General features: G+C 38.8%; 7 protein-coding genes and 3 long non-coding RNA genes across 19 annotated transcripts in view; 6 read left to right on the top strand and 4 right to left on the bottom strand.

The window, feature by feature from the left end:
• Positions 1-265: 265 nt before the first annotated feature.
• LOC126608681 (uncharacterized) lies at positions 266-3910 on the bottom strand. The gene is made up of 7 exons (XR_007617945.1): positions 3629-3910; positions 2141-2429; positions 1605-1813; positions 1282-1500; positions 1062-1160; positions 882-962; positions 266-799 (listed from the first exon to the last, which is right to left on the bottom strand). It is a non-coding gene; the product is annotated as an uncharacterized LOC126608681 (long non-coding RNA).
• A 6638-nt stretch (positions 3911-10548) lies between these two features.
• Positions 10549-12187, top strand: LOC126606679 (uncharacterized). The gene is made up of 2 exons (XM_050274052.1): positions 10549-10722; positions 11878-12187. Exons 1-2 carry the CDS (start codon positions 10579-10581, stop codon positions 12100-12102), a joined length of 369 nt encoding a protein of 122 aa, XP_050130009.1. The 5' UTR covers positions 10549-10578; the 3' UTR covers positions 12103-12187.
• A 9407-nt stretch (positions 12188-21594) lies between these two features.
• On the top strand, positions 21595-24818 carry LOC126608228 (glycolipid transfer protein 1-like). Of its 6 annotated transcripts, XR_007617791.1 has the most exons (9): positions 21597-21942; positions 22102-22234; positions 22439-22494; positions 22715-22845; positions 22949-23084; positions 23305-23436; positions 23885-23965; positions 24174-24228; positions 24572-24818. XR_007617791.1 is itself a non-coding variant. In XM_050276068.1 (8 exons), exons 2-8 carry the CDS (start codon positions 22117-22119, stop codon positions 24583-24585), a joined length of 642 nt encoding a protein of 213 aa, XP_050132025.1. In that variant the 5' UTR covers positions 21596-21942; positions 22102-22116; the 3' UTR covers positions 24586-24818. The 6 variants fall into 6 exon arrangements, 5 of the variants coding, with proteins under 5 accessions (XP_050132024.1, XP_050132025.1, XP_050132026.1 ...); XM_050276068.1 differs by lacking the exon at positions 23885-23965 and having other exon boundaries at positions 21596-21942; XM_050276071.1 differs by lacking the exon at positions 24572-24818 and having other exon boundaries at positions 24174-24514.
• A 960-nt stretch (positions 24819-25778) lies between these two features.
• LOC126608227 (CRIB domain-containing protein RIC7-like) lies at positions 25779-28597 on the top strand. 3 transcript variants are annotated; one of them, XM_050276066.1, is made up of 6 exons: positions 25779-26374; positions 26605-26805; positions 27102-27202; positions 27331-27406; positions 27541-28067; positions 28204-28597. In XM_050276066.1, the coding sequence occupies exons 2-5, from the start codon at positions 26748-26750 to the stop codon at positions 28023-28025; spliced, it is 720 nt and encodes a 239-aa protein (XP_050132023.1). In that variant the 5' UTR covers positions 25779-26374; positions 26605-26747; the 3' UTR covers positions 28026-28067; positions 28204-28597. The 3 variants fall into 3 exon arrangements, with proteins under 3 accessions (XP_050132023.1, XP_050132022.1, XP_050132021.1); XM_050276065.1 differs by having other exon boundaries at positions 27541-28039; positions 28132-28597; XM_050276064.1 differs by having other exon boundaries at positions 27541-28597.
• Positions 28598-44528: 15931 nt separating this feature from the next.
• LOC126607075 (kinesin-like protein KIN-10A) lies at positions 44529-48601 on the bottom strand. The gene is made up of 6 exons (XM_050274508.1): positions 47797-48601; positions 47124-47279; positions 46923-47030; positions 46712-46822; positions 45153-46610; positions 44529-44920 (listed from the first exon to the last, which is right to left on the bottom strand). The coding sequence occupies exons 1-6, from the start codon at positions 48427-48429 to the stop codon at positions 44705-44707; spliced, it is 2682 nt and encodes an 893-aa protein (XP_050130465.1). The 5' UTR covers positions 48430-48601; the 3' UTR covers positions 44529-44704.
• Positions 48602-49243: 642 nt separating this feature from the next.
• On the bottom strand, positions 49244-53007 carry LOC126607077 (plastid-lipid-associated protein 6, chloroplastic). Its single transcript, XM_050274511.1, has 4 exons — positions 52654-53007; positions 51506-51742; positions 49754-49880; positions 49244-49660 (listed from the first exon to the last, which is right to left on the bottom strand). The coding sequence occupies exons 1-4, from the start codon at positions 52990-52992 to the stop codon at positions 49446-49448; spliced, it is 918 nt and encodes a 305-aa protein (XP_050130468.1). The 5' UTR covers positions 52993-53007; the 3' UTR covers positions 49244-49445.
• Positions 53008-73446: 20439 nt separating this feature from the next.
• Positions 73447-74108, top strand: LOC126607078 (uncharacterized). 2 transcript variants are annotated; one of them, XR_007617486.1, is made up of 2 exons: positions 73447-73689; positions 73791-74108. It is a non-coding gene; the product is annotated as an uncharacterized LOC126607078 (long non-coding RNA). The 2 variants fall into 2 exon arrangements; XR_007617487.1 differs by having other exon boundaries at positions 73798-74108.
• A 12672-nt stretch (positions 74109-86780) lies between these two features.
• On the top strand, positions 86781-90711 carry LOC126607074 (KIN14B-interacting protein At4g14310-like). The gene is made up of 3 exons (XM_050274507.1): positions 86781-88734; positions 89068-89681; positions 89982-90711. The coding sequence occupies exons 1-3, from the start codon at positions 86986-86988 to the stop codon at positions 90508-90510; spliced, it is 2892 nt and encodes a 963-aa protein (XP_050130464.1). The 5' UTR covers positions 86781-86985; the 3' UTR covers positions 90511-90711.
• A 22461-nt stretch (positions 90712-113172) lies between these two features.
• On the bottom strand, positions 113173-122819 carry LOC126607076 (phosphate transporter PHO1). Of its 2 annotated transcripts, none has more exons than XM_050274510.1 (15): positions 122507-122819; positions 121018-121101; positions 120635-120872; positions 119058-119397; positions 118258-118306; positions 118002-118073; positions 116856-116985; positions 116317-116437; positions 114907-115156; positions 114639-114743; positions 114472-114516; positions 114212-114364; positions 113835-114116; positions 113611-113750; positions 113173-113481 (listed from the first exon to the last, which is right to left on the bottom strand). In XM_050274510.1, the coding sequence occupies exons 1-15, from the start codon at positions 122741-122743 to the stop codon at positions 113391-113393; spliced, it is 2337 nt and encodes a 778-aa protein (XP_050130467.1). In that variant the 5' UTR covers positions 122744-122819; the 3' UTR covers positions 113173-113390. The 2 variants fall into 2 exon arrangements, with proteins under 2 accessions (XP_050130467.1, XP_050130466.1); XM_050274509.1 differs by having other exon boundaries at positions 119058-119409.
• Positions 122820-141216: 18397 nt separating this feature from the next.
• The window catches only part of LOC126606861 (uncharacterized), a 3307-nt gene continuing 344 nt past the window's right edge, over positions 141217-144179 (top strand). Inside the window, exons 1-2 of the long non-coding RNA XR_007617396.1 lie at positions 141217-142990; positions 143119-144179. The exon at positions 143119-144179 is cut by the window's right edge and continues 344 nt beyond it. This is a non-coding gene — a long non-coding RNA (uncharacterized LOC126606861). The remainder of the gene's footprint in view (positions 142991-143118) is intronic.

A 144179-nucleotide genomic window follows, 5' to 3' on the forward strand; every position in this document is an offset into this window, starting at 1 on the left:
ATATAAAAGGGTACAATTGTGCTTTATGACAAGAAATTTCTGGGGACATCTATGGTTCATCTAAAAAATATTTGCGCGACAAAACATGTAAGACGCGTGTGGTTTTGCACGACGACATATCTTCGTTGCGCAAGTGTAATTTTTAATTAAAAAAAAATTTTAATAAATAGAATGTCATTAAAAATATGTCATATAATTGACAACAAAAAAAAATTATGAATAAAAAACAATTTATTTATAATATAAATAAAAATGTACATACAAATACAAAGTTTAAAAAGAAAGTGGGAAAAAAAGTACGAAAAAAATGAGGCATAATCTATGGGCAAGTCGTTCGAAGGTGCTTGGTAATCTTGTTGCTGGAAGGGGGTGGGGTTGGGGACATGGTTGGAGGTCAATGGGTCTGATTGCTGTGCATGCTCGGGGTGGAGAGGCTTTGATGGCAGTGGTGCAAAAAAATCGGGAAGACTGGTCCCGGAGGAAATGAGGCCTGTACAATCAATGACATCTGAGTCTTGTACGATGCGAACTCACTCCTCAGGCCAGCGACTTCATGCGTCAAAGCCGTAACCTCGCTCTTCGACTATGAGGATGAAGAGGCTCCACTCTCCCACCGCCTGGCATTTCCCATCCCCCGACAATATGTCATTGGCCTTCAATCGAAAGTCTGGTTCAACGTCTCTATAAGGATGTGAAACCCCACATCCTCAAGGGGATCCACATACTATATCGGCGTGTCCAGGGGAAGCTGGGAGGCGAACTCTTGAACGACCAATTGACCCTTCTCCACCATAGTCGCCTGTTAAATAAAACATGGAATATTAATAGCAAACAATTTGAAATAATTAGTATAAATCTTTAATGCATAAGAAATTAATTACATGAAAGGACTCAATCAACTCATCCCTGGGCCGAACATAAACGTCAGCAAAGATGTCGATCTCCCGGAATTTTAAACACCCCTGAAATAGAAAAAGAAAAGGAATATGTTAGTACGGAAACAAACAAAAAATAATTATTAGCGACATTTTAAAATTGGAAATGAAAGATTTAATATATACCTTCCGCAGCGCCTCCATCCTATATGGGAAAGGCCTCAAACCCGAATGGTGGAGAAGAGTTTTCTTCTCCCGATTGATATTGTTTGCCTTCACCTTCTTCTGTTATACACAAAATAAACGTATTAGTTGTAATATTTAAAGAAAATTAAAAAAAAAAAAGTAATAACATTAGTAAAAATTTTAAAAAGTAAAATGAAAGAAGTCCTATTTAAAAACGCACAACATAGCCCGGCTCGTGAAAACAACTGCAGAGTCAAACCCAACTATCTTCTCGGTGCTCGAACTCCTTCAGGCAACCCTCATCGAGAGCGACCTGCGGATCATCAAACATCAGGAAATATTGGTGCAGATCACTCTTCCACTGCTTGTAACGTTCAAAGAAGAGCTGATTGAGGTATGCCAACATGTCCTCGTTGATGTTATCGAAATTGTAGTTTGTCTGCAATGTAACAAATATTACGAAAGTATTAGTAATAAAAGACATTAATAAATATAAATATATAAATTTTACATGAAAAGCATTAAAAATGCAACGATACTTACCGACAAATGATTACGCATCGTGTTCTTCACCTCCTCCAGCATCGCCTTCCAAGACTTCCACCCAATGTCGTGGACCAATGCACTATGCTGCTCCAACATTGGTGCTGCCCGATGTCGCTCATCGTATCCGATTGTGATACGATCGTCGGTCACCCGGGTGACCAACGCCGTCTTCAATTGCCGACAAGGTCTCTAGGTGTTTTTCTTGGCTGCAAAGAAATGAAAAATTAACGTTAACCTAAAACTAATAACAAATCCTACCAAAATTTCGGCAAAACCTCCCTATAATTAAAACATTTCCCAAAACCCTGAAAATAACATAAACAATATATGTATCCTACATAATGATCACAACTGTTTAATAATGGGTTCAGAACGATGACAACAATAAACAATACATATATATATATATATATATATATATATATATATATATAATAACTTTTTAATCCTTAAATAACATAACTTAATAAACTGAACCTAAATAACAAAGCTAAGTTAACATGGGAATGAGAGAGTAAATTAGGATAGTATACCTGGTTGTGGACCCGAGGCATCAGTTGTGGATCCTGATGGCGACATCTGCTCTGGAGTGCGGGGGCACCGGTGAGCATGTCGGGCGCTAACAGGTAGCGCCACCGAAGAAGTCAAATACGTCTGCGCTTGTGGGATTGGAGCACCAACTGGATCAATCAGATTCACCGGCCTATGATCCATCTCTGCCGGAGCAGTTGCGGCAATAGTAGGTGCAGTCGTTGGATGAGGTGTAGTTGTCAAACGAGGTGAAGTCGTCATCGCCTTTCGGCTTCTAATGAGCTGTGACATCTACAAAATTGGAAATAAATTTGTTAGATTACAAAGATAAGAATTATCGAACATATGCATAATAATTTCTACTTAAATTTAAAACGAATAAACCATTACAACCCTAAATCCAACTCATTGTCCTAATTCTAAACCCAAATTTTAAAACCATAATTCTAACTCCTAATTCAAAATCAACTAACCCCTAACTTAAGAACCTTAAATCTAACCCTGTAAATTAAGCACCCTAAATCTAACCCCATGGCCCTAATTCTAACCCTTTACTTGAAATTAAAAAACCCCAAATTTAAGAACCCTTATTCTAACCCCTAATTGAAGAATCCTAACTCTAACCCACTACCCTAATTCTAACCCCAAATTTAAGAACCCTAACTGTAACCCCTAATTTAAAATAAACTAACCCCTAACTTAAGCACCCTAAACTTATCCCCACTACCCTAATTCTAACCCCCTAACTTAAAATTAAAAAACCTCCAAATTTAAGAACCCTAATGCTAACCCCTAATTTAAGATCCCTAATCCAATCCGACATTTTTTCAGTTTTAAGAAAGAAAGGTCGACCACATGTTGAACATGACTACATAGCATTATAACAACAATTAAACATGCACAAACACTGACCCACGCTTTCAATTCAAATACCAGTAATTTAAGAACCCTAATTCTAACCCACTGCCCCAATTCTAACCCCAAATTTAAGAACCCTAATTGTAAGCCCTAATTTAAATTCAACTAACCCCACTACTTTAATTCTAACCCCTAACTTAAAATTAAAAAAACCCCAAATTTAAGAAACCTAATTCTAACCATTCATTTAAGGACCCTAATTGCAATCCACTGTCCTAATTCTAACCCCTAATTTAAAATCAATAACCCTAATTTAAGAACCCTAATCTAACCCCCAGTGAAGCACCCTAAATCTAACCCCCAATTTAAGAAAAACTAATCTAACCTCACTGCCGAAAATCGTTCCCCTAATTTAAGACCTAAATCTAACCCCAATTAAGAATCCTAAAAACTCTCATTTAAGAACCTAAATGTAACCCCCAATTTACGAACCCTAAATCTAACCACATTGCCGTAATTCTAACTCCCAATTTGAAAAATAAAAAATACAAAATAAAAACCCTTAATCTATAAACCCTAATTAACATGGTAAATAAAGAAAATTGAAAAAATAAAAATTAAGAGGAAATTACCGCTTGGAGATGAAGACGTGAAGGCCGAAGAGAGGGACGGAGAGACGAGGTGAGCGACGGAGAGTGGTAGTGAGAGGGTCTGAGGGTGAAAGAGGGTGTCGAGGAAGAACAACTAATGGTGAGAGAGAGGCTGCAATGACATTGGGAGAGAAGAGAAAGGAGATAGAGGGTATCGGGAAAAGAAAAAGGAGTAAGAGAGAAGTGAGGGGAGGAAGACGATACACGGGAATAAATACATAGAAGCTTACACGACAGAGGCTTTGTCATGCAAGGTTAAAAACTTCGTTGAGATGTTTTTAAAAGTTTATGTGAAAAAAAAGGCCTTAATTTTTAGACACTTGCGCGACGAATACCTAGATTTCATCGAGCAAGTGTCTAAAAATTAAATCTACCAGCATAAAATTAAAACATTTGCGCAACGAAAAAGTGTTGTGCGTTGCACAATTATGTTTAGAAATGGTTTTTTTTTTTTGTAGAATTTTGATTAAAATTTATTATAAAATACTAATAAAAAAATTTATTTACAAAGTAATTCACATATAAAATAAAATGCATTAACCATTTAATGTGTTTTACAACAAAAATTATAAATAAATTGCATTAATCTTCATCCAAACTATAATAACTTTCGCTTTCGTTGCTATCATCATTTTCAGTGTCCCATTCCTCATCATCGATGGGTACGTCACCATCGTCGTTTGTATGCACTGGACCATCGTATCATAGAAGATTATTGTGGTCAATTGTGATTGATTGAATCGGTATTTCGATCGAAGATACTCCTTCTATCTGAAATGGCTCTTAGATAAGATTAGTATCTCGGAGTGTTTCAGCACCAATTTTCATCTAAGATTCTAAACGTTGGTCAGCGAAATTATCAATGTTGTCGTCAATAGGGTCTTGTTCCGATATAGCATACACGTTCCTATGATCCATCTTCTGAACAACTTTCCAACCCCTCCCAACTTTAGGATTATCTAGATACAAAATTTGTTTTGCCATGTTTGATAAGATGTAAGGGTCGTCATCGTACCAAGTTTTGGTAGTGTTCACTGATAGTAATCCATGATCTCTTTTAACACTTCTCTTCCTATTTGGGTTTGTATCAAACCATCGACACTTAAATAGGATCACTTGGCATCGGTCTTTGTAAAACAATTGCACAACACTTGTTAGATTGCCAAAGAATTCAATGTTTGTACTTTCGCCTCCACCTAGGACATGAACACCGTTGTTTTGCGTACACAACTTGTCATCTCGTGCAACCCTTAAGAACTTGACACCGTTAACATGGCAACTCGAGAACAATTCAACGCGAATCGGTCCGAACGCCAAGTTATATAACTCTTCATTGTATGCTGAGGAATTCGATGCTTTCAATTGATTCACCTAATATTACACAAACACTTAAATTTTTTAGTTTCACCATAATAATTGGTACAATTTATATGTTCAATACAAAACACTTCAAACTTACATATTTGAGAAACCACCACAGAAACAATTTACGGTGTTTCTTGGCATTCAAATGTGAAGGATGTGCCTGCTTCATCATATCTTCATGCTCGTCTAGGTATGATAGTGTCTCGTCACAATTGTTGAGTACGAACCAATGTGCTACCTCCATGTCCTTTTTGGAAAATGACTCGCATCGTATCGGATCTTCAAAGGGTCGAGCGATTTGGGCAAAAATTGAAAGTTTCTCCTTTCTCACACCCCCGTCATTATTGCGAGGAGGACGATTGAAAGTCGTCTCCACGTCCTTTAAATACATTCCACAAAATGTAAACACCTCATATGCCACCCAAGCTTGTATAATTAATCCTTCGGGCTTTGCTTTGTTTCGTACACTTTTCTTCAAGTCTCCAAGAAGCTTGCCAAAATAAAATGATACGATACAAATTTTACTAATTGTAAGATATTGATTAATAAAAATGACGAGGATTATATACCTTTCTATTAGATACATCCATCGAAAGTTGACTGGTCCAGCAAGCAATGCCTCATCCGATAAGTGAAGCATCACGTGGATCATACTTATGAAAAAAGCTGGAGGAAATATCATCTCAAACTTGCATAGAACTTGCACAATGTCATAGCGCAACTGATTAACGTCCGTATTTCCCAACGATCTTGACGTTAATTGTGAAAAAATACTGGACAACATGATTGGTTTCACTACATCGGCTGGCAAGAGATGTCGAATAACAACAGGAAGTAGGCGTTGCAGAACCACATGGCAATGATGACTCTTTAGTCCAGCTAATTTACCCCTGTCAATGTTCACGCAACGTGCGATATTTGAAGCATACCCATTGGAAAACTTTACAGATGATAAAAACTTTAAAATTTCTTTTTTGTCATTCGGTTTCATGGAAAAAAACTCAATATCCCTTCTGGCTTTATAACTGTCCCTAGTCATCCATAAACCATGTCGTATACCCATTCGTTCCAATCAAGACGAGCTTTGATCGTGTCCTTTGTCTTGCCTCGATATCTAAAATTGTGTCGACTAATGTGTCAAATACATTTTTCTCAACATGCATAACATCGAGGTTGTGTCTCAATTTTAGTTTCGACCAATACGATAGCTCAAAAAACATAGACTTGTGCGTCCAGTTCATATGTGTAGAAGGTCTAGTCCTACTGACATTTTTCCCGAACTGAGTATAATCCAAACGGTTAAGTTGTTCCAAAATCTAATGACCGGACCATTCTCTGGGTCTGAGGTGAGGCTTTTTTTTCCCGTCAAACTCTTTATCCTTCTCTCGCCACTTGTGGTCCCATGGCAACCATCTCCGATGACCAAGATAACAAACTTTTTCAGCGTGCCAACTAGATGTTACGTCTTCCTTGCATACAGGGCATGCCATATAACCCTTAGTGCTTCACCCGGAAACCATTGCATATGTGGGGAAATCATTCACAGTCCACATCACTGCTGCCGCAAAGCGAACATCTTACTAGTACACTTATCATATGTGCGCACACCGTGTGTCCATAAATCCTTTAGCTCATCCACCAACGACCATAAGTATACATCGATTGACCTACTAGGATCCTCAGTTATCAATAGAGTCATCATCATGTATTCTTTTTTCATACATTTCCATGGCGGCAAATTATACGGAAATACGAAAATTAGCCAAGTACTGTGGTGTTGGTTTAAAATCCTGAACAGATTGAATCCGTCAGTGGCAAGTCCCAATCTAACGTTCTGAGGATTAGCAGAAAAATCAAGGAACATTTGATCGTCTTTCCATGCCTCCCCATCTGTATGATGCCTCAGGACATCATCATATACCCGCTTTTCCATATGCCATCTCATGTCGGTTGCAGTATGCATTGACATATACAATCGTTGCAACCTAGACTTCAAAGGCAAATAATGCATGAATTTTTGTAGGATCTTCGTCGATCTATTCTGAGATGTCATTTTGAACCTCGACTCATTGCATACAGGGCATTTATCCAACGCTTTATTCTCCTTATAGAACATTACACTATTGTTTTTGCAAGCGTGAATTTTTTCATAACCCAATCCTAGACCATTCAACACCTTTTGAGCGTTTCTATGGTCTTTCGACAAACAACTGTCCTTTGGTAGCATTCTCTTGAAAACCTCCAAAACATAATCAAAACACTGGTTCGACATACGATACTTTATTTTCCCGTGCATTAGTTCCACAACAACTATGAGAATCGAAAATCCCTTACACCCCGGGTATAACTCTTGGTTGGCATTTTTTAATAGTTTTTCATATTGTGTGTACGTGCAAAGTCAATAAAATCCTCGATTCCATTCAAGTATTTGTTGGCGCATCAGTTCGGGTTCTGCATCCACGCTATGTCCATCATTCCTGCAACCACAATAACAGTACAACAATCACAACAACTTCAACATGATCTTGTCACCTTATGCCTTTGATAAGGGCCCTATCCCATTCGGGAATGCAAAATTATGTCACGTAATTTACGGCTAGTTCAGATTAGATTTCGATGGGGAGAAATTTCAGCAACATCCTTGTACAGTTCTTTAAGTGCATGACATAGATATGAAATACTTATGTGCCACCCAAATAATGTACAAAGATGACACCGAAATCCCCACGACTGAAACCTAATCCTTTAATCGTAAACTACACGTCATAACTTTGCATTCTCAAACTGTCCAAATAATGGGAAAATTCAAGAATTAATTGGACCACAGTCATGCTTTCGCATCCATTTGCGACATCCAACTAATCTTCAAACGGGAAACTAAGTTTTACTAAAAAAAACAAATACGAAGTTAATTACAATTAACTTCTTACATCACAACACAAATTTTTACGTTACGTACAAATTTGTACATAAACAATTCAACATTGTACACAATTACAACATAAAAAAATGTGTAATAAATATAATTTAACAACTTAATATAAACATAACAACATAATTTCAATATAATTTAACTAATTTATATTTTTGAAAAATAAAACGAAGAAAATACCTTCCAAATCGTTATCCACCGAGGGCTAGTCACACACAATATCCCTACACACAACGAATCTTACAGTGTTAGTATGAATTGACATTGATACTTTTAAATGAAAATAACAAACACCTTACCAAACACACCGAAATAGCTCGATCAACCTATAGAAGATAGAGATTTAGATGGACGAAGTATTAGAGGAAGAAATTGAGAGAAAATGGGAACGACAAATCCCGAATTGAAGAAAAACGAAGGGAAAGAAGGTGCAGAGGCAAAATCTACAGTTTTCTGCCTCTGTAGCTAAAGTCATGTTATAAAGATTACTTTTGGAAGAATCACTTTGCACGACGAAGTTAGAATTCGTCGCGCAAGTTACTTTTGCGCGACGAAATATAACTTTGTCGCGCAAGTGTCATTTTTTTTTTTTGCAAAATTCTATTTTTTGTTTTCTTTATAATTTAATAATGTAAACTATTTGCACAACAAACATTACATTTATCGCGCAAGTTGCATTATTTTTTTTCTTTTTTTTTTCCGTTATCTTTCTAACTAATGTAAATTTTTTTTTATCCAATTAAAATTATCAAACCAAATTATATATTACTAAAATATTTATTAAAATTAATTTATTATCAAAAATATATATTATAACTAATGTAAACTTTTAGCAGTCCATGTAACATAATTTTTTTTTACAAAAAGTCCAACATAACATTCAAATAAATCTTATTTCATAAACAAAAAAAAAAGAAAAAAAAATTTAAGTTCACTCTTCCTCTTGGTCATCAGCAGGGGCATCAGCAACAGCAGCAGTAACTCGCAGTACATCAAACTTCCACTGCCAGAACTACATCTTGAAAAGGTCATCCACATACTTCCGCTACTTCTCATAGGTTTTATCAATATCCCAAACAACCTATAATGGCAATAAAATTAAATTAGTTATTGCAAAAATATTATTTTTAAACAAAAACAATTACACATTTTTAATAAAACTTATCAATAACTCCTGCATCATGGAGTTCTTCAAGTACACAGGCACCATTTTCCAAGACTTAAACTCGGTAGAACACTGCTTCCGCACCAATCCCCCTATATCAAACCTAAGTTCGACGGACGCTTTAGCCGAACTTTTGTCATCAAACGAGGGAAAACGCTTACGTCGGTACCTTTCTATTGTCAACACAGCTTTCCTCATTTTTTTTCCTACCACAAAAATTTAAAACGTAATAGCCTATTAAAACAATAATTTCAACCATATCAAATGTAAAACAATTAATTCAACAATATATTTTTTTTTTACCTTTCCCTTCACGAGAGCCTTCTCCCTCCTAACTTTTCGTTGAATCTAAAACATCAGCCATCATTTGAAACAAAACCTTTGCAAAATAGGGTTCTGAAACAATGTTTATGTAAAACCCGACACACTTTGTGTGATGAATCCTTGGTTGCGCAAGTGTGTTATAAATGCGCACTATAAATAGGAGCGTTTAATGTGCGGCTGACCGTTTTTAGCAACACTTTGCAAATGAATATGTAGAAAAAAACTCGTCACGTAAACTTTTGGCGCCAAATTTTATTTACCTGCCTTTTCTTGCGCGACAAACACTAGTAGTTGCCGCGTGAAGTCCTGCGTGAAGTCCTCTTGTGCGACGAAATTGTTCGTCAGCAACCCTTAGTGTAAAAATATCGATGTACAAAAAAAAAAATTGCTGCATTTTGAATCGAGGGAAATAAATCCCTTATGAGGTACCTAAATCCAACTAGTGGTTAGATCACTAAATGAATGACCATCACGTAAGTACATACGATCTGGACCGGCCATAACATCCAAGGCCAATTCTGAGGGTTGTCCATGTAGGTGCCTGTCTAGGGCTCCCACTTCGGGAGGGGGGCCCAAAAAATTTATATATCTTGTAAATAACATGAAAATACAGAAAAAGTAGGAAATATCATAATTCCTTTAATATTAACTTTTAATGATATTTGATGTAGAAATAGAATATTTTATCTATTTAGCGAAAAAAAATTATACATATCAATGTACAAAGAACCAGAGGTCAAAAAACTTTAGGGCCCTACTTCAAAGGCTCGCCTAAGGCCCCAAAATTCTTAGGACCGGCCCTAATAACATTCCTAATGGTTGCTGATCAAACATGACATCCATGGTAAGTAATTATGGAATATTCTCTACTAATTATATGCATTGAAGTTGGCCATTTTGCACAGTGGAGGGACAGTGAGGAATCTCTTGTATAAACATGAGGACGACAGAGGGCCGGCATTTTTAGACTTTTTATCCTTTTCCTTCTTTTATTTATTTATTTATTTTATTTTTATTTTTATTTTTTTAGCATACAAGATACTTATTCCTTAAAAAGAGAGAAAAATAAAATTTGCACCTTCATCCTTTTTTAAGCTATAAAAAGTCCTTCTCTTCTACAAAAAAAAACCCAAGAGAGAGTGAAAAATGGGAGAAGGAGAAGAGATTAATGCAGCAGAAGAAGAAAGAGAGAATATCAGTCTCAAGGACCTCTCTAAGAAGCTTGAGGAATTTGCCAAGGCTAGAGATTGGGAGAAATACCACAGTCCCAGAAACCTACTCCTGGCTATGGTAATTAAATCTTTTCCCATTACAATTCTACGATCATCATTTGTTTTGGTAACCATGACACTGTATATGTTTCTATGTATGATGCATGTCTAACAAGTTCATTGGTCTCTCTCTGCCTAACCACGCATTTCTGTGTTACTTTTCTCTGTCATTAGTTTTTACGCTTGGGTCATGCAATCTTCTTTGCTTTTGGAAAATGGTTTGAGGACATAAGATGCTTATATTTTCGTATTGTGAGGTTCGATTATATTAATTATGATGGTTATTTTTTTATTGTGTGGTTCAAGTTCACAGATTGAAGAATATAAGTATATATACATATACGTACATACATGTTGGAAGATGTTGTTCCTTTGCCACATACATACATACATCTCTTTGTAGATGCAAACATATATTTCCTAAACACGTGCATGACCTGTCCATTTCATTGATTTGTTGGTGTTTCTTTATTTGATAATTACAAACTATTAATTTACGGGAATGAGAATTCAAACTAGGGTTTAAATGGACGTGCTCTGGTCAACTGCCCCAATTTATATCTGCTATTTTTTTTTTAACATAAGCTATCTTTCATGAATGGCCAACGCCAGTAAACCTTTTTCATTCAAATATGAGTGGGGTTAGCAGTTTCTGAAATATGAAATCCCTACTCCAATTTTGCATTCATAATGCATGCAATACTCTTTTGCAAACATTTGGGGTGGGATACCATAGACAGATCGTACTTTTTGAAGTTTATCTTTCAACTTTGCCCACTTGAACACTTCCTTCAGAAAGATTGGGATGAATTCTGATTAGGGAAGCTGGCACGCACTGGGGACAACTAACAACATGTAGTGCCTGTAACACTCTCTTTGACTCACATCAGGACCCCTTCCTGCATATCCATACAAGACCCAAGTAGGCGGGTCGATGGGGTGTAGGCTAAGGCGGCATATTGGGTGTTGCAAATTTCATACCCTAATATGTGGAAAGCTTTCATTTAGCTTCTTTTTTTTTACCAAGTGTACATTTTTAGAAAACTTTGATTGCAAAAAGATAAGTTAAGCCATTCATGCATGTGTGGTTGAAAATATATAGAAATGGAATTTGAAAACAAATAAATAATTTTCATGGTTGCTATAACATACACGATGGATGCTGCATGTGTAGGTGGGAGAGGTAGGAGAACTATCAGAAATCTTCCAGTGGAGGGGAGAGGTGGACAGAGGGTTGCCAAATTGGAAGGAATCAGATAAAGAGCATCTGGGAGAAGAGCTTTCTGATGTGCTTCTTTACCTCATCAGGTTGGCGGATATATGCGGCATTGATCTTGCTGATGCTGCCTCCAAAAAGATTGTCAAGAATGCCATCAAATACCCTCCCAAATTCTTCTAAATTAATTACCTTAATTATTAGAACACATGATAATTTCTGTATTTCTCAAATTTGTTTTTTTATTAAGATGATCACTACGCCACAACACTGCATCTACCACGGCTAATTGACCATGGATGTATAAAGTCCGTTATAAAAAGTCAAATTTAATCACGGACATATGAAGTTCATGGTAAATAATTATTATAACAACGGGTATAAACAAACCCGTGGTTGAAATGGTTAAAGTATCAACGCGCGTTTAAAGCCTATTATAATTTAGCTAAATATTACCATGAGGAAAGCCCGTGGTTGCAAAAAGTTTTAACAAAATCACCTTTTTAATTTATGACAGACTGTAATTGTTATCTTTGTAATTTAATTTTTTTATTTTTTAATCAACTAGTATCTCTAATCTCTAATATTAGAAAGCCAGAAGTCAAGTTTGATGTCTCAAGGCTTTACCAAAAATTATTGGACCAAAATAACCCTGAAACAAAAAAACGCATTAACTGAAAAGAAATTATTACTAAGGGTAGTTTTGTAAGAAAAAAATAACAATTAAAAGATATAAACAAAAGAAGAAGAAAAGGAAGAAAAAAAACCTAATCGTGGAGGACTCGAACTAAACTGCCACAAACTGAGATAAAATAGAAACAAAAGAGAAAAGAAATTGAATGTGCAAAAAGGAAACCTAATCGTGGAGGACTCGAGAGTAAACTACCGCAAACAGACTAAGAAGATGAATAAACTCCCAAGAACTCACAAATCCACATTAAGTAATTTACAAATCCAACATTAGAGAAGGAGGGAAGAAGCTTCATTGTTCCTGCTACTTCGAATGGTTTGAGGAAATTTTGTTTTCAATTTCATTCTATGACGCTGCCAACAATTACTAGACTCCAGCAAAAACACAAATTGTGCATTGTGAAGCTCGTCGTTCCTCTTCTATTTTTGAGTCGGTCACGATTTAAGACCGATGGATTGTTTTTATTCTACTTTGTTTAGTTTTTGTATTTCTATGTTTTGCATCTATATACATATTGATTGGATTCTATCAAGCACTTTTGTTACATTTGTGCTTCGCCTACTTTTTCATGATGTTCATGGTTACATTCTGCAATCTACATGGAGCACATCCTGGTATTGCAACTCTCATTTCTGCTTAATTATAGATACACAGAGAGGCTCTTTTGTAGAAGTTTTAATCTAAAAACATGATAAACCTCGATATGTAGACGTGTAAACGAAGGAGGGAAAATGCGAACGTGTGAGAAAACTGTTTTGCGGAAGCGGAGAAATAAAATCGATTGCTCCATTGTGAAATTCGAAAGCAAGCTCTTCTCCACTGATACCCAAAGGTTTTTATGTCAGTTTTAGTTTTGCTTAAGTTTGGTTTACTTAACCATTCTCCTTTGCTTATATTACTTGCTTATCCCTTCAAGCACTTCTCACATAGGAGTGGTCTTCTATCATTTTGACTATTATTTTTCATGTCACAATCCTCTTCTAGTAAGAAACTCAATCTATGGCATGGTGGTTCAAAATAAAAAAGGAGAGCCTTGAATTATAGCGATCAATTTTTTTTACAGGCATCATGTATTCACTTGCATCAAGATTGCTTGTTTTTTGTGTAATTGACTTTGAGGATTTGAATTTTTCAATATATGGGCCCTAAGTGATGAGTTTTGATTTCTAAGCTTTATATTTTTCCTTGTTTGTCTCATAGGTGGTTGGTGGTTCCAATTCATGAGGGTTTATAATTCAAATATCAACTACATTTATAGCCATCTGCAAATTTAAAGTGTGATTGGCTTTAGGAGATGTGTGTCTTCTTGAAAAAAACGATTGCAGAGAAGACGAATATCATTGGAGGACCAAGGTTGGAACTAGGACTTGAGTTTTGTTTTAGAGTGTGAAGCAAAGTCTCTACATATTTTGGTGATTTGGTATATTTCTTAATATAACTACTCATTTTGTTGTTAATTTTAGTGTAATATTTGAATATATGAATTTTAATAAAGTTAAATTTGCAATTTTGTATATAAATATATATTATTAAATCATTTTTAATATTTTTTACTTTTGGAAATTTTTTTATAACGAGCATTAGTCGTGATCAATTTGTAATCCACAATAGCCATAACATGTGGTGTTAGATCTCAATCTACTACGGGCACAATTCATGATTACATTGCATTTGACAACGTGCATAGTCCGTGGTAAAAACAAAGACTTTCTATCACATCCAGAATACTAACGGGCACAATGCCCGTGGTAGATTGCTATTTATCACGGGCATCCATCGTGGTAGATGAGCTTTTTTCTTCTAGTGGATGAGCTTTGAAACTTAAGAGTTTTCAATAAAATGTTTAAATGAATTTAGAGTGGAATGTCTAATTAATTTAATTTCTCCTTATTTTCTTATTGGCTGATGGAGATCATGTATAATTCAACAAGTTTGTCAATACAGACACTTAATACTACGGTTCAGTGATATTCATTTTACTTGTATGTTAAAGGTCAAAAATTCAAATTTTATGCATATCGAGTTTGATACCATTTTTTTCTCTCATTGTTGAAGAAAAACATGTATGTCAATAATTTTTTGGAAATACCACAAAATGGGACATTTTCTTAATCTTGAGACAAAAATATGATTTTTTTTTTAATATGTACAGAACATGCATACGCCATGCACATTCACTGGACAAAAATAAGATTCTCCTACACCTTGAAATGACCTAATTGCCCTTGTATATAAATGGGTTATTTCCTCTCATTTTCTTATTTCTCTCTCTACTCTCTCTACTCTTTCTCTCTCTCTCTCTGGCGAAGAACCCTAACAATGCAATCACCCTTTAATAACCCACCTCAGCGGCAGCAACCCTTTCTCTCTCACCGATGGCCATCTTTTCATCAGTCCCCTCTTTCCTCTATTTTTGAATTGGTGACCCAAGATTCAGATCGCATCTAACTTTTAGGTGGCAATACAATTCCCAACTCACAATCCCAAAAGCTTGGTGTGTAATGGAAAGTAATTCATCCACCAAAGATCTCATGAAGGTCATAGGTGGGATTGGATGAATCACCATGAGTTAAAGCCCAGTACGAGTGATGTTGGTTTCTTTACGATATTTGGGTAATAAAGTTTTTAATTTTTTAAAGGTTTGTTTATGGGTTTTGATTTCAAAGTGCAATATTTATGAGTTTTAATTTCTGGGTTTGTATGTTTTATGGCTACTGGGTTTCTTGGCTTTACCTGTATTTTGTGAGTTCGTGGGTTCTATGGCTGGGGTCAAATATTTCTTAGGGCTTCAATTTTTCCATAAAACTATACACTGTATGCACACGAGAGGCATAAAGAAGGTCAAATTTGGGTTTGTGCTCAATTGTTGTAGTCTAATTTTGACGTAATGTAGTGAACAAGGACACAGAATCATATCCTATAAGATTTGAACCTATGACATCGGGCTTTGGAGACTTAAGCATGCTTTGTTCATGCTTTGTGATGTGCATCTTTTCATTTAAGAAAGCAAACATTGTTAATGATACCAAAATAACTTCTCCCTTTTCCATTTACTAACAAAAATTACATGACAACTAAATCTTAAGAAAAGTAAAGGAAAAGAAACAAATTTAGTCACAATTAAAACAATTTAACATATCACAAAAATAATGTTCATTTCCTGATGCCATCTACAAGAATTGCATCTACAAATTTTTCCTAATGAGTGCATACGACGTGCATAAGGTGTGCATGTCTTGTGTGCGTGGCATATTATGTGCATTTTGTGTGCATGGTATGTGCATGTTATGTACATATAACAATGATACATAGTACGCATGTTTATTATCATAAAATACTTAGCTAATACATTGAACAACAATAAAATGTCATATAATTCCATTATGGTTGACGCGGTTCATTTCCCTTCACTAGTCGACGAGAATCCTCAAAGCCCTTGTTGCGCTCCTCCTCTATTTCGGCATTTCCATCCTGAGAACGCTCGTACGAATCTATATGGCCCCGATGCTTTTGGAACAATTCAAAATTTAGGAATGTGATCATTTCTCCAAACATGTCAGCCTTTGTTTTTTGCTTGTTTGCACGGTAGAGCACTTCGTTGGCTTCACCGTTGAGGTCCACAAGCTTTTTTTTTTGCCTTCATTAGCTTGTGGTTCTAATACTCGGAGATGCCCATCTCATAGTCGAGTCTTTTGCAACCTGATCTATACTTTTCAACAGCATCACCGAGTCCACAGAGCTAAACGATGATGTAGGATTTGCCTTCAACAACCCCGGAAGTAGAGGAGGTTTCATGTTGTACCAGCCATGGAACTCCGTGTTATATCCCTTAGTTTCATGTGGGAACTTGGACATGTTTGTGTTCTCAATTGTTTTGGCAATACACAAGTCTATGTGTGAGAAACATATTTATACACAAGTCTACCATAATGAGGATGAAATCAGTGGTGTAAAAGAGGGAATGTGTTGAAGGTGTTTATGTGGTGAGGATATGATGCATGTGACCTTCAAAAGTTGTAAGAACCCCACCACTATCTTTTTGTCCCCCAACTTGAAAAATGCTTCCAAATGTTGTTACTTCGTTTCCAACATAAAAGCTGGTGTGTTATCAAATCTCACACGCCCTACATCATGTTGTGCATGGGTTGGTCCAGGCATTTCTAACTATTTTGTAATGGTGGGGACTATATATTCATAGTTTCAACAAGACATGGGTTCGAAACATGGAGGTTTTTACATTTTTTTTGTTTTTGTTTTTAAACCCATTGTTATTGTTTTAACTCATCATCTTAATGACCTTTTGAAACTCACAATCCAACATCTTGTCTATACTAATACCAATATACAAACATAGGGCAAATCATATAGAGATGACAAATGTGCATATCGTGTACAATTTCTTTCATATTGAACTAAGACTTGTAATTCACAAACATTTTTAGACAAAAACCCATTCCAGATCGAATTCACAAAAATTTGCAAGTTCATAACAAAATTAACAAATATTGAGCCTTCTGTAACAAACACACAAAGTCAAATCCACAAACACAACTCCATGAATCTTCAATACCCTAAACAAAAATTAAATGCAAAACTCTTAAGATTGAAACGCATAAATCTAAAGTAACAAAACCCATAAACACATAAAGATTTCCAGAACACATTTGGGGCCCTCTTTTTCCCATCCCTCTTTTGTTTGACTTCCCATCTCTGCAAATCCAAAAAACTTAATTGAACAAACAAGTAATTAGTTGCAAAAAATGGAGACAATGACTGAGTTAGAGAGAGAAAGAGATGAGAGAGAGAGAGAGACAAACCTGATAGCAGTGGAAATATGGCTGCCGAAGCTTCACTGGCTAGAAAGAATGGAACTTTCCAGCCAAAACGCAAAATTTGGTACAAAAATCATGTCTTTAAGATGGAACATTGATGCAAATGAGAAACCCTCACTTTGAAGCTTTACTCTCGACTTCTCTCTCTTGGAAATCGGAGCTCAGAAATTTGAGCTCAACCTAGAAACCCAGAGCTCACATAGCTCTCTCTGCATCCTCTCTTCCAAATGACAAAAATGATGAAATGAGCTAAGGGTTTTTGTATTTATATGTGGGCTTTTAGTAATTTCGGTTTTGTGCATGATATGCATGGCCCGTTTATCCTATTCATGTCCCAAGATTAAGAAAATGTCCCATTTTGGGGTATTTCCCATAATTTTTTAACTTTTGGAAAGAAAAAATTATCTTATTTTTGGGTGTGCCTTTCAAAATGAAATAAATAAATAAACAAGCTCGTTTCCATAAAAATAAATAAAAATAAACAAAAGCCTATTAAAGATGGCACAAACCTGGGCTTGCCACTCACCATTGCCAGCCTTCTCATGCTTATGAATAGAGTACCCTACGCTAGTAATGGCATCAACAAGAAAATTCGCCTCCCAAAAGACATAAGTCCAAGAAATAGAAGAAAATGATCTTGCAAGTAATATGATGACCTCTATAATAGTTTTCAATCGCCAAGGTGTTTTGCACTTGTTTACAAGAAACTTTACTAAAAATTAAACAATCATTTGCAAAAACCAAGTTAGAAATTTTGAACCCTAAAGGAGAAAAAAGAATACCAACTTTATTTTAATAATTACAAGCTAACAAATTTAGTTGTCTAAGCAATGGCTCCATTCATAAAATCAAGGTGTAAAGGGATAAAGGATCGCCCTGCCAGATTCCCAGTGAAGGATAAAAAGAACCCTTTGCTTCTCCATTAATCAAGATAGAGAAGGAGGTTGAAGTGACGCACTCCATGACTTTAATCCAATTATAGTGGAAACCAAAATTACTAAGCACCATACGAATATAGTCCCAACTTAGCATATTGTAGGCTTTCTCAAGGTCCAACTTAATGGCCCACATGACACGATCAATTCGACTCAAGGTCCGGCGCTAATAGAAGTTGCTGACTCTCCTAGCAGCGAAGGGCAGTCCTTTTTTCGTAGTAATAGTGGGCGGGTCTCATGAGATCTTTTAGAGGATTCCTTATCACACCGGAACCCAACCTGCCTCTTTTATTCTTAAATCCAAAAAGAATTTCATGAGCAATAAGAATGTTAGTGATAGTTTTGTTAGTAATGATTTTCCTGGGGCAAAAGCCCCTTGATTTTCAGAAGTACACTATGCAAGCAGAGGCTTGAGCCTAGAAATGATGATTTTAGTGATAATTTTGTAAATAACACTGCATAAGCTAATAGGCCTATAATGATTAATAGTCTCAAGGCTCTCAACTTTCGGAATTAGGACGATATTAGTAGGATTAATCAGTTTAAGACATGAGCAATTATCAAAGAAATCTCTAACCAATTTAATAACATAATGCTTAACAGTGGACCGACAATGTTGAAAAAATGGGACTTGGATTGTCTGCCCTCCCATTTCGGTGCCCTCCCCGTGCCCACTTGTTTTGTCTCCCCGTGCCCTCTTGTTTTGTGTGGTCACGGTTAAGCCACGTCAACATTTTATATTGTTTTTTTTATAAAAATAATAAAACAAAAAGAAATAGTAATATAAAATGTTGACGTGGCTTAACCGTGACCATACAAACAGGAGGGCACGAGGAGGGCACCGAAATGGGAGGGCAGACAATCCAAGTCCGAAAAAATGTAGCATGCAACCCATATGGTCTCGGAGCGTCAAGTTTCCAATGTTGCTTCAGCCATCCAAATTTCATTTTCAGAGACTTCCTTTAATAAATCGATATTTTGTGAATCAATTATACACAAATTGATAATGTCAATAAAGCTACTCACATCACTGGGATTGGGAGTATGGGAGCAGGAAAAACGCAGTTGAAAATCCTGGACAAGAACCTCCTCCATACCCTTACCCTTATTCCACAAAATATCAATAGCATCTCTGACTCTTTGTATTTCATTTCTCCCTTTTCTAATAGTAGCATGAGTTTTAAAATACTTATCCCCTAACTGTAACCAATTAGCTCTAGCCTATTGAGCCCACATGATTTCCTCATCCCTCCTTAGAGATTGAATGAGTTGTTCAGAAATTTTCTTTTCCTCCTCGAGAAGTTGAGGGATAGGATTATCAACCATTGTTTTGGATTGAATATCACCCAAACTATAAAAAAATATTTTAAAAGAAAAATATAAAAAAAAAGAAATAAAATTACAAGTAAAGAATAAAACGTGAAAGAGCAAATTGCCACGCATATGAGCATATGACACGAGACTAGTGTATCAAGTAAATGCATATGCTGCATTTAGTCCCTCCTGTGTGACAATAGACTAGTGTATTAAGTAAATGCATATGATGTAATTAGTCCCTCACACGTGTGCCCAGAGACTAGTATATTAAGTAAATGCATATATTGGTCACTCAATACTACGGTCTGGAGGTATACCTCTTCACTTGGAAGTAAGAAGTTTTAGGTTTGAATCACGTGGTTCAAACGTGGATGGTGAATTCGATACCAAATTAGGCTGCTCATTATGTGGTTTAGCCAAACTTCCTCTTCCTGTAATATAAAAATATCGATGTACTAAAAAAAAGTAAATGCATATATTGTAGTTAGTCCCCTATTTTTCACCTTCTGCACCATTCTAGCCCTTGATTTTTGTAATTTTTTAATCCAACGACAAGAAAAAAGAGGGAGGTGCTGAAACTGAAAGAAAATAAGGTCATCTCTAACCGAAGGGTCCAGAGGGCCAGAGGGCCGAAAATAGCCCTAAAACCGTCTCCAACTGAGGGCTAGGCCAGAGGGCTCTGGAATCTGGGAGGGCCCCACGAGATCAGAGACGGCTGGAGGGCTGGAGGGCTGGCTATTTTTTTTTTTAATGTTTTCCTATTGCTGTCGGTTATAACCGACAGCATTAAAGAAGAATTTTTTAATACTGTCGGTTATAACCGACAATAATAGTTATTCAAGGCAAAATTTTTATTTTTAATTACTATTAGTGTCGGTTATAACCGACACTAATAGTTTGAATTTTTTTGAATATAACGGCTAGTAGCCGTTGTATTAACTTTTTTTTTATTTTTATGAATTTAAACTTCTTTTTTTCCCTTTTTTTTTCCTTTTCATATGAATCAAATTTTGTTTCATATTTTTTTTTCAATTCTATTTTACAAAATTTGTTTCAATTTTTTTTTAAATTCTATTTTTTTTCATATAACTTCTATTTTACAAAATTTGTTTCATATTTTTTTTAAAATTCCATTTTTTTCCTATAACTTTTATTTCACAAAATTTGTTTCAATTTTTTTTTAATTCTATTTTTTTCCTATAACTTCTATTTTACAAAATTTGATTCATATTTTTTTTCATATAACTTCTATTTTACAAAATTTGTTTCATATTTTTTTAAATTCCATTTTTTTTCCTATAACTTCTATTTCACAAAATTTATGTCATATTTTTTTTCAATTCTATTTTTTTCCTATAACTTCCTAGGCCATTTATACAACATTAAATTAAATTATGTAACATGAAACAACATTAAACAATATGAAACAACATGAAACAACATTAAACAATATGAAACAACATTAAACAACATGAAACAACATTAAACAACATTAAACAATATGAAACAACATTAAACAATATGAATTTAAAGTTGTGTGAATTATAGCCCAATATCTACCCTATTTATAGCAAAAAAAAATTCAAATCCAACGGCTAGCTGACGTCAGCATGATGTCAGCTACCAACGGCTAACTGACATCATGTTGACGTCACTTAGCCGTTAGATTTGAATTTAAATTGTAGTTTTTAAATAATAAATTATGTTTGTTCCTATGGCCCTTTGGCCCTCGGTTGGAGACGGTTTTTTGTGACAGGGCTAAAACGAGCCCTCTGGCCCTTTGGCCCTCGGTTGGAGACGGAAGCCAATATGGCCCTATACTGTTTATTAAAATATTAATATCTTGAGAAATCTTGGAGGGACAGAGGGCTAAAACGAGCCCTCTGACCAGACCTCGGTTAGAGATGGCCTAAATGACGGCCACGAACCCGCTTGAGCCGGCTGGCGGTTACCCCTTTCGCCAATCCAACGTCTTCGGATCCCGGACGCTACGGATTCGTATTTGATCCACGGATAGTCCCCCAAACACTCAATTTGTCAAATCCCTTTCACTTCTTTTAAACATTCACTTTCCAAAGCAATTCAAATCTCAGAACAAGAATCCGATTCTCGCATTGCAATTTCTCCACCCATAGTTTTCCCATTTCAGGAATAATCGAATCCAACGCAACCCACATTTTGATTTTCGATTTTGATCCTCACCATTTCTGCAGCCTCACTCAGATCGAACCGCACCAGCAACTTTCATGTAAGCTCCGATCTTCCTCTCACTCTATCTCAGTTACCCATTTATTGTTCATCTGGATCTTGCTTCGATTAAGCTATTGTGACTGAAAGATTTAAGCTTTGTTTATAAATTTGACCTCTTGTTGTGTTGTGAATTTGAATGGTGATATTAATTGCCCAGTGAAGTGGGAAGAAGATGGAGGGCACTGTGTTTGCTCCCGCTTTGGAAGGATTCAAGGCTGTCAAGTCCGACCAAGGAGAGATTCTGACCAAGCCTTTCTTGGATGTCTGCAAGCAGATTTTACCTGTTATAGGTTCATTTCTCCCCCTCTTTTGCTCTGATCCTAGAAATTGAACTGGGTTTTCGCTTTCTTTAAGGCACGATTGTTGTTTGTACATGGTTTTTAAGCATAATGCTAGCTACTCATTTGTTAAAATTTTATAATTTGAGATTGGTTATTTTGTTCTGGGCTTGATCTTATCTGCTTATGAATTGCAATTCGAAATTCTGATGCTAGATAAGTTTGGAGCTGCTATGACCCTTGTTAAATCAGACATCGGAGGTAACATAACGGTAAGAATGTTCTTTTACTTGTATTTTCACCATTGGTGCGCTGTGAGTTTAGTAGAATTATGCTTTATGTTGGCTAACTTGAATGATCTATTTTTCATGCATCATTCCGATAGAAACGTCCTTTGGGTTTTATGTATATTAACAAGTAGATCATCTTTTAGTTGATCGATTTTGAGTGCCCATTTGTAATTTCGCTCTCAACAATTTTTTGTTTGTATAGAGATTGGAATCTAAATATGAATCCAATCCTGCTGCATTCAACCTCTTGTACAGTTTGGTACAAGTTGAGATAGAAGCGAAAACAGCAAAAGCGTCATCCAGCTGCACCAATGGTCTTCTTTGGTTGACAAGGTAATCGATATGATCATTACGTTTGCTTTTTTGCTTTTATGATTTTGCACTTCGTTGAAATGTGATACCTCATATGTATGATACTATTCTTGTTCATTTTCAGAGCAATGGATTTCTTGGTAGAGCTGTTCCGGAACTTACTGGAGCATCAAGATTGGGCAATGTCAGAGGCTTGTACAGATTCCTATGGCAAGACCCTGAAAAAATGGCATGGATGGATTGCTAGTTCAACTTTCAGTGTAATGTCTCCAATGCCCCTTCAATTATTTGATGCACTACCAGTTTTCCCACTGTTTTTAGTCCTTTGATGTTTTTAATAGTATTAAGACGATTATGTTCTGCAAGTTGAGTGCTTCCTTTTTAGGTGTTTTACTGCCTAAATTTTTTAATTTGTTTGGGCCCTGTGAACGAGAACATTTTCCTCTTCAAATTTGGACTTATTAGTCACTATAATGATAGATTGCCATGAAGCTTGCTCCTGACAGAAAGAAGTTCATGGAGGTGATAGGAGGCAACGGTGATGTCATGGGTGATATAGAGAAATTCTGTGATGCTTTTACGCCTCTTCTTCAAGAGAATCACAAGTTTTTGGTAAGATGTTTTATTCTGTTGCCGAATTGAGTGAGAGCCTTTTTTCTATAACATTGTCATTTAGTTATGAGAAGGTTGCCATAGATTGACCAAATAATTGGTTAGAATGACAAATAGATGTGTATGGAGAAGTTGAAGGAAAAAAGAAACTCTATTCCATCAATTAGCCACATAAGATTGAGTTAGGAAAATGCTCATTTTTGAAAATTTTCCAAACTGTTGCCCTTGAAACTCATCATACTAAAAAGTCACTCAGGTTTTGTAAGATTAGCAAAACTCAACGCTCTGAGATGTTATCCTTCGGTTGGAAGGGAAGTTTCACAATTTCCTTGAGTTGCAATTCCGTTGATTTTCTATTTAGAAACAACGAGAAAAGAAGACAATTATCAACAGATTTGCCATCGCAAAATGTTAATATATGCTGACGAACTTTACTCTGTTTAAACAGACTAGTGTTGGCATGGATGATTTGAAGGCTTCGTAATTGAGAAGGTTTTCTGATGAGAGGAAGCTTGTACCCATGGATCATGTCCGTATTATGTCCTAATCCTTCAACTTAAAACATGAAAAATAATGCAACTTTTTCCTACACTGCACTTGGATATTTGATTTTATGTTTAATGTTAAATCTTACTTATAGATGTTTATTACACAGTATCAGATTGTTATGTGGTTTTATATGCTCGTTGCCCGCTCGTGCCTTGAGTTATTATCCTGCTTTCTTCTTGTATGCTTAGGTTGACATGAGAGATCGGATGAAACTAAAGAATAACCCTCTGATGGATGATGCAGGTAGTGGTGTTCCCTTTCCCGAAATCCTTTCCTAGCGTATGGATTTCTTTTCTATAAAGAATCGAACACTTGACTTATCTTCGCCTTCCTACGTTCTCTCACCATTTGGGCTAGCCCGTAAATGAGACATGAGCTAGTTCGTAAAAGGGCATTGACAACGCCTTTCCGTACTCTTATAGGTTGTATAGACATGTTACACTTAGATTTGTACAAACTTCATTAACCACGTTGTGCACTAGACCTAATAGAGTAGAATCCACTTATACTAGATGAAATTTCTCCTTCACAGGTATTACAACCCTATTTTATTTTCTTCATCCATCTTTTAATCTTATGTTTGAAGGTGGTGGTGGTTGATGTGAGTGCTTCCTGATCGCGTCAGTATGTGTGATCTACAATGTCGTTAACCTAAATTGTACAACTACTCTCTAATCAAATTTTACGACTAGTGAGTGAGGATCCCCGCTGGAACCTCATTTGTGAGGACCCCAGCGATCCTCAAATCATATCAGTTCATCGTACATTGTGCAATCAGAAATTATTGTAAATTCTTTTATTTAAAATTGAATGTAAGCAGTACTTGACGAAAATTAACCGCACGATGTATGATGAACGGATGTGATTGGAGGATCCGGCGAGGATCCTCACTCATAGCTAGTGTAGGTAACTAGTTAAGTATGCCAATGTGGCAATTGATCGTGTCCTAATTTGGGGAAAGAGATCCTCTCTGGATCTCTTCCTTCAAAGCCTACGGATCAAGTGATCCGAGCCCTTGAAATTGATCCAACAGCTAAAAACAGAGAAGTTAGTAAAAAAATTTAAAAGATAATAATTTTTTGCCGTTGTATCAAATTTCAAAGATCCTGATCACTTGATCCGTGGGCTTTGGAGGAAGAGATCCGGAGAGGATCTCTTTCCCTAATTTGGAGCTGCCAAATAGAGTTCATAAAGGCACGAACAAAAATTTATGTCGGATGAGAGTACAATGGGTTGGAATGGGTCTCAAGTTCAAATTTTGGCCTCCGTTGATTAAAGAAAAAGAGCACAATGTATTAAAATTCCTGACATATTTTGGTCATGATTAAATAAGGTAGATATTTAATTCAAAAGTAATGCTAGGGAGATTAAATTTATAAATTAAATGAAATGCAAGTTGATGATTGGATTATCTCTTAAGCGTTGATAAACGTGCTCATTTCTATTGGTGACACATAATTTAGTTTGCAAATTTTATCTACAAATTTAGTCTCCCTAGCATTACCCTTAATTCAATTGTAATTCATTATCTCCTATATTCTTAACTTTCCCAAGTCATGACTTAACAAGTAAAACATGTCATAAAACAAAATTTTCAATTGTACCAAAAAAAAAAAAAAACTAGGAGTCACTTAGTATTATGATCTAGTTGTATTCATCTTCACTTGTAAGTGAAAGGTATTAAGTTCGATTCTCACTAATGGCGAATTTTTACCACATTATTGGTAGCTTATTTTGAGGCTAAGCTCATCTCATTCTCTCTTAGTGTAGATAAATATTGTTTGTTTAAAAAAAAAATTAGGAAGACATGGTAATTTGCAAATTTTATTCTTTTATTATACAAATGATTTATTGTAGTGAGTTGTTGTGGATGAATTAAAAGATACTCCAAAAATTAGGAAGAGGAGGATAAATGAGATGTGAGCAACTAGTAGAATTCCACAACTGCCACACAATTGTTTTTCCCAACCGCTTTTGCCGCGCATTCACTGAAAAACCGTTAACAAGACCCCTCTCGCCCAAATTTAGCCTATGGTTCTGGCCATTTCTACTTCTATCTCTCACTTTCGCAGCCGAAAATCCGGTGAGCTATAGGTTTTGATAACTTGCCACCGGAAACGAGCGCTGCATCGCCACCGGATCTTCCAACAAATCCTGTGCTCTCATTTCAATTCTGATTCTTTTCGGATTTTCCGACTCACGGAAAAAATTAGTTCAGGCCCCATTGCACCACATTCCACATTTGCAAACCTGAATTTGTAAATGGAGAAGAGATGAGACCTCTCTTTGCCCAGTTGGGTTATTTGCGTAGGCTTGGCAACATTTATAATTATGTCTGCTTCACATTGCTAAACCTTGTTGTACCATGCTGAATGCCTTTCTTCTCAAGGTACCAAACCCTACATATTTTCTGTGTTTCGGATTTTTCGTGTTACATATTTTTGGATCAACGAGGAGGTGGGATCCGACGTTGTTGTGTCACGTTAATTGGGATCAATTTGGAAATTTTCGCAAACGGTGTAGGAACTACCAACTAATGAATATTCTTTGGGAAGTGGAGTTTCCAATTTTCTGTGGTAGTATTGATTCTTTTCTCCTTTTTGTGGTTTTCATGATCAGGGAGCTTGTCCTACACATTGTTGCTTTCTTTGCATTTGAAGTTCAGAATAAGCGCTGCTGTCCGTGCGCACTACACTCGCAACTTAGGTTCCGCCCGAAGGTTTCCTCGGAAGTGCATGTCCTGAAGCACTTGAACCAACAAAATGGGAACCAAGGTGAAGGGCCTCTTGAAAGGCCTCAGATACATTTCGCAAATGTTTGGTACGTGCAATCTCCGTTGATTTTTCGAACATTAATTAAATTCATTTGGTTTCTTGTCATATTATGTCCTTTTCATGAGTTTTGGTTATATAGTTGTGCATTGTCTCATTTCAACAGATGTTCTTGGTGAAATTAGCTTGCAGTTCCTGTCGTCAGAAAGAATTAACAGTGCAAAATAAAATATTGGAGGATTGTTTTTGTTTTTGCTTAATTTCTTAGGGGTGATATGAATAATCTTTTACCAGAAATTGAAAGGAAAGGGCAAAGGGATTGACCAAGTTGTACAAATTTTGCAGATGATAAAGATGATGACATACAAATTGGATTTCCCACAGATGTTAAGCATGTTGCGCACATTGGATGGGATGGTCCGTCTACAAAAAGTACTCCGAGCTGGGTAAGTTGCTCTCTCTCTCCCTGTCTCTTGATCTTAAACATCCAAGCACACCAGTTGATCATTCTTAATTTGATGCACATTTTTTCCATTTTACATAAAATTGTGACTATATGACATTCATCTTGCAGATGAATGATTTCAAAGGTGCTTCTCCGGAAGTCCCATCCACCGGGAAATTGACTGTTGAAGAATTGGCTTCCCAAGGTTTGACAGTTTTTCTAACACTACATATCTTTTCCACCTCATAGTATTAGCCTTGCCTATTCAGATTGACAATCTGACAATATAGCATGTCAAAATTTTGACATGACATTAAAATTGATCACTGTCTTTTGCAGATATGCATAAAACAAGCCTTGCTGCCCAAGAATTGGTGCAGCAAAATGACATTCCAAGGTCTAGGCACCATTCCACAGGTGAATCTGAAGGTTCCCCAACCAAGAAGAGCTCTGATGGGTCAAAGAAGCATTCTAGGCGCCATCGCTCCAAGGAAGGAGCAATGGATACTCCATCTCATGAATCTAAAGAAGGTAGTAGCCGTCATTCAAGAAAAAGCCGGAATTCTAACAATCTTGGATCGGAATCACCCGGACAAGACCGTCCTGGAATACCAAAGCAAAGGAGGAAAAAGGGGTCATCTGAAGGTGGGTCATCGAGGTCATCAAGAAGGGCAAACAGATCAAAAGGCCAGAATTCTATGACTGATATTTCATTGGAAGGTTCAGAGCATGGATCATGCAAGAGTACCGAGAGTCCAATGCACCCCGTTTTCGCAGAAGCGAAAAGTTCTGAGGGGTTTTCTGGCGGGAATAACGTGAACTAAATGCACAAACTGAGGTCTTAACATAAACCCTCGAAACCAAAAGTATGAGACTTCTGCTTGCTTACTTAATTGATCATTTTTTATTTTTCATTTGTCATGTTGATAGCTGTGACTTGCAAAGCTGCAAGTGAGATTTGAGAAGTTTGGTTTCCAATTTATGCACTCTTACTGCCTCTAGAATACGTCAAAACAAATTTGAGGAGTCAAATGAGTCTACGACAGCCCGCCCGGTGTTCGATTCTCTCACTCTATCAGAGGATTTTTTCTTGGTTCTTCATGTTGTTTCCAAACTCGCGTATGAGGTTCTTCTCCAGCCTAAAGATTTTATTCTGCTGCCATCTCAATATTCAGTTTGACAAGAGGAAGCAATTGAGGTCAAAAACACCACAATAAAAGAGGGGATCCATGCCCCCAATTTATGTCAAAGACAGATCCAGTCTCCGGCGGACATTCATCTCATTCACCGAAGGACTTTGAGTGCTGCTATGCATAATTTTTATGCAACTCTTCTTGTAAAAACTCCTCTTGTAAAAAAAGATTTCATGAAAGAATCAAGAATAAATTATTTCAAATATCTGAATGTTAATCATTCTAACGAAAATTCGTTCTAGAGAACTCAGATTGTTTCCAAAATTTTGTTCCTTGTGAATCAAGGCATACTCACGCTGCCGGTTGTAGATCAACTTGACAAGCTCCTTTTCTCCAGAACCAATGTAAGTACTTAAACCTTGTAAGCAACAACAGAATGCTTTTATAATTAATGATAAAAGTACAGCACACAGCCTGTGTGTTGCGGAAAGTGAGAGCATTCAAATTAGATCATTTTTCTTACATGCGACCGTATGAATTACTATTTGAACACTACATGTCTAGACTGATAACTGACTGGATGGATTTTATCTAATCTAATTTTGTAATCTGAAAATATGAGAAAAGATAAACAGTAAAATCTGTTGCAAAACATATAGGATGAGTTGGAGATTATTTTATTTACAACTTTCAAGTTTCAATGGTAAACACTATACATCTTCATCGAAACCAAAAGAAAAGATTCGAATAGCGCCTGACAGCCGGCACTCCATGATCACGTCGAATCCTTATGAAAATGAATCCAGAACAAAATCGCGCTAAAGCTAGGGCGTCACCCGTAAGTGGCGCGCTGTGTGGCCTGAGCACAGTGATAAGTGAGCAAGGGTCGCTGTATCTCCATCGGCACCCGGATGCAGTGTTAAATGAGCAAGGGGGCCATAGAAACTTCTTTTCGAACGACTCCACTCAAAGTTGTTTGGGAGCATATGCTCCTATCAACTTTACCCGGGACACACAAAAGAAGTACTTTGATCCTATTAGACGGGGGAGGGTGAAGAAGCTAGGACAGAAGGGTAGAGTTCAAGAGAGCAAAATGCGTTTAGGAACGTGGAATATAGGAACCTTAACGGGAAAATCTATGGAAGTAGTGGAAGTTATGGTGAGGAGAAGGATAAATATTATGTGCCTACAAGAAACTAAGTGGGTTGGTAGTAAGGCAAAGGATCTAGAAAACTCAGGGTTTAAACTTTGGTATTCGGGCACAAATAGAACGAGAAACGGTGTTGGCATCATCGTGGACAAGACCTTGGTACAAGATGTTGTAGATGTCAAGAGGGTAGGAGATAGAATCATGGCAATCAAGATTGTAATAGGACAAGAACTTATCAATGTGATTAGTGCGTACGCACCTCAAGTAGGGTTGGATACGAGTTCGAAGGAGAAATTTTGGGAAGATCTTGGAGACTTGGTGCAAGGAATTGCTCAGACGGAGAAGTTATTTATAGGAGGAGATTTAAATGGACACGTGGGCAGGGAGACAGGCAACTATGGAGGTTTTCATGGTGGCCATGGTTTTGGGGAGAGAAACGAGGATGGGGAAGCTATCTTGGATTTTGCAATGGCATATGATCTCTTCTTAGCCAACACCTTCTTTAAGAAGAGAGAAGAACATGTGATCACCTACAAGAGTGGGTCGTCAAAAACACAAATAGATTTTCTTCTAATGAGGAAAGGGGATCATATAACTTGTAAGGATTGCAAAGTTATACCAGGAGAGAGCGTGGCTAATCAACATCGCTTGTTGGTGATGGATGTACATATCAAAAGAGTAAGACAAAAGAACAAGACTTGGAAGGGCCCAAGGACTAGATGGTGGAATCTAAAAGAAGAAAAACAAGCCATTTTCAAAGAGAAGGTAATCACCCAATGTGTGTGGGATAGAGAGGGGGAAGCTAGCCAAATGTGGGATTCCATGGCTAGTTGTATCCGAAAAGTAGCAAAAGAGGTATTAGGAGAGTCCAAGGGCTTTGCCCCACACCAAAAGGAATCTTGGTGGTGGAATGAGGAGGTACAAACAAAGGTGAAGGCTAAGAAGGAATGTTGTAAAGCCTTATACAAGGAGAGGACTGATGAAAATGGTGAAAGGTATAGAAAAGCGAAGCAAGAGGCGAAGAAAGCTGTCAGAGAAGCTAAGTTAGCGGCTTACGACGATATGTATAAACGACTAGATACCAAAGAAGGAGAGTTGGATATCTATAAACTATCTAGAGCAAGGGAAAAGAAGACAAGGGACCTAAACCAAGTGAGGTGCATCAAGGATGAGGATGGAAATGTTCTTGCTACAGAGAACGCGGTTAAAGACAGATGGAGAGGTTATTTTCATAATCTTTTCAATGAAGGACATGAAATGAGTGCTTCTTTAGGGGAGTTGAGTAACTCAGAAGAGTGTAGAAACTACTCTTTTTATCGTCGAATCCGGAAGGAAGAAGTGGTTGTAGCTTTGAAGAAGATGAAGCATAAAAAAGCAATAGGCCCAGACGATATACCAATCGAAGTGTGGAAACTTTTGGGAGAGACAGGTATAACATGGCTCACTGACCTTTTCAATAGGATTTTGAAAACGAAGAAGATGCCAAATGAGTGGCGAATGAGCACTTTGGTGCCTATCTACAAGAATAAGGGCGACGTACAAAATTGCATGAACTATAGGGGTATTAAGCTAATGAGTCATACAATGAAGCTCTGGGAGAGAGTCATTGAGCATAGATTGAGGCAAGAGACACGGGTTTCGGACAACCAATTCGGGTTCATGCCAGGGCGCTCAACCATGGAGGCAATCTATCTCTTACGAAGATTGATGGAAAGATATAGAGATGGGAAAAAGGATTTACACATGGTCTTTATAGATTTGGAAAAAGCGTATGATAGGGTCCCAAGAGACATTCTTTGGAGGATTTTAGAGAAGAAAGGAGTACGAGTAGCATATATCCAAGCTATAAAGGATATGTATGAAGGAGCAAAGACTGCCGTAAGAACTCATGAAGGACAAACCGAAAGCTTTCCCATAACTGTAGGATTACATCAAGGCTCATCCTTAAGTCCTTACCTTTTTGCGTTGGTAATGGATGAGTTAACACGACATATTCAAGATGATATTCCTTGGTGTATGCTTTTCGCAGACGATATAGTGTTGATAGATGAAACTCAGGAAGGGGTAAATGCAAAGCTTAACCTTTGGAGAGAAGTGTTGGAATCTAAAGGTCTTCGCCTAAGCCGATCAAAGACAGAATATATGGAGTGCAAGTTCAGTGCAAATGGAGGCCAAAACGAGTTAGGGGTGAGGATCGGAGATCAAGAAATACCAAAGAGCGACCGTTTTCGTTACCTAGGATCTATCTTGCAAAAGAACGGAGAATTAGATGGAGATCTCAACCATAGAATACAAGCTGGATGGATGAAGTGGAAGAGTGCATCCGGCGTGTTGTGTGACCGCCGTATGCCACTGAAGCTCAAGGGAAAATTTTATAGGACGGCAATAAGGCCGGCGATGCTGTATGGCACAGAATGTTGGGCGGTGAAACATCAACACGTACACAAAATGGGTGTAGCGGAGATGAGGATGCTTCGTTGGATGTGTGGGCACACGAGAAAGGATAAGATTAGGAATGAGGATATCCGGGGTAAAGTAGGAGTAGCCGAAATTGAAGGAAAGATGAGAGAAAATCGGTTACGGTGGTTTGGACATGTGCAAAGAAGGCCTACTGACGTTCCGATTAGAAGATGCGACTATGGGACAGAGGTTCAGGGCCGAAGGGGTAGAGGAAGACCTAGGAAAACTTTGGAAGAGACTCTAAGAAAAAACTTAGAGTACTTAGATCTAACGAAGGACATGACACAGGATCGAGCACAATGGCGTTCTAAGATTTATATAGCCGATCCCACTCAGTGACTTGGATTTTCCAAGTCTCCAACCGAGAAGTTTTCCTCACTCGGGAAATTAAGGGAACACTACCCCAACCTACATGCTCCACTCAGAAAGCTTCAACATACAAGCTTTAACAAAAGAAAATTCAAAGAACTTAGCGAAGAAGGCTTTGGTGTATTTAACACAATACGTTGAAATGAAGGAAAGCTTATTTATTGATATCCCCGATAAGCTACAAATATGTACATATACATGAGTCAAAATAAGCACACAAGAGGGAGCCTTCACAAAGATTGCTTAGGAGAAGTCTCAGCAGTCGGTAGAGCCCCAGAAAGAGAAGGCACCGGAGGGGGATCATTTGGAGCCTCAGTACTGGACAGAACCCTAGAAGGAGGAGGCATCAGAGGTTGATCATTTGGAGCTTCATTACGCGGTACAGCCCCAGAAGACGAAGGCAATAAATGCCTTTGGAACAAACCCACAAATCTCTGATGATCAAGTAAAACCTGACCATCAGTTTCCTTCATCTGGTCAAGCTTCCTCTTCATGTTTGTAGCATAGTCATGTGCGAGCCGGTGCAACTGTTTATTCTCATGCTTGAGCCCTCTAATCTCCTGTTTGAGACTCATCACTTCAGCCGCCAATGATTCAACTTGGCGGGTTCGAGCAAATAGGCGTTGGGCCATATTAGACACAGAACCTGCACACTGAACACTGAGAGCCAGCGAATCCTTAACAGCTAACTCATCAGACCGTTTGGAAAGTAGTCTGTTATCTTTGGGAGTGAGAAGGTTCCTGGCCACCACCGCAGCGGTCATATCATTCTTCATCACGGAATCCCCAACGGTAAGAGGACCAGTAGGGGAGACGAAGGATGGGCGCCATATGTTGTCTGGAGAAGGCGGGGCTGCCTCTTCAACAAGGTTCAAGTCAAAACGACGGTCGGATGGGCCAGACATTTTCAAAGGTGTTGAAGAGAGAAGAGGTCGGACAAATCAAGATCTTAGAAGTGCAAGAATGAAGCTTCTACTGGTGGAGATTCAAGTGTGCTTTGGAACTTAATGCCAGCCCCTATAAAAATCTGCACTCGACGAAGCTTCAGAAATCGAAGAGGCGCCTGCTCAGAAATCGAAGAGGCGTTTGCTTTCTCAAAAGCTGGGCTGCTTAGAGATCACGAGGGTTGATCTCAGAAATCGAAGAGGCGTTTGCTTTCTCAAAAGTTGGGCTGCTCAAAGACCACGAAGGCCGATCTCAAAAATCGAAGAGGCGCTCGCTTTCTCAAAAGCTGGGCTCCCCAGAGACCACGAGGGCCGATCTCAGAAATCGAAGAGGCACCTACTTTTCCAGCCTTTTCCAGCCTTGTCAGCACCTGTCACACGCACACTCAGTTTTGCGGAAATTATGGGCATTCTGTCAAAGACTTCTGGGGAAGTAGAAAACACATGAATCTTACTGTTCAATCACCCACTTCTCACACGCAACAATAGCTCATGGGTACCACAGATAACTTTGCCAAAGTTCTCTGCCAAAGTTGAGCACGTGAAGCTTGCAGCTCCCACTACATCGCTCTGACCAAGAAGGGTAAAAGAATAGCAAAGAAACAGCACTAACAAAGTTTAGACCCATAAATTTTGAAGGTCTAGCTACCATATTATTACCCACAAGGGTAAAGGAACAGTACCACTGCTGGATAATTGGAAAGTCCCTGTGTGTCAACCTCTGTGCTTCGTGGCAAGGTAGACTAGCAAACATGCCCAACCTTTACTCACATTCGAGAAAACACTCCCAATAAGATTGCTTGCTCCAAAATCGAAGAGGCACCGTCCTCCGAATCTCGAGAGCCAGACTCCCAACATGACTACTTTCTTAAAAATCGAAGAGAGGGTAAAGGAACAGTACCATTGCTGGATAATTGGAAAGTCCCTGTGTGTCAACCTCTGTGCTTCGTGGCAAGGTAGACTAGCAAACATGCCAAACCTTTACTCACATTCGAGAAAACACTCCCAACAAGATTGCTTGCTCCAAAATCGAAGAGGCACCGCCCTCCGAATCTCGAGAGCCAGACTCCCAACATGATTACTTTCTCAAAAATCGAAGAGACACTGCTCCCCGAATCTCGAGAGCCAGACCCCCAGCATGATTGCTTTCTCAAAAATCGATGAGGCATCGTTCTCCGAATCAATCGAAGAGGCGCTCGCTTTCTCAAAAGATGGGCTGCTCAGAGACCACGAGGGCCAATCTCAGAAATCGAAGAGGCACCTACTTTTCTAGCCTTGTCAGCACCTGTCACACGCACACTCAGCTTTGCAGAAATTATGGGCATTCTGTCGAAGACTTCTGGTGAAGTAGAAAGCACATGAATCTTACTGTTCAATCACCCACTTCCCACACGCAACAATAGCTCATGGGTACCACAAATAACTTTGCCAAAGTTCTCTGCCAAAGTTGAGCACGTGAAGCTTGCAGCTCCCACTACATCGCTCTGACCAAGAAAGGTAAAAGAATAGCAAAGAAACAGCACTAACAAAAGTTTAGACACATAAATTTTGAAGGTCTAGCTACCATATTATTACCCACAAGGGTAAAGGAACAGTACCACTGCTGGATAATTGGAAAGTCCCTGTGTGTCAACCTCTGTGCTTCGTGGCAAGGTAGACTAGCAAACATGCCCAACCTTTACTCACATTCGAGAAAACACTCCCAATAAGATTGCTTGCTCCAAAATCGAAGAGGCACCGTCCTCCGAATCTCGAGAGCCAGACTCCCAACATGACTACTTTCTCAAAATCGAAGAGAGGGTAAAGGAACAGTACCATTGCTGGATAATTGGAAAGTCCCTATGTGTCAACCTTTGTGCTTCGTGGCAAGGTAGACTAGCAAACATGCCCAACCTTTACTCACATTCGAGACAACACTCCCAACAAGATTGCTTGCTCCAAAATCGAAGAGGCACCGCCCTCCGAATCTCGAGAGCCAGACTCCCAACATGATTACTTCCTCAAAAATCGAAGAGACACTGCTCTCCGAATCTCAAGAGTCATACCCCCAGCATGATTGCTTTCTCAAAAATCGAAGAGGCATCGTTCTCCGAATCTCGAGAGCCAGATACCACAGACCACTTTTTCAAAGTGCTCTGACAGAGTTAAAACATGTGAAACTGGCAGCTCCCACTACCGTGCTATGACCAAGCAGGGTAAAGGAATAGCATTACTACTTGTTGTTAGGGAGACTCCTATATATGTCGACCTCCATCCCCAACGGACAGGCAGACCTGCAAAAATGCTCAACCCTTCATCATATCTGAGAGGGCACTCCCAACGAAGCCTTTCGAAATATTCAGCTTTCTTTCCCCCCGATAATACCTCTGCAAACAAGCTATACTAGAGCAAGAATATCTCATATCATCAGGGTTAAAAGCAAGAGTATCCCATATCATGCTTTTTCCCTGTCTTTTCTTTTGGCCTTGTTTTTACCTGCAAGACAAGGAGAAAGAGAGCAATCAGTCAGCACTTGGAATCAAGCTTCCAGCCAGGAACTGACTGCCTGGAACCCCTTACCTGATTACTTACCTGGCATTGCTCTCGAGTACTCATCTTCAACATCTTATGTTTCCAGGGAAGATTCCGCATCTGCTTGAGGAACAGATAGGGCAAGTGCGAAGGATACAAGGAAGCATGTGGAGACAAGCGTAACAGCACACGTGCCGATACATTCATTACTCTGTCAAAAGCAAAAGTATCCCATATCAGCAGGGTGGAACGTACTCTAGATTTGATGGACTTGTTTTGACCCTCAAATTCTTCAGTCGGCCTTATACTCAGAAAACCCTCCAGCTCAGTTCAAGAATAAGCCTGTGGAAAGTTACTTCTTCAAAAGCAAAAGTATCTCATATCATCTCTTCTCATTTTTCTTCTCTTTATCCTTCATGCTACTGCAAGATGGGGAGAAGGTGAACAATCAGTCGGAGCTCTGATTGCTTACCTTGTCTGTCACCTCTTTCAGCAGACCCCCTAGCTCGGCGACTTGGGGGACTCCTACTACATGGTTTGTATCGCGCTTGACCAAGCCTGAAACTACAAGTAAGCTTCAAGTGAAATTGATACATTACCTTGTGCATCTCCACCAGTTAAAGATACCACCCCTGGATGGAGGAAGAGTACTTCCAGAGAAGATGCCACATCTACCTATGAGACAGATAAGGCAAGTCAAGACGACACCACACTCCGATACTTAGAAGTTTCGTGATTACGAGATCATTCTCCCACAATATTTTCTAATGTCATTTGTACTAAATCATTCACTTGTACTCACTAAATGAGAGTTTGAACCTATGTACTTGTGTAAACCCTTCACAATTAATGAGAACTCTTCTATTCCGTGGACGTAGCCAATCTGGGTGAACCACGTACATCTTGTGTTTGCTTTCCTATCTCTATCCATTTATATACTTATCCACACTAATGACCGGAGCAATCTAGCGAAGCTCACAAAAAGCGATCGTTTTCGCTACCTAGGATCTATCTTGCAAGAGAACGGAGAATTAGATGGAGATCTTAACCATAGAATACGAGCTGGATGGAAAGAGTGCATCCGGCGTGTTGTGTGACCGTCGTAGGCCACTGAAGCTCAAGGGAAAATTTTATAGGACGGCAATAAGGCTAGCGATGTTGTATGGCACAGAATGTTGGGTGGTGAAGCATCAACACGTACACAAAATGGGTGTAGCGGAGATGAGGATGCTTCGTGGGATGTGTGGGCACACGAGGAAGGATAAGATTGGAAATGAGGATATCCGAGGTAAAGTAGGAGTAGCCGAAATTGTAGGAAATATGAGAGAAAATCGGCTCCGGTGATTTTGAACATGTGCAAAGAAGGCCGACTGACGCTCCGGTTCGAAGATGTGACTACGGGACAGAGGTTCAGGGCCGAAGGGGTAGAGGAAGACCTAGGACAACTTTGGAAGAGACTCTAAGAAAAGACGTAGAGTACTTGGATCTAACGGAGGACATGACACAAAACCGAGCGCAATGGTGTTCTAGGATTCATATAAAGGCCGACCCCACTTAGTGGGAAAAGGCTTTGTTGTTGTTTGTTGTTGACGAATGATAAGGGAATTTGGTTCGCCAACCCAAAACCATGTGGAGAGTGGAGCCTTTCTGAATGTTGTAACTTGAAAGACAGCATTCATCATCAAGGCGTTTACCGGCAACTACAATACTCTGAACACGAACTGGCACTCTAACCTTGCAAAATATCTTGTCCTTCACCTCTTTGACAGTGCTCTTTCCTGTCACGTCAAGTGTAATGGTTTTCCCACTCCACATCTTAATGAATATCTGAAACCAGAAGAGCAAAACTTCTAAAGTGGAGCTTTCTTCGATGTCGTAGAAATCCAAGGTCTTGCAATCCTACAGCTCATTGCCTGCATAAATCATACAGCAATCAGCAACAGGCATTCTATAAAGCTCTCAACAATTGCCTTGACATCCCGGACAGTTTACAAGACCTTAACCTCAAATTTAACCATCTTTCCACTTGGTGTTTCCACAAAAATCGACATCACATCTCTTCAATTGAAAATCACATAGGGTTGATTCTGTCCGAATATCAAGTGATGCCAATGTCTGGTAATAATCTTTCTAGTATTAGAGCAAGTCCACCCATGGACATTGCTTGGGGGACAGGGGAGAGGAAAGGGCCTGAGGCCCTGTGAACTTGCTCCAGCGTTGAAGGAGGCCCGAGCTCCGGGCCTGTGAAGAGTTGACAGCCTGAGCCGAGTGGGTGTGACGCCAGGCTGACGCCAGCCCTGGCGTCTAACCCTTTTTTTATTTTTTTCTATCAGGTGCGTGCACCCCACTCGCCCGTTGGGGCGCGTCGCCCGACCATTTTTCAAAAAAGTCAGCCGACTTTTCAAACAGAAAAGTTACCGTTGGGAAGCCATGTGGCTTCTCACGGTCCATTCGATCTCAACGGCTCTTTAATTTGGACCGTTGGATCTCAAAGGTAAAAAAAATAAAAATAAAATCTTATTTAATATCAACCGTTCGATCTGAGATCAACGGTTGATATTAATATACTTTATAAATAAAAAAATAGTTTTAAAATTAAGAAAAATTACTGTTATGACACGTGGCACAATCTGAAGTGTTGGAATTCAAATTTTTTTTTAAATCCAAAGGCAGAGATTAATTATTTGAATAAAAAATTTAAAAATTGTAAAAAAATCTGAAAAAAAATATCTGAAAATTTTTAAAATAAATGTTTCTACTTTTCTATAAATACCTTCTCATTATCATCTACTTTACACCACAATTTCATATTTTCTCAACTACTTTCAATCATATTCCTATCTTTCTCTCAAAGTTTCAATCCAATTTTTTTCAACAAAATGACTACTGATGCAGGTACGAATTGGACGCTTCTTGAAGATGTTGCATTGTGTACTAGCTGAGTTGAAGTTACTCATAGTTCGCGTACGGGTAATGAGATGCAGTTGTGAGAAATGTGGAGTCTTATTGATACCAATTATCTCAAAAAAATGGATGGGAGTAGAACCAAAGAATCGATATCTAGTCGTTGGAAATTACTTAGCCAATCGTTTAGTATTTGGAGAGACGCCTTGGCACAAGTTAGTAGTAATCTTCGAAGTGGGGAAAATTACACGGATCAGGTAACAATATATTATTTATTTGTTTGTACTATACTCAAATTTACATTGTAATTATTTGTTTGTATTATTTATTTGTTACATACTTTAATTATAATTATTTGTTTGTATTATTTATTTGTTACCTACTTTAATTATAATTATTTGTTAGTATTATTTATTTGTTACATACTTTGATTATAATTTTTTGTTTGTATTATTTATTTGTTACCTACTTTAATTATATTTATTTGTTTGTATTATTTATTTGTTACCTACTTTGATTATAATGATTTCTTCTCCCCCATTGTGTAGCTAATTCAAGCACAAGCTTGGTATGGTGCCAAAACCAAAAGCAAAAATAAATCATTCAACCGGTGGGAATGTTGGAATATTGTCAAAGATTGTCCTAAATTCAGAGTTGTGTCTGTCAGTCCAGAAGTTGTCATGAACAACTTGTTTCAATGCCCACTGGTGCTCTATCAAGTCATTTTGCCTGGCATTGTGCATGTCTGACCTTTGAAATGCAGTATATCGTTGAATTACCCTTTCATTGTAACGTCCATCCCTTTCTAATGGCTCATGTTGCACGGGCTCATCGGTGGCGTCATGAGCACAATATTTACATGTTCTTGAATTGTTCATCATGTCTGGCTCATATTCATCAACGGCTTCATAATCGTACTCATCTTCCACCATCATGTTGTGAAGAATGATGCACGTCATCATGATGGATCGAAGCGACTCTACATCAAACAATCTGGCAGCACCTCTGACGATCGCCCAGCGAGCTTGGAGGATACCGAAACAACGCTCCACATCCTTCCTACACCCCTCTTGACATCTTGCAAAGTGTTTTTCCTTTGCACTTCGTGGACGTGGCACTGTTTTGACAAATGTTGACCACCTTAGGTAAATGTCGTCAGCTAGATAGTATGGCCCGTCATACATACGTCCGCTGACCTCATACGTGACTTTTGGTGCCTTTCCTTGCAGGATATCATTGAACACTGGGGATTGGGTAAGGACGTTGGGGTCATTTTGAGCTCCCGGAACCCCGAAAAAGGTGTGCCAAATCCTTGTATCAAAAGATGCCACCGCTTCCAAAATGATACTTTTTGCTCCTTTTCTGTCTCCATAAGCGCCTTGCCATTCACTTGGACAGTTTTTCCACGTCCAATGCATACAATCAATGCTCCCAATCATCCCAGGAAAACCTCGTATCTCGGCCTTCTTCAGAAGCCTTTCCAAGTCCATGTGAGTAGGTTTCCAGAGGTACTCTGCGGTGTAGATAGATTCGATTGCTCTGCAAAACCTCATCAGGGACTTAAGAATGGTTGATTTCCCCATCCTTGCTATCTCATCCACTTGGTCTGCAGTTGCTCCATACGCAAGCATCCACAGCGCAGTAGTAATTTTTTGCTAGGGAATGAGACCCATAGCACCACAAGCATCCTTCTTTTGCACAAAGTAAGAATTATGGTTGCAAACAGCAATCATGATTTTGTTGAACAAATGTCATTCCATTCTAAAACGACGTCTGAAGTAAGTATCAGGAAATGCACTATTATGGATAAAATAATCGTCCAACAGCTCCTCACCTCGTTGTTGCCTACTTCTATCAAGGTTTCCGAAACGGGTGGGCATGCATATTTGAGCCACAACTTGGATGACTCGACGAGAATGTGAGTCTCTGGCCATTCTTGCTTCGTCATCTCTCCTTCTCCGCTCCTCATCCTCTTCCTTCTCATTTTAGGCTATATGGAGATTGAACATTCCTTCAGAAACAATTCTTCCTCTTCTTGATCGATTTCCCACATCATGCTTGAAGAAAAAGACATTGTAAGTAGAAACTATGAATAATGATACAGATTTTGATTTTGTGAAGAATGAAGCATAAACTATGAATAATGATAGAGATATTGAGAAAATTGGTGTGAGATTTAAAAGGATGGATGATGGATTATATGGAGGATTCTGAAATGATTAGGTTGTAGATAGTGCCACATGGCATGCCATTATTCGTTAAAAATCTGATCGAAATCTATCCTAAAAGATTCTGAAAAGATAACGACATGTGGCATGATGACATTGGATAAAAATCTTATCGAAATCCATCACCAATAATTATCTTTTCGGATAATGACATGTGGCGCAACGAGAACGATTTAAAATCTAATCGAAATCTATCCTCAAAGATTCTGAAAAGATAACGACATGTGGCACGATGACATTGGATAAAAATCTAATCGAAATCTATCCTCAAAGATTCTGAAAAGATAACGACATGTGGCACGATGACATTGGATAAAAATCTTATCGAAATCTATGACTAATAATAGTCGTTTTGGGTAAATGACACGTGGCACAACGAGAATGATTTAAAATATCTTATCCGAAATTACAAAAAAAAAATTATTTAGTATTATTTTGTAAAAAAAAAAATTTAATAAATATTTTATTGCCTATTGCCAGGGCTATTCAAGTGCAAAGGTAGAGATGCAAAATGCAGTTATTGTTCATTATGGCAGTTACTATTTATAGGGTAATTGAATAGTGGATTGCCTTGGGGAAGGGCTCCAAGGGTGGAGTTGCTCTTAGTGTAAAACCCCATCCCCAATTATAAAGGTAATTTTGAGTTTTTATTTTTTTTAAAAAAAATTTGTTTTAAGGCCTTAATAGGTGTGCCCAGGGGCCCACCTTGTTTTTGTGTCCCTGGTTTTTCCCTTTTTTTCTGATTTCTAACACACACACACACACATAATTCCCTCTCTCCTCTCCCTCACCTCTCCCGTAACTTTCCCTCTCTCTCTCTCTCTCTCTCTCTCATTTTCTCCCTCACCTCTATTCTCTGCACCGAAGGCCACATACCACCACCATCCTAAACCTCCGTTTAAATCGTACCTCTAAACCCTCAAATTAAGCATATATGTGGCTTAGGAAATCGAATGGTGGTGCTGCATGTCCAGTTTGAGGACGAAATGGAGCTGAACAAAGAGCTTCATAGTTCTCGCCGAATCCAGGGAGGAGCTCAACCTTCTAGTCCCTGCTTTGGCTCAAGATTTCCCCTATAATGTTTAAGGTATCATCCTCAAAACCTGAATGTTCGAGTCGACTTGAAATCTAAGGTCTAAAACCCTTGTAATTTTCTGTTTTTCAACCTTAGCGTCTGGCAGTCCCCTCCAGTGGAACTCCAACGAGTTCTGAAGCAAACCCGTCCCAAAGTAGGGAATTTATCATCTAAGGTAATGTCCTGAAACCCTTATATGTCGAATTTGAGTGAGAAACTTCTGGGTTTTAACTATAGGGAACCTCTGCATAATTTTTCAATTTTTCTGGTGAAGTTGTCCGGCAAAGCTTCGTCAAATCCAAGGGGATTTGATTCGAATTCATCTATTTCCATATTCTGGTAAGTCATCTGAACCTTTGAGTGTGATTCGAGTGAAAAGTTAAGGTGAAATTCAAGAATTTAACCCCCTGAATTTTCCTGTGCACAAACTCAGGAAATCGGCGACATTCCTTGGTCTTTCCCCGCAAATTTATGACGGACTCGACCACCTGGTGCCCAAATATGTGTTTAGGTAAATCTTGTAATCCTTTCGTGTGATATTGGATTAAAAATCTAGGTGAGATTCTAGGTTTTCAACCTCTGCATGTTCTGTCTTGTTTTCCAGAAAATGGGTAAGCACCACCAGTGCCATCTTGGTGGAATCTCGATGAATCCGAGATTAATGGGTCCAAAATCCTCCTAAATTGAAATCTAGGTAATTTTCCTAATCACATCTATGAGATTTTAGTTTAATTTAGTGATGATTGGAAATGGTTTGATCGTTGCTTCGAATTTGGGATAATTTCTGGGGAATGCTTAAATTAATATTTTTATAGGTGCAAATATTATGAGGCACAACACAAAGAATTAGGCACCTATTAAGGATCGTGCTCGCAATTCGTTGAGTGGACCCCTTCTAAAATTACATGATTTCATAGTTTAATCACATAAATGAATAGCATGCCTTACGAGTTTATGAACTGATTTTATGTTAAGCATGTTTATTGAAATATTGAATATTGTCTCGTTATTTTGTAAGGAATTAATTGTTGGCTTATATTGAGCTATATTTTAATATATCGTATTTGCTATAAAAAAAACCATAAACTGGTAGACTATCTGATAGATGACGATAGGATGCTAGAATATGGTTTAGAAACCCCTCTTTATAGTATAGACGATGGATGACTTTATACTAAGAAGTGGTTATTTATGAGAGGCGTAATTATTTGTGCGTACCTAGTGGACATTATGCCGCCTGGGGCGAGGATCTGGTGTTGGCAGATAGGCCGGGAGAAATAAACCCTAGCTACGGGCTGAGGGACACGGAGTAGGCATTGGGCCGGGAGTTGGTAATCTCTGGCTACGAGCGCAGAGACCACGGTGCTGGCATAGGGTCGAGAGATATATATTTATTCAGTGATCTTACTGGCAGCATACCGCGCTTACGAGACGATCTGTGAGACGTTTGATGTTTTGATTTCCACGATGTTTTTCCGCGATATGTCTTTAGAGATGTTTTTGGCATGCTAGGGTTTTCAGTAAATTTATCACTTATTATGCTAGTAGTTTTCTTTATATAAACCTAGGGGTTAGTACGTTAATAACTGTTTTATTATTATTGTATATATGAATTTGGTCCACTCACCTTTGTTTTGCGCCCCCATTCTGGACTTAGAATCGAGGCAAATAATCCCGGCATCAAGGCACTTCCGCAGCGGCATCTTCGAGTCCTCTTGGTGTATGACCTACTCCTTTGTTCATTCAATTTTATATTATTTCTTATAGTATTCTGATTAGTTGTATGCTCTGAACACATTCCTTAAATACATATTCTTTATTTTTTTATATTTTTAAGTCTTAATTATTCCTTATTTTCAGCCTTTTGCACTCAATAAATGGCTTTCGTCACCCTCGGGTGTCGGCCAGCTCGTGCCTATCCTGGTATTCGGGGAAATATCCGGATCGGGGCGTGTCAAGTAGGTCAACTTTTATGTTTAATCTTCTGTTTCTTGATTTCTCCTTTAGAAATATGACTTGTCGAAGCTACAAATCTATTGCTTGCTTGCAATTAAATACCTTTTGGTTGACTGCAAAATTGTTTGTTGCTTTTGATCCTCTATCCCACCATTCAAACAGTCTTTAATTCCGTCAAGATTCAAGGAGTTCATTTCTCTCTGTCACTCGTCAGAAAACATGTACTCACACCAACTAGATTAGACTATAAAAGCGGAATAATACAGCAATACGTTGATGCCATCTCGAGACTTGAGAGGGATCCACCGTCCACGACAACAATGAACAAGAATGGCAACTAACCTGCGTCTATTCTTGGTCTTCGGAGAACCTTGGCCAGTCCATGACACAATAGGATAGATCAGCAGGTGGCAGAGAAGTTGAGATGTGCCAACTCCTTAATTGTTGCATCTAATTGTCCGTTGTACATTCTTATGATGTTTTCATGAATTTAATTCATTGAAAAATAGGTTTTATGGTTTTAGCGAGTTACGGTGTATAGGTCAATTTTGGTCAGAGAGAGGCGCCTTCGTGGTCACATAATCTTAGGCACGACAGTTTTGGTCAAATGATGTAATCAGAACAGTAATATGTACCAAAAGAAACACACTCATATAATATTGTGCATTTTCATTACAAAAATTGCACTGTCTGAGTACTACTACTAATGTCTTCTGACAGTAACATATGGAGTAGAACCTAAGTTTGGTGCTACTTCGGGTGTCGTTCAATCACTACCATGGACTGAGAAGCAGGAAGTCGGAGTGTAGCCTGTTTTCCAGCGATTTCAATGGGAGGGGACTTAATGGGAGAAGCCTACTTGGGCTTTGCATTCCTTTCAGTGGCCTCAAGCAGGCCAGGTACCTATTTGATTGATTGTTGTGTAGGGGAAGCTTTGTTGTCTGAGTTGCTGCTTCCTTCTCCTTCTCTACCGATGCTCCACTAGGGTCCTGCGCATCAAGTATCCACAGAGTAGTTAGATGGAGTTTTTCGTGTTCCTCAATGGGCTAAAGAATTCTATGTTTGAGAGCATTCTATCGAAAACAGAAAATATACTAATGAACCGCATAAGTTGCAACCTATCATGCTGCATTCTATGGATGATAGGAAATTTATCAGGATACAATTGTAAGAGAAAATAGACTGTGTAGCCTAGCATGTTAAGAGGTTTGAGACTCTTACCCCAACTCCAAGCATGACAAAAGTGAATGCTTGATTTTCTGCACCGACATAGATTTCAATCAACTTTCGCAGGTCAGCAAGGGTTGCGTCTTTTACAACCTTAAGTGTTGTAATGAACTTCCCTGGATTTTCTTTTGAAGCTTCCCATTTCACATACACTTCAGTAGTATCCGAGTCAGTGCCCTCATTTGAAGGGTCGTAGTTTTCCCTGGAGGCCAATGCTGTCTCATCACACACTCGGCTTTTGTTTGTCTCTGATTCTGCCAGTTTCTGCTCATTTTCTGATTTAACTGATGCAACAGTAGGTGCTGGACGTGGGATATGCTGAGAGATCTCTCTGTAATCTCCACAGAGTGTAAATATGTTGCAGATTCTGACAAGCCTATCATCTGGTTTTCCATTGTTATCTTCTTCCTCTGGATTTCTGCTTTGCCAAAGCACAGTTGGTGTATCTTGATAATCCTGAGGTAACGATGTCAGGGAGTCCACATTATAATTACTCCTGAAGCTAGATCCATCAACCATACACACTCTCTCTTCCTCTATTACTTCTTTCTCAACCTCTTCAGCCTCCACATTTTTGTTAGCTCCTTCCTCTTCTTCCATTTCTTCTTCCTCAAAAACAGTGCTCAGGCATACCCTGTCAGCATATTTTGGCTCAAAAGAATCAATGTGTGCAGTGTTTACATTATTGCTGTCAGATGGATAAGCAACCCCAGGTACCACTCCTACATATTTGATCTCCCGAGTAAACGTTTCTTGATCATCCATGTCTAAATCCATTGACTTTACCATTCCTCCTGCATCATCACTGGCATAGATTCCTAACAACCTTTTGGCAAACTGCGTTCCATCAGGCTCCTTCGACCACCCGCTTTCCTTACCATTTCCATCGCTTGAGCGGCACAGTTCAAGCTCAATTTCCTCCAACCGCCGCCTCAGCATTTCAACTTCCTGCTGCTGTTGCAATATCCTTTCTTCCATTCTCCTTCTCTCGAGTTCAACAAACTCATTCGCCATTCTCTGGCATTCTGCCAACTTCTTTTCCAACTCATTTTTCAGAGTCTGGGCCACTTCATTCACCTTCAAGTTGATTTCTTCCTCCTTTGCCCCTGATCCCTTCCCTTCCACAAGCTCAAGTTTAGACCTCAATGCAGCAACCTCTTCTTCTTTATTCATTAGCTCCTTGTGTGCTTCATTCCGCTCTTTCTCTTTGAGCTTATTCTCCCTTTGCAGTTTAAGGATAAATTCATCCATGGCAGCAATCCTTGATCCTAAAATAGCTGCAGATGAATCTTCGGTCCCAGTTTTGTCCTTGATTGGCGTATGAGGTCCGCGGACAATACATTTTGCTTTTGCACCATATTCAAGGGTGGAGATTGTCTTGTGTATCTCCTTTGGGTCTGGACTTGCACACAGGACCATTAAGATTTTTGTCTTGTCGTCCTCAAAAGAATCCTGTACAGAAAGAACGTAAGAACCATCATCCACGTATTCTTACAAGGTTAAAAGGCACCATATAAACCTTAGTAACTGGCATCAGTGTGTATAGAAGTTACCTGTAGAAGCATGGTCAGTTTGCTGTCCCTGAAGGGCACATGAGAATCACCATTGGCAATGGATTCAACCACCCTTTTCAGAGCTATGTTTCCCTGGTTGATCTTTGCAGTCTGTGAATTCAATGTAAGCAAAAATAAGCAATCGTTACAATGCCAAAGAAATTGTTGCAACAATACAAGCATGGATTAACCACCACCACCGAGAAATTACCTGCATTTTTGCATCAAACCCAATTTGGCCAGCTTGCTCAATATTTTCAGATCCAGCCATGTCCACGAGCATCAAGCGTCCTCCCACTGTTGGGACATCAAGGATTATCTATGCAGAAATAGAAAGCAAGTCACATCCAACTAGTGACATAACAATACTCGGAAAGAATTACCATACAGTTGAAAGTTCAAGGGAATCTACCATGCAATGGCTTCGAGAACTTCTATCGTTGCAAAGGGTGCTCTTAACAATCCTTCTTTTCTCCACCTTCTGAATCTCTTTTGAAATTTTCCCAGCTTCATTTCCAGAAATGTAGGTTGCATTCTTTGCCTTCTTCCCCATAACTTCAAGCCTAACCTGCAGACACAAGTATTAGTACAGAAAATTGCAGCAAAACTATGTACCTTCAAACAAGGACAGCCTATAAGATTTGTACATGAGTTCTCAATAATTTAAGCCAACATAACCAACTTAGCCAAACTTACAGTGAGCCAACACAATCAAAGCTAAAAATCCAAAATTCGACGGAAAACTCATTTCGAAATCCAAATCAAATCACCTTAGAACTGGAGCAATTTCCTTCGATTTTAGCCAACAAGCAGCTAAACCAAATTTACACGGAGTTCACAATAATTTATCCTTAAAAATTGACAGTCTTAAGATTGATATAACAAGTTCTCTCTAATTTAAGCCAACACAACCAATTTAATGAAATTTACAGTGAGCCAACACAAACAAATCTTAAAATTCAAACTTGCAGAAAACCCATTTCCAAATCCAAACTTACAGATCTACAGAGAGAGAAAATTTGATGGAAGACTCATAAATCATCAAGAACTCGATAAAAAAAGGGAGACTCAGCTAAAATTATCACCTTAGAATTGGAGCCATTGCCCTTTGGCCATCCATACCCGAATCCCCCGCCGCTGTTGCTCGGCAACAAATCATAAATCTCCTCATTGTAAATCTCCAAAACAGTGACCTGCACAAACGACCCAACCGCAGCACCACCGTCATCTTCCCCATTCCCAAGAACATCTTTCAACGACCTGTAAACGATCCCAGGCTGCTTGCAACACCCGAACATGGTGTGACTCTTGCCCGACCCAGTTGGGCCGTACATCATGATCGTACATTTTTCTCCCAATTTCACACTGTCAATCCTGGACTGGACAAATTTTCTGTAAAACGTCCCCAAATCGTCTTCTTCCGATAACGAAACCCCATCGAGCGTGAAATCCCGGTACCCAAAATCGGCCCGGACACGAATACTCTGCCTCTGAGGATTGATCTGGAGAACCGATGCGGGTTGTTCTTTTCGATCTGGGTGGTCTCGGATTCGGGCTAGAACTTCGACCGGGTGCTCCGCTGGTGGATCTTTTACGGCGGAGTTTGGGTTCGGAGATGGGTGCACTTTGGGGAACTGGAGGCGGTGCTTGGATAGCGGAGTCTTGAACTGGGTTGTGTGGGAGTGGTTTGATTTGGAAGAAGACGGCGTCGGAGCCATTTGTAAGGTTCAAGAATTCAAGATTTGATCTGGATTTACAGAGACGATGAGAGTGGGAGAGAGAAAGGAAGGTAGAGAAAGAGAGATGAAAAAGGAAGAGTCTTGGAAGGGCATGTAATTTGAAAACGAGGGGCTTTCAGAATTCTACTCAAAACTGTGAAACAAAAATATAGCCGTTGTCATTTGTAACGTCTAGTTTTCTTCTTTTATTTTTTATTTTAATTTATTTTATTTTTCAAAATTGACTTGGGAGTGGTGGGTCAAATCGTTTCACATTGGGAAAAAGTATTAATTAACTCTAAATGCACTTGTTGTCCATTGCACACACAAATTCAACTACCTTTGTAAGTATATATTGTTTTCCCACTTAATAAGGATACAAAAAACAAGATAACGATTTTCACACTTTAATTTTGGCATTTCTAGCTCAACATCTTGTTTTTATACTTTGATTACCCTCAATCGCAAATGCAGAAAATTCAATAAAATAGCAATGCGAAAATCGTCACCAAAAATATTTGGTCCACTACATCATAGACTAGATTTAAATTTTAACAATGCACTTTAAAATGTTGCCTAATTTAACAACCACATCTACAGAACACAATTCAATACTCCCCTCAAATGTTGATAAAAGTAATGTCTTTATTTGTTGTGTTAAACACGTCAAGATTCAGCTAAAACTCATATCTAACACCCCACAAGGGCCACAACCATTAAAATTTGGATAAACCAGCAACAAAACTGCTGAATGCCAGTGTGCCTAAAACTCCTATAGATATCACTTGAAAAGGCAATGCAGATACAATCCAAGTGACAAAGACGATTCACTTTATCGATTACAAAATTTACATGTATACAGTGTTGTTCCTCGTTGAACATTTCCTGGAACTTCCATCCACCGGTTCATGCATACAACAATTGGAAGTAACAACATATGATCAAACGACACCAAGAAGACGCGAGGCAAAACAGATGGAGATACATTGGAAGTAGGAAAAGAAACTAACAAGAAACTATGAAACAACAAAAACCCTTAGCTCGTCTCTATCTCCTCTGGTGATGCGGATATCAGCATCAAGGTAGGTAACGTCAAATTCACCACTTCCTGGGTTAGACGGAGGTCGTAGTCCTTCTGGTAACTTAGGTAACTCTAATGGAGGAAGCTGCGATAAGTTTCCAGTAGTCTTCACAGTAGTTTTCTCAAAAATGATCTTAACCCTGGAAGATCCTGTAATTATTAAAAGGTCATTCATTGGTTTATGTCACATTCATAAGTTGCTACGTAAACCAAAATACACCAAATAAGAGAGTTCATAAGTACCTATGAGTTCAAATTTGTGGGCCAAAGTGGCAGTTGCTTCAACGGGCGGCAGGGGCCATGGAGCACCTAGTTCAAGCTCCACTATGTTATCAAAGTCTTTGCTGAAGATATCAATCCGTTGAAATACCTATTTGCATAACATATGTTACTTTCGGAACAGCAAAATCATCAACGAATAACGAATATTCAATACATGGTAAATTTTGGTATGATGTAAAACAATGACAAGGACTAAACAACACAGGGTCGGACAGAAGATCTTAACCAGTTAAAATCTAACAATGTAGGTTGTTTATCTGAGTTTACTTAATTCATAAAACTGTTAATTTAAGTTCCAGATGATCTACTACACCTTCACATAGCAGATCTTAGACGTTCCCCCTTCCAACTGTTCGTATGTTGTGCGTGCGGGCACGCGTATTATCAAGGGATACATAGACATATGCTGCTGCTATTTGAAATCCTAGGCCCAAGTTGAGGTCGAACAAATTTAATATATTTCAAACGAACTATTCCAAAATTTTACTTCAGAACTTCGTTAGCTACAATGGACAATTTAACTACAAAAGAAAGACAGGTTCAAACGGATTCCTCAGGTAATCCTCCGCACATTTATACAATATGGTTTACTGAGAGTAGAGCCTCTGTATTTTTCCGCGTGAAGTTTCTGTATTAGTCTATGGCTTTCTATCCTGCATGGTTTCTTCCTTACCAAAGAAAAAGTTTTCATGCTTGCTGGGCACTGCAAACAGGATACGGGAAGGAGGTAAGTGGAAAAAGATCCACGCTAATAAAGAGTACAAATGATCAACTTCCTAAAGCTATGGTGAAGGAAATTCGAATTAATGATGCAATCTGGAATGGTTTTGCAGACTCAACAACAACAACAACAAAGCCTTTTCCCACTAAGTGGGGTCGGCTATATGAATCCTAAAACGCCATTGCGCTCGGTTTTGTGTCATGTCCTCTGTTAGATCCAAGTACTCTAAGTCTTTTCTTAGTGTCTCTTCCAAAGTTTTCCTAGGTCTTTCTCTACCCCTTCGGCCCTGAACCTCTGTCCCGTGGTCACATCTTCGAACTGGAGCGTCAGTAGGTCTTCTTTGCACATGTCCAAACCACCGTAACTTCCACTACTTCCATAGATTTTCCCGTTAAGGTTCCTATATTCCACGTTCCTAAATGCATTCTACTCTCTTGAACTGTACCCTTCTGTCCTAGCTTCTTCACCATCCCCCGTCTAATAGGATCAAAGTACTTCTTTTGTGTGTCCTGTGTAAAGTTGATAGAAGCATATGCTCCCAAACAACTTTGAGTGGAGTCGTTCGAAAAGAAGTTTCTATGGCCCCCTTGCTCATTTAACACTGCATCCGGGTGCCGATGGAGATACAGCGACCCTTGCTCACTTATCACTGTGCTCGGGCCACACAGCGCGCCACTTACGGGTGACGTCCTAGCTTTAGCGCGATTTCGTTCTGGATTCATTGTCATAAGGATTCGACATAACTGTGGAGTGCCGGCTGTCGACTACCTGACGCCCTCCCCCTCCTCCTTTATCCGGGCTTGGGACCGGCAATGTAAGATAAACTTAAAAGACTTTGTGGGCTTTGGGGCGTATGAGTTTCTAAAAAGGATCAGGTAAAGTCACTTGGTGTTCATATATTGGTGTAATATTTCAATTGGTGTTCATAGTTAGCAAACATGCAAATGGGTGAAAGCATATCAATGGCGTCCAGGAATATAGTAGATGAGTACCTGGCCTAAGGTAATTGGGAGTAGCCTTCCGGTGGGAGGTCCAGGACGGCTCCCACCTAGAGTACGAGAAGAAAATGCACTGCTATATATCAATTTCCATCTCCCTTGCAGTTTATCAAGATCAGTTGAGAGATCCACTGGACCTCCAGCAGCTTCAATCTCCTTGGCAGCAGCTTCTGCCTTTTGTAGATCCTCTCCCGATGCTGCAAGACCTCTATTTAGCCCAGAAACAGCACTCTGCATCGGATTAGACACAAATTGAAAAAATGATGGTAGAAAGCACAAACAGTTAAATTCACATAAATAAGGACCATGACTACCACAAGAGCGCATGTGCACATTGCCATTTTATGTGACAACAGTTAAAGCCATACTTTAAAGATGAAGCTGTGATATAAAAGAGATGTAAATTGGAGGACATGATTTGATTTTGCTCCACAGATAGGAAATTACTGATGAATCCGTATATCAAGAACCTTGTTGCAAAATCAACTTTCTAAGAAGAGTTAATAAACTGAATTACAAACATAAGTGACCAAAAAATTTAAAAAGGCTTTTCAAGAGCCTCTATTGAAATCCTATACTAGTAATATCAGCCTTCATATACTCATTCCAAAATATTTAACTCACAATTGTTAAGCACAAACATGATTACTGTTGTCCTCTGATCATAAAACCAATACTCGACACAAAGCGAAAAACTCATATAATCATAGGGAAGTACAAAGGAACCCAACAATACCAAATAGAGTTATCCTTGTGTTGAAGGACACCACTCCCAACAACACCAATATTGTCCCCTTGGTAATTACCACCTGGCACCTGCACAATCCGTCAGGTGTGGGGTTTTATCACAAAAGGCCTTGATATTAGTTGGAGTGAAGTTAAGATATTTAAACACTTCTTTTCACATAGATACGATCGATGTGGATGTTTCAACATAACAGCATGCTGCAGAGAATTTGTAATGAGATACCAATAACATTTACACAAAAGTACAATGATTTCACCACCAAGTTACCAACTACTTGATTTGCATCCAAATTCCAAAATAGTATAAAATTACTGTACCAAATGCAATCAAATCCATAACTGGAAAAAAAAATTGAGCAAGCTAAAGAAAAATGCCCAATAGGTTGAGAACGTACCAATAGGTTGAGCTTTAAAGACGCTACAAGTTCAGGGTTGGGCGTGGTTTTGCTTCCGGAAGACGGCGGCTGTGGTGGCGGCGGTTCGAGAACAGAAACCTCGTCCACAGCTGCTCTCGGAGCAAAGCTTTTGGTGTGACGGCGATTTGACGAACCAAAACGGAGGCGTTTTGGGCAGGGTGGTTTGCTTGGAATAACATAGTTTGCGGAAGAAGTAGAAGGCGAGGACTGTAGAGAGTGAGGGAGAGAGCTCAAAGAAGCGATGGCCATGGCTAGAAAGTAGAAGGAAAGGTCTTGGCTCTTTGAGAGTTTATATTGTTTGTTTTGAGACGACGCCATTGGATTCGTGGTTAGTATGAGTGCGCGCGTTTGTACGGTCTTCCAGTAAATTATTCAACGCAAAATGGATGGAACTGGAAGCTTCATGAAATTTGACCCTACGATTGCAAATCTCAACGGTCCAAATTGATTTTACATTTTTTGGTTGGATTTATTTGAAAATCAATTGCCTATGAATTAAGAGTGTTAATTTCTTTTGTGACCAAATAACAATATCATGCCCTGGTTTCAAATCGTCATTTGGTATTGCGGTCTAATGATTTTTTTTCTTCACTCATAAGTAAGTGGTTTTAGATTCGATTCTCGTCATGAGAATTTGAACTTCATTATTGTTACCAATTATAAAGTTTAACATGCTCTCTCACCCTCTTGATGTTAGATAATATCGTTTTTTTTTTCACAAAACAAAAAATCCTGGTCAAATCGAATATACGATGGGAAATTCTATGCGCAATCCAACCAATTGCTCACTGCGTCCAACATTCATGGAAAGAATGCAAACTTCCAAATTCGTACCTCCACCTTAGGATTGTGAATAAATATTACTTTAATTAAGATTGGTTTGTATAATTTTTTTGAAAATGTTAAAGAGACTCTCCCATTCCACAAACCTAAAACTAGGGTAAAAGATTGTTTACTACCCTCATGTTTCGTGGTTTTCAACATTTAGTACATCAAATTTTTTCGTCTCAGATTCATGCCTAAATTTTGGGACAGTCTCATACATCCGTTAGTCAAACTATTAAATCTGCCGTTAATTGTGACGTGACGCCCATGTGAACAATGACTGGTTGCCACGTGTCATCCACGTTTTTTTCTTTTTTTTCTTTCTTTTTTTCTTTCTTTCTTTCTTTCTTTCTTTCTTTCTTTCTTTCTTTCTTTCTTTCTTCTTCCTTCTTCCTTCTTCCTTCTTCCTTCTTCCTCTTCTTCTTCTTATAACTTTTTTTTTCTTCCTCCTTCTCCTTCTTCCTTCCTTCTTCTTCCTTCTCCTTCTTCTTCTTCTTCTTCTTCCTCCGAATCTGGGGAAGTTTTTTTTTTTTTTTTCCTCTTTCTTCTCCTTCTTCCTTCCCCTTCTTGCCCTTCTTCCTTCGTCTTCCTTCTTCTTCTTCTTGCCCTTCTTCCTTCGTCTTCCTTCCCCTTCTTGCCCTTCTTCCTTCGTCCTCCTTCTCCTTCTTCCTTCCTTCTTCTTCCTTCTCCTTCTCCTTCTTCTTCTTCTTCTTCTTCTTCTTCTTCTTCTTCCTCCTCCGAATCTGCCCAGATTTAGTTTTTTTTTTCTTTTTTCTTCTTCTTCCTCTTCCTTCTTCTTCTTCCTTCTTCTTTTTCTTCTTCCGACTGCAACTTTTTTTTTCTTCCTCCTTCTTCTCCTTCTTCCTTCTCCTTCTTCCTTCTTCCTTCCCCTTCTTCTCCTTCTTCCTTCTTCCTTTTTCCTTTTTCTTCTTCTTCATCTTCCTCAAAAAAATTAAAAATTAAAAATTAAAAATTAAAAAATAAAAAAACCTTCATCTTCCCGAAATTCAGAGGAAGAAAAAGAAGAAGAAGGAAGAAGGGGAAGGAAGAAGGGGAAGGAGGAAGAAAAAAAAAGTTGCAGCTGGAGGAAGAAGGAGGAAGAAGGAAGAAGAAGGAGGAAGAAGGAGGAAGAAGAAAAAAGAAAAAAAAACTGAATCTGGGCAGATTCGATGGAAGAAGAAGAAGAAGGAGAAGGAGAAGGAGAAGGAAGAAGAAGGAAGAAGGGGAAGAAGGGGAAGGAAGAAGTAGGAAGAAAATAAAAAGTTGCAGGAGGAAGAGGAAGAAGAAGAAGAGGAAGAGGAAGAAGAAGAAGAAGAAGAAGAAGAAGAAGAAGAAGAAGAAGAAGAAGAAGAAGAAGAAGAAGAAGAAGAAGAAGAAGAAGAAGAAGAAGAAGAAGAAGAAGAAGAAGAAGAAGAAGAAAGAAAGAAAAAAAAAACGTGGATGACACGTGGCGCCCAGTCATTGTCCACATGGGCGCCACGTCACAATTAACGGCAGATTTAACAGTTTGACTAACGGATGTATGAGACTGTCCCAAAATTTACACTTTAGGTATGAATCTGAGACGAAAAAAACTTGATGTACTAAATGTTGAAAACCACGAAATATAAGGGTAGTAAACAGTCTTTTACCCCTAAAACTAAGTAGATGCAGCTCTAGTAGGGTTTCATTATGTCCTTCATGTAATGCTTCTGAGATCATCTCCAACCGAATGAGGGTCAGATGGCTCGTTGTAGCCATCTGGCCCTCCAAGAAATTAATATTTTAATAAATAGTGCAGGGCCATATTTCTTACCGTCTCCAACCGAAGGTCAAGCCAAGCATAGTCCTGTCACAAAAAATCATCTCCAACCGAGATCCAAATATAATTTATTATTTTAATTGAATTACTATGGTTACTTAAATTAAATTACCTCAATAATTTTATGTTATGGATTGTCAATAATTTTCATGTTTTTAATTTTTTTTATGTTGTTTAATGTTACTTAATGTTATTTAATGTTATTTAATGTTGTTTAATATTGTTTCATGTTGTTTCATGTTACTTAATGTTAAAAAAAAAATCAAATATGACATCAGCATGTGGGCAGCCCGGTTAGTCCTTTGGCCCTTTTTTGTCTAGTGGGGCCCATGAGCCATTTGGCCTGACCCTCAGTTGGAGACGGTTTTCAGGCTATTTTCGGCCCTCTGGACTATTCGATTGGAGATGGTTCGATGAAGATCAGCTGCATCGTTTTGCATACCATCCTTAAGCTCAGGAGGTTTGGAAAGTTTGTAGTAACATTTCTTCTCCTTTTTTTATTGCTAATTTAAATTATTGGCTTTATAATGTTTCCCATGTTGATAAGGAGGAGCTCTCTAAGCTTAGTAAAATTCTTGTGCTCTGTTGGTAAATGTCGAATGACAGAAATAATGTTGTTTTCATCAGTAAATCTACATCCAACCCGTTGTATCATGATGGATGCCACTATTGCAAACAATTTCCACAAAGCAAATTCGATGCCTACAAAGTGCAAGTGCCTAAATCAGAAGAGCATTATCAAATGGACTACTCCTGCAGATGGTTTCTATAAACTCAACTTTGATGGTTCTTGTCACACCACCAAGTAACCATATACTCAACAGATCTCGCCTCCGGGATATGTACGAAGCATAACTCAAGAATCGAATCGCATAGTAATTTTTCGTATACTTTATGGCTACATCTAATCTCCTCATTAGACTGCCTACGTACCCTCAACAAGGATCAAGTCATTCGTAGTTCGTCCTTCGCTACAACTTGACATATATCACAGTCCGTTCAAGCCGAAAGGCATAACATTCCTCAATCGAATATTTGGACTTGACAAGCATGAATTATTCGATTCAAGCTACATAACAACTCACATGACAATCAAGGTTTCTATTTCATCCATCATATAAATCATTATGTTTCAACATAAAATCACAATTCATATCATGTTATACCTCAAAGAATCAACAAAGCACAATAGTATCCTCTAGTCGCATTGATCACTGATCTAATCGTATTAATAACAATCACATTTAATATCATTCCACAATCACCTTAAGTAACCTATTCCATGAATCAATGAGGCACGATATTAACATTTAATTATGTTAATCAGTCAACCAGATCACACATCAGTGCACAAAATTTAATAAAGGAATTCTACATAATTCTCTACCTAGATTCCAAGTAATAACTTGATAATTCTAATTTATATTCACAAGGTTTATTGTGGGTAATTCCCATTCACTCGAATCCAGGGTTCTAGTCTAACTTATGGAAATGAGCAAGAGTAAGGATTCCGAACCACTTAATGGAATCCAATCTAGGATACGATTCCGGACCACTTAACGGAATCTAAACTAAATTATGATCACCTATTGAAATGTACTAAGTAAAACTAATCATCTTCATCTCTAAAATGCGTATGGTCCCCCATCGCGGATATACCAAGTAGAACCATAGGCATAATCTCTTCGTGCAGGCAGTGATCACCTATCGCAGATATACCAAGCATGATCACCCCTAAATACATATGGTCCCCTATTGCGGATATACCATGCAGAACCATATGCATAATCTAATAATATAGGCAGTGATCACCCATCGCAAATATACCAAGCATGATCACCCCTAAATACATATGGTCCCGTATTGCGGATATACCAGAACCATATGCATAATCTAATAATATAGGCAGTGATCACCCATCGCAAATATACCAAGCATGATCACCCCTGAATACATATGGTCCCGTATTGCGGATATACCAGAACCATATGCATAATCTAATAATATAGGCAGTGATCACCCATCACAGATATACTAAGTGTTTGTACCATACTTGACCAATCCCGAAACTACTGAGCATCGGTCAACGTTATACCGTCAATGATCCAAAAGAGTTTCCCTCCAACCAAAAGGCTAATCACAGCGCGACACGTGTCGACATCATAAGCCAATCATAGCGCGACACGTGTTAACATCAGAAGCCAATCACAACACGACACGTGTCAATGTCAGAATGAAACTAGAAACTCTTTTCTATAAACAGAGATCATTCTCTCACAATATTTCCTAACGTCATTTGTACTAAATCATTCACTAGTACTAACAAAAGGAGAGTTTGAACCTATGTACTTGTGTAAACCCTTCACAATTAATGAGAACTCCTCTACTCCGTGGACGTAGCCAATCTGGGTGAACCACGTACATCTTATGTTTGCTTCCCTGTCTCTATCCATTTACATACTTATCCATACTAGTGACCGGAGCAATCTAGCGAAGCTCACAAAATGAACATTTTCTGTTGTACCAAAGTCCTCATTGATTTTGTACATCAACATTTGGCATCGTTTGTGGGAACGATGCTTATTCCCACTCTCTTCAGCTTTGCCAAGCTGGTTTCCATCATTCGTACACTCTCTTTTGACCAGGCATCCCTCTCCAACATAGGGAGCGAAGGAAGGCACAGCACGCAGAATGACACCCATCTTGCACTTGGTGCGAGGCAATAAAAGAAGGAAGGAAAGAGGGTTGCTCTTCAAGCTAAAGTCGATGAGCTAGAAGCTTAGAACAACAAGATAGTAATGAAGAATGAGGTCCTCCAGGAGCAGTATGAGAAGCTCTTTGAGATGCTCCACGAAAATATGCGTACTCAAACACGCAAGCTCGTTGCCCCTGTGGACATAAACCATCATCTGGGTGCCCTCCAACACGGAGGTGACCCCTTCGACATGGGTATCCCTGATGAGGAGTGAGCTAATCATCAAAACATTGATCAACATGAGACTTCTCTCAACCCAGATGCTTCGACCCGAAGCAGGAGAAGTGGAGGAAGACACCTCATTGCAGAAGGGTTGAAAAGATCGAAAGCCGTTTATCGCGACTGCCGAGGCTTCCTAAAGCAACGTCGAGAGAATCCACTCCACATATGCTCAAAGATCAATGACCCAAGGGTTTCTGAAAGACTCAGTCCCATCCCACGACCCAGGCCAGCTGCCAATCTAGAGAATGAACGACAGGTCCTAGAGGAACATGAAGGTACAGGGGACTCTGAGGTATTTCGACAGACTCGCCTTATAAGTCAGTACGGCGAGTCCAAGGAAAAACCACATGCTCTTGCTCAAACTTTCTTACTTCCAAAGGGCAATGGAGACTTACGAAAAAAAATTCCAGTGGTACATGACTCCACTCAGGACTCCCTTTTTCTACAGCTCATTGAGGAAGTAAACAAGTTGAAGGCCGAACGTCAGGCCGAGATACCTAATTGGAACCAACCCAAGCCTGGCCCTCTCACAAGGAGGATCCTCGACACCCCCTTCAAGCGAAAACAAAACAAAAGCTTGGTTTACAACTCTATACTGGAAAGGAGGACCCAATTGAACACCCTAACCTCTTTGAGTCCACCATGGCATATTGGATGCACACTGATGAAGAGCGATGTCTTCTCTTCCCCTCCACCCTCTCTGGCGCAGCTCTAAACAGGTATTGCCATATTCCACCTGAGACAGTAGATTCATTTGAGGAACTAAGGAAACTGTTTGTCTCTCAACACATCTTCTAAACCGATCACTTGCATTCTGCAGATGACTTGTACACTATTTGCCAGAAGCCGGACGAGTCACTACGAGAGTATGCCGGTCGCTTCAGCCATGAGTATTCTCGCTGCACTGAGGCAGATGACAAGACCGCCATCAAGGCCTTCACGGCAGGCCTACGTGATTGTTTCTTCAAGTACATGATCAATGCCAACACTTGGAAGACTTACTCTGAGGTGATGGCACAAGCTTACAACCATGCCTCCGCCGAAGCAAGGACATACCAAGGGAACCCCCATATGGTTAACCCCTATCAACAAGTGGGAAGTGGAAGTCAAGTTCTACCAAGTGAAGAGATCTTGGCCATTCAGACACCCATTGCATCATTTCCTGCCTCATTTAGCTACTCGCTAAGTCACCAAACGTATCTGTCTCTTGGTAAGAGGAATGATTTTTACTCTTAGCAAGCCTATTACAACAAGAGGGATAAAAGTTCGTATCAAGACAACCAGGGGTGAACGTACCGTCGACTATTATGACTATAGGGCCAAGCCTCACTATTTCAAAATGGAGGACTAGGTACTGAATGAAATGATATTATAAGAAGGCATACACATTACAAATGTTTTGACTCTCAACCGCTTGAGATCTTTTATCACACAAGCCATTCGGCAAATATTTAAAGAAAAGGGAATTTAGACAACTTCTTCTGAGTCTTTTGCCTTCCTAGCACTGGAACATTTGGTCTACGCTGACCTACCCTTATACTCCAACTCAGAGCTTCAACATGCGTACTTTAACACAAAGTATATGATACTAAGTGTTACAACCAACATAGTTCACATATCAAAAGCATGGATCCTTTTATGCATAGCAAAACATTCATAAGCATCACTCATATCAATCAACATAAACATCATACATTCCAACACATTCATACATAAACATCATACATTTCAACACATCCATACATAAGCCAATTGTGCTTCGAAAAGGTTCAACATACTTTGTGTCATTCGACACTTGCTACACTGTGCCTAAACACCTTGCCCTTATTCTTACCAACCAGGTGATGAAATGTAAATAAGGAACTCATCTTCATGCCATTAACTAGGTGATGAAATGTACAAGAAGGAACTCATCTTCATGCCACAAACCAGGTGATGAAATGTACAACCCGTACTCTCTTTCATGCCACCAACCTGGTGATGAAATGTACAACCCGTACTCTAATATCATTTGGCAACTTGCCATTCATGCCACCAACCAAGTGATGAAATGTACAACCCATACTCTCCTTCATGCCACCAACCAGGTGATGAAGTGTACAACCCGTACTCTAATATCATTTGGCAACTTGCCATTCATGCCACCAACCAAGTGATGAAATGTACAACCCATACTCTCCTTCATGCCACCAACCAGGTGATGAAGTGTACAACCCGTACTCTAATATCATTTGGCAACTTGCCACTCATGCCACCAACCAGGTGATGAAATGTACAACCCGTACTCTCCTTCATGCCACAAACTAGGTGATGAAATGTACAACCCGTACTTTAATATCATTTTGCAACTTGCCATGCATCCACCAACCAGGTGAAGAAGGAACTCATCCTCTTGCCACCAACCAGGTGATGAAAATGATGAAAGGTGATGAAGGAACTCACCTTCGTACCACCAACCAAGTGATGAAAGCAACTCACCATTCATTCTACCTACTAGAAGACGAGTGTTACAACTTGTACATGTGAACTCCTAGCATTCACAAATAATCAAAAACCCTCAAGCTTGACAACTCAACTAGGGGAGCACTTATACCCAATAAGAGTTATAGTCACTAACCAAGTCTTATTGCAAGCCAACAGCAACTTCAGTGTATGGCATACGAAGATCAAGCTATTCAGCCTTCTTGTATATGCTTTAGACATTTCCCCTCTGTAACAATGCAAACACTACAATTCGTAGAAAGCTTCACACACTCTTGATCAAGACAGTGTGAAGCAAAACCAATTTATGGTGCCAACAAAAGCTTCATCAATGGAGGGCAACCACAATTCTCAAAAGCTTCACACACTCTTGATCAAGACAGTGTGAAGCAAAACCAATTTATGGTGCTAACAAGAGCTTCATCAATGGAGGGTAACCACAATTCTTAAAAGCTTCACACACTCTTGATCAAGATGGTGTGAAGCAAAACCAATTTATGGTGCCAACAAGAGCTTCATCAATAGAGGGCAACCACAATTCTCAAAAGCTTCACACACTCTTGATCAAGATAGTGTAAAGCAAAACCAATTTATGGTGCCAACAAAAGCTTTATCAATGGAGGGCAACCACAATTCTCAAAAGCTTCACACACTCTTGATCAAGACAGTGTGAAGCAAAACCAATTTATGGTGCCAACAAGAGCTTCATCAAAGGAGGGCAACCACAATTCTCAAAAGCTTCACACACTCTTGATCAAGACAGTGTGAAGCAAAACCAATTTATGGTGCCAACAAGAGCTTCATCAATAGCGGGCAACCATAATTCTCAAAAGCTTCACACACTCTTGATCAAGACAGTGTGAAGCAAAACCAATTTATGGTGCCAACAAAAGCCTCATCAAAGGAGTTCAACCACAATTCTCAAAAGCTTCACACACTCTTGATCAAGACAGTGTGAAGCAAAACCAATTTATGGTGCCAACAAAACCTTCATCAATGAAGGGCAATTACAACTCGTAGAAAGCTTCACACACTCTTGATCAAGACTGTTCGAATCAAATTCAATTTATATGGTTAATCCAAACCTTCGACTACTACAAGGTTACAAGGTGTGGCTTGCATCACAATCTCTTGCTTAATAGTGTGGAAGAAAAATTTGTATATGTTGTCTCTCCCACATTTTCAAATTTCTAATTTTCCCAAAAAAAAAAACAAAAAGGAAATTGGGAAATTCAACAAAGCTTCACCACAAAAGCTTCATCAATGGAGGACAATTACAAATTCTCAAAAGCTTCACACTATCTTGATCAAGATAGTGTGAAGCAAAATCAATTCATGGTACCCAACAAAGCTTCACAACAAAAGCTTCACCAACAAAAGCTTCATCAATGGAGGACAACTACAAATTCTCAAAAGCTTCACACTATCTTGATCAAGATAGTGTGAAGCAAAATCAATTCATGGTACCCAACAAAAGCTTCAACTCCAAAGCTTCACCTACAAAGCTTCAACTCCAAAGCTTCACCCATAAAAGCTTCACCCACAATAGCTTCACCCATAAAAGCTTCACCAACAAAAGCTTCACCCACAAAAGCTTCATCCACCACAAAAGCTTCACCCACAAAAGCTTCACCCACCACAAAAGCTTCACCTGCAAAAGCTTTACCCACAATGCTTCACCTACAAAAGCGTCACCCATAAAAGCTTCACCCACAAAAGCTTCACCCACCACAAAAGCTTCACCCATAAAAGCTTTGATGAGTAGATTTTATATTATATATTTTACCCTAATCTTAGTATATTTTGGTTAATATTTTGGAAGAATTTTGATACTTCGAATTGTATTTTCAATATAGGACTTTCGATTTCCTCTGGAGCAAAACAGGACCAAATGGACAAATTTTGGAGTAATTCCAGTTGGAGAACGTTCGTGAGTCACTTAGCTTGATCGTATCAAACTTTGGGATTTTTTCACCAAGCGGTTGTTTTCTGGCGATAAAATAAAGAAGCAGTACGCAGTGCTGGAAAATGACGTTTTTAGGCTTAAATTGCGTTTTTGGAGCCCAAGATGACCTCGGATGGGTTCGTGGCCTTCTGGAGAAGTGTTCAAAATATTCCAAACATTAAATCCAGCTATATTGGGCCAGTTTTGGAGCAGCTTATGGGTCAAAACGTGGCTGTTCAGATTTTGGACGAATTTTTACTATTTTAATTTAGGGTTATGTTTGTCTTTAGGGGGATTAGGGTTTTTGTGTGGTGGCTTAGCAAATATATTGCTTGGCCGTCTACAATTTTTCACGACGCTTTCTTTTATGCAATTTTGGAGACAGAGAGAATTGTTACGGTTTTGAAAACTTTTTACTTGAAGGTGCTTTCAATCCTTTTCTTGAATATATTTTCTATGATTTCAATTATGAATATGCGGAACTAATTTCTTTTGCTAGGGCGAAGCCTTGAGCCTTAGCATGAATATGTGATTTTTATCTATTTGCTTATGATTGATTGCATGCTTACTTTGAATTGTTAATCACCGGGATAAAAACTATCTAATTGTCTTAATGCCTGATCACCATTAGGATCTTTAGAAAAGTAATTTGATGCAATTTTGGTCGGAAGGTTCCCTGAAATTGATGCTGGCTTCTTGTGATTAATAATTGTAATTTCTCTTAGGATGAATATCACGTCTTAAGGATTGCATGGTTTTTCAAAGGATTTTCATAAAGCATAATGAGTCTTGCATGTTCATATTTGATCCGAACGTCCGGACGGGTTGCATGTTAGATATACATTCTATGTTGGAGGTTCCAAGTAGAATATGAATTAGGAAAATCTAACCCTCAAAGTGGCATGTGTAGATCATAAGTAATTGGTAAAAGTTCATAGGATTGCTAGGTGATAGTGGAACCCTAGTGCTTTCTAAATTTTACTCTCCTAAAACTGTTTTCTTCTCTCCAGTTCTAATATTGCAGATTGTTTATTTTAATTTATTAATTTCGTTTTTATTTTAATTAGGTTATAAAATCAAATCCCTCAATTTCTATTTTACAATAATTAATTGTTATTTGGTTAGTTTCGAATTATTTAATAATCCCTGTGGAGAACGACCTTGCAAGATCCGTTTATACTACAACAACCTTGTGATTCTTGCAAGTAAAATACGAGATTTAAGCCCGTGCACATGAGTAGTAAAAATCCTATCAAGCTTCACCAACAAAAGCTTCACCCACAAAAGCTTCCCCCATCACAAAAGTTTCACCTACAAAGCTTCACCTACAAAAGCTTCACACTATCTTGATCAAGATAGTGTGAAGCAAAATCAATTCATGGTACCCAACAAAGCTTCAACCTCAAAGCTTCACCTATAAAGCTTAAAATATATATATATATATTTCGGAAATTAAAAAATTCGAAAATTCGAAAATTCAAAAATTCGAAAATTTGAAAATTAAAAAAATAAATAAATTGCCTAGGCCTCCTCTTCTTTGGGCCTAACAACTTTCATAACAAATATATATGAAGGATGAGTTTTGGGCTACCACTTAGAAAGGAAAATGGTGAAGTTTTGTTACTTTGGAAACTTGGCTACTAGCAGGACACCTCATTCATCAACTCCCTCGACCGGAGACTTGGGGAACTCCTACCATATGTTGTTGTACCTTGATACTCGGAAGTCTCATGACCACTTAATGACTTGGATTTTTTCAAGTCTCCAACCGAGAAGTTTTCCTCACTCAGGAAATTAGGTGAGCACTACCTCAACCTACATGCTTCACTCACAAAGCTTCAACATACAAGCTTCAACAAAAGGAAAAATTCAAAGAACTTAGTGAAGAAGGCCTTGGTGTATTTAACACAATATGTTGAAATGAAGCAAAGCTTGTTTATTGATATCTCCGATAAGTTACAAATATGTACATATATATGAATCAACATAAACAAACAAAAAGGAGCGTTCACAAAGGTTGCTCAGGAGAAGTCTCAGCAGTCGGCAGAGCCCCAGAAAGAGGAGGCACAGATGGTGATTATTCGGAGCCTCAGTACTAGGCAGAACCCCAGAAGGAGGAGACACCGGAGGTTGATCATTTGGAGCTTCATTACATGGTACAGCCCCAGAAGACGAAGGCAATAAATGCCTTTGGAACAAACCCACAAACCTCTGATGATCAAGTAAAATCTGACCATCAGATTCTTGCAGCTGGTCGAGCTTCCTCTTCATGTTTGTAACATAGTCATGTGCGAGCCTGTGCAACTGTTTATTCTCATGCTTGAGCCGTCTGATCTCCTGTTTAAGACTTATCACTTCAGCTGCCAATGATTCAACTTGGCAGGTTTGAGCAAATAGGCGTTGGGCCATATTAGACATAGAACCTGAACACTGAACATTGAGAGCCAGAGAATCCTTAACAACCAACTTATCAGACCGTTTGGAAAGTAGTATGTTATCTTTGGGAGTGAGAAGGTTCCTGACCACCACCGTAGCGGTCATATCATCATTCATCATAGAGTCCCCAACGGTAAGAGGACCAGTAAGGGATAAGAAGGATGGGCGCCATATGTTGTCTTAAGAAGGCATGGCTACCTCTTCACCAAAGTTCAAGTCAAAACGACGGTCGGATGGGCTAGACATTCTCAGAAATGATGAAGGAGAAATGAGGTGCAATAAATCTCTGAAGTAAGGGGAAAATTCCTACAAGCAATAACTCTCTGAATGTACTTCTTGCACACAATTGGTGCCCTTATAAAAGAAAGGGCAATAGGGTCGTTGGTTCAAAAATCGAAAAGACACCACTCTTCGGATTCCGAAAAGGCACCACTTTCCACATGCAACATCAGCTCATCAGGTACCACAGATAACTTTGCCAAAGATCTCTGACAAAGTTTAGACACATAAATTTTGAAGGTCCAGCTACCCTTTTATTACCTACAAGGGTAAAGGAACAGCACCACTGCTTGATAACTGGAAAGTCGCTATGTATGTCAACCTCCGTGCTTCATGGCAAGGCAAACTGGCAAAAATGCCCAACCTTTACTTGCATTCGAGAAAACACTCCTAACAAGATTGCTTTCTCAAAAATCAAAGAGGCCCAGCTCTCTGAATCTCGAGAGCCAGACTCCCAAAAGGATTACTTGCTCAAAAATCGAAGAGGCACATCTATCCGAATCGAAGAGGCACATCTATCCGAATCTCAAGAACCAGACTCATCTTCAACATCTTATGCTTCCAGAGAAGATACCACATCTGCTTGAGGAACAGATAGGGCAAGTGAGAAGGATATAAGGAAGCATGTGGAGACAAGTGTAATAAAACATGTGCTGATACATCCACTACTTTGTCAACAGCAAAAGTATCTCATGTCATCAGGGTCGAACATACTCTAGCTTTGATGGACTTGTTTTGACCCTCAAATTCTTGAGTCGGCTTTATACTCTGGATGAAACCAAAAAACCCTCCAGCCCAATTCAAGAATAAGCCTATGGAAAGTTACTTCTTCAAAAGCAAAAGTATCTCATATCATTTCTTCCCCATTTGCTTCTCCTTATCCTTGTTGTTGTTTACGACACAAGGAGAAGGAGAACAATCAACCGGAAGTCGAACCTCCGATCCAGGTTGCTTGCTTAGAAGTCTGATTGCTTACTTTGTCTGTTACCTCATTCGGCAAATCTCCTAGCTCGGCGACTTGGGGGACTCCTACCACATGGTTTGTATCGCGCTTGACCAAGCATGAAACTACAAGTAAGCTTCAAGTGAAATTGATACATTACCTTGTGCATCTCCACCGGTTAAAGATACCACCCCTAGATAGAGGAAAATTACTTCTAGAGAATATGTCACATCTACCTATAAGATAGATAAGCCAAGTGAAGACGATACCACACTTCGGTACTTAGAAGTTTCGTGATTACTCAATGACTTGGATCTTGCAAGTCCCCAATCGAGGAGCTTCCCTCACTCAAGAACTTAGGAGAGCACTGTTTGTACCATACTTGACCAATCCTGAAACTACTGAGCACCGGTCAACGTTATACCGTCAATGACCCAGAAGAGTTTCCCTCAAACCAGGAGGTCAATCATAGCGCGACACGTGTCGACATCAGAAGCCAATCATAGCGCGACATGTGTCAACATCAGGAGCCAATCACAACCCGACACATGTCAATGTCAGAATGAAACTAGAAACTCTCTTCTATAAATAGAGATCATTCTCTCACAATATTTCCTAATGTCATTTGTACTAAATCATTCACTAGTACTCACAAAATGAGAGCTTAAACCTATGTACTTATGTAAACCCTTCATAATTAATGAGAACTCCTCTACTCCATGGACGTAGCCAATCTGGGTGAACCACGTACATTTTGTGTTTGCTTCCCTGTCTCTATCCGTATACATACTTATTCACACTAGTGACCGGAGCAATCTAGCGAAGTCACAAATTGAACACTTTCTGTTGTACCAAAGTCCTCACTGATTTTGTGCATTAAGACCAAGCATGATCACCCCTGAATACATATGGTCCCCTATCACGGATATACCATGCAGAACCATATGCATAATCTAATAATATAGGCAGTGATCACCCATCATAGATATACCAAGCATGATCACCCCTAACAATCCACCATTGCAGATATACCAAGCAGGATTGTATTCTGTAGCTCTAGGTAGTGATCACCCATTGCGGATATACCAAGCATGATCACTCCTAGAATGCGTATACCACTATTACTTGGTGCAATCAGCTTAGCACACTATCTACCCATACCTTAACCCCTATGAGTTACAACGTAGTTACCTACACCATCAACTTCGCATGGCCACCAACAAATATGTCACACCAGCCTAAGTTCTACATCATACTTCTAATAAGATTCTAAGCTCACATTGTCATAAAAATAGTCATACACATCATTCACATTACTAAAAAGTTAATTAAACCCACATATATCACAACCATCATCAGTACACAAGCCAAATCATGTTTAATAAACATAGGTCTATGGCTAAATATATAAAAATAACATTTCAATAGAAATCATATTTATAAAACCAATTCATATTCACAAAGGATACTAATATTAGACATTAAGGTAATAACCATATCCCATATATTCAAGTCACTCTCTAACCAATGTGGGTCCACTAGACTTCACTTAGTCTCTGGTTGTACCAATTATAGTATCTAGAACGTTTCAAGACATGTTGACCAAAAGTCAACTCTCGGTCAACGGTAGAGTCCACAATTCTACTTAATTTAATCCAAAAGATCCGCCCATCGGATTTCAAATTCGTAACTTCCTAAGATCCTCATTATACTAATAGAACATCATACTAAAGTCTCACCACGATCCGACGGTCGAATCTTTGCCAATCACAATTTCCGGTGGCGGTTAACGTTTTATTTTACGAATTTACAAATCCAATTCGAGAAGATCCGTACGTCGGATTCCCGATCCATAAGTTCCTATGGTCCTCAAATATTATGTACTATAATGTATTAAAGTTTGGTGATGATCCAACGATCGGATCATCGATTCATTTAATGTCCAAGTGGCGGTCTCTATCAAAACTATAGTCATATGACTGGTTTTCGTCAATCGAACGTCACATAAGGAATTAGGGTATCTAAATTAGTCTAGAAAGGGCAGGAAGGGTCTCAGCCCACGCGCCGCCGCACGTTGTAGTCGGCCGCCTCGACTTGCCGGAAAATTCAATTATTTCCAAAAATTACCAAATTTTACAGGCAAGTAGATATCAGTGAGGGGAGCAATTTTCATACCTGTGGCCAAGTCCAATTTGGACAGGAAACACCTGAATTTTCCCACAAACCGCCGGAACCCTAGATTGTGGGTGTTCTTCAATTCGACCAATCCGCAACACCACCGCCCCTAAAAATGTTTAGGCTTTGTTCCTGGCCTCTAGATTGGTGGTGGTAATTGAAGGACATCGTTTATTTCCCGCGGCACCCATGGTGGGTTTTTCACCAAACTACAACTAAATTTCATATGATTTTGGGTGGGAATGGTAGAGGGGATGTTGTAGAAGAGGTTGCAGGTGTTGGTTGGTGGTGGTTTGACGGGAAAAATGGTGGAAACGGCCGGAATTAGAACCGGGTCGAAATTGGTTGGGTGGGTTGACGGGAAAGGGGTCTTTTTGCCTCATTTCTTTTCGATTGGTCCTCCTCCCCCCTCCCTTGTTTTTTTATTGGTTGCTGCCTAAACTATTTTAAAATCTGATTGGTCCCTTCCCTCTTCTAACTGATTAGTCCTTCAATCCAAATATCTGATTAGGCCTCTTTCCCATAGAGTGGGAGTTTAATAATTCCTAAAATCTATAGTATCACAACTTCAAACGTCTATAATTACACCGTTATAACCCGGACTCACAAACGGTTTTCGCTTATGTACTCGTGGGTTCGAGATCTATTCGAAAACATTAATCGTGACCTCAAAAGGTCAACGAATTTTTAAAGATTAGCTATGAAAATTCAAACCCGATAACTAATCGATTTAATTCCTAAAATTAACGGAATTAAAATTAACTAAGGAAAATAACGTAAACGTGAAATACAAATTTAAATAATGAGATACATAATTAATAGTGAAAATCCAAGCACGGGATTTCACAGTTCTGTGGAGAGAGATTCTGCTGCTGCGGGAATTATTATATGAAATCATAGGGGTTTTCCGGCTATTGATGGATCCAGACACCTTGGTCAAAGCACAATTACCACTGTTGAGGCATTGGCTTTGAGGGATACCCTGCATCTTGCAAAAATTTGTGGGCTCAGGAAGATCATCGTTGAAGGGGATTGTTGCAGGGAAATGTGATGTTCCTTGGAAAATTCGTGCAATTCTGGAAGATATGAGATGGCTCTCCACCTCATTTGATCTAATTCCGTGGAATCACATTTTTAGAGAAGCAAATTTTACTGCAGATGCCATCACCGCTGTTGGACATCACTGCAAAAACCCTTTCATTTGGGATGGTTGTATTCCTAAACAAGCTTCAAATGCTTTGTTGTTTGACTGTAGAGGCCTTGGGTGTCCCCGGGTTTCTCTTTATCTTAATTTAAAGTTTTATTTTGCCTATAAAAAAAAGTGGGACTCTCCTAGATTCTCTGCCACCACTTTTTTTTTACACAATATTTTATTATGTTGGCAGGGGAATTGATGTTAAACCGCAAGATGACAGAAATTATATGAAAAGTCTCACTTTTAGAGAGTTTCCTTAACATTTCTCAACATTTTTTTCAAGCTCAAGCCGTTGGCGTGCCATGCGAGTTCCAAAAAAATCAGGCTTGATATTGAGCTTAAATTGTATGTACTGAATATAGATAATATAACGCAAAATCTTCAAACATAATACTTTAAGATACTCGACATATTGACAATAAATTGTAGTGTGTTGATTCTCACACTCCTGTACTGTACACTTATAATTACTTTCATGGCTCGTTTACTAATTTGTAATCAAATAGAAGGAATTGAATTAAGGAGAAATGAAATTGATATGGAGTTGGAATAGAGATGAGTTAGAATTGGATTTTGTTGTAGTTGTTTAGTAAAACCTTCTCAAATTGGTATAGATTTTAAGGAAAACTAATGAAAAGGGCTTGAAAACTTTGAGTTTTAATGATAATGACAAAATAAAGGGTAAAGTGAATAGTAGCATGATTGACTTTTTAGTGTAAAAATGTGGTTTTTCGTTAAAGTGAACAGTACCGGGTGCTTTTCGTTAAAGTTCCCTAGATTTTATATAAACTGTTTACTAATTCACCTGAATCAGAATGGAAATCAATATAATTACTAAATACCCTTGGTTTAAATAAATTATTTTATATACTAATTTTTTGGTTAAATTTTATATACTAATTAATAGAAGAAAAAAATGTTAAATGTCTATATTCACCAAATACTAAACACACAAAAATTAATTTATTAATTTATTTTAATTATTGTTAAATTTCATATTAAACTAGCCAGTTGTTGGGTTAATGCAAATGGTAATTTTGAAATTTTAGAAATAAGTGAGGGTATAATGGGGAGGAAGAATCCATTCTGGATTTCCCTAACAACCCATAATTTAATTCCAACCTAGATGTAGGGAACTCATGTCACGCCTCGATCCTAAGATATGTATGGGATTGACATGTGGCAATTGAACCTAGTGGTACTATAATACATAGAGTCGGATGGGACTCATACATAATATACATCAGATATTCAATGAAAACGAAATTACAATAAAGGGAACAAACCTACTCTCAAATGCACTGCACACATCATCTATACCCCTTGAAACCTCTTCTCTAACCTTTACCTATTACTTTCCAATACGATCATAAGTCGTGGGAAGGGAGCATCAAGCAAAGTAAAATCCGGATAAGCTGCAAAGGTCGTGTGAGTGACAAACCATTTATGTGACTTAAAATCAATAGTTTGCAATCCTTTATATATATATATATAATAATCCTCACTCATAAATCTCATTTGACTCCACACATGCATCCAATCATCAATTTCATACATTTACTAAAATCATAGGGCTAGAACAACATCATCAAGTTTCGTGTTCCTGAACCTCTTATGGAATCGAACAACAAGGATACACAAAGTAGGGTTCCAGAACCTCTCTTGGAACCGAATATAAACTATGCACATGATTCCTAAACCTCTCATGAAATCCGACAAGATGTAGATCCCAGAATCACTCATGGAACAAGACAGATGTAGCATTCTAGAACCACTCATGGAACCTATTGAAAAAGAAAGCACGATTTCAAAACCACTCATGGAATCATAAAGAAAGGTAACATACTAGGGATTTAATATCCACATATGAAACGAGAAATGAAGTATACAAGGTATTAGTCCTCTACTAGCCCTCTAAGTTCACAAACATTTCAAATATATATACATATACATTTTATAAAGCATATCGATGACCGGGTAATAACCATTTGTAATTCCATGCTATGCACACAAAGTATATAACAAGAGAATTTCATATGCAAATACTTGTCACATAATCTTAAAATCAACTCACCTAGATCCAACACAATTGAATCGTCATGCAAAATGATGTGCACGTCACTAAGACATCATATGTCCCGATGAGCCAACAATGCTCCGATAGAAAACTTAATAAGAATGACACCAATTTTTTCATCTACCTCCAAAGGACACCAATTTTATACGCATGTAGAGCTCAACAAGTGGAACAACTTTTATACCTGCGACGAAGCCTAAAAATGGACGAAAGACGGTCAATTTTGTTGATAAAGGTGATAAGTATTCGAAACTTTACAACATCAATTCTTTGCCTACGGTGGTCCAATGATGTCGGAGTTGGTTTGGTTTTACTCATGGGATGACGTTGATCGCTGCTTTGCGGATTTGCCAAAAAATGGAAAAGAGTCGCTAAAATGTGTTGGTTTCGTGGCATCGAACTGCCATGTACAATGGTCAATGGGATGGTTCTTTGGTGGATTTTGTAGAGGGAAGTACGAGTTTCAAGATGGTGGTGGTGGCATGGTCTAGTTCATTCTAAGTTGGCTAGAATTTACATCGGAAAACATGAAGATCGCGCAGCTTGGTGGATCGATGGGGTGGGTTTTGGGTTAGTGGGGTTTTAGGCTGTATGGGTTCAGTTTCCAGAAATGGAATATGTCTAATTTTGGCAAATTATGTTTTGGAAACTTGTTATTTACAGTAACTCTAAAAGTCCAAAATGCCTCTCACTTATAACGCTACTAACTTTTTCGTTTCAATTCCAATTCGCGAACATGGTTTTGCCTAAATGTTCATAGGTTCGAATTCTATCCATCTATTCTAAACCTACCTCCAAACACCAAAGCAAAATTTAAAATATGACCAAAAAGCCATTGAAATCGTTTTTTTCCCAAAATGTAAATTAAATAAATAAACAAATTTCGGGACGGGATATTAACAATTCAATTCCTCCAAAATTTGGAGTGGGATTCCAAAATTCGTGTGGATCCCACCAACTTTTTGATTTCCCAATATTTAGTAAACATTAGATAATCTTGTAATCGGAATTCAATTTCACATTTTGATTCCTATTACCATTATGTAAACATGTCATTAAACCGTTGAAATATGGAGTATATTACATATTAGAATATGTGACAGAAGGACTAGGATTCTCTCTCCTCCTCTTTCTATCCCCTTCTATCCCATCCTCTCATATTCTATTATTTTGTCTTTCTCTTGCTATAAAAAATTAATATAAGATGTTGACGTGATTTAACCGTGACCGTTCAAATAAAAGGGGAAGGAATGGAAGGAAAAAAAATAGGGTAGATAATCCTACTCCATGACAAAAAGCTTCAAGGTAATCCCACCATCTAAGAGGGAGGTGGGGACCCATCTCAGAGAACCATAGTTTGGTTGTTGCTTCCTTTGTGTTAAGTATTTGGGTGCACAACACTGATCAGGTGGCTGGGACCTGGGTGCATATGGAGCCATCTATATTTTTTTTATTTGTTAAATTAGATATTAGATTAACCACCAACAGAATTCAAACCTACGTTTAACCTATAAAATTAAAGAAAAAAAATAATGAAAATGGTTTCAAAATTTTGAATTTTGACAAAAAACCACATAATAATTTTATTTAATAGTTAGGAGAAAACCCAATATCCAACTAGCCCAATAAGATTGGTCCAAGCAAAATAACTGGACGGTTTTCCAATTTTACCCCTAATTGGAGCTTTAGCTCGTTTATTTACTCTGTTTCGCTCTAGATGAAGAGAGAGAAGGGCTTTTGGGAATCGTAGAATTTCTACCGCTCTCAGATCATTTCTATGGCTGCCAAGGCGTAGCCTCCTCGAGTAAAACCTCTGTTTTCTTCTCGGGCTGCCAAAAAGTAGCCTTCTGGCGTCTCATCCACCATTTACTGCTGTTGGAGGTGAGTTTTCCGAAATGAAACTGTTTTCTGTTCAAATCACGTTGTTGATGACTTTGTTATTGCTTATTTTTTGTGGATCTAAGTCTTGATTAAACCACAAGTGTGCAGAATGGCAGACATCATCTCATCCCTTGTTGATTAGGCGCACGCCTAATTGTTTGAAAGCAAAGCAATTTGTGTTTTTGAACTCGTTGATGAAGATATATCTGTGGATTTGCACATAAGATGATGAGTGCTCAAGGGATTAATTAATATATGCAGACTACCCAAAAGCAAAGGAGTTTAATTAATTACTGGCCTTGTACTACATATAAATGGATAAGATCCATGCATACTATGTAGAACTATATTGCATAAGATGAGATTTACAATTGTATTGCATTTTTCTTTTCTGAAATAAAATTTGGTGTCGTTAACAATCGCACAACCCTTTATGTTTGGTTGCACAAAACAGAATATATATTTGCAGGATCATGCCCTTCTTTTATCAAAGCGTCACTTTTTTTGTAATTTACAATTGAATTATGAATTAATTGGATTTGAATAATTTCACTTTTATCAAAAGAAAAGATTAATCCTCTCCTCATGCGCTTTCTTTCCGTGCTTCTTCAAAATTGATACTTTCAAATTTGGTTCTACAAATGGTGTTAGTACTTAGTTTTAGAAATAGTGGCAATATTCAATTGTAAAAATAGTGGTAATGTCAATGTTCAGTTACATAAATAGTGTAGTATCAGTGATGAGTTCTAGAAATAGTCAGTGTTCAGTTTAAAAAATAGTGATAGTATTAGTATTCATTTTCAAAAACAGTGATAGTATTAGTATTCAGTTTCAGAAATAGTGATAATACCCGTTTTCAGTTTAAGAAATACTTCGTGTTAAGTTTAAGTAATAGTGATAATAGTAGTGTTCAGTTTAAGAAATAATGACAATACACATGTTCAATTCTAGAAATAGTGTTTAGTTTAAAAATTAGTGATAATATCAATACTCAATTTAAGAAATAATGATAATATCATTGTTCAATTCGAAAAATAGTTAGTATTTAGCTTAAGAAATAATGATAATACAAGTTTTCAATTTAATAAATAGTCAGTTTTCAGTTCTAAAAAGAGTCAATGTTTAGTTAAGAATAGTGACAATACATGTGTTCAATTCTAAAAATAATTAGTGTTCAACTTAAGAAATAATCAGTATTCAGTTTAAGAAATAATAATAATATTAGTGTTAAATTCAAGAAATAGTGATAATACCTGTGTTTAGTATACAAAATAGTGAGTATTCAGTTTAAGAAACAGTGATAATGCTCGTGTTCAGTTTACGAATAGTGAATGTTCAGTTTAAGAAATAGTGATAATACCAGTGCTCAGTTTAAGAAATAGTGATAGTGCTAATATTCGGTTTAAGAAATAATAATAGTACTAGTGTTCTATTTAAGAAATAGTATCAGTGCTCCTATCCAATTCGAAAAATAGTTAGTGTTAAATGTTTATAATTGATAATTTTTTTTACTTGGGGAAATGTGAACACGGAAAATTCCTGAAACGAAAGAGACAAGAACAACGTGCACAAACAAATATTTGTATTTGATGATTTTGGGTTACAATCTCTCTCTATTTTGATCCTCTGATTCGATCTTCGTAAGGTGTTGATTTGTGGATGTTTCGTTGATCCAAGGGCCGTCAAAGCTTGATTTTGGATGAACTGTTGGAAGTTTCTTTAAGGGCCGTGGGCTTGATCTTTGAAGGTGGATTTGAGTGAATCTTCAAGGAGCCGTTGGGGCTTGATCTTGAGGATGAGTGTTTCTTCAAGGGCCGTTGAGGCTTGATCTTGAATAACGGTGATGAATGGATCTTCAAGGGCTTTTGGGCTTGATCTTGAAGAATAGTGATGAACGGATCTTCAAGGGCTTTTGGGCTTGATCTTGAAGGACGGTTGGATGTGTGGATTTGTCGACGTTGTTGATCCAAAGGGCCGTTGGGGCTTGATCTTAGGATGAACGAATGATGAACGATGGTGCTTTCTTTAATAGCCGTCGGGGCTTGATCTTGAATTGGTGGAAGTTCTTCAAGAGCCTTTGGGGCTTGATCTTGAATTGGTGGATTGTTGATCCAAGGGCCGTCGGGGCTTGATCTTGGAAGAACGATGAACGAAGAACGAAGAACACTTTCTTCAACGACCGTCGGGGCTTGATCTTGAATTGGTGGATGATTGTTGATCCAAAGGGCCGTTGGGGCTTGATCTTGGAAGAACGATGAACGAAGAACGAATAACACTTTCTTCAAGGCCCATCGGGGCTTGATCTTGAATTGGTGGATGATTGTTGATCCAAAGGGCCGTTGGGGCTTGATCTTAGGATGAACGATGAACGAAGAACGAAGAACGAAGAGAGCTTTCTTGATTCTTCGGGAACCTGGATGCTTGAGAGCTTCGGAGTTTCAGAGCTTCAAAGCTTCAAGAATTTTGCCTAATGATTTTTGGTCCCCCTCAAATGAATGAATTAGCCTTCTATTTATAGAAATTTCCAAGGCCTAATTTTGAATATAATATTCCAGATGAAATAAGTCGTTTCTGCCAGGTGTTGACACGTGTCCTGTTTGATGACTTTTCCAACTTATTTCGATTTTTTGTTTAGACACACGCTACGTGTAAAATTTATGTAATACATGAGCGTTGAAACTTTGATTTATCGGTCAACATTTATTTACTGAAATTTCGATGTCTACAAATGCCCCCACTTCAAGGCGCGTCGTATACATGTGCTTGTCACGTGTAGGATATGCGTTTTGAAGTCCCTTAATGTAGATGTCGATCCAAGGGCCGTTGGGGCTTGATCTTGAATTGGGCTGGAAATTTCTTCAAGGGCCGTTGAGGCTTGTTCTTAGACTTTGTTTGAAATTTCTTCGAGGGTCGTCGAGGCTTGATCTTAAAGGTTGAAATTGGACCACAAGGAGCTTCATGTGGTAGATGATCTTTGGCTTTGGTAGTGGATGAATCGACACCTATTTTGTTGCGCTTGTTGACTTTCCACAGCTTTGATCTTGAACTGGGTTGGAGGATTTTCTAGATTCTTCCAATTGTTGACTTTCCACAGCTTATTCTTGAACTGGATTTGATTCAAGAGTGGTAGACACTTGATCTTGAATCGAACTTGTGATTTCCTCAAAGGCCGTCGAGGCTTGATCTTGAATTTGGCTGGAAGCTTCTTCAAGGGCTGTTAAGGCTTGATTCTTGAAGGTTGACTCGAACGCATGGCAAGCAGGCACGAGGTGAAGGTGACGACTTGTTGCTTTGTTCAATCTTTCTAATTCACACCTGAGCAGTTTGGTCAACGGTATGATCTTCAAGATTGATGGGCTTTTCTTCCAGTTGGTGACTTGATCTTTAAGGATTTGATTCAAGGGTGGTAGATCGGCACGTGCAGCCCACAACGCCTCGTAAGTCGACCCAATAATTTGAGGGTCAAAATGAGTTCGCTGTCTAGAGTGATTGCAACCCTGATGATATGAGATACTTTTGATTTTGAAGAAGTAGCGGATGAATCAGCACGTGCTTTGTTGTACTTGTCTCCACATGCTTTAAGGTATCATTTTCATTTCCTTTATCTGTTCCTCAGGCAGATGTGGCATCTTCTCGAGTTCCTCATCTCAAACTCCTTCTGCTGAGTTGACCGTGCATGCTGCATTCTTTTGCACGTTGTCTCCACGTGCTGCAAGGTATCATTTTCACTTGCCTTATTTGTTCTCCGGGCAGATGTGGCAGCTTCTTTGGAAGTACAGCAGCAGTGGGAGACGAGTACTCGATAGCAGTGCTAGGTAGGTAATCAGGGAAGGGTTCCAAGCAGTCGGTTCCTTACCCGAGTTTGAGTGGAGGTTCCGGCATATTGTTTTCTTTATCCTTGTCTTTGTAGGTAAAAACAAGGACAAAGGAAAGGACAGGGAAAAAACATGATATGAGATACTCTTGCTTTCTACCCTGGTGATATGTGATACTTTTGCTTTGGAGTCATTTGCTTGCAGAGGTACCCCAAGGAATAAGGAACACTGAGTAACTTGAAAGGCTTTGTTGGGAAAGCATTTTTGGAGATGAAGAAAGGTTCTGTATGTCTGCCTTGCTATGGAGGGTGAAGGTGGATAGTTATAGGAAGTTCTTTAATACCTGTAGAGGCATTATTCTTTCACTCGTGTCGGCAACCATTGGTGATTGATCAGTATGGCTTCACGTGCTTTCTTCTTTATCAGAAATCTTCGACAAATTGTCCGTAATTTCCGCCAAGTTGAGTGTGCATGTGACAGGTGTTGACGAGGCTAAAAAAGACTGGCTCCTTTTCGATATCTGGGATCGGCGCTTCGACAAATTACCCGTGATTTTCGCAAAGCTGAGTTTGCGTGTGATGAGTGCTGACGCGTCTGGAAAAGCAAGATGCCTCTCCGATTTATGAGCTTGTCTCTTCGATTTTTTTGAATTGGCCTCTTCGATTTCTGAGCTCCGTCGAGTGCAGAGGTTGCATGTGACAAGTGCGGACAAGTCTGGAAAGGAAGATTAGCCCGTGGTTTCTGAGCAAACCCAGCTTTTGAGAAAGCTAGCACCTCTTCGATTTTTTGAATTGGCCTCTTCGAATTCTGAGCTCGCCTCTTCGATCTCTGAAATCCCGTTGAGTGCTGATTTTTATAGAGGCACGCAGTTCGTTTCAAAGCACACTTGAATTTTCGCTTGTAGAAACTCTCTTCTTGCACTTATAAGATTTTGATTCGTCCAACCTCTTCTTTCTTCAACACCTTTGAAAATGTCTAGACCCTCCGACCGTTGTTTTGATTTGAACCTTGGTGAAGAGGCAGTCCCGCCTTCTCTAGATAACATATGGCGCCCATCCTTCATATCCCTTACTGGTCCTCTTACCGTTGGGGATTCGGTGATGAAGAATGATATGACCGCTGCGATGGTGGCCAGGAACCTTGTTACTCCCAAAGATAACAGATTGCTTTCCAAACGGTCTGATGAGTTGGCTGTTAAGGATTCTCAGGCTCTCAGTGTGCAGTGTGCAGGTTCTGTGTCTAATATGGCCCAACGCCTATTTGCTCGAACCCGTCAAGTTGAATCTTTGGCGGCTGAAGTGATGAGTCTCAAACAGGAGATTAGAGGGCTTAAGCATGAGAATAAACAGTTGCACAGGCTTGCACATAACTATGCTACAAACATGAAGAGGAAAATCGACTAGATGCAGGAATCTGATGGTCAAATTTTACTTGATCATCAGAGGTTTGTGGGTTTGTTCCAACAACATTTGCCTTCGTCTTCTGGGGCTGTACTGCGTAATAAAGCTCCAAATGATCAACCTTCGGTGCCTCCTCCTCCTGGGGTTCTGCCTAGTACTGAGGCTCTGAATAATCACCCTCTGGGGCCTCTCCGATCTGGGGCTCCGCCGAGTACTGAGGCGCCACCTGATCAACGAAGGCTTTTGTTTGTTTGCACATTTTTTTTTTTGGCATGTAAATGTTCCCTCTGTAATTTTCCAGAGAAATCAATGAAATGGACTTTATTTCTCTAAATGCAATTTTTTTTTCTCTTGGTGCTGGATGCACCAAGTTCCATCATCATTTTTTTTTATTATCTTTTCTTTTCCCGCACATGGTGCAATCTCAGCTTTTCATTTTTTTATTATATATTTTTTTTCTTTCGGTGCTGACCACCATTCCATTCCCTTTTCATCATTTTGATATATATTTTTTTATTTTCTTCTTTCCTCATGTCGTGCACCATTGCACAGCTTTTCATTTTTTTTATATTTTTTTTCCTTTTCACGTGGTGCAGCACTACTTTGCTCACCATCCTTTTTTTTTTATTATATTTTTTTTCTTTTGTTTTTTTTATATGATGCCCATGCCGACACCACCAATGGCTGTCATCTTTCTTTTTTTATTTTTATTTTATTTATTTTATTATTTTTATATATTTTTTTCTTTTTAAAGGGGAGTGATTGCCAGGGAATTTGCAGGGACGGACGAAGAGCAGCGGAAGGCATAAAGAGGTCTTTTCTCTGCATGTACTGACGAGCATGAGGAGCTAGTGACGACGATGCAATTTCTGCGCTCGAGGAGTTCTCCGTGAAGCGGCTCCGCATTGTCCACGACGGCTCATGCAGGTTCGGTGCCAAAGCCATGAACACCGTCTTCAAGCACTGCCTGGTCATTCAAGGATCTCTCTGTGAAGCGTGTGAGGTCCCTGTAATGAATAAGAACCAAAACGTCGTCGTCCTTGATCAACATCGCGATGTGTTGTATTTGGCTGGTAGTAACCGGCTCAGGGAAGTCATGGGCGATGGGCAGAGCAAGGTAAGTACAACCATTTGAGGTTGTCCTCTTCGTGCCACCTTGTTGACGAGGATCGCAAGCTGTTGCTGCCTCGCTTGGAGTTGGTGGGAGTGATGGGGGATAGAACCCAAGCCCATGACATCAACCCTCGAACACTTTCGGAGCTGAGGACCTCAACCAAGAGACTATTGAAGATCTGGCGGTGATTTGAAGGAGGAGATGACGCCTGGTGGAAGGGCTGTTGAGGTGGAGGAGTCGCAGCGGAGGTGTGGGAGAACTGTGGTTGTTGGGGATGGTGGAGAAGGAAGGACGATAGTCGAGACCATCGATTCGCTCGGTTTCACATTCCCCGCAGCTATTTCAGCAGAGAGAGTGAGACTTGTGAAGATGGGCTTTGAGAGCTGGGCCCGGATTTGTAATTGGTGGACAAGGAAGGCAATGAACTCCGGTGAGTAGGAGTAGATGGACGAGAGTTTGGTCGTGAACCATGTGAAATCAAGTTTGCAGGAATTTGTGGCCTGGAACTACTTGGAGTTGAGGGTTGATCTCAGTAACGATTTAGATGACGTCTGTTGCTGTGTGGCGATTCAGACGATTCAGATGAAGTCGTATGGCACCAGCATCAGCGAGTGCATAACGTCAGTCAACTGCAGCACCTGGAAGGTCCGAGCGTAGGTGGGCGTGACGGCGATGACCGTTTTGAGGTTGTTGACTCCGAACTGCCTTCCCTGCTTCTTCTGAACTGTCTCAATTTATGCGGTGCACCTTCATGGTCTCGATCGGGTTCGGGTGCGACAAGCTGCCTTGTACCCTGGTGGGGATGAACGACGATCTAATGAGCACCGAAACCAGGCAGGAGCAAAACCTTGCCATAAAATAGCTAAAGAATCATTTCTTTTCGATGGACATAATGGATCTCCTGTAGAGTCTAAGAAACACAGCAAATCCAATTTGTAATCACTTCTTCAACATTCTTGATCTAGCGCCCCTTTCAACTTCGTCAAACTGAACCTCCTTCACGATTTCTGCAAGACTTTCATCAGGTACGGATTTGAACGGATGTCGATGTAGTCGCCTCTGTATTCTCTGTAATTGTATGTTGAAAGCGAGGAGAGAGAAAGATAAATGTGGTAATGAGTAGAGAAAGTGGGTTTTCGAGAGGAATAAGCAACAAACAGCAATGGGGAAGGTTTGTCCTGGTTCACGTGTTTGGCGACCGCCATATCAGACACCCATGATTCCGTCGGACCGGAATTCGTGGAAGAAGTCGACGCATCCAATGGTCCAAATTCATTGCCTTTAAACACCCTTATCTCTTTGAACAAATGCGTCAGCAGGGCGATCCGACGGACCAGATCGGTGCAGTCCTTCCTGAACATCCCAGTAACGCCGCCGCCGAACTTGCTTGTACCAACGACGTCGTTGAGTAATTGCAGTAGCTCCGATGTACGGTCGATGTCGTTCTCGCCAACGCCGTAGCCATTTCCATTACCGTTCTCAACTGGAACTGAATCGAAGGGAGTGGAGTGGGAGTAGTTGGAGCCAGAACCGTCGAATCCGAAAACATCCAGGGAGTCAGGGGCGGCGGCAGGGCCGTAGTCGGCGTAGCTTTCGACGACGATGTCGTCCTGGTCAAATTGGTTGTCCGAGGCATGAAGATCATCGCCGTCCACGCTGAAAGCGTCGAAGGAGGCCATTTTTGCGGCGATGATTTCTGTCTCTCTCTGTCTGAAGAGGATTTCAGTGGATTGTGAGGAAATGGGAGAGTGTGAGCTGCTGGGCCGCACTGTGGGCCGAGGATAAATGGGGAAGAAGACAAGCTGGAGTTTGGGCCCGTTGTGGCTTGAGCCCTTTTGCTACTGGGCCGAGACACTAATGAGGATGGGTCGCTGACGAGGCCCCGACTTTTGAGTTATGTATATGCATATATATACATATATATACATATATATATATAATACTTGTATATTCCTTTTCTTTTTTTTTCTTTTTTTTTTTGTAAATACATAATAACATATGTATTCATTTTTTTTTGTAATAAAATTGACTCTATTTAAAACACATATTTTTTTTTTTTATTTTGATGTGATGAAAGGAATCTTTAATTTTGAGAAGACAAAGCATGATGCCAGGACCTCACGAAGCTTCCAGAGACGGGGTAGTGCTTGTGCAAAAGACTGCAACAGGGTTTCGCTGTGTAATGCCTTTTGATCACGGCTTTCCTCGGTGGGGACGTTGTTATGCACATTGACCTTACTGCCTGGAAAGACCGTCTTGTAGCTGCCCTTCCCTTGGTTGAGGAAGGATCAAGTCATGACGTAATTCAAATGAGCGATGAATTTAACAGTGATTTTGATGATGATTTTGCCGTACACAGTTTATGCTCTTACGGGCCAGGAGCTTTGGTTTGTGCAGTTTAGGCTCGTGTGAACAAGGAGCGTTTGTTGCCGTTTGCAGTTTTAGCTCATACAGGCAATGAGCGTTTTGGTGCCGTTTGCAGTTTCAGCTCATGTAGGCAAGGAGCTTTGGTGTCACCTTTTATGCTCGTGCGGACCAGGAGCGTTGGTGCTGTGTGCAGTTTAGGCTCGTGCAGGCGAGGAGCTTTGTGTCTTGCAGTTTAGGCTCTTGCAGACAAGGAGCTTTGGTTCGTGCAGTTTAGGCTCGTGCGAATAAGGAGCATTGTGAATTTGTCAAACGATCCTGGAGAGGCTTTCCTTGCAATTTTCATAGCAATGAGTCTTGACAGAGTGATTGAAGAAGTTTTCAGGAAAGAAATCGCGCATCGTGATGGGGATGGACGATCTATGTGTCGAAATTTCATCATCTTCAACACGTTCACGTTGCTTTGAAGGTTGACAAGAACTGCTTTGCCCTCTTTCCGATTGGCGGACTTGTGGAGGAGACGTATGCTTCTTGTGCAATTTTTTAGGAGTGACTTAAGTCCATCATTTAACTTTGCTTGTCTTGGAGGATGCCCCTAGCGGTTGAGGTAAAAACCTTGAGTTGGAAGAGCCAGAAGTGATGGTGGTATAGTTTGTCTTCACAACATCGTCAAGATCTAGCTCGATGATTCCTTTATGAGCCAGCTTCATGATGAGATCTTTCAACACGAAACATTTTTCTGTCGGATGACTGATGAAGCGATGGAATTTACAGTATCTTGGACTGTCGGTACGATTCATCTCTTCCGGCCGTCTGCACTCAGGCAAATCGATCACCTTCTTGTCCAACAGGTCATCCAGCATGGCAACCACATCAGAGTCCGGGAATGGATAAGTCTTCTCCTCAAGCTCCTTCAAAGTGCGTCTACGCATCTCTTGATCACGAAAAGCTTCGGTTTGAATCGCCTTGCCTCGTGTAGGGATTTTGACGAGAGTTGTGCTGATCGTCATTGCTTATTTGGTGGATTTCCACGCAGCCTTCTCCATCTTTGTCTCAAGAACTTTGTCAATCTTATAGTCAGAGATCGGTTCTTTCTTCCCATGATGGGCGATGCTTAACTCCATGTCATGGGCGCGGGTGGCTAGCTCTTCGAAGGTCCGTGGTTTAATGCCTTGAAGGATGTATTGCAAACCCCATTGCATACCTTGAACGCACATCTCGATTGAAGAGGTCTCCGAGAGCCTGTCTTTGCAGTCGAGGCTTAGAGTGCGCCATCTGTTGATGTAGTCAATGACCGGCTCATCTTTCCATTGCTTTGTGCTCGTTAGCTCTAGCATGCTCACAGTGCGGCGGGTGCTATAGAAACGGTTGAGGAATTCTAGCTCCAATTGCTCCCAGCTGTTGATGGACTCAGGCTCTATGTTCGTGTACCACTCAAAGGCATTTCCTTTCAGCGAGCGCACAAACTGCTTGGCGAGGTAGTCCCATTCGGTCCCTGTGTTGTTGCAAGTTTCGACGAAATGTGCAACATGCTGCTTTGGGTTTCCTTTTCCATCAAACTGCATGAACTTTGGTGGTTGATAACCCCTTGGCATCCTTAAGGCGTCAATCTTCTTTGAATACGACTTTGAGTACAACCCAGAGTTGTTTGAGCTCCCTTCGTACTGTGCCTTGATGGTGTTGGTGATCATCTCCTGTAGCTGCTGGATAGAAAGAGATCCCATGAGTGCCGCTGCTTGGTCTGGCTCTGGCTTCACATCGATATTCTCCACCGGAGGCTCATCTTCTTCGTCATCTCTTCTCTTTAATGGATCATCCTCTGGGTCGGGGTTCTCACCGTCCTGTGGCTCCAGTCGGCTGACGAGTGCAGCGATTTGCAAGTCTTTTTCTTCAACAATCCGTGTTAGCCTTGCGATCGCTTCATTCATTTGAGCCAGTTGTTCTTCGATGGAGGTAACGCCGATGGTCATGACTTGTGCAACCAATAGACGTGACTTTCCTTTAGACATCCAGGATGTTGACGAAGAACGTTGTTGGCTGTTTTGGGATGTCATCTTGTGTGTCTCAGCAGCATGCTTCGGTGCCTCCAGCGAGGTCAGGTTGATGACGGACTCGCGCCTTTGATGCTCCCCTTGCTCCTTTAGCGGCACCAATTTTGAAGTGGCATGTTGAGGAGTGGTTGTGGCGCCAATGGATGCTCCGTTCATGGCGGAAGTGCTCAGGCTTCTTCCCTTTGTGAGAACGGCTTGTCCTTTTGCTTGATGTCATTGATTTTGGAAGTGTGCTTGATTTTCTTAAACGGAGAAAGAGATGAGAGGCAGAGATGGTCCCACTGGGCGTGCCAATTTGTGAACACGGAAAATTCCTGAAACGAAAGAGACAAGAACAACGTGCACAAACAAATATTTGTATTTGATGATTTTGGGTTACAATCTCTCTCTATTTTGATCCTCTGATTCGATCTCCGTAAGGTGTTGATTTGTGGATGTTTCGTTGATCCAAGGGCAGTCAAAGCTTGATTTTGGATGAACTGTTGGAAGTTTTTTTAAGGGCCGTGGGCTTGATCTTTGAAGGTGGATTTGAGCGAATCTTCAAGGAGCCGTTGGGGCTTGATCTTAAGGATGAGTGTTTCTTCAAGGGCCGTTGATGCTTGATCTTGAATAACGGTGATGAATGGATCTTCAAGGGCTTTTGGGCTTGATCTTGAAGAACAGTGATGAACAGATCCTTAAGGGCCATTGGGCTTGATCTTGAAGAACAGTGATGAACGGATCTTCAAGGGCTTTTGGGCTTGATCTTGAAGGACGGTTGGATGTGTGGATTTGTCGACGTTGTTGATCCAAATGGCCGTTGGGGCTTGATCTTAGGATGAACGAATGATGAACAATGGTGCTTTCTTTAAGAGCCGTCGGGGCTTGATCTTGAATTGGTGGAAGTTCTTCAAGAGCCTTTGGGGCTTGATCTTGAATTGGTGGATTGTTGATCCAAGGGCCGTCGGGGCTTGATCTTGGAAGAACGATGAACGAAGAACGAAGAACACTTTCTTCAACGACCGTCGGGGCTTGATCTTGAATTGGTGGATGATTGTTGATCCAAAGGGCCGTTGGGGCTTGATCTTGGAAGAACGATGAACGAAGAACGAAGAACACTTTCTTCAAGGGCCGTCGGGGCTTGATCTTGAATTGGTGGATGATTGTTGATCCAAAGGGCCGTTGGGGCTTGATCTTAGGATGAACGATGAACGAAGAACGATGAACGAAGAGAGCTTTCTTGATTCTTCGGGAACCTGGATGCTTGAGAGCTTCGGAGTTTCAGAGCTTCAAAGCTTCAAGAATTTTGCCTAATGATTTTTGGTCCCCCTCAAATGAATGAATTAGCCTTCTATTTATAGAAATTTCCAAGGCCTAATTTTGAATATAATATTCCAGATGAAATAAGTCGTTTCTGCCAGGTGTTGACACGTGTCCTGTTTGATGACTTTTCCAACTTATTTCGATTTTTTGTTTAGACACACGCTACGTGTAAAATTTATGTAATACATGAGCGTTGAAACTTTGATTTATCGGTCAACATTTATTTACTGAAATTTTGATGTCTACAGGAAATATTGTAGCTATTTGATTTTTTTTTTTTTTTACTTGAAGACATAAAGTATGAAATTGTTAGTACGATATCAATGCATTTTTTGTTGATTTGTTTTCAGATTGTTGCTGGGACAGAACAAAGCTACGAACAACACTATCGGTAAAGGCAAATAACAAGGAGAATGTGGTGATGTTGAAAACACCCGAGTTGATGAAAATACCGTAGCTTTACGGGCAAATCTAGAAGACCATTGTTTTATCCATCAAGAGTCGAGACCCCACCGGCAAATCTACAACGACTCACAAACAGAAAATGAAACTGGAATAATTTCCAATGGAAGTGGCTCCTGCATTCTAGGAAAGTGGGTTCTAAGTGGTAAGCAACATTAAGGGTGGAAATTGATCAACAAAAGAATCTGAACCACCTAATTACAAATAAGTAAAAAAAGCAAAACCTGAATAGAGAAGGAACGGCCAAAAGAAAAAAGAAAGAGAGAAAGAACTGGTTGACATAATGACATACTTGTAAATAAAGAGAAGTTTATTTCTAACAGAATTGACTGATAGAATAGCATTGCTGTTAGGGGCAAATGTGGAAAAACAAATCATTTCGTTTTGGGTTTTTAGTTCAGCCCATGTGTGTTAAATGTTTGTGGGTCTGATATATATTAGTTTTGTTCGTATAATTAAATATGAAATCCTGTTAGCTGAATAATAGTATAGGATGATTTTTAGTTAGATTAAACTTACCTCAAGCCCTAAATTTAAAGCTCAGTACTATAAAAGTTTCGAGGCCCAAACCGTCAAAGAGAAACTTGAGACTTCCGAAAACCCCAAAAATTTCAAAAACTCAAAATTAATTTCATTTTCCCGCTCAAATGCGAACCAGAGAGAAATCAAATCCAGTCGAAAGATCCCCATTCATTCCATCTTCCCAGTTTCTAAAAAACACTCATCTTCCAACCTTAACACCTTCGATTATCCATTTAATCGATTATTTTATTTACTGACAAAATACCATGTCGGCCACATCTGCTCGCCGCTTCAAAGACCGCGGCGGCGCCGGCGTGGCAGCATCCAAACCCGCCGCCACTCTCAAACCATCCAAGCCTCTAACGCCGATACCCTTTTCCGACAAGAGGTACGTCAGCGCCGGAAAGGAGAACCCTCTTCCTGGGACCGCTGCTTTCCGGGCTTCGGCCCAGAAGCCCACAATCCGGCCCGTTTCTCGCGTCGACAAGGCGGCTGTGTCTGCGGCAACCAGTGGCGCAGGTAGCGAAACGCGTTCGCGGTGGTCCATGTCATCGGCGCCGAGAGGTAGGAGCTCTAGCCCTTCTGAGTTTACTAGGGTAATTTCTCATACGGGTAAGGAGCGGAGGGTCTCGGTGGATCGGGTCAGACCGGGTTCGGGTCTGATTTCGGTTGGGGAGAGGGATCGCGTAGTGTCGAGTGCAGGGAAGGTTAGAGGATCAGCTAGTGGGAAGCAGAGAACAGGGTTTAGGGATTTGGATGTGAAGAGGAGTGATGTGGGAGCGAATGGGATTAGGGTTTTGAGGGATATCAAAGAAAGTGGTAAAATTGGTGTGAATTTAGAGAAAAAGAATGCAACTTCTGGAGAATTAGAAGTGAGAGCGGTGGAAATTGAGAAGAATTCGGATGGGGTTAGGGTTAGGGATCCGGGAAGTGGAGATGGAGAGGCTAATTTGAGCTCCGATCTGAAAAACCCTAGTGCGGTTGATAAAAGGGATCAAAATTTGGCGAGGGTGGATGATAAAGCTGTGAAAATTGGGAGTGGTGATGCTTTGGGACTGAAGGAGTCTGGTGAAAAATCTGTAAGTGATGCAAAGGTTTTGGAGGGTTTGAAAGAAAAGAGGTTGAATGAAGAAGGTAGTAGTGGCGGTCGTTCGGGTATCAAATATCCGAGTAAGCTTCACGAGAAGCTTGCTTTCTTGGAAGGGAAGGTTAAGAGGATTGCCTCGGATATTAAGAAGACCAAGGAGATTTTGGATATGAATAATCCAGATACGTCGAAGGTGATACTCTCTGATATTCAGGAAAAGATTTCTGGAATTGAGAAGGCCATGAGACATGTCAATGATTCAGGTGGTAAGATGGGGTTGCCGAAAAGTACTGAGCATAGTGACAGGGATGCAAAAGTAGTTGAGAAGGGCCATATTGAGCTGGTGTGTAATGCTAAGAGTTTGGTAAAAGGGTTGAACAGTGAGGACTTGGAAGCTAGGCTCTTTCCTCATCATAAGTTGCTTAAAAACTGTGTGGCGTTGAAAGAATCATTCGAAAGCTCTCAAAGTCATGGGTTCCAAGCTGTTGAAACTAGTTGTGAAGCAAAGGTTGAAGAGAAGTCATTGAGCCTTACAGATGATAACCCAATTGCGGTAGAGTTCTTGGCTTCCTTGGACCAAACTAAAGTTTCAACAAGGGATGACGGACGTGAAGGTTTGGAATGTTTTGAGGTTCAAGAAGTGGATGGTGTCACTGCTGCAGAAGTTGAAAAATCTTCAAAATTTGTCTCTGGAAAACAAAATTTGGAGCTCATTCTCACAACCGATGAAAAACTTGATGAGTTTGATGATCAGGAGAATAGACAGGAAATGTTCTTTGACGAGGAAAATGAGGATACTTGCAGTTACCAGCTGAACCAAATAGGCCAAAAAACCTCAACTGGAGGGTGGTTCATGTCTGAGGGAGAGTCGGTTCTTCTTGCTCACGATGATAGTTCGTGCACCTTCTATGATATTGTAAACTGTGAGGTATTTAACTTTTCTCTTCTATTGCCTGAGCTTCATTGCGTAGTTATGTTTATAGTAATTGAATTATCAAAGCAATTTCAGATCATGTGCACCTTCAGTATAAATTAGGCTTACTCAAATTAAGTTTGAATTTTTGGTGTGATTTACTTTTATTGCAAAATATTTTGATTTTCTTTCAATTATCCTATGTCAAATATTAACATTGAAAAAACCAAGGTAAAAGACATGCTTGTTTATACTGTAGTATGAACAAACGAACAATTGGGGGACATAAAATCGTAATTGCTGAATGTGAAATTTGCGTTATTGATTGATGGTTTATGGTCTCTTCAGGAGAAAGTTGTGTACAAGCCTCCTGCTGTAGTTTCACCTAATATGTGGAGAGACTGTTGGATTATCCGTGCTCCCAGTGCTGATGGTTGCTCAGGAAGGTATGTTGTGGCTGCATCAGCTGGCAATACAATGGATGCAGGATTTTGTTCATGGGATTTCTATGCCGAAGATGTGCGTGCTTTCCGGATTGAGGATGGTTCAGCCCCTTCAAGAACAGTGCTTGGCCGCTTGCCCAACAGCATCTCACATGGAAGAAATGCTTTGTCTGATCTTCTGGATCCAGAACCTAGACAATGGTGGTATAGACCTTGTGGACCTCTCATTGTCTCAACTGCTAGCTGTCAGAGAGTTGTGAGAATCTATGACATCCGTGATGGTGAGCAAGTTATGAAATGGGATGTATCAAAGCCTGTTATAGCAATGGATAATTCAAGCCCCTTGCAGTGGAGAAATAGAGGAAAAGTTGTTGTAGCTGAAGCTGAAACAATTTCCCTTTGGGATGTGAACTCTCTTAACCCTCAAGCTTTACTATCTGTTTCTTCTTCTGGTCGGAAAATTTCCGCTCTTCATGTGAATAACACTGATGCTGAGCTAGGTGGTGGTGTTCGACAAAGGTGGATGTCAACCTTTCATTTAGCTTTTACTTGTTTTCTATTCTATTTCTGGTTCATGCATTTTACCTGTTATGCATGCGTTTCTTGATGGATATGTCCTCTATCATGTCCTTGAATATGTCACTATGCTACTAGTTTTTTATGTGTGATTAATTTATTTTTTTCATCTGGTTTTCTTGCTTACTTTCTGGATATATCAGGTAGGAAATTAGTCCTAGCATGAGAATATACCAATTGAAGTAGAAATCTGCTGAGTATGCAAGATTCTAATAACACTTAATGTGGTTGTTTGGTTTGCAGAGTAAGTTCTGTGGAAGCAGAAGGAAATGATGGAGTGTTCTGTACTCAAGATTCTATTAACATTATAGACTTTCGGCATCCAACTGGCGTTGGTCTTAAGATACCAAAACTCGGTGTAAATGTGCAATCAGTTTTCTCTCGTGGAGATTCTGTCTTCCTTGGCTGCACTAGTGCAAGATGGGGATGGAAAAAGCAGTCTTCTTCACAGGTGCAACAATTTTCAATCCGAAAACAAAGTCTATACAGCACCTACGCTTTGCCAGAATCAAATGCTCACAGTCATTACACAGCAATTACACAAGTTTGGGGGAATTCAAACCTTATCATGGGTGTTTGCGGATTGGGGCTGTTTGTATTTGATGCGTTGAAGGATGACGGAGTTCCATTGTTGACCAGTGATGACGGGAGTCAAAAAGCCAGAGAAACTGTTGGTCCAGATGACTTGTATGCACCTTCTTTTGATTACTTGGATTCTCGGGCACTTCTTATCTCAAGGGATCGCCCGGCACTGTGGAGGAACCTATTATAGGTCTGCAGAACGCTTGAAAATTCTTCTTACATTTATGATTATCTAGGAAAGAGGGTAGTCAGCAGCATAGGAATGTGATGCTGCAATGAGTTTTGTTATTTTGCTACGATGCTGCTGCTGTGGTGTATAATGTTATGTATAATGAAGGCTTGCTGTTGAAGGCTTATTTATTAGATGGAATTAAACTTTTATTTTCTGTTATACTTGTATGTTTTTTGTCTTTCTTTGTGAGTAAAGCCTTTTTGGTAGTGTCTTAAACCTGCCCTCCATATTTAGGTCTTCTTTCGGCATCTTTGTTTATCTTGGTTTTTATGCTTGGATTATTGAAGAATCTGGGACAGTAAGGCGTTAGAACATACTTTCAGTATCCTGGTGAGGCATGTACACTGACACCCAGAATTGCTCCCGAGTGGTTTAAAGGAAATCTGTTATATTGGTGCGTTTTGAACTACTTTTAAAAAAACACTTATGCTCATAAGCCTTTTTAGTAAAAGCGCTTTCATTAGAAGCACAACAGAGTTTTTAATAAAATCCAAGTGCTCCTTGAAAAGAGCACACATGAAGTGCTTCTTTAATAAAGCCTTTCAAGTGTTTTTTTGAATCCAGAACCACTTTATAACTTTTTCTATTAAACATGATCAGAAACAAGTAAACTTTCCAAAGTCCCCAGTTCTTTTAGTGTTGAAGGTTGATGGCTCCAGCAGGCAAGGGAATGAGGGAAAAGCCATTGGAGGTTTCAAATGGCTTTAGTTGAAGTGAATTCTTCTCTTCTTGTTACCCTTGTCAAAGGCCCAGACAGAGAGGACCGTTTTAGGGTTGGTTTCTTAATGTTTTTTTTAGTATATCGATATTTTTTTACACTAGGGAAAGAGGAGTTTGGCTAAATCACATAATAGGCAGCCTAGTTTGGTATCAAATTCGCCGTCCACGAGATTCGAACATAAGACCTTTCATTTTTAAGCGAAGAGGAATACCACCAGACTGTATTACTAAATGGCAAGTTGGTTTCTTAATGCATAAGCCTCATTTCCCACATGCAATTTCGCTCAGCATCAGTTGCTCACAAGAATCAATGGTTAGAAACTGCACACACACGCGCGAGCGACTGACTGTATTGTGCTATTTTCCCCCAGTTCAGTAGAAGCGCACTCAGCTGATGGCCAAGCTAAACTTAGCCTCAACTTTGGTGTTTATAAGCTGTAAGACACCCCTACGTTCATTGTGTATTGTAAGATGAGTGGGCTAGGGTAACCTGTCCAAACTTGATTGTGGCTTTTGTTTTATTGGGCCACTGGCTCACTGCCACACATGGGGTGAAAAATTAACAGGAAAACTAATGAAAAGGGCTTGAAAACACTACTACAAAATTATTTATAACTGACGGTTCAAAAACCGACAAAAAACGTATATTACTGTCGGATTTTAAGCAAAATCCGACAGAAAATGGATGCAGTGGCGGATATATAAGCGTTAGAATTGCCTGTGTCAGGAAATGAATTTTCGGACAGAAAATACTCTAAAACCGACAGAAATCCTGTCGGATATAACCGACATAATATATATTTATAATAAATAAATAAGAGAATTTTTGCCTGATAAAACCGACAGAAAATCTAAAACCGCCAGGAGTTCTGTCGGCTATAACCGACAGAAAATTTATCAATAAGAATAAATAAAATCATTCTTGTCGGATGAAACCGACAGAAAATAAATTAATAATTAAAAAAATATAAATAATCTCTTCTTACGAACTAAAGAGGAGGAACCAAAACACACATACAAATCACATCTCTTGTGTATTCATTCTACATAATAATCTTTTCTTACGAACTAAACTAAGCTTGAGCAATGAGCTAATATACATTGAAAATGGAACAACCAGTAGCATAATTTCATGTTTCAATTCAACAGACTGCAAAGAAATCAGTACAATGTTACCTTCGACACACAGAGGCAGAAGCTCCCCGGTTTCAGTGCCCTCATCTCGCCGGATAATCGTGTTAACCGCGTCATGTGCTCTGTCCCATAGCGTGTCGAGATTCATGTACTCAGCCTTCAACAAAACAAAGCAAAAAATGACCGACGAAAAACCAAAAAGAGCGAATGCAAAACCGAAAAGGAAACGAGAAAAACCTTAGAATTGGCTTTGGAATACATAATTTCCTCTGCTCTTAAAACCACCAAAGGCAGCTTCTTTTGCCACTCCTTGTTCTTCTTCGTTACGGAGTTGTGAACCTCATTGACGACCCTAATCAAATAGGTGGTGGGCGGTCAGCAAAATGTGAAAAAGTAGACACATTTACCAAGAAATCCATGGAAACAAAGAGGACCCAATGCTGGAAAATCTACTGAATGATGGAACCTCTCATGGGTTGGTGCCTATCGCTATGCCAAGCTTGCCGGACACACTCATACGGCCTCGGGCCCGGCCTAGGCATCTCGGCATTCGTCGCTGTGATGACATGCATGCACAGATTCAAAACAGAGATTAAACCCCAAAGATTTTCGCCATAATACTTATCATAGATAGATTAGAACCCACACAACCAAGAGGGGAACATAATTCATACCTGAGATGGAGTTCGAGAGAGCTGAATCTCTCAGCATTAATGGCAGAGCACACGATGATGCATTGATGATACATGCAACGCTGCAGGTTGATTCCCCATGTCCCAAGGGTTCGAGGTTCAGATTTTTGAAGGTTGATTTGGTCAGAATTGAGAGGAATGGTGGGGGTTCCTTCTCGAAGCTTAGAGAGAGACAGAGTGTCGAGAGTTAAAGTTAGGTTTCAGAAAAATGAAGGAAAGGAGTGAGGGCCGGATGTGGGTATAAGAAAATGTTCATTACTCATTACTGTCGGTTAAAATCGATAGAAACATTTTTTAAAATATAAACCGACAAAAAATTTTCATTCCTATCGGTTATAACCGACATAACAAAAATGGCGAAAATATTCACCCCCAAAATTCCCTCCCAAAATTTTAAATTCCCCCCAAAATTTTGTTATGATTTTAAAAAATAAAATAATAAATGTTTGGCTTAATAAATAAATAAATAATATGTATTTAAGTAGAATACATTTTTAAAAATTAAATAAATAATTTTTTTTTTGGTCGAAAATAAATAATTGTTTGGTTTAATAGATAATAACCTATGTAAAATATGCAATAAAGAAACAAAAAGATAATTGTACAATGAAAATGTCATCACACAAACTAAATATTGTCTAATCAATACTTGAAAAACATAAATAAGAATGCAATGAACGAATTTGATCTTCAATTTAAAATATTTACACTAGTGGATACCACAAAATCTTATTTTATACTTAATGGAAGTATAATATTAACTCTAAGTGTTGGTTTAATCTACCGTTTTGATGTGATATGCATTATATGAAACATTTTTCAACGATCCAACCGTCAAACTTGTTTGTACACACTCCGAGATCGCATACCTAAAAACTCACAAAAAACAAACATTCAGAGATTAGGTAACATAACAAAAGTTTTCAACGGTTATAAACAAAAAATCACAATTTAACGGTTATTTTAGCTCTGATTTTGATGATTTTTTACAGGTACACTCCTCAACCCTATAAGAATGCATTGACCTAAATCGATCTTCAATTTAAAATATTTACACTAGCTTAATGGAAGTATAATATTAACTCTATGTGTTTGTTTAATATACCGTTTTGACGTGATATGCATTCTACGAAAATTTTTTCAACGATCCAACCATCAGACTTATTTGTACACACTCTAAGATTGCATACGTAAAAAATCTTAAAAAAAAAAAAAATTCAGAGATTACGTAACGGAACAAAAGTTTTCGACGGTTATAAACGAAAAATCACAATTTAACGGTTTATTTTAGCTCCGATTTTAATGATTTTTTACAGCTACACTCCTCGACCCTATAAGAATGCAATGAATAAATTTGATCTTCAATTTAAAATATTTACACTAGTATAATGGAAGTATAACATTAACTCTTAAGTGTTTATTTAATCTACCGTTTTGACGCGATACACATTCTATGAAACTTTTTTCAAGGATCTAACCGTCAAACTTGTTTGTACACACTCTGAGATCGTATACCTAAAAAATCACAAAAAACAAACATTCGAAGATTAAGTAACAGAACAAAAGTTTTCGACGGTTATAAACGAAAAATCATAATTTTACGATTATTTGAGCTTTGATTTTGATGATTTTTTACAGCTACACTCCTCGACCCTATTAGAATGAAATAAATGAATTTGATCTTCAATTTAAAATATTTACACTAGTGGATACCACAAAATCTTATTTTATACTTAATGGAAGTATAATATTAACTCTTAAGTGTTGGTTTAATCTACCGTTTTGATGTGATACGCATTATATGAAACGTTTTTCAATGATCCAACCTTCAAATTTGTTTGTACACACTCCGAGATCGCATACCTAAAAAATCACAAAAAACAAACATTCAGAGATTAGGTAACATACCAAAAGTTTTCGACGGTTATAAACGAAAAATCACAATTTAACGGTTATTTTAGCTCTGATTTTGATGATTTTTTACAGCTACACTCCTTGACCCTAAAAGAATGCATTGAACTAAATCGATCTTCAATTTAAAATATTTACACTAGTGGATACCACAAAATCTTATTTTATACTTAATGGAAGTATATTATTAACTCTAAGTGTTTGTTTAATCTACCATTTTGACGCGATATGCATTCTATGAAACTTTTTTGAACGATCCAACTGTCAAACTTATTTGTACACACTCTGAGATTGCATACGTAAAAAATCGTAAAAAACAAACATTCAGAGATTACGTAACGGAACAAAAGTTTTCGATGGTTATAAACGAAAAATCACAATTTAACGGTTTATTTTAGCTTCGATTTTAATGATTTTTTATAGCTACACTCCTCGACCCTATAAGAATGCAATGAATAAATTTGATCTTCAATTTAAAATATTTACACTAGTGGATACCACAAAATCTTATTTTATACTTAATGGAAGTATAACATTAACTCTTAAGTGTTTATTTAATCTACCGTTTTGACGCGATACACATTCTATGGAACTTTTTTCAATGATCTAACCGTCAAACTTGTTTGTACACACTCCGAGATCACATACCTAAAAAATCACAAAAAACAAACATTCAGATATTAGATAACAGAACAAAAGTTTTCGACGGTTATAAACGAAAAATCACAATTTAACGGTTATTTTAGCTCCGATTTTGATAATTTTTTACAACTACACTCCTTGATCCTATAAGAATGCATTGAATGAATTCGATCTTCAATTTAATATATTTACACTAGTGGATAATTTTTTATACTTAATGAAAGTATAACATTAACTCTTAAGTGTTTGTTAAATCTATCAATTTGATAGGATATGCATTCTACGAAACTAGTTTCAACGATCCAACCGTCAAATATGTTTGTATATACTCAGATATAGCATGTGTAAAAATCGCAAAAAAAAAAAAAAACATTCAGAGATTAGGTAACGGAACCGTGAGTGAAAAAAAAATATTTAAACCATTTGTTTATTTATTTATAATCAATATGAGACTTTAAAATAATAAAATAGTCAATTTCTGTCGGTTATAACCGTCAGAATACTAAAATAATAACCGCCAGAAACTAAAATAATAAACTAGTCAATTTATGTCGGTTATAACCACCACCATTAACTTAGAAACCGTCAGAATATGTTAAAAATATTAAAAAAAAAAGAATTAAAAAATAGTGAGGGTTATAATAATTTTATGGCGGTTAAATTTGCCAGGAATTTATATCGGATATATCCGACAGAAATTAACTTTTATCCGACACTAAATAAATTATGTGTCGGATATCTTTTATCCGTCAGAATGGCTTAATAACTGCCACCATCGTCCAACACCTAAAACTAATATTGTAGTAGTGAAACTTTGAGTTTTAACGATAAGGACAAATAAAGGGTGAAGTGAATAGTACCATGATTGACTTTTTAGTGTAAAAATATGGTTTTTCGTTAAATTGAACAGTACCAGGAGCTTTTCGTTAAAGTTCCCAAAAATAAATTGATTACGAACTCGTTATTCACGAGATTCCAACCTAAGATGCTAAAAGTGTGTTTGTTTGAGTTCACTAGCCTTCATTGGATTGGACTACACTAAAAATTAGTGTAGTCCCGTGTTTGTTAATCATAGGGACTAATTTTAGTGGGACTAAACAAGATTCGTCTCGACTAGAGACCTCGTTAGAGGTTCTTAACGAAGCCCCCCAAAATGCAGCGGACTGCTATGCCTTTCCTTCGTTTGCTTCGTTTGTTCGCTGCCTCATCGTAATCAACGACCTCGATGTCAAATCGTTCACTCCTTCCCTGCATGGGTCTTCGTCTCTCTCCCTGCTCTATCTCATTAAGACCCACCCCTAAATCCCAAAATTGAATTAGCACCCACCGATGGGTCGATTTGATCCGAGGCCCAGATCGATGCCGGGGCCACCCCACTCCTTTTCCCAAGGTCATCTCCCGCTCTCTTTGTCTAAGTCTCGACGATGGCTACCACCGTCGTAGCACCGCTTCAACTTGCTCAAAATGAGGCTGAATTTAAATGATGTTGGCTGCGAAGTCCATCTGGGCATGACAAACTGATATTTTCAAATGGAAAGATGTAATGCCATATATCCTCAATCTTCCTCAGATTTGCTTATTTTTTGGTAATATAATATGAATTTCAAATTTTTGAATATGTTTCATTTGGTTTAATGGTGTTTGCAATGGTGGTTCTTTCTAATTTAAGCTGAAATTATAGAAAGCACCATTTTTGGGTTTGTATATATATATGTGTGTGTGTACACACACATATACATACACGCACACATATATGTATGTATATATGTTTTTGCTAGATCTGATGTATGGCTTTTGTATTATTTGTTCTTGTTGGTATATTTCCTTATTCTCATAACCCACATTGATTCTTTTGTGTAAATTTGATTTTTTTGGGGAAAAGTTGTGATGGGTTGCTTTGTTGTGGATGGGTTTTTGTTTAAATGTGAAACAAATTATCAATTGTTGGAACTTGGTTCTGAAATCTCAAGAATTTTGCAATTTCTAATATGGTAAATGGCACTAGTGGCAATTGCCAGTAGAAGAAAGGAGGTTGGATTAAAGATGATATTTGAGTGACACCAATATACTTTGAACATGAAGAAGATGAAATGTTTAACAGGAATAACAATATTTGGTTGAAATTGAAGTTGAAGCAAATAAAATATTTTGTAATATATCATGGGTTTTTTATTTTTATTTTTTATTATCCTGCTTCTTAATCCGAAATTGTACTAAACACTTCACCAAGTTAGTTTAGCTTAGTCTAGTCTAAGACAATCTAGCTTAGTCCTCGAAGCTAGTCCAATCCGAAATAGTTCGGTGTAACAAACGCATCCTAAAACTACTCACTTACAAGTGAAGCACTAAATTGTAGTAGTAAATGACTTTATCATATCATTGTTATTACCTAAATAATTACAACATCACTTAATATGTGTCTTAATCAACATTACGATAGCTATATTAGGTCCCTTGAAAAAAGGATCCCTATTTTTACGATGCAAGAAGCTACTTGTGAGGTTTACATTACATTCTTTTATAATGATATAAATTGTCTATTTTTTAAATATCTATCCATGAATTATTTTTACAAAAAATTAATTCAATCAGATATTATTTACTTATTTCATAATCAGAATGAATTTTATTGTCAGTTAGGACACTATTCACCAACTTCTTTGCAATTATAATCTATCAAATCAAACTCGAAAAAATAAACAATTCAACTCAATGAAATTTAGAACTCGTTTGGATGTGATTTTAAAATGACTGAAAGTGTTTTTAGTGAAAATGTTTTTGGAACCAATCCTCAGTAAAAATACAAGTAAATCCTGAAAAAGCATTTAAAGTACTTCCTAGTAAAATCACATAACTAGTGCTTCATGCAAAAAAACACTTAAAGTGTTTTTGGAATCACTTTCAACCGTTTTAAAAGTACATTTAAACAAACGCTTAATACAGAGTGGTAGACACCACTTAGAAAAATTATGAGGATCTCTTTTTTAAAGGAACCTCTGTCTGTGCGCATTTGACATGACATGACAGCTTTGGGGCCACATTGGACCATTCAGTGGCTGACTTGGCTGAGCCATGCAATTATAAGAGGTTGGTTGGTTGATGGATTTCATCATCGAGGGGTCAATCTAAATTAAGGAGATTTCATATTTCTAATTTCTGATATAATAACTTGGGTGTCGGCCAATAATATTATATGACTTATGTGGCACCTAACTTTCTTTCACAAATAAATGTGAGCGGAGGTGAGGGAAATTTCATATAACTTGGATGTCGGCTAGTAATATTATATGACTCATGTGACACCTAACTATTTTTCACAAATAAATGTGAGCGGAGGAAAGAGGAGGAGAAGGGCAATAATGTTCCTCAATGCCATATGAAGGTTGTTTCTTTGATTGATATGTACGAAAATAGAAAGAAGAAAAACGTGCAAACTTCTCTCAGTAATGAACTTCTTCATCCAGAACGCTTCTTTGCCGGCTTTAGCTGCAGCGACATATTCTGCCTCCATCGTGGAATCAGCAATTACATCTTATTTCTTGCTTTTCCAGCTAACAGCCCCACCATTCAGAGTGAATACATATCCAGAGTTGGAACTTCTATCATCGATGTCAGATTGGAAATCTACGTCTATATAGGCTTCCACTCGTAACTCTGTTGCTCCTCCATAAACGAGGAACATGTCCTTAGTTCTTCTTAAGTACTTAAGGACCGTCTTGACAGCTGCCCAGTGTTCTGATCCTGGGTTAGATTGATGTCGACTAGTAATGCTCACAGCATATGCGATATCAGGCCTTGTGCATATCATGGCATACATGAGACTTCCTATGGCAGAAGCATAAGGAATAGCATTCATCTACCGTATATCTTCAGGAGTCTTAGGTCCCATGGACTTAGAAAGGTGAATTCCATGTCTCACAGGAAGAAGACCTTTCTTAGATTGTTCTATCTGGATCCTACTTAGCACCTTATCTATGTACATAGATTGGGATAATCCAATTAATTTTCTGGATCTATCACGATAGAGCTTTATCCCATGTACATAAGATGCATCTCCCAAATCTTTCATGTGGAAAGTTTTGGACAACTACACTTTTACAGAAGAAAGTACTGCATTGTCATTCCCGAATAGTAATATGTCATCTACATATAACACTAGGAATACAACTGCATCCCCAACGACCTTTTGATAAACACAATTGTCGTCTTCATTTTGAGTAAAACCAAACGTTTTGATTTTAGTATCAAAACGAATGTTCCAGCTTCTAGAGGCTTGCTTAAGTCCATAAATGGACCTTTGAAGCTTGCATACCTTAGTCCTTTCAGACTTGGACATGAAACCTTCGGGTTGAGTCATATAGAGCTCTTCCTCTAGGTAGCCGTTCAGAAAGGCCGTCTTCACGTCCATTTGCCATATCTCATAATCATGGTACGCATCTATAGAAAGCAAAATCAGAATAGACTTAATCATGGCTATAGGAGAGAAGGTTTCTTCATAATCAATCCATTCTCTTTGCCTGTAACCCTTGGCTACGAGTCTAGCCTTATAAGTCTCCACGTTCCCTTCAGGGCCTATCTTCCTCTTGAAGACCCATTTGTTTCCAACAGGTACTATACCTTTTAGAGGGTCTTCATGAGCCCATACCTGATTTTGATACATGGAATCCATCTCGGATTTCATGGCCTCTTGCCATCTCTTTGAATCAATGTTGGACATTGCTTTAGTGTAGTCTCTAGGGTCTTCCTTTGCGTCATTGTCACCTAGAAGGTGCAATTCCCCAAAGTCATTATCTAAGCCATGCCTCTTAGGTGGCTTGCTAACCCTTTCAGATCTACGTGGAGCTAGGGGTTCAGGAACAAGGTTGTCAACTTGTCGAGTGCTTGTTTGTGGTTCATCATTAATCTTATTAATTTCCTTCGTTTTACTTATAGTTCATTTGAGAACAAATTCGTTCTCTAGAAACTTAGCAGTTCTGGTGACAAAAACCTTTTGGTCGTCAGGATGGTAGAACTCATATCCCATAGTTTCTCTAGGATATCCCACAAAATAGCACCTAACTGATCTCGCTTCAAGCTTAGTAGCTTGAAGCTTCTTGACATATGCTTCATAACCCCAAATCTTAATTAAGACTTGGCTTTCTTCCATGCCATATCTCATAGGGCGTCTGTGAAACTGACTTGGAAGGTACTCTATTAAGCAAGTAAGCTGCTGTATATAGAGCGTATCCCCTGAATGTTACTGGTAGATATGTGGAACTTATCATAGAACGAACCATGTTCATCAAGGTCCGATTTCTCCTTTTAGAAACTCTATTAAGCGACGCTTACAATCTTCTAGTGGCACAAAGAAAATTGCCGAGTGAGCTTATAATCAAAGAGTTAAACAAAAAACGTTCGGCGAGGGGGAGTTAGTCTGGCAGACTGTGCTACCCGTGGGAATTAAAGACCCCAGGTTCGGTAAATGGTTGCCGAATTGGGAAAGACCGTTCATTGTCCATAAGGTCCTTGGTAAGGGGGCATATCATCTTAAAGATCAAACCGGTATTATTCACAAGTTGCCAATCAATGGAAAGTTAAAAAAATACTACCCAGTCACATGGGAGATGCAAGAATAGAAGCTTGTTTCATTTCATTGATAAGTCAGTTTACAGTCAAATAATTATAGGGTGATAAAGGAAGAAGAGTTTCAAGAAGGGCCTTCAACTCCAACAACCTCACCTCGCCCATTATGACCTCGGCTTGCCTCTTATCCATCTTCAGCTGCTCGACTCTCTTCTCGTTCGTCGCGTATTCGGTTAAACAAGATTTATCGCCCGATTCAAAGTCCTTCGTAAGATTAGAAGCAATAACCGACCTTTGTTTTGCCAGTTCAGCCATTTGACAGTCGAGGTCGGCCAGGGCCTCATTTTTCACCTTTAAAGTGTCGATGTTAAGATGAATAGCATCTTGAACGGTTATTGCAGCTTTCAACTCATCGTCGGCCCAAAGAGCGTTCTCGAAAGTACTGAAGGATTCCCGGACTTGCTCCAAGGTGGACGACGCCTGAACGATAGCTTCAACACTCAATAGTCCATCATTTCTGAGGTCGTTTAGGGATGCACCCAACAAATCGAGACCTTTACGCTCAAGGACTTATGAAGCTGAGAGAGATAAAACTTCTTGCAACTGAACAAGAATAGCTGATTTGGCAAGTTCAGTCATAGCTGCCGAAGGACCAGCCGCCCTAGAAGTGCTTGAAAGAAGAGCATCGAACTCGACTTCCCATGAAGGCTGCACATGAAAATAGTTTAAGCGTAAGGAAAATCATAAAAGAATATAGCAAGAAGGTTTTTGTTTTAAACTTGCCGAGAGGAGACTTCGGCCATGTTTTCGGGTTCATTGCTTGAACCTAAAAAACTTAATGGTCGAGCCCAATATTTCAGACTGCTTCTTAATTCATGCGGCCGATGAAGGTTATCTACATTCGATGGCCACTAAGATGGCCAGGAAATATAGATAACACCTTTCGGTGCATAAAATTTTCGGTGAAATGAATAACTGGGCACCTGACATTTAATATTTTCTTGGTTCAAACATGTTATAACAAATTGACAATAGAAAGTAATTGAGCCTTACAAAAGTTGAGGTCACTTCTTGAGGATGGATGCCGAGGTCTTTGTCCTGAGGGTGAAATGGAGTTTCTGACGTCGCCTCAGGCTCAACTATATGCCTCTTTCTGCGATCGGCCGCCGGAGGATCAACTTGATTGGCCACCTTAACCACAGGGGGAAGATCAACATAAGGAGCTTGGATTGGTCAAGAGCGACTCGCCAACGGAGTCTCATCACTCCCATCATCCTAAAGCAGAATTGTTAATAATTGTGTGATACTTAATAAGCAAAAGGATTTGACAGCGTAATCATACCTCTTCTAAGATAACCATCGAATGCTTCAGATTCTTAGAGAGATCCTTTCCAATCGAAGGAGTTATTCCCCCAAGAACGGGTACTCCTGACCCTGGAGCTGCAGGCAAGTTAACCGAGGGTGCAGCAACCGGCTCAACCACTACCCCGGGAACCTCAGATGTTGGTTGAGCTTGGGTTGCCGGGCTGGCCAGAGAAGGTTGATTATTCACCGAAGTCTGAGCAACGGGAGCTAAAGGAGAGGCACTCGGGGCGGTCGTCCTAGTAGTGTGGCTGGAGATAACATGAATCTCCCGAGCTCATTTCTTCGCCAATTTCTTGACACGTTTCAGGGGATGGGGAGTTTCACCTGTCATCTCGGTGACCGGGTGAAGCATTTGCTCGGTAGGTTTTGTGCGGTGGTTTTGGTCATCTTGGAGGAATGGGCTAATTTTTTCATGACCGCTACCAAGGCGACCACATCCGCCTGTTTTAGTACCCGACCACCTAAGAAAGCGAAGTCCCGTTAGTTGAATTACTCAAATGTCTAAAAGAAAAATATAGGTGGAGACAGAGGTATACCTTGGGTCGCCTCTTTAGATTGAGGGGCATAGGGTATCTTGGGCCGGTCACCAAAAATTTTGTTAACTACATCGTTCCTAAAACTTTTTCTCGGCGTCTCTACACTCCATTTCTGAAGAACCAGAGATGCGCAATCAGGTCAGAAGGGAGCGAGAAGAAAGTAAAGGCAGTGGGCAACCTTGGAGGTAACCGAGCTGCCGGGCAGCAAAGTGGGGGTGGTAAACTTCCCAACTCACCTGATGAGCATCACAACCAAGGGGAAGGTCACGAGTTAACACGAACAACCCCCAATTTTGACGAAAACCGGCATCGTCACTGTCATTCCAAGTTGATGTGGGAAGCCTGGTGGAGCAAGGATATTCTTGACGACGACATATCAAAAATTCATCATCAGAAAGGACATCCAGGGCGAAGAGGTGTTTGAAGACTTCTTCGGCTTGGTGAGGTGGCATTGGTTGAAAGGCCAACTAAAGGCCGAGCACTATAGTAGACTGGAGGTCGAAGACTTCTGGCCAAAGCGTAGAAAAATAAACCTGCAGCCAGAGTTGGAACACCCAAAGGGGTCTATTCTGGTGCGAATCGATCTTATTGAGGGTTGTCTTGGCCAAGCAACGAAGAAGGTTGGCGAGAATGGCAGGGCTGAGCGCTAGAGAATGGCCACTAGCCAGGGCTTCCGCTACCGGCATATTCTTGACTAAGCATTTATTTAACTTGGTACAACAAATGAATTTGTTATACCAGTAGAATAGGAAAGCTTCGTGTTCCTCCTTCCGAAGACTCGCCTTTCTTCAACCAGTAAAATGGAGGATAAGGGTGTTATAGTTCAGAAAATTCTTGTGCAATTTCTGAACATTGACTTTTGAAGGCTCTTGACCTTTCTGGCTCAACGTCTCGACGACTCGATCGTCAAAGAACGCCTTGAGGTCAAGGTTAGAGGGGCATCCAATAAGGGTAGCGTCGACCGGGATGCCGGAAGGAGAAGTCCCAATGATAGCCGAGATGTCAAGGATGGTAGGAGTCATATGACCAAATGGAAGGACCAAGATGTTGGTGGCCGAGCACCAGAGGCTAAGAGTTGCCATGAGGAGCTCTTTATCCATTGCAATCTCCATAGTCAAGAATTTAATAGCGTCGTAAATACCAAGAGTTTTCCACTCTTTGCATAATAACCTTTCCATTCGAACAACCCATGCCACCCAATTTGCATTAGGTGAAGGCCAGGATCCTTGAGGTTTTGTTTGGCACCACTTCGACTAATCGAATCCTTGCAGTAAACCTGCCAAACAGTATTTTTTGAATAGGTTAGTGATGGATGACGACACCATATCCTTGAAGAGTGGGCCCAGAACTTGGTGAGTAGTGTTTGATTCACCCTCGAAACGCAAAGTCTTGATAGCGTGTTGATCGATGAAATCCTTGCACCTGTCGCACTCAGAAGAAAGTTGTGAGACAAAGGAGGCCATTGAAGAATGGTTAGAAATTTCTGAGATGAAAGTGTGGGAATCCCTGGGTTTTTAAAGGTTTTAAAATAACAGAACGACAAGAAAATTTCAAAGGCTTGAGAGAGCGTAAGGTATGAATGGAAGAGATCCAGGTATTTATAAACATTTAGGAATGGAAGGCTAAACGGTTGGTTTAAAAAATCAAGGGTAAAATCAAGCAAGAGATATACTAATCATTGTACATGATCAGAAAATCAAGGCGAAAGGATCGAGATTTTCACGGATTGAGGATGCACGATGGCGTGTTACAGCGGTTTTAATGCAAGAGAGACGTTTCGACGGTCGCATGGTTTCGAGGATCATGATTAAAGACTGCTAGGGTAACCAGGGGGTTGACACACGGCAGGACAATTTGAAAATCGAGATTGTGGGATCACGTCTCATAAGTACGCGTGGTGGCAATTCCCGAGAGTCGGTTTCACTTCTTCAAGGTTGAGGCTCGAACTAAGGAGTATGGATCGACAACCTCAGAAGCGAGGGGGCAATGTTTGGGCCCAAAAATATTGTTTTGGGCCGAGTTAGATCTTTTCGGTCAAGTGTTGGATAGGCCAAGTTTAGATTCATCCTTGGCCCAGAAGTTATAAACAGGTGTCGTTAGAAGATATTCAGCCCATGGGCCGCGCGATTGAAGTTGGCCATATCCTATTGGAAAGTGGAATGTGGACGAATCCTGTTATGAGAAAGAGTCTTGACGGGATCAGGATGCTGAGATTGAATATGGTTTGATAACGAGTTATGTTCAAAGTCCTAATAGGAATATGATTGGTCAAGATAAAATTGGATCATGAGAAGGAGTTCTAATCCGGGAGTGATTAGGATTCAATACATGTTAGTTGCTATAAATAGGGAGGGAAGGCATTGAAACAAAGCCCTCTCCAATTCAACACACAACTGCCCTGCGCAAATTCTCTCAGCAACCTTGAGATTTTTTCTTTTCTCTTTTCGCCGACACACCTTCAGTTTGGATAAATAGCACTGTGAAGGCAACCGGTGATATCTTCAATTGGCATAAACAGCACTGTCGCCGTAGAATCAACCGGTCTCACAACATATTCAGTCGGCATAGACAGCAGTGCGTCGAGGGCGACTGGCTATCTATCCAAGTCTCGGTCGAGAAGGATTTCCGAATCCTTATTGGTCGAGGTCATTTCATTAGCCTTCTCGGCGAAATGAGGTGTTACAGTTTATTGGGCTCGGCACATTGCACGCTGAGTTATTTTATGATTGGATACTCTCAAGTGGGATTTAGAGTTAGGTACTTCGACGGCTGAACCACGTTTATTGTTAAGACTTATATCCGTTTTGAGTATTTGTGCCCTTACACTTTGGTGTCGATTCAACATGAGTTTACTCTGACGTATACCATCACTATGACCGAATCCAATGACGACGATTTGTGAACTTCGTAAGAATAGTAGCCTTGTTTTCAGGTTCGAGAACCCAAGAGGCCGAGACGTGTTCCTTCCTTGGTTGCAATCGCAAGACACAGAAGTCAGCCACGCACCCAACGCAGCATTAACACATTTTACTCCTCGGCCAAACTCGGCCGACGACTTGGCACGCCCCGCATTCAACCGAAGGATGTAGTTAGCTCATAGATTACTCGGCCTGCGTGCCATGTAAGCTTGGTAGTTTTTAGAGTCAACAACATTCTTCACAAATATTCTCAGAATCTTCCAAGAGTGGTAGTCCATGAACCATTTCTTGCATTTCTTGCTCTCTAAGTAACTTCAGGTTTCTTGTGTTTAGGTGACCTAGCCTCTTGTGCCAAGTCTAAGTGCAATGGGATATGCCAGTTTTTAGTGCCAATGATGTAGCTGGCATCATAATTAGAGTGAAACATTTGTTACTTGTCATTTAAACCTTAGCAACCAAGGCATTCAAGTTACAAATGTCATAATTACAAACAACATCACCACCAAATAACAGGTAGTAACCATGTTTCAACATTTGCCCTACATTTAGAAGATTTTCCTCCAAACCAGGTACCATCATCACCTTTTGTATGTGTTGTCTACCCAACTTGGATTCTATGAAAAGTGTGCCCTTTCCTGCTACACACACAATTTCTCTAATTCCCATTTTCACTCTTGCATTCACATTTCTGTTCACATTCACAAGCAAATTCTCATTACCTGTTTACTACAACCACTCTCAATATACCAAGTGTTATTGACCTTCACCTAAGTTACAGAGTTGCAAGCATAAAATAAAGTTCCCATTTCATCAACCTGATTTGCATAATTAGCCTTTTGCACCATCTTGTTTCCATTATAGTTTCTGGCTTCATGACCAACGCTATTGCAATTTGTGCATTTGGGTTTTCCTTCAAACCAGCAATTCCCATAGTGTAGCTTATCACAATTTTTGCAAGCTGTTTTGTTTGAATCATGAGTATTATTTTGCTTAGGAGAAAAGTTGGGTTTGTTATCCCACTTTTTCCCTTTGTTCTTCTAATTATTCCCTCAATTTTTTATTACCAGAGAACCCATTTGGAAATTTAGAACCAACATTTAGACTAGTAAATTCTTTCTTAGTGAAGCTTTTAGCATGCATATCTAGTCTTTGTTCATAACCCTTCAGAGAAGCTACAACTTCTTGGATTTCAAGAGTTTCAATATCTTTTGAATGCTAAATCATAGCACAAATTGAATCATAACTTCTAGACAAACTTAGAAGCAATTTCTAGACAACTTTCTCCCTATATAATTCTTCACCGAAGTCTCTCATTTGATTCATAATGTCAAACAGTGTAGTATGGAATGCATATAAAGAATCATCATCTCTCATCCTACTATACTCAAATTCTTTGCGCAACCTTTGTAATTTCTCATTTCTTACCTGTTTGTCACCTATGAATTTTTGTTGCAAGATGTCTCAAGGTCACAGCTCCTTGGATCAACCAAGAGCCTTAGCATCCTTCATTATAAATTTCCCAAAGTTTGTTGGAGTTTCAATAGCCACACCCTTCTCCTCCTTTTCATCGGCTACTACCACAACATTCTCTTTAGATGATTCTGGGATAGTAAACCCAGTTTCTACAGCTCCCAAAGTCCATGAAACTTGAGAATGATTCACATTCTGATTCTCCAGGATTCATAGTTTTCACCATTGAAAACAAGAGTGTGAAGCTCAAAACTTGTTAATCCAGTCAAATTAGACTTGGATCTTCGATTTTCATAGGTTTTTAAAACACAATTTTACAGCGATGAAGCTCCACGAAAGCGATTCGCTGATGAACATAGAAATCATATATTCATGCCCAGATTAAAGCGATGAACCAGGCTCTGAGGCCATGTTAGTGTTTTATGATCTGTGTGTGTGGTAATGGAGGTATCAAAGCTATTTTTGTTGAAGCAGAAAATCAATGAGATGATGATCTCTACTCGAAGAGCATGAAAGAATGGAGATGTGAGAAACTCAGAGTCGTAACTTCTTGGATTCGATTCAGGTGTAACTGAATTAATGCTTACAAGAAATGGAAATGAAGGGTGAGTTATAGTTGTTGGAGGTGCACTCACTCATCCAACTCACACACTCACGTGCACAACACATGCTCACCTATAAGTGAGTTGTTATGACATGTAGCACACATCTAGCCTATAAGCTTTGTTTTAATCTCAGCCTTACATTACAAACAAAGAAAAAACACTTCAAAATTGAAAGAAAAAACAAGAAACTTGGATCAAATGCAGCTGCAGAAGCTTAAGCACCAACACTTGGGATGATGTAAGTCTTAGTCCACTTACTCGATTACTCCTCCATTGGTTTTCTTGCTCCATTTTATGGGTTACTGTATTTAGAGATTGAATAGGGTTTTGCCGTCACTCCAAAAGAATACAATGGGAAAACTGCTATTTTTGTTGCAATGTTGGATGCTTGGTGTTGAACTGGGAAATTGGAATTGCTTGTAGTCACCTAATTTTTGTTAAAAGGTAATCTTTTCTTCGGCCCAAGACAAGTGATCCAACCCAAATCCAATGTGCAAATGCTAGAAAATTCTAGCAATCTTTGTCGGCAAAAGTAGCTGGAAAATTCTACCAATTTAAGTTGGTTATCCACCTAAATATCTAAGCCAAAGAAAGAACTAGAAAACTAGTAAGATGAAATGCCCAAGTCAGTTTGCAATGTGTGTCGGTGCAGTGTATAATCATTGCACTAGAATGTTCTAGCCAACTTTAAAGTCGACAGCCATTGCCTATAAATATGTATGCATGTGTGTTAATAAACCAACCAAGTAGCAAGAAGAAGTGAGAGTAAGAAGTGAGAAAAAGAGTGAAGAAGTGTGTGAGTGTTTGAGTGTTTCCTCTTGTATTAGTTTGTGTAAGAATAAAAATTTTGTGTAATACTTTGAGTGTTCTTTATCAATTCTGTTGCATTACATTCTTCTTTGTAAGATAAACATCTCCAAAGTAGTGAAGTCTTTTTAAGCCCTAACAAAAGTGGTATCAGAGCTATAGCTAGCAACGCTATGGCAGCCTTCCAAGTTCCAATGCTCCACAACAACAACTTCGATAATTGGAGTATCAAAATGAAAGCCCTTTTGGGAGCACACGATGTATGGGAAGTCATGGAGAAAGGCTACACTGAGCTAGAAGATGAAGCTACTTTGTCCCAACCCTAGAAGGAGAATTTGAAAGATTCAAGAAAGAGAGACAAGAAAGCTCTCTACCTCATCTACCAAGCATTAGATGACTATGGCTTTGAGAAGGTCTCGAGTGCAACCTCTGCCAAGCAAGCATGGGAGAAGCTTCAAACCTCTTACAAAGGAGCCGAACAAGTGAAAAAGGTTCGTCTTCAAGTATGAAGAGGTGAGTTCGAATCTCTACAAATGAAAGGGTCTGAATCAATCTCTGATTATTTCTAAAGAGTCTTAGCCATTTCCAATCAATTAAAAAGAAACGGAGAAAAGTTAAAAGATGTTAGAATTATGGAGAAGATACTACGCTTGTTGGACCCCAAGTTTGAGCACATTGTCGTGACGATTGAAGAAACTAAAAACTTGGAAGAAATTAGTATAGAGCAATTAATGGGTTCGCTATAAACATATGAAGAGAAACATAAGAAGAGGCAAGGGAATGATGAGCACCTCCTCAAGACACATATCCAGCTAAAGAAGAAAGAAGAAAGCTTTGACAACGAGAGAAGCCAGTATAGAAGAAGTCGTGGTCGAGGTCGCTGACGTGGACATGGACGTCGACGTGGTTGGAACTTCAACAGTCATAGCAACTACGAAAGAGGAGGAAGCTCAACAAAAGGTCATGGAAGAAGACGCTCAAACTTGAGGTATGAAAAATCTCAAGTTCAATGCTACAACTGTCAAAAGTTTGGGCATTATGCTTGGGAATGTAGAGCTCCAAGCAACAAGCCTGATGAAAAGGTCAATTATGTGAAAGAAAAGAAATAAGATAATGGTGTTGTGCTACTAGCATGCAAGAACAATGATGAAGACCAAGACTATACATGGTACCTTGACACCGGTGCTAGCAACCACATGTGCGGAAGAAGAAGCATGTTCATAGAGCTCAATGAATCAGTGAGTGGCAACATTTCTTTTGGAGACGAATCCAAAATACCCGTAAAAGGAAAAGGTAACATCCTTATTCCCCTAAAATATGGTAGTCACCAATTAATTTCAAATGTCTGCTACATGCTCAATATGAAAAGCAACATTTTGAGCTTGGGTCAACTCTTATAAAAAGGTTATGATATTCATATGAAAAATTATAGCCTTTTTCTTAGAGATGACAAAGGAAGATTAATTGGCAAGTTGAAAATGTCAAAGAATAGGATGATTCCTATGAATATTCAAAATGATGTTGCAAAGTGCCTCAAAACATGCTACAAAGACACATCCTGGCTTTGGCATCTTCGTTTTGGGCATCTTAACTTTGTGGGACTGGAGTTATTATCCAAGAAGGAGATGGTGAGAGGCTTACCGTGCATCAGTCACCCTGATCAAGTTTGAAAATGATGTTTACTTGGGAAACAATTAAGGAAAAGCTTTCCAAAGGAGTCGACCACAAGAGCCCATAAGCCACTCGAGCTTATTCACACCGATGTGTGCGGTCTAATAAAACCAAGCTCTTTGGGTAAAAATAATTTTTTCCTTCTCTTCATTGATGGTTTTTCAAGGAAAACTTGAGTGTATTTCTTGAAGCAGAAATCAGAGGTATTTGGAGCATTCAAGAAGTTCAAAGCCGCCGTAGAAAAAGAAAGTGGTTGCAAGATCAAAGCCATGAAATCTGAACTAGGAGGAGAATTCACTTAAAAGGAATTTCAAGAATTCTGTGAAGTTAATGGAATTCGTCGACCTTTGACAGTTCCAAGATCCCCTCAACAAATGGTGTGGCGGAAACAAAAAATCGAACCATCCTCAACATGGCTCGAAACATGCTCACAAGCAAGAGATTGCCTAAGGAGTTGTGGGTAGAAGCTATAACATGTGCTGTCTACCTATCCAATCGATCTCCAACAAGAAGTGTGTGAGGAAAGACTCCACAAGAAGCATGGAGTGGAAGAAAGCCGAGTATCTCCCATCTAAGAGTTTTTGGAAGCATAGCCCATATACATGTACCAGACGAGAGGAGAACCCAAGTCAACGAAAAAAGTGTTAAGTTCATCTTCATCGGCTATGACTTAAATTCAAAAGGCTATAAGTTGTTTAATCCAAACAATAGGAAGACGGTGATCAGTCGAGACGTGACATTCGATGAACAAGGAGAATGGGATTTTGACTCTTATGTAGGTGATCTTCACTTATTTCCTCAGTTTGAAGAAGAAAATGAACAAGGGATGATGGAGCAAGCAAAAGAGGTTCAACAAGAATCCACTACTCTACCTGTTTCACCAACATCAACCAATCATGGCAATTCACCAGCATCAGCATCATCAAGTGGGAGTCTAAATGAAAGAGATTTACCACGCACAAGAATTCTACGAGATCTTTATGAGGTAGATGAAAGACTCGATAATCCTACACTTTTCTGTCTCTTTGCTGATTGTGAACCAATTGACTTCCAAGAAGCAGTGCAAGATACTAAGTGGAGGAAAGCAATGGATGTCGAATAAGCAACCGGTTGTCACTCTTTCTACCTGCGAAGCTGAATACGTAGCTGCTACCTCATGTGTCTGTCATGCAATTTGGATGAGAAACTTGTTGAAAGAATTAAGCATGCCACAAGAAGAGCCAACAGAGATCTATGTTGACAACAAGTCTGCAATAGCTCTAGCAAAGAATCCAGTATTCCATGACAGGAGCAAACACATAGATACCCGCTATCATTACATAAGAGAGTATTGCAAGAAAGGATGTGCAAGTGGAATACGTGAAGTCTCAAGATCAAGTTGCAGACATATTCACTAAGCCACTCTAACAAGAAGACTCTTTCAGAATGAGAAACTCAATCGGCGTCACAAGACAAGATTAAGGGGGGATGTTAAAAGGTAATCTTGTCTTCGGCCCAAGACAAGTGATCAAACCTAAAGCCAATGTGCAAATGCTAGAAAATTCTAGCAATCTTTGTCGACAGAAGTAGCTGGAAAATTCCATCAATTTAAGTTGGTTATCCACCTAAATATCTAAGCCAAAGAAAGAACTAGAAAACTAGTAAGATGAAATGCCCAAGTCGGTTTGCAGTGTGTGTCGGTGCAGTACATAATCATTGCACTAGAATGTTCTTGCCAACTTTAAAGTCGGCAACCATTGCCTATAAATATGTATGCAAGTGTGTTAATAAACCAACCAAGTAGCAAGAAGAAGTGAGAAAAAGAGTGAAGAAGTGTGTGATTGTTTGAGTGTTTCCTCTTGTATTAGTTTGTGTAAGAATAAAAATTTTGTGTAATACTCTGAGTGTTTTTTCTTTCTCTTGCCTATCAATTCCGTTGCATTACATTCTTCTTTGTGAGATAAACATCTCCAAAGTAGTAAAGTCTTTTTAAGCCCCAACAATTTTACCGGCTGGGTCGGTGTGTGGTCCATATCAGCTTCATTCTGTATCAGCAAACTAACAACGGTGATCATATATTACCACCAACGAGTCTTTTGTATAAGTGCTGGCTAAGCTCCAACTCTCTTGCATATGGCAAATTTACAGCTCGGCTTTATATTTTCTCAAAACTTGAAAAGAAAAAAAATGCTAATGGGTGTTAATGGTTGACCTGTAGGCTTAACGGTTGAGTTTAGGTATTCTGTTAGCCCCCATAAAACCTTACAGGTCTGACTCTACAGAGGTGACGTTTCCTGCATTGCATACATTACTTAATTCTCACAGTAAAGTTTCTCATGCAGAACTTCAAACCCAAAACTTAGATTTTAAGGTTCACATCGGACCAGCTTTGCCAAGAAATGGTAAGCCCTAATTGTGTTATTTGTTCTTATTGTGTAATTTATTCTGTGAAATTAAGACAAACTGTTGGAATCAGATCACTTACTCCAGTTTTCTTTTCTTGTATCTGAGATTAGATCATTATCTTCAGATTCGAACATTTTTGTAGTAAATCCGAAAAGGAAGTGTCTTGAGAAATATTTAATACACGTACATAAGCAAATCCAAATTAATATGCCAAAATTTACAGCAGAAAAATGTTATTCCATTTGATAAGTGCTTTTCGTCATTACAGTTGGCGCCTCACAATTCATATTCCGAATTGTAATATGAGATGATTAGATGGCAGGATCTCACACATTGATATAAGAAAATGTGGATTCCTTATGCCTTGGCTTTACCCATATCAGCACTTCGGGGTTTCTATACATATTAGACCGGATCATCTCAGCCATCAGAATCTGTCTCGCGGAATGGTAAAGGAACTGTCTTCACTGCCCTGTACTTGCCAACATTGTTTAGATGCTCATTCTCTAACCTGTTTGATACAAAAATACAGCAAGTTGAGAAGCTTGTGGTTTTATTTCTGGTGCTTGTAGAGAAGGATACGACTCGGGAGTTATCCTATTCATTGGATTAAATATTTTGTTCGAAAACAAGTATGCACCTGTAAAAGTTCCAATGCCCTCGCCGGATAACCTCTAACGAAGCTAACAGAAAGTCCAGCAAACGTGACTCAACATCCGGAATTCGGTGAAATCCCATTACTGTTTCTACCCAAGCAACTCTCAAAACCGCATTCAAGGCCTACATAAAATTTACACTAATTGTTTGAGAAATTGAATGTGGTTTATGCATATAAACCTCAGAAAGATTTAAAGAAAAACTTACAACAGAAGCATAGTAGATGTTTTTGTTCTTGAGAACGAGCTCATCTCTTAGCCATAGGTTCTTGGATTTTGGGTTGAAAAGCCCCCAGTCCTTGACAAAATCCCAGTACAACTGGTAAACTGTAGCCACCACAGAGGTGATCACTACTATATAAAACCATAGGTGGCTGTGCGGGTTGTTAGCGTATGTAATCCTTGCTCCGGCTGCCACCATGGCGGAAACATACTTCCCCATGTTAGCCAAATGGTCTACGTCGGATTCATCAAACCATCGTCTTGCACACTAGAAGTTCATTGCATTGATAGGTCACATGTTAGTGGGACTAAAGAATTATGATTTTTCACTGAACAGAAAAATAATTGTAGAATCTGCATTACTTGCATGGCACGCCAGTAGTAAGGCAAGAACGAAATAACATAAAGAAGCTCTCTAAATAGCCTTCCACTTCGGCAGGTTTCATATTGGTGTGATCTGAAACTTCCAACAAGAAAGTAACATGCTGTGGATTCCATGTGTCTCAGCAATGGGATCTACAAGCAGGGAGGTATATATTAGGCCATTGATTAAGTTAAAGATGAATTTTAGAGCAATTTGGCATTAGAAATATCTTTTTATCACTGCATATTACTATGATTACCTGGCTAGTAAGTTGATCAGCCATAAAAAAATCTACCATCAAAACCTGCATATGTTTCAATTTAAAGAGAAAAAAAGAAGATTAAAGCTTCTTTGTGCTAACTGATTTCAAAATATTGTTAACAAATTACATAATTGATGGGATAATGAGAAAAGAAGTAAATGTACCTTATAAAGTGGGGAACAGACTATGTTACGAATTACTTTGATGAAGCTGTAACGAGTTGGTCGATAGAAGATGTCAAACGGGCACACAAGCAGTGCAATGGAAAACTGGAACATTGAGTTGAGGATTAGCAACAATGCTTCATGATATGTGGCTCAATTTCTTAGTTACTTTCTTTTAAACTTGAATAATGAATATTATGTTTTATATAAGTTGTCCAAGTCCAAGCAATCTGCCTAACAAGACCTTGACGAAAGCAATGGAACTAACCAGAAGGAAAAGTCCAGGAATATCATCAACTTGGCTAGGTAAGAAGTTATTTGCCCTTAATATAAGGTGCACAACCATGGCAGCAACCACTGCTGTCATGAAGGTTGTGCATATGAGGAAGGCATCACGATACTTTAGGGCAGTGCTTGGTTGGAATTCAAATATGAAGTTGTAATTGATTCTTGTACTCTTCCACATGAATAGGTTGCATCCATACATAAACAAGTGCAGGCTGAGTAATGCAAAAACGCTGCACAAATTGACACCCTTCAGAGTTAGCACACTGATAAATGTTTCATTCATCATAAGGATTTGGGGTGGATTGAAATGCAGACAAAGAAAATACGTAGCTGCAGCCCCATCGGAACTTTGCAAACCAACAAAGGTTTGGGAACTGAATAGAGGTTTGGAACCCAAGCCCTCTTACACGTAAAGCTCTAATGCCTTATTAGAATACCACAGAACCCCGAAAGTTTAAACCGTTAGAGAATGAGCTAGTAAGCTAACAAAGTCTCTTTAGTTTTCTTTTAGCCAGTAGTTTTCTTTTAGCCAAGTTTGTTTCCATTAAAATGTATAAATCAACAAATTCTGCGTGGTTAAGCTTAAAAACTTCATTATCTAGCCGTTAACAAGATATTAAGGATATATTTCGCTTAAATTAATGTATTCAAGTGACTGACAATGCATATTTCATCGCCACAATACTAATAAAGTTATGGCTAGATTTATACGAGAAAGGCTTGGCTATTCAATTTACTTAGTAATTGATTCACGGAACTTCGTGCTTATGATCGGAACCTCTCGTATTATAAATCACTCAGTAAAGATCATATTTACAAAAAGTCAATTAAAACTAAGGTTGTATAGTCAATCAATTATAGAAAATAAAAAGATGTTTCGTAATTCATTTACTGAATCCTTTTTATGTTTTAATACAGTTCTATGACTAAACGATCTTATATTTAATTGATTGTTTTGCAGAGATGATCTTTACCTAGTAAATTTATAATATGAACAATTCTGATCATAAACATAATGTTCCTTGAATCGGCTACGTAGTGAATTGAGGAGAAATCCCTCCTCTCATTGAGGAGCCAAGTTAATTTCGATATTACAAGTGAGTCTAGCTGATCTGTTAGTGATATTGTCCACAATACGGTTCGCAATAGTCCAAATGGTTTACTTTGAGATAGGTTGTAATAGAAACTATAGATTGCCATTCTATGATATAATTATTATTGGGATCAAAGCTACATAGTACCACGGTTAGTAATATTTTTTTTTTCAATTTTAAATGAGAGATTATATGTTCGAATCTTATAGATGGCAAAATTGATACCAATTTATATCTCAACTTCTAAATATAAATATATCGTTGTATAAAAAAATATTTGGAGATAAAGAATGCACCTGAAAACAGGGTAGACAGTTTCCATGTAATCCCTTTCTGTATTAGGAGAGAATATACCAGACAAGTGCGCTAAGATTGCATACACACAAAACAATGATACAAAACAACCTGTAAACAAACCTGCAACAACATAACCAAAAAAGATTAAGCTTTATTAATAGAGGGAGACCACAATCAGACCAAACAACTAAACTCATACAACTTTGTGGGGCCCCAAGAAAATTTGTGATCACCGTTCATTCAATTATATATTGAGCAATCCCACCATCAGGATTAGTGGCAAGCAAAGCTTTATACGATACAATGGAATGCGGTTCATGTTGGCCCCAAGACTAATCATGCATTATATTGGATTAATTATATAGTTAAATAATCATTGGACTAGCAGCTCTTATTATTTATTTGTCACTAGATATAGTGGATTATGAAAGACAGTTTAACAAAAAATGAAATGATGATCACACGTACATAAATATTAGAGAGAGAGAGAGAGAGAGAGAGAGAGAGAGAGAGAGAGAGAGAGAGAGAGAGAGATTACCAACAAAAAATGTGACCATATGAGAATCTTTGGTTTGTTGTGGCCTCAAAAACTTCATTGCCTTTTTCTTGTCATTACTGGCGAAGTGCTTTGTGAATAGGGACTCCACTTCGTCCATTAGTCTCACTACCTTTTCAAACCATATATAATAATGCACACAATCCCCATCAGAAAACCATTAAAACCCATTCTCCTAAGGAAAAGTTAATTTCTGGTCCCTAATTTCTAATGTCCATTGGCTAAAACCTTATCAGTTTTTAGATTTTGATCAAAGTCCCTAGCATTAATATATTAATGAATTACATGTAAGTTACATAATTTTTATAAAAAAAAATTAGTAATTGATTTAGAGTTTTAATACTCACACCCTTATTAAACTCCTAATTAATTTTCAATTCAAATATTTCCCAAATAAAAATAAATAAAATTAGAATAAGTTTGTACCCATTAAATTTTTATAAAAAAATTTCAATTTTTTAAACTTATATGTATCCATTCTTAAATATACCAATTTGTTAAAAATGTACCCTTTTTTAATTTAAAATGTACCCATTTTTTATATAAAATTTCATTCAATCTTTTCTCTAATCCATTTTTAAACTTATATGGATACATTATATTTTCATTGATTTGAGAATGTATCCATGTCAAGTTTAATATAAGAAATTTAATAATGTTATTAAGGCTTTTTTTTGTGCTTTTGAAAAATGTACCCATGCTTTGGTACAATAATTTTTTGGTTAGTTTTGATAAACGTACCCATGTACACACACACGCGCGCGCGCACACACACACAATATATTGGAGAGTATAATTCATCTTTAATATTTTTAATCCCATAAAATATGGGTTTCATTTAAAATCTCATTAATATAAATAACTACAAATTTTATTTTTAATTTAAAAATATAATAACCTACATAAAAATACATTATTACATTAATGTCAAGGACTTCGATCAAAAGTTAAAAATCACCAAGGTTTTAATCAAAGAACATTGGTAGTTAAGGACCGCATCCAAAGTATCTCTTCTCCTAAACTAGTTAAAAGAACAAAAACAATAGGATTTAGAAATCCACGTATCATATTGTGGAGAAAATTTTCTTAGCTAGATTAGGGTTGCATCTAGGGTATTTAACTGGTTACCTTATCAGAACTAATGAAATGTGATCTCTTCACTGCTTTCAAATAATTTGCTGATGCTTGCTGGTTTGATACCTATACATGAAAAAATTTGGTTGCTCCAAGTTATTACTTACAAGTGTGTGAAGGAAGTTGTAATATCCAAAAATATCATGTCTCGTAAAGCTGAGATTTTTTTTTTTGGTAAAAATAAAGCTGAGATTTTTTATTTGCTAATTAGATGAGGCTGAAAAATGGTAGAATATCAATAATATCTTACCTTGTCGAATTTCTTTAGGATCTTTGTAAAGGCTAGCATATTCAGTGAGCTGCAAAAATTGCAAATTTGATTAGATAGTTAATCGACTACTTAAAGAAAACATATTCCAAAGGTACAATCATTAATTAAGCTAAATGATGCGTAGATGTAGTGTTGCACTTGTGCACTTGCACTGCATAAGTAGCTTTCACTGTTAAGACAGTGTTTGATTCCTTCCACTTCTCTATTTTAGAAAGAGCATTATTCATTAGTAAATAGTATCACCACCTTGATAATTTTCATATCCATGTGTTATCACCCTATGCCCACATCAGCAGCATCATAAAACAGTCATTTGTTATATAACTTTCAGAAAACTGTTGCTAATGCTTTGCTACTTGAAGATATTTACTCATATTCTTATAAGTAAAGTGATGGATTCTGCAAAGGTGTCATCGGCGTGCTTAAACATGTAAATAAACCAAATATTATACGTACTTTCAAAATACAAATGACAGAATATGTGGTCCAAATTAATGAGGACGTCATTCGCTTCCAACAAACTAGATTTAAGCCACATTTACTGACCACCTTGCTGACTATTCCTTTAATCTACACGACACCCATCTTATTACACGGTTTATTTCTCTTGTTGTTAACAGAATCAGAAAATATACTCCAAACGTCTTAGCTATTGGTTTGATTGCTTTTAACTGAGTCTGAAAAAGTAAATTTAGCTCAATCACACCAACTTCACTTTGTAGCTTTTTTATCCCTAGCTGGTAAATCAAAGTAATTATATTAAAAGAAAGAGAGAGAACCTGTAAGTTTTAAGCAAACCAAGGCCTCTATAGAGCTCCACAAATGCCCCTCTAATCATCTTTTCAGCACACTGTATCTTCTTTCGATTGATGAACTCTCCAGGGCCTTCCTTTTTAGGATTGTTCACTAAATCTTCCCAAAGCATTGAAGTAACAGCTGTGATAGTCCTTGTTGGTGTTGTGTTTGGAATATCAATCCTCATGGCCATTTTAGGTTTGCCTTTCATGGTCTTACCCCTAGTTGCCGTGTTAATGAAGTTAACTCCATTTCTTTCTAATGCTGCAATTGCTTCACTAGTTTGTGTTTCTGTAGGAATAGTTTTCGATTCCGCCAAGCTCTCTGCATAAAGGTCTATTGCTAGTAATTAATGCATGCCAGCACAATTTCGATTTTGATTTTGATTTTTCGAAAAATTCTTTACAATCCAATTCTTTTCTCAAACTCTCTCACGTGAAATAGGAGGCAAGGATTCTGTTACCTTTTGGTTACGTTTCGCATGTTTGCCCTATGCACATTCTTGTTCGTTCTTTATAAATTTTGATTTGATTAAAAAAAGGGACTGTTACCTAAATCTTATATTAATTCGTATCAAATTAGTTTATAGTGGAACATGGAAAATACTTGACACAACAGAAAGGGTAAATTTTGAAAGATTTTCTCTATGCCTTTCTCAAATAGGAGAAAAGTTGCTGATAATAGCGTTAAGGATTTGGATTTGTCCAGAATTTATCTTTTTCCAGCTGTGATAGATAGATATTAGATAGGTGCACTAACGATTAGACTTGCGACTTGAAAGCCAAAGTGCCATAAAGACCATGAACATTCCCATACGTTTAGTATACCATATAAAGTGGTTTATTTGCACATGTATATGCATTAAACCTACAAAGTTGACAGATTAGCACTTGCAAACGTGAAAGAGGATTGAGAATGCAAGCGATACTTGCAATTAGAGAAATGTGACCTCATATAGCACTACTAGAAATTTGGGTATAGGACATGATTTTGTGGCAGCAGTTTTCCTCGTTAACGGTGACTTATTATAAAGAAAAAAATGATTTTGGGATTAAAGAATAATAAGTGTAGTATTACAAAAGATAAAACTTAGCTAGAACTTTCTGTTATTCTAGTTAGTTGAGTAGTTCTTTTGCAATACTAACCTTATTAAAGTAAGCCCTAATTTTCTTTTACTAAGCCACAAACTGAAAACTGAAATTAATTACTAGGGCACTGGCTTAAAGAAGCCATAACACCCTGAAGAGTGGTGACGGAATTTATTTTGGTTTGATTGAAATTGTAAAACGACCCAAGTTTTTTCCCTTTCTGGGCATATTATTAGGTGGTCCACGGCCTTGTCATAATCTAAAAAGCAACATAAATGGTTTATTTTCTGTATTAGTCTTATTTTGCAAATCTTAGCTACCTTGACAGCTACTAAACAGTCTCGAAATTTCCATATGTTTCCAGTAACCTATCATGTGGAAGTATATGTAAGGACAACTCTTAATTTGGCCGGAAGTAAAATATCAGCACATAAAACGTAAGCAGATGCCCTATTTCGAAACAAGAGGCTTACCGGTACTGAAGTCGGAGTTCCGAGGAGAAGAAGACCATGAGCTGGGAACACTCGGCATGTTCGATTTTGTTCCAGAATTCTTCCACCGCCGGTCATTGAGAATTTGCTTGAGGTCCAGCAGAATCTGTAGCTGTTTGTTCAAAATCTCTCCTCTCTCAAGAAACTCAGTCTCTTTGGTCTTGTAAAATTGGTTCACTTTATTAAGTTCTTCATCTAGTGCCTCAAAAAACACCCTGACCTACATGAACACCGACCCAGTACATTAAATATTTCCCTAATTAAAAGGCTTCTATAATTAAAATATTAACTATGGTTAGTCACCCTAATTACTTTGGATTGGTTAATTATTTAGGTGTAAAATTTGTACCAATATTTTTTGTTACCTCATCCTCCGAAGAAAACAACTGAGCGAGCTCGGTCTCGAAAATTTCTTCCTCCTCACTATCCTCCATGATTTTACTCTTCACCTGTGCAACAGAAAAAAGATCCATATTAATTTATGGGACTGCTGTCTTTGTTTTTAGTGTCCTTTTCATGTTGGTTTTGGATTTACTATCTCATGGTCACGATGGTTACGTGATATGAGTATGTCTACTACTACAACCGTTCCATAATTTGCTTTCGTGAGAAGATCGAAACCCTCAAAAAAAGTGTGTAACCTGACCAAAAGGGCACTATACTTGCAGGACTCTGTTCCGGCCACTTTATTAACGTTCGTTTTTAACAAATTTTAATGTACGTTCATGGAAAAGCAAAAGAGCATGTATTGATGTGAAAAAGATTACAGAAGCCGCTATAAGTCATCCCCGATCTCGGCAGCCCAATAGCAAATGTTCATTGGAAAAAACCTCTTTTTATTAAGAGAAATTATTGTTTGGTACTATATATCAATTTGCAGAATATTGTCTTATTATTTAAAAATATCGATGACAATTATGTACCAAATCTTGTATAGTGTTACTAATATTGTTGTTTTTTCTTTTTTTCTGCTTTAAGAAAAAGCTTTTGGTGTTGGTTTCGTGAGAAAAATGATAAACACAAGCTCTTTTTAGCCTGTCCTTTTACACATTTTTATTTAATCTTAGTCATCATTTTACACACTTTTATTTAATCCTAGTCATCATTTTACACACTTTTATTTAATCATAGTCGTTGATTTATTCAATTCAATGGTTAATAAAAAGATAGGGGTGAGAAGTTGAAAATGGCGTTTAAAAATCACTTTCCTTTTGTAAAAGAGTCTTTGAAAAAAGGCTAGGTAGCTAGATATATCCGCCACACTAGTTGAAGTGCAATGTTTGCGCCATGCACCCATTCACGGCACCAGCAATAAAGCAAAGCTTTGGTGCTTCTGTCAATAAAGTGGATGTTATGGCTGATAGAGTACTAAATGGACGTAACTTTTACACACACGTAGAGAGAGAGAGAGAGAGAGAGAGAGAGAGGCTGAAGAATATTTTAAGCAGAGGTATCGGAGTATCAGTTTAGGAATCAACATCTAGGAAACTCAGCCCAAAACCTTTTGCCTGAAAATGACGTGATCACTCGAGTATTTTGCAGGTCTGAACACAACCCACCAAAAAAAGACAAAATCCAAAATACACCACTTTATTTTTATTGGGGAAAAACTAATGAAAAGAAGGGAGGAAAGAAAGAAAGTTAAGTTAACCGAGTGTTGGGAAAATATTCTCGGTTCCTTTTAGATTTGTAAACTTGTTAACAATTTCTTGAAACTAGCCTTAAAATCCAAAGTAAGCAAGACCCTTCCTAGCAACCACCTATAAACCTCAAAAACAATAGCTCATTGAAAATTGATAAGCTAATACATATATAACTATTGACATGTTCTCTATGTGTGCATTAATTGATTACCTGAATTATGTCCGTTTTGTTATCGAAATTGAAAAACTTGTCACTAATTTTTTTAGTGACAAAGCGAACCGGATCAAAAATGGAGACACCGAAATCTCCAGCTGCTTCTGGGGGTTGTTTGGGGACTGTTGAAAGCTTGATCTTCTTTACTTGTTTCTTGAGCAGCCAGTAGTTGACGAAAGCATCCTTCCATTCTGGTATAAGCTGTGCTTCAAGCTCCTTTGAGAACTTCACCATTTTTGCTGTGCGTGTGTGAAGGAAGAGGAGGAGAAGAGAGGAGCTTATTAAGAAGTATTAGAGAGAAATGAAAGAGGTTTATATAGAGAGGCAGGAGAGAGAGAGAGAGAGAGAGAGAGAGAGAGAGAGCCATTAGTACCTAACACACAATTCACTGGCAGTTTGTATAAAAAGTTATAAACACAGTACTGCTCTCGTTTTATTAGTTATATATGAAAAGCCATTCGTTTTCTTTCAAATTTAAAAATGTAGAGTCACCTAGTACTATTGTCTATTAGTATTCCTCTTAATTTGTAAGTGAGATGTTTTAGGTTCGATTCTAGCAAAAGACGAATTTGAACCACATTATTACTAGCTCATTATAAGGCTAAACCCACCCCCTCCCCTTAATGTAGATAATATCGTTTATTTCAAAAAAAAAAAATGTAGACACTTGTAGCTCCTGTAACAAAATGAGAGTCCATCTTGTGCTTAAGGTTGTGTGTTCAAGTCTACCTTCTATAAGAGGGTTTCCTTGCACTTAAGGTTCTGTGTTCAAGGTGCTTTCAATAAGAGTTCCCTTCTGCACTAAATTTTTTGTGTTCAACATTTATAATATTGCTTGTTAAAAAAAGGAATAATTAAAAGTTGCTTAAACCCTAAACCCTTAGTATTAATGTCTTCAACTGTGACTTTTACTACCTGGCCGTTAAGGATGTGGTCATTCCAACTAGTTTGAAGATATAGGGTGTGCTTAATTTAACCTTAACATGTGTTAACGCAGGGTCCTTTCGATCCTTGAAAATAATACAAGTCTGAAAAGGCCCACAGAAGGCCCAATGAAGGAACAAAAGACTGGGACAAGGGGCCCATAAACAAGCCCAATAGAACTAGAGGAAGTAGCTCTGAGCGCTATACACAACCACTTGATATTTTGTTTGACTATTAGCAAGTAAGACGAACACCTTCTCATAAAGTACTTTCCGACCGTTTGAAGCAAATAGGCAAACTAACAACATTATAGCACAAAGACCCAAGGACAGCCTACCCAGACACAAACTCTAAGCCACATGTTGGCCATCAGCAAGGGCAGTAGCCTATGAAGGGACACAAAGGTTGTTAGACCAAGCGCTTGGGCATGGGTTTCCTTAAACCCAAGGTTGAACAAGGCGCTCGGTATGTGTTGGCCCAGGAAAACATGCAGTCAACTTTGAACGAATTTCAATTCATCTCCATGTGTCGACCAAAGAACGAAGGAGTAGTGAGCAAGTCTTGTCAACACATTTGGTTTATATTAATGCTCAACGGTGAGGTACTTGAGAGCCTAGGACTTTTGGGTCTTCTTGAAGGCCTATAAAAGGGGGACGAGTACCTTTTGTAATTAAATGGTCGGAGACACAAGAGAAGAGAGATTAGACTAATACCGAGTGCCTCTTGTAACTCATATACAATATATACGAGCACTACAGTTACGTAACCTAGCTTTTAGAGGTGAACCACTTATATCTTGTTGTCTTTTACTTGAAGTGTTGATCCTGAGCGCATAAAGCATCAAGGGTTGACCGCACTGGTATTTGTTAACTCGACAATTTTGAGCATTATCAGCATGAAGTTATAACAAACCTATCGTTTACTTTACTTAACCTTCATACAATCAATCATTTATGTCATATTTAGTTACAAACACACGCTACAAGACTTGTCGTTCCAACAATAGTGTCTAACTTTTTTTTTATCACATACTGTTGAATTAAATGATTGGAGCCCCATAGGGTAAAGCTTTTTTTTTTTTTTTTTTTTGGTAAAGATAGAAAATCTTTGTCATATGTGGCATGTTTAACTCATTAGAATCTTGGGTTTTAATTGAGATAAGTGCTCAATAAAACTACAAATAATATGTGCTTTGATAGTTATTTATACACCTATTTTTTCTTCTTACACATTGTTCTTAGTTTTTGGCCGCCAGATCGAATGAATTTGAGAAGATCAATGGCAAAAAAATTAACAAGGGTGTGTGGGAGTTAAAAATGGGTGTATGAATAATACTATCCTATGTGCCTTTTGTTGCAGTCATATTTAGAATAGGAATGTGATTGTGTAAATCCTAGTAGATATAGGAATGTATCTTATATTCCTATTAGGAGTTGATTACCTATTAAGAGTTGTAATCCTAAAGGGAAAGGTTTTTGCCTATCCTACTACTATAAATAAAGGCACAATGGGGTGACTCAAACACACCTCACAATTAAATCACTCTCTCTTCTCTCTAATTGCCCGACCCCCTCTCTCTCTAATCCCCTAGATTAGTTCGATCAAATAGGCTTACAACACGTTATCAGCATGCTCTTGCTAGAAGATGAGGAATTGACGGATTGTAGAAGGAGGCTATCTTCCACAAAATTCAAAGGCTTCTTTTTGTTTTCTGCCAATCAGGTACACTTAAAATAAAGGAAGATATTTGAAAAGTCCATGAAGCATGAAAACATTCCCCATGATACATGAACCCCTCTATGTTTATATTTTCCTTACGATATATATATATTGTATATGTTCATATATTTGTCAATATATATATATATATATATATATATATATATATATATATATATATTTGTTTCATGCATTACGCTATTAAATTGCTATGTTAAATTTGTGAGTCAATGTATATAAAATAAATTAGAAGCATGTTAGGGTTTTTCAAACCCTAGAAATTTCGAAAAAAAAAGGGAAATAATTGGACATGGTGTGGCCTAAAGCCTAGCTGCATGGACCATCGCAGCAGCCCTTTAGGCTTCCTGATCCTGCACGCAACAACCAGGCTTCGGCCTGGGGTTAGTTTCGACAGGCCTGTAGCCCCAAGCTCACCTACAGTTCGGCCTAACTCGTTAGCAAGGCTCTACGCTTGTTGGGCTTTGTTTTTGCCCCGGCCTGCAGCCTATTTACTAGCCCAGTTGGCTGGGTTTCTTCCCCCAGCCCAAAGACAAGGCTCCAGCTTCGACCGAGCCTTCTATGTGCTAGCCCATAAGCCAGCTTCAGCTGGGTTTGTCCCCGCGCGCCCCCTTGGCCTAATATCAGCAGCCTTGGCTACTGGGCTTACTCTGAATACTCGGCCCGTGGCATGAAGCCACCTCGTGGGCTGCTATTGCAGCCACACCCGAGCCTTTTGATCACGACACCTAGCCCAATTTTTGGGCTATGGTATTTTCAACCCAACACTATTATTTTAGCATTATTTTATTTCCATGATCTACCCTGTTTTGTCTCGATCTATTGAATTAATTAAAAGTGACCTGCAGTCCATTAATCTGATAATGAATCCAAAATTATGGACCTGAAGATCATTTTTGGACATTAACGATTTAATAATTTATTTTTATACTTTGAATCATTGACATACTTTCGTAGTAACAAAGTTCTCACACTTGAGTACCCGAAGAAACTCAAGCCCACTACACTTAAATTAGTATATTGCATTCTGTGTTTTTTGCAGGAACCTCTCCTTATGAACTAATTGTTCATAAAAACAAAATTGAACCTGTAGTTTCATATTTAGTGCCTTTGAAACCTGAAGTTTTTATTCAAAACATACCACATGAAACCTATAGTTTTCATGCATAAACTTAAACCAATACATGTCTATAGAACCTGTATGTTCTACGATATATGTTTATAGCTTACCATATGACTAATCACGTTTTTCCCCTCCGTTTTAGGGACATGTCGAACTTGAATAAACTTGATTTCACCGCTCTAGAAGTGTACAGAAGAAACTATTTGAAGTGAGTTCAAGACGTGAAGCTCCATCTCACTACAAAGGGTATTAGAGCCACCATCGAGGCACCTATCGATGACAAACCTGTTGACAAAGCTCAGAAAGCTAATGCAATGATCTTCATTTGAAGACACATCCATGATGCTCTGTAGACTGAGTACCTCACTGAGGAGGACCTACGCACCCTCTGGCTTGCTTTGGTCGACCGTTTCGATGACCAAAAAGACATATACTTGCCTAAAGCAAGACACGACTGGCAGCACCTTAGCTTCCAAGACTTTAAGTCTATGAATGAATACAACTCTGAAGTTTGTAGAATTCAATCATTGCTGAAATTCTGTAAAGTGGAACTAACCAAATCAGATCACCTGGAGAAGACCTATTCGACCTTCTATACCACCAATATTGTCCTGCAGCAACAATATAGGGCAGAGAAATTCACCAAGTTTTTGGATTTGATCTCTGTACTACTTCTTATTGAAAATCAAAGCCAGTTTTTGATGAAGAATCATCAAGCTCGACCCATTGGCTCTAACGCCGCACCTGAAGTGCATACGACCAATTTTAGCAGCCATAAACAACGAAAGAACCATCGTGGCCATGGCAATGGGTGGCAAGCCCAACCACGGGCCCAAGGTTAATAGAGTGTTGTACCTAAGGGAGGAAATGTGACCCAGCAGTGTTCACCACTTGCCCCTAAGGCCCCAAACTTTAAGAACAAAGACAAAGCTCTCGTTCTGCTTACTTCTATTGAATTGGACATGTGCTACCATTATGGATCAAATGATCATTGGTCATGCGTATGCCGAACTTCTCCTAAGGCTATTGCCAAGTATCATTCATGTCGTGAGTCTAACTTTGCACATGTGGATCATCTGGAAGATGCTACTACAACAATGGAGATATCGGATTTTCAGGAGGCGTCAACTCCTATGGACGAATAAATTAGACATGTTTTTAGGGTGTTTATCCCTAGGAGTGGCCGACCCCTCTCCCTTATTTTTCTAGGTTTATGGTTTAATTTTGAACAATTTTTCTAAGTATTTCGAAAAATGGATTATTATGTTATGGATATTATTTCTCGAATTGCTTAATTGAATGAATGGACTTATATTTATACATGTAACCAATTCAATCAATTTATTTCTAGGTATGTCTAGTGGGGAAGTTAGTTGTCTAGCAGATTTTGCAACCACGCACACCATCGTGCGTTAACGACACTATTTTACAAACTTAATACCCAAGAAAGCTCATTTGACAACTCTTTCAGGCCCATCCAACCTGATTGAAGGATACGAAAATGCCTGTATCATGTTGTCCAATGGTATTATCTTAACTATTAAGGAGGCACTATATTCTCCATCTTTTGGAATAACGTTGCTGAGTTTTAGATATTCGAGATAATCAATATCATATTGAAACCACTGAAGATAATGGTTTTGAATTTCTTTGTATCACTTTGTACGAATATGGCCAGAAGTGTATTCACGAGAAGTTGGAACGTCTCTCGAGTGGGTTGTACATCACAACCATTCGCGGCATAGAATTCCACAATGTGGCCGACCCTATGCCAGAGTTCTAGGACACTTTGTTGCTTTGGCATAACCGTTTGGGACATCTTGGACGTGACATGATGTGCCATATCCTCAAATCTTCTCATGGGCATTGGTTACCTCCCTATGTTGGACTCCCACCATGTAAAATGTGTTCTTTAGGGAAGTTGAATACTCAACCCTCACATACAAGGATCATTCACGACCCCCCTAAGTTTTTTCAGAGGATTCAAAGGTATATTTGTAGATCTATCGAACCAACATGCGGACCATTTAGATACTTTATGGTGTTGGTTGATGTATAAACACAATGGTCACATGTTTACCTGTTGTCCACACGCAACGCTACGTTTGCTAAACTCTTAGCACAAATCATTAAGCTAAGGGATCACCACCCTGATTATCCAATTAAGTCGATTCGACTGGATAACACTAGAGAGTTTACATCATAGACTTTTGACAATTATTACATGTTAGTAGGGATTAATGTGGAACATCTTATACCCTATGTTTACACCTAAAACAGCCTGGCAAAAGCTTTCATAAAGCGCCTTCAATTGATAGCTCGGACTTCGGTTATGAGAACCAAACTGCCGAAATTTACCTGGGGCTATGCAATATTGAACGTAGCTACATTGGTCCACCTGAGGCTCATCGTTACCCAACCACATTCATTGTTACAATTGGTCACTGGATACGAGCCTGACGTCTTGCATTTACAGGTGTTTGGGTGCTATTTATGTGCCAATAGCGCCGCCACTACATACCAAACTGAGTCCTCAGACAAAAATAGGAATCTATGTCGGTTATGATTCACCATCACTTGTTCGCTATTTAGAACTCTTGACAGAAGATCTTTTTACTGCACGTTTTGCAAATTGTCACTTTGATGGGACAGTCTTCCCATTGTTAGGGGGAGATAAGCATGCAAATGTTCTTGGAGAACGCCGCGAATTGTCATGGTATGCTTCCACTATGTCTCACATTGCCTAGTCTGAAACTGAGGTGCGACGAATTATAGATCTTCAGAGCATTGGTCAAAGCATGCTGGATGCTTTTAATGGTTTAGCAAATGTGACAAGATCACATATACCTGCTGCAAACGCACATGCAAGGATAGATGTACCCCGGTACGTCAACAACCTGCTTGGGAAGGCTGGACCGTCCCTGAAGGTGAGGAGGCCGCACCTTCCATGTGGCAAGGTACATTGAAAACTAGCCAATCATCTACTCCGACCTTGAAGTGTGGCAGACCCATTGGTTCAAAGGATTCGCAACCCCAAAAGAGGAAAATGGCACGAACTAATGACCCTAGTTTGAAATTGACCATTGCTTACTCATCCGTTCCAACGTATGAGGTTATTTTAGATTATGGTGATGTTTCAGACGAAACATGCCAGCCTCCCGAGAATCGTGAGATTTCGATCCACTACGCAATTTTAGATGAGGTTTGGAATAGGAATGAGATGATCGTCGACGATGTATTTACGTACTTAGTAGCTATTAAAATCATGCTTATCAATGACATTGAACCACGTTCTGTCGATGAATACCAACGTAGAACCGATTGGTCAAACTGGAAACAAGCAATCTAAGTCGAACTCAATTTGCTCGTGAAACGTAAAGTGTTTGAACCTATCATTCCTACACTACCATGCGTGAAGCCTGTTAGCTAAAATTGGGTTTTCGTGAGGAAGCGTAATGAGAAGAATGAAATAGTGCGAAACAAAGCATGTCTCATAGCATAAGGCTTCTTTCAGCGTCCTGGATTGATTACAAGGAGACGTATTCCCTCGTAATGGACGTTAAACGTTTCGCTACCTAATCAGTTTGGTAGTTTTCGAAAAATTGAACATGCAGCTTATGGACGTGGTAACCGCGTATCTCTATGGGGATCTAGATACGGAAATATACATAAAAGTTCCAAAAGAACTTACATTGATCGGTTCAAATAGTTCTAGACTACGAAACACTCTCTCAATTAGGTTGAGGAGGTCACTCTACGAATTGAAACAATTCGGGCGAATGTGGTATAACCGTCTGAGTGAATATTTGATAAGTCAAGGTTATGTGAACAATGAATTATGCCCATGCATGTTCATAAAGAAGTCACATTCCGGATTTGCAATTGTTGTAGTTTATGTCGATGACATGAACCTCATTAGAACTCCCGCAGAGCTTGAGGAAATCGATGCACACTTGAAATTGAAATTTGAGATGAAGGATCTTGGGAAAACTCGATACTGTCCCGGCCTGGAAATCAAGCATTGTTCAGATGGAATCCTAGTACATTAATCGAACTACAACCAAAAGGTGTTGTGACGTTTTAATGAGGATAAAGCGAAGCCTTCGAGTACACTTATGGTCGTTCGGACTCTAAATGCTAAACGAGATCCCTTCCCTGCCATCCAAAGGATGATGAGGAAGAGATTTTGGAACCCGAAGTTCCTTACCTAAGTGCAATTGGGGTTTTACTGTACTTGGCTCAATGCACTAGAACCAACGTTTCCTTCGCTGTTAATCTTTTGGCAAGATACAACAATGCACCCACACACAGGCACTGGAATGATGTTTAAGACATTTTCACTATCTCAAGGGTACTACAAATTTGGGCTTGTTTTATACCCGCGAATCTTCGTGTGTTGTCGCCCCTATGGTCCTCGGATTAATTCTCGCCATATTGGTTACGCAAATGCTGGATATCTGTCTGACCCATATAGGGAACGTTCTTAAATAAGTTATGTTTTTACCATTAGAGACACCGCTATATCTTGGAGGTCTACCATGCAAACGCTAGTTGCGACTTCTTCGAACCATGCTGAGATTCTATCCCTGCTTGAAGCATTGCATGAGTGCTTTTGGCTGAGAGCAGTTATGGAACATATTCAAAGCACTAGTAGTCTTACATCAGTCGTTGACCTTCCTACGCCAATCTTTGACAACAATGCAGCATGTATGAAGCAGTTAAAGAAGGGATACATCAAGGGCGACAACACCAAGCACATAGCACCGAAGTTCTTTTACTCACACCAGTAGTAGCAACATCAGAACATTGAAGTCAAGCAAATAAGTTCCTAGGACAACCTGGCCGATCTCATCACCAAGTTATTGCCCAAGTCTACTTTTCAGAAGCTCGTCCAAGGAATCTATATGCGTAAATTGTCTGAGTTGAATTGCTTGTAGTTCTCTTATGTAGAAGTTATGTCTAACTTAGGGGGAGTATCCTGAAGCATACTCACTTGATCTTAATGTGCTCTTTTCCCTACGATTAAGAGCATTTTTTCCACTAGGTTTTTGCTACCTAACGAGGTTTTGATAAGACACCCATCTTGGGATGATCATACTCCATTGAGTTCACTACCTTTCGTCCTGTTTGACGTTTGTTTTAGGCATTACGCATACTTCTCACTTTTCTCCTTAGTCTATGGGTTTTCCCCATACCCTTGGGTTTTACCATAACAAGGTTTTGTGAGTTTTACTACAAATGCATTATTTTCTTAAATTTGAGACTCGCGTTCACCCGTTGTGCCGATGACTTCATCAACTATTCTACCTTTTCTGCTGAAGATCTGATGCAATGGTTTGTTGAGTATTTACACACTTAAGGGGGAGTGTTGCAGTCATATTTAGAATAAGGATGTGATTCTGTAAATCCTAGTAGATACAGGAATGTATCTTATATTCCTATTAGGTGTTGATTACCTATTAAGAGTTGTAATCCTAAAGGGAAAGGTTTTTGCCTATCCTACTACACTACTACAATATTAGCTTTAGGTGGCGGATGATGGTGGCGGATATTAGAAAAATCATGTCGGATAAATTATATCCGACACATCATTTAATTAGTGGTGGATATTAGAAAAATCCTGTGGGTTATATCCGACATAAATTCCTGGCAGATATTTAGTGGCGGATATCAAAAAATCATGTCGGTTATAACTGACAGTATTTTTGAATCCTTTCTTATTAAAATTTTTTGACAAATTCTAGCGGTTTTTAAGTTAATGGTGGCGGTTATAACCGACAAAAATTGACTATTTTATTATTTTACTTTCTGGTGGTTATTATTTTAGTATTCTGGCGGTTATAACCGACAAAAATAAAATATTTATTATTTTAAAATGTTATATTGATAAAAAATAAATAAATAAACACATATTTTTAAATATTTTTTTTTTCACTCATGACCCTAAAGTCTAATGAACCCAATTCCCACGAGCCATAAATTTTTTGAGAGAATAATAACAACAAACTACAATCTAAAGCTCTATCATTTTTGTGATAAGGATTATGCTCCCTCCCAGGCAAGCAACAAGATACAAAGAAATTCAAACAATTTTTTTCAATGCGTCACAAAGCACATTGTTTGGCACATAAACACACATGAACATCTAGTATACTCTATTTATTATTTTAAAATATTATATTGATTAAAAATAAATAAATACATGTTTAAATTTTTTTTTTTCACTCATGGCCCTGTTGGATATAACGGACACGATCAAAGCAAAATTTTGGACGGCCGCTAGAATAATCTCTAAATGTTTTTTTTTATTGTGCCAAACAAAGCACATTGTTTGGCACATAAACACACATGAACATCTAGTGTACTCTATTTATTATTTTAAAATATTATAATGATTAAAAATAAATAAATACATGTTTAATTTTTTTTTGTTTTTCACTCATGGCCCTGTTGGATATAACTGACAGGAACAAAGCAAAATTTTGGACGGCCGCCAGAATAATCTCTTAATGTTTTTTTTTTTTTTTATTTTGTGATTTTTTACACATGCTATCTCGGAGTATATACAAACATATTTGATAGTTGGATCGTTGAAACTAGTTTCGTAGAATGCATATCCTATCTAATTGATAGATTTAACAAACACTTAAGAGTTAATGTTATACTTCCATTAAGTATAAAACTAGTGTAAATATTTTAAATTGAAGATCGAATTTCATTCTTATAGAATTGAGGAGTGTAGTTGCAAAAATCATCAAAATCATAGCTAAAATAATCGTTAAATTGTGATTTTTGTTTATAACCATCGAAAACTTTTGTTCCGTTACCTAATCTTTGAATGTTTTTTTTTTACGATTTTTTATGCATGCGATCTTGGAGTGTGTACAAACAAGTTTGACGGTTGGATCATTGAAAAACGTTTCGTAGAATGCGTATCACATCAAAACGGTAGATTAAACCAACACTTAGAGTTAATGTTATACTTCTCCATTAAGTATAAAATAAGATTTTGTGGTATCCACTAGTGTAAATATTTTAAATTGAAGATCGAATTCGTTCAATGCATTCTTATAGGGTCCAGGAATGTAGCTGTAAAAAATCATCAAAATCGGAGCTCAAATAACCGTTAAATTTTGATTTTTCTTTTATAATCGTCGAAAACTTTTGTTTTGTTACCTAATCTCTGAACGTTTGTTTTTTGTGATTTTTTACATATGTGATCTTGAAGTGTGTAAAAACAAGTTAGATAGTTAAATCATTGAAAAAAGTTTCGTAGAATGTGTATCACGTCAAAACAGTAGATTAAATAAACACTTAAGAGTTAATGTTATACTTCCATTAAGTATAAAATAATATTTTGAGGTATCCACTAGTGTAAATATTTTAAATTGAAGATCAAATCTATTCATTGCATTCTTATAGGGTCGAGGAGTGTAGCTGTAAAAAAAACATTAAAATCGGAGCTAAAATAACCGTTAATTGTGATTTTTCGTTTATAACCGTAAAAAACTTTTGTTTCGTTACATAATCTTTGAATATTTGTTTTTTACAATTTTTTACGTATGCAATGTTGGAGTGTGTAAAAATAAGTTTGACCATTGAATCATTGAAAAAAGTTTCGTATAATGCATATCGCGTCAAAACAGTAGATTAAACAAACACTTAGAGTTAATGTTATACTTCCATTAAGTATAAAATAAGATTTTGTGTATCCACTAGTGTAAATATTTTAAATTGAAAATCAAATTCGTTCATTGTATTCTTATAGGGTCGAGGAGTGTAGCTGTAAAAAAATCATCAAAATCAAAGCTAAAATAACCGTTAAATTGTGATTTTTCGTTTATAACTGTCAAAATTTTTTGTTCCGTTACCTAATCTCTGAATGTTTTTCTTTTTGCGATTTTTTACGTATGCGATCTTGTAGTATCTACAAACAAGTTTGACAGTTAGATCATTGAAACTAGTTTCATAGAATGTATATCTCCGTTAAATTTGCCTAAATTTTGAAGTGTGAAAGGTAATTTGTTCTAAATTTTTATTTATGTTTTTCAAGTATTGATTAGACAATATTTATTTTGTGTGATGACATTTTCATTGTACAATTATCTTTTTTTTTTCTTTTCTTTATTGCATATTTTACATGGGTTATTATCTATTAAACCAAACAATTATTTATTTTTGACAAAAAAAAGAACAATTATTTATTTAATTTTAAAAAATGTATTCTATTTAAGTACATATTATTTATTTATTAAACCAAACAATTATTATTTTATTTTTTAAAATTGTAACAAAATTTTGGGGGGATTTTTTCCGCCATTTTTTTCTGTCGGTTATTGTCACATCCTGGCCCCAGCCCTCACCACATCCCGGGCTCGACTCCACCGTAGCACGATATTGTCTGCTTTGGGCACCGACCACGCCTTCACAGTTTTGTTTTTGGGAACTCACACGAGAACTTCCCAGTGGGTCACCCATTGTGGGATTGCTCTAGTGTGAACTCGCTTAACTTTAGAGTTCCGATGGAACCCGAAGCCAGTGAGCTCCCAAAAGGTCTTGTGCTAGGTAGAGATGGGAATATACATATAAGACTTACAGGATCCTCTCCCTTGGGTAATGTGGGATTTTACAATCCACCCCCCTTAGGGGCCTGACGTCCTCGTCGGCACATATTCGGCCAGGCATAGGCTCTGATACCAAATTGTCACATCCCGGCCTGGGCCTCCACCACTTCCTGAGCTCGATTCCACTGTAGCACGATATTGTCCGCTTTAGGCCCCAACCACGCCCTCACGGTTTTGTTTCTGGGAACCCACACAAGAACTTTCTAGTGGGTCACCCATCATGGGATTGCTCTCGCGTGAACTTGCTTAACTTCGGATTTCCGATGGAACCCGAAGCCAGTGAACTCCTAAAAGACCTCATGCTAGGTAGAGATGGGAATATACATATAAGGCTTACAGGATCCTCTCCCCTAGGCAATGTGGGATTTTACAGTTATAACCGACAGGAATGAAAATTTTCTGTTGGTTTATATTTTTTAAAAATGTTTAGGTCGGTTTTAATTGACAGTAATGAAAATTTTCCAACATAATACCCCTCCATCTTTTCCTTGCATCGGTGCCTTGTCCCTTACCCCTTCCTTCCCTCTTTTCTCCTATCCGCATTTCCTTCCCTTCTTTTCTCTCCTCATTTCCTTCTGACTCCCTTTCCTCTCCGCATTTCCTTCTCTTCTCTTCTCTCCACACACGATGAAACTCCTTCTGAAAGCCGAACTGCCATTGCCGCCATGACATTTAAGCGCTTCGCAGGTTGGAGATGACTATGACTGTAACACCCCACCCCCTAATTTCAAAAATAGTTGATTTTTAATTAAAAAAATTATTTTTGGGACTTAAATTGGTAAGTCACATGGGGCCCACCTTATAACCTTTGTCCCTCGGTCCCTTACTCCCCTCCCTTCCCTCCCATTTCCTGAAACTCTCGAACTCACTCTCTCTATAACATCGAGAGAGAGAACCCTCACTTCCACCCAAATTTCTTCACAAATCAAACTCCAAACCAACATTTTTGAGATCATTGAGACTCAGGGAACCTAATGACGGTCTTATATGCACCATCGGTGCACTGTGAGTGCAGTGACCAGTGGACTCGAGAGTTTGAGCTCTCTCGAAATTTGCTATCTCAGGTATATTTAGATTCTCTCCTTTGTTTGGTGTTGGTTATGGTTAACCTGAGATAAAGTTGGAGTGTGATTTTGTATTTTAAACCTGGCATGCATATAATTTTGTTCTTCCAGAACCCGGCATGAAAATTTGGTGAGCTCTGGGACTAAACTCGACCAATCTCGACCCCAATTGAGTCTATTTGTGGTAAAATCTTGCTTCCCTTCTCTCTCAACATCATTTTTATGTTTTAACTTCCTATTTTTACTTAGTTTTGGGTGCAAATCGAAATCGGGATGAATTTCGATCATACTATCTGGTGTCCTTCCTCGACACCCCACAAGCCACCAAGATTCTCAAAGCACCCAAGGGCTTTAGCCCTTACTTGGACCAGCCCAGTTCCCTTTTGGTTATTTGGCCTACGAGCCGTGTCATGCATGGACTGAGTGTGTGTGTTTTGGGCTTAGTGAGTGAGTGTGTGTGTGGGCCGTGCGTTGCTTTAGGCTGAGGATTGTGTTTGTGTGTGTGTTGGGCTGATTGTAAGTGTTGTGCGTGTGTGTGTTGTGTGGTGCATGTGTACATGTGTGTTGTGCACGCATGTGAGTGTGCTGGTGTGTATTGTGTGTGGGTTTGGGCTTAAGCCCAAACCACCATTTTTGTTCCTAAACCTATCCAAAACCAAAACCTAATAGGTCCTAACCTTATTTAACCTAAACCTAAACCCTAATCCGGATCCAAATCCAAGACCCATTTCCAATTCTTGAAATTCTATAGTTGGGTAGTTTTATAAATTGTACATTTTTGTGCTTAGGTGAAGTTGCTAGTGGGGATTTCCTTAATCCTTTTCCGCATAACTCTGCTGCTACGGAGTATTTGTGAGTGGACCCCTTCTAAAATTGACATAATTTTATAGTTTATTTGCACAAATGAAATGCATGCTTTACGAGTTTATGAACTGATTTTATGTTAAGCATGTTTATTGAAATGTTGATTATCGTCTTGTTATTTTGTAAGGAATTAATTATTAGCCTATATTGAACTATATTTTAATATATCGTATTTTCTATAAAAACCATGAACTGGTAGACTATCTGATGGATGGCGATAGGATGCTAGAACATGTTTTAGAAACCCCTCTTTATAGTATAGACGATGGATGACTTTATACTATAAAGTGGTTATTTACGAGAGGTGTAACTATTTGTGAGTACCTAGTGGACACTATGCCGCCTGGGGCGAGCATCTGGTGTTGGCAGATAGGCCGGGAGAAATAATCCCTAGCTACGAGCTGAGGGACACAGAGCAAGCATTGGGCTGGGAGTTGGTAATCTCTGGCTACGGGCGCAGAGACCACGGTGCTGGCATAAGGTCGAGAGTTATATTTATTCAGTGATCTTACTAACAGCACACCGCGCTTACGAGACGATCTACAAGACGATACATGCGATAATTTATATGACATTTTTTCCGTGTTATACATGTGGAGATATTTTTGGCATGCTAGGATTTTCAGTAAAGCTATCACTTATTATACTACTAGTTTTCTTTATATAAACTGTGGGGGTTAGTATCTTGATAACTGTTTTATTATTATTGTATATATAAACTTGGTCCACTCATCTTTGTTTTGCACCCCCATTCAGGACTTAGAATCGAGGCATACAATCCTGGCATCAAGGCACTTCTGCAGTGGCATCTTTGAGTCCTCTTGGTGCAGGACCTACTCCTTTGTTCATTAAATTTTACATTAATTCTTTTAGTATTCTAGATTAGATGTGTGCTCTGAACACATTCCTTAAATGCATATTCTTTATTTATTTTTTTATACTTATAAGTCTTATTTATTCCTTATTCTCAGCATTTGCATTCAATAAATGGCTTTCGTCACCCTCGGGTGTCGGCCAGCACGTGCCTATCTTGGTATTTGAAGAATATCAGAATCGGGGCGTGTCAACGACGACGAATCTGCTTTGAGGCAGCTCGGCCTTTACCGCAACCCACTCATCGTCTTCGTTTTGCTTCAAAGATCCGAGCTTTTCTACATGTTAGTGAAGTACAAATTTCTTCCATAACTCTCGATTCAATCGTCGTTTAATGCATTAATTTATATCATCCTTTTTTCCCTTATTTCTTCTTCATCTACTTCGCTTTGGCTACTTCTTCTTCTTCTTCTTCTTCCCCCTTTTGGTTCCCCCCTTTTGCTTCATTTCTTCTGATATTTTCTCTCTTTCTCGTTCTCTTCCAAATCCCGCAATAGTCTTTGGAGTTAGAGGCTTTTGCTCTATTGGCTTTTTTTACCAATAACTCGAAGGGCCGAAAGGTATTCCCTTTTCATATCTTCTCTCCCAATTTCTTTAGGGTTAATTTCAATTTTCTTATGCTATTTGCAATGGTACTTTTTAGGGTTTAATTATTTGATTTCACAGCAAAGGCAAAGCATGGTGGAGAACTTGCAGCTGGCGCACCAGGAGCTCTCTATTATCATAGATCTCATCAACATTGTAAGTATTTCGATTTTCATTCGATTTCGGGGAGAGATTCAATTGAATGAGCAATGCTTGCTGTGATTGAGTGATTCTAATGGAATGTGAATGTATGCAGGTAGAAACAAACGATGCTGTGATTGTGTGATTCTAATGGAATGTGAATGTCTGATATTGATGTGAATATGGAAACTGCAGTGAATGCAGGGGATATGGAAAATGCAGAAAGTGGTTGTTTATATATTTTTTTAATTATTAATATATTTTCTGTTGGTTTTATCCGACAAGAATGCATTTATTTATTCTTATTAATAAATTCTCTGTCGGATATATCCGATAGAAGTTCTGTTGATTTTAGCCGAGAGAAATGCTCTTATTTATTCATTATTAATATATTCTCTGTCGGTTATATTCGACACAATTTATGTCGGTTTTAGAGTATTTTCTGTCGGAAAATTCATTTCCTGACGCTGGCAATTCTGTCGCTTATTATATCCGCCACTGCATCTATTTTCTATCAGATTTTAAGCAAAATTCGACAGTATTATACGTTTTTTGTCGATTTTTGGACCGCCTGTTATAGATAATTTTGTAGTAGTGCTACTATAAATAAAGGCACAATAGGGTGACTCAAACACACCTCACAATTAAATCACTATCTCTTCTCTCTAATTGCCACCAGCCCCCTTTCTCTCTAATCCCCTAGTTTAGTTCAATCAAATAGGCCTACAACACCTATAAAGTATTTCCACCTATTTTGGTGGATTTGGTTCTAAGAGTACACTTGTGGCAATTATTACTCATAATAATTTATTTTATTATTATGTATAATTATTTAATAATTATTCAACTGATGAAATTAATTTAGCATAAGTTGTTATGTTTATACCACATGTCCGGCTTCGACTCTGCCAAACGAAAGATGCCACTTTTGTAAGCACAAACAAAAATGGCTGCAGATTCACCGTCCCCTTTTACGTGTCTCCTTTGTGTCTCGTTTACTAATGTTTTGACACATATCCTCTAACTTAACTGAGAGATAACACCGTTAAGTGTTTATTTGACATTTAAAATTTAAAAACAAAATCAAACACAGGAGGATCCTTCTGCAGATTTTTGAGTTCCTTCAGATCAAAATCCATAAATCAACACCCACAGGTCAAAATCCCTAAAGAAAACCCCCAGATCAAAATCCATAACCAAAACCCGTGCGACACAACGAAGACGACGATAGGCCGAGTTACTGAGAGAGAAAACAAAGATCCACTTGGATGCCATATGCGAAACTCATATTTTTCTTCTCAAACCCTGATAGGCCGAGTTAATGAGAGTGAAAACGAAGACGGCGACAGATTGAATTCGGTTGAAATGGAAACGGAAAGAAAGAGGAAGGGAAATGCGATTGATTTTTAATGGGGGAGATGGGTTGATTGAGAGTGCAGAAGGTGTTTGATAATATGTCTGAGAGAGATTTGATCTTGGAATTCTATGATCTTGTGTTACTCTCAAAAGGGTATTCACCATGAGTCATTGAAGATGTATAATGGGTCTTGATGGGTTTACGATTGTTGGGTTGCTTTCGCCTTGTGCTCAATTGGGCGCATTGAATATTAAATAAAAAATAAATAAATAACTTAACAGAGTTATTTCTTAGTTAAGTTAGAGAACATGTGTCAAAATATTAGTAAACCAGACACAAATGAGACACGTAAAAGGGGACAACAGATCTGCAGCCAACGAAAATGTAGAAAATAAGGGTACGAAAGATTGTATAGTGTTTTGGTGTGAGAATTGAAGAATATGATTGGTATTTATAGAAAATACTTCAAAAGAGTCGTTAGAATTTTTTGATTTTTTTCGGATTTTTTACATTTTTAAAAATTAATTATTAAAAAAAACAATAGAATGGATTAAAGTCAAAATTTAAAATGGACAATCAGAATTTAAAATGAACAATCAGAATTGCACCACCTGTAATAGACATATTGGAAGCGGAGATGGATTGTCTGCCCTCCCCTTCCCATACCTTCTTCATGCCCTGCTGTTTTATGCGATCACGGTTAAGCCACGTCAACATTTTATATTAATTTTTTTATAAAAATAATAAGATAAAAAGAAAATGTTGACGTGGCTTAATCGTGACCGCGCAAAACAGGAAGATATGGGGAGAGGAGGGCGGACAATCCATCTCCTATTGGAAGCCCAATTAATCGACTTTTGTGGCGGGCCCTAGGTGCAAGTTTCTATCGCGCCACTCTTCCTATCGAGTGCTGATAGAGCACACGCTTGACACACAAAAAATAAAAAACATTGATGATCTCAGCGCCTTGTTTTGGGGCTTGGGGTTGTCAAGTCTACTGCCAAGGCTCATGCAGCCATGCTTAAAGAAATAGGTGGAGGTGATTTTGGATTGTATCTATGATTTAGCCATGGAAAAAACCATGGGTGGAAATGCTCTTACGCTTATTTGCCATGTACCAAGTGCAATGAATGCTGGAATTGCTTCTGCTTTATAGCCATGCAAAAGCAAAATACATCCCATCGTTGTGTTTTGGGTAAAATAATATCCCTCGCTTGTCAAGAAAATATGTCCCGTAGTTGATAATCACCATCATTTGTTACATGCAAAATGCAAAACAAGAATTTTTTCTTCTTTCAAAATAAATCAAGCCACAAATGTATCATATTCTAACTGCTATTACCTGACTTTATTTAAAGACTTATAGCACAGTTAGTTAAAAATATTCACTCTTATTTACTAATTTTATTTCTTGCAAATGGAGGCCAAAACGAGTTAGGGGTGAGGATCGGAGATCAAGAAATACCAAAGAGCGACCGTTTTCGTTACCTAGGATCTATCTTGCAAAAGAACGGAGAATTAGATGGAGATCTCAACCATAGAATACAAGCTGGATGGATGAAGTGGAAGAGTGCATCCGGCGTGTTGTGTGACCGCCGTATGCCACTGAAGCTCAAGGGAAAATTTTATAGGACGGCAATAAGGCCGGCGATGCTGTATGGCACAGAATGTTGGGCGGTGAAGCATCAACACGTACACAAAATGGGTGTAGCGGAGATGAGGATGCTTCGTTGGATGTGTGGGCACACGAGAAAGGATAAGATTAGGAATGAGGATATCCGGGGTAAAGTAGGAGTAGCCGAAATTGAAGGAAAGATGAGAGAAAATCGGTTACGGTGGTTTGGACATGTGCAAAGAAGGCCTACTGACGCTCCGATTAGAAGATGCGACTATGGGACAGAGGTTCAGGGCCGAAGGGGCAGAGGAAGACCTAGGAAAACTTTGGAAGAGACCCTAAGAAAAGACATAGAGTACTTGGATCTAACGGAGGACATGACACAGGACAGAACACAATGGCGTTCTAAGATTCATATAGCCGTTCCCACTCAGTGACTTGGATTTTCCAAGTCTCCAACCGAGAAGTTTTCCTCACTCGGGAAATTAAGGGAACACTACCTCAACCTATATGCTCCACTCACAAAGCTTCAACATACAAGCTTCAACAAAAGAAAATTCAAATAACTTAGCGAAGAAGGCTTTAGTGTATTTAACACAATACGTTGAAATGAAGGAAAGCTTATTTATTGATATCCCCGATAAGTTACAAATATGTACATATACTTGAGTCAAAATAAACAAACAAGAGGGAGCCTTCACAAAGGTTGCTTAGGAGAAGTCTCAGCAGTCGGTAGAGCCCCAGAAAGAGAAGGCACCGGAGGGGGATCATTCGGAGCCTCAGTACTGGACAAACCCCTAGAAGGAGGAGGCATCAGAGATTGATCATTTGGAGCTTCATTACGCGGTACAGCCCCAGAAGACGAAGGCAATAAATGCCTTTGGAACAAACCCACAAATCTCTGATGATCAAGTAAAACCTGACCATCAGATTCCTTCATCTGGTCAAGCTTCCTCTTCATGTTTGTAGCATAGTCATGTGCGAGCCGGTGCAACTGTTTATTCTCATGCTTGAGCCCTCTAATCTCCTGTTTGAGACTCATCACTTCAGCCGCCAATGATTCAACTTGGCGGGTTCGAGCAAATAGGCGTTGGGCCATATTAGACACAGAACCTGCACACTGAACACTGAGAGCCAGAGAATCCTTAACAGACAACTCATCAGACCGTTTGGAAAGTAGTCTGTTATCTTTGGGAGTGAGAAGGTTCCTGGCCACTACCGCAGCGGTCATATCATTCTTCATCACGGAATCCCCAACGGTAAGAGGACCAGTAGGGGAGACGAAAGATGGGCGCCATATGTTGTCTGGAGAAGGCGGGGCTGCCTCTTCAACAAGGTTCAAGTCAAAACGACGGTCGGAGGGGCCAGACATTTTCAAAGGTGTTGAAGAGAGAAGAGGTCGGACAAATCAAGATCTTAGAAGTGCAAGAATGGAGCTTCTACTGGTGGATATTCAAGTGTGCTTTGGAACTTAATGTCAGCCCCTATAAAAATCTCCACTCGACGAAGCTTCAGAAATCGAAGAGGCGCCTGCTCAGAAATCGAAGAGGCGCCTGCTCAGAAATCGAAGAGGCGTTTGCTTTCTCAAAAGTTGGGCTGCTCAGAGACCACGAGGGTCGATCTCAGAAATCGAAGAGGTGTTTGCTTTCTCAAAAGCTGGGCTGCTCAAATACCACAAAGGCCGATCTCAGAAATCGAAGAGGCTTGCTTTCTCAAAAGCTGGGCTGCTCAGAGACCACGAGGGCCAATTTCAGAAATCGAAGAGGCACCTACTTTTCCAGCCTTGTCAGCACCTATCACACGCACACTCAGCTTTGCGGAAATTATGGGCATTCTGTCGAAGATTTCTGGCGAAGTAGAAAGCACATGAATCGTACTGTTCAATCACCCACTTCCCACACGCAACAGTAGCTCATGGGTACCACAGATAACTTTGCCAAAGTTCTCTGACAAAGTTGAGACACGTGAAGCTTGCAGCTCCCACTACATCGCTCTGACCAAGAAGGGTAAAAGAATAGCAAAGAAACAACACTAACAAAGTTTAGACACATAAATTTTGAAGGTCTAGCTACCATATTATTACCCACAAGGGTAAAGGAACAGTACCACTGCTGGATAATTGGAAAGTCCCGGTGTGTCAACCTCTGTGCTTCGTGGCAAGGTAGACTAGCAAACATGCCCAACCTTTACTCATATTCGAGAAAACACTCCTAACAAGATTGCTTGCTCCAAAATCGAAGAGGCACGGCCCTCCGAATCTCGAGAGCCAGACTCCCAACATGATTACTTTCTCAAAAATCGAAGAGAGGGTAAAGGAACAGTACCACTGCTGGATAATTGGAAAGTCCCTGTGTGTCAACCTTTGTGCTTCGTGGCAAGGTAGACTAGCAAACATGCCCAACCTTTACTCACATTCAAGAAAACACTCCCAACAAGATTGCTTGCTCCAAAATCGAAGAGGCACCGCCCTCCGAATCTCGAGAGCCAGACTCCCAACATGATTACTTTCTCAAAATCGAAGAGAGGGTAAAGGAACAGTACCACTGCTGGATAATTGGAAAGTCCCTGTGTGTCAACCTCTGTGCTTCGTGGCAAGGTAGACTAGCAAACATGCCCAACCTTTACTCACATTCGAGAAAACACTCCCAACAAGATTGCTTGCTCCAAAATCGAAGAGGCATCGCCCTCCGAATCTCGAGAGCCAGACTCCCAACATGATTACTTTCTCAAAAATCGAAGAGACACCGCTCTCCGAATCTCGAG

Source organism: Malus sylvestris, chromosome 16 (assembly GCF_916048215.2).
Source record: "Malus sylvestris chromosome 16, drMalSylv7.2, whole genome shotgun sequence".
In the NCBI taxonomy this organism is placed as follows: domain Eukaryota; kingdom Viridiplantae; phylum Streptophyta; class Magnoliopsida; order Rosales; family Rosaceae; genus Malus; species Malus sylvestris.

Excerpts from the sequence above, each read along its gene's own strand:
- LOC126607075 (XM_050274508.1), bottom strand. The coding sequence starts at position 48,429 with ATGGCTCCGACGCCGTCTTCTTCCAAATCAAACCACTCCCACACAACC. Across the intron at positions 47,280-47,796 it reads GCAATGGCTCCAATTCTAAG|GTTAGGCTTGAAGTTATGGG; the intron begins GTGATAATTTTA and ends TTGTGTCTGCAG. Across the intron at positions 46,611-46,711 it reads AACTGACCATGCTTCTACAG|GATTCTTTTGAGGACGACAA; the intron begins GTAACTTCTATA and ends CTTTCTGTACAG.
- LOC126608228 (XM_050276067.1), top strand. The coding sequence starts at position 22,117 with ATGGAGGGCACTGTGTTTGCTCCCGCTTTGGAAGGATTCAAGGCTGTC. Across the intron at positions 22,846-22,948 it reads GGTCTTCTTTGGTTGACAAG|AGCAATGGATTTCTTGGTAG; the intron begins GTAATCGATATG and ends GTTCATTTTCAG. Across the intron at positions 23,437-24,173 it reads AAGAGAATCACAAGTTTTTG|GTTGACATGAGAGATCGGAT; the intron begins GTAAGATGTTTT and ends TTGTATGCTTAG.
- LOC126607074 (XM_050274507.1), top strand. The coding sequence starts at position 86,986 with ATGTCGGCCACATCTGCTCGCCGCTTCAAAGACCGCGGCGGCGCCGGC. Across the intron at positions 88,735-89,067 it reads ATGATATTGTAAACTGTGAG|GAGAAAGTTGTGTACAAGCC; the intron begins GTATTTAACTTT and ends TGGTCTCTTCAG. Across the intron at positions 89,682-89,981 it reads GGTGGTGGTGTTCGACAAAG|AGTAAGTTCTGTGGAAGCAG; the intron begins GTGGATGTCAAC and ends TTTGGTTTGCAG.
- LOC126607077 (XM_050274511.1), bottom strand. The coding sequence starts at position 52,992 with ATGGCGTCGTCTCAAAACAAACAATATAAACTCTCAAAGAGCCAAGAC. Across the intron at positions 49,881-51,505 it reads TCCCAATTACCTTAGGCCAG|GTATTTCAACGGATTGATAT; the intron begins GTACTCATCTAC and ends TTATGCAAATAG. Across the intron at positions 49,661-49,753 it reads CCACAAATTTGAACTCATAG|GATCTTCCAGGGTTAAGATC; the intron begins GTACTTATGAAC and ends TAATAATTACAG.
- LOC126606679 (XM_050274052.1), top strand. The coding sequence starts at position 10,579 with ATGGGAGAAGGAGAAGAGATTAATGCAGCAGAAGAAGAAAGAGAGAAT. Across the intron at positions 10,723-11,877 it reads GAAACCTACTCCTGGCTATG|GTGGGAGAGGTAGGAGAACT; the intron begins GTAATTAAATCT and ends CTGCATGTGTAG.
- LOC126607076 (XM_050274509.1), bottom strand. The coding sequence starts at position 122,743 with ATGGTGAAGTTCTCAAAGGAGCTTGAAGCACAGCTTATACCAGAATGG. Across the intron at positions 118,307-119,057 it reads GGTTTGCTTAAAACTTACAG|CTCACTGAATATGCTAGCCT; the intron begins GTTCTCTCTCTT and ends CAATTTTTGCAG. Across the intron at positions 118,074-118,257 it reads TCCTAAAGAAATTCGACAAG|GTATCAAACCAGCAAGCATC; the intron begins GTAAGATATTAT and ends TTTCATGTATAG.
- LOC126608227 (XM_050276064.1), top strand. The coding sequence starts at position 26,748 with ATGGGAACCAAGGTGAAGGGCCTCTTGAAAGGCCTCAGATACATTTCG. Across the intron at positions 27,203-27,330 it reads CAAAAAGTACTCCGAGCTGG|ATGAATGATTTCAAAGGTGC; the intron begins GTAAGTTGCTCT and ends TTCATCTTGCAG. Across the intron at positions 27,407-27,540 it reads TGAAGAATTGGCTTCCCAAG|ATATGCATAAAACAAGCCTT; the intron begins GTTTGACAGTTT and ends TGTCTTTTGCAG.